We start from the raw sequence: 144,179 nt of genomic DNA, 5'->3' as shown, positions 1-144,179 counted from the left end.
ATACCTATTACCTCCCCATCAACCCAAACTTCACCGGCTGAACAACAAAGTCAGCCAGTGTCACAAACTAAAACTCAACCGAAACTTGTTCCTAAGACTACCCTACCATCTACACCAGTGACTGGATCAGGAACGCAGAAGACTAATGAGGATAAAGTGAAATACGATGTAATTGGGCGCTTGAGGAAGCTTCCAGCCCTTCTAAGTATATATGACTCCCTTCTGCTATCTAGAGACTATCGCATGGCCCTGGTGCAAGCTCTTTCTAACCTAAAGGTATATGAGACTGAAGTGGAGCCTATTGAGGTTGACCTAGCCATCCTTAGTGGGTGCTTGGCAATCTCCTTTTCCAAAGTGACCTTCAGTTGGGAGGCAAATTCCACAATTTCCCCCTTTTTGTGAATCGTGAACTACACTCATATCCTATCAATCGGACCATGCTAGATGGAGGGTCAATAGTCAACCAGATCCCAAGAAGGATTTTCACCTGATTGGGATTGGGATTAGGATCTGACGACCTCACTCCTACCCACATCATCGTGTAAGAGTTCAATTTATCAAGAGAAAAGCCAGCTGATGTGGTCCGTCTTCGCCTTAAGATCAGTGACCTCAACGATCAATATCATGTGATCGATACCGATACATCTTACAACGTCCTACTCGACTGCCCTTGGCTTCATGATCAGGGGGTGGTTCCTTCCACGTTTCACCAATGCTTCAAGTACTGTTGAGATGGGAGACAACACATGGTCTATGCCGACAAAAGATCGTTCCCTGTAGTCGAAACTCATTATGCTGATGCTAAGTATTATTTCACAAACCTTCTAGCACCAAAAAAGTCAAAGGATGATGATTGGAAGCCAGTGAGAGAGACAAGACCCTCGTCTCACGATGACGTTGAAGATCTAGGACGAATGATTACAGATATGTTCAAAGCGGAGGAAAGACAAGGCAAAACCCTTCCTTTGACTCTTATCTGTCCAAGTATACCTTGTCACCTCTCCGAGGTCATGGTGCTTTCTCCCGAAGACAAAGCTTCCCCCTCTACCTTTGTTTCTAATCCGCTAGAACAAAATGACAAGCTAGAAGAAACTCCTGAGATTGAGGAAGCCTTGGATGTAGACCATCCAGCACCGAATGGAAGCCAAGACTCCCCCAGATTAGAGTATTTATATCGAATAGGCTCACCAAATCATGCGAACCATGAATTATGAACCCCTGTCCAATCAAATGCTAAGGGGCGAGGAAGCAACTAGTCCCCCATTTGAGGTCATTAAAGCCATGACATGCTGTTAAAAAACGAAGCAAGGAGTGGGATATCCTTTTTCGTCTCACATGGTGAAATGGCAGAATCAATAAAAAGAGAAAAAAGAATAAAAGCCATGCATAACATAAAGAAAGAAAATAGCTATTTCATTCCTCGAAGAGAATATTACAAATGTCTTTTCTTTACAATAGAAAGAAAATGCTGTAAAAAATGGTCAATGATCTCATTGACCTTCCCCTTGCGCTTTACCGAGGCTCTTGCTCGCTCGATGCCCACTCTCAATTCAGCCACCAGCCTAGTCTCGTGCTCCACTAGGGCTAGCTGCTGGCCCAAGGAGTACTCGAGGCCTAGCAGCTTCTGACCCAGTTCCTTATCTTCAGCCTCCCAAACTGCCATCTCCTCCTCCAGCCTGGCAAGCCCTTGTGCTCATTTGGCAATCTTCACCTTCAGGGTCTGCACCTTGTTATGGTGCGCTATGACCTTCTCGACAAGAGTGGACTTCTGAGAGACGGTAGCCTCCATCTCCCCTACTGGGACCTCTGCTAGCTCCTAATTCTATGCTAGGGAAGCCTCCAATGATTCTAGTTGCGAGCCCTCTCGATGCGTTGTGACCTTTTCTGCCTGCAGGGCCTTCATTCTCCATCCCTTCAGCTCATTGGTAATGCTGTCAAAGTAAGGGAGGACTTCGAGCGCACTCCCTAAGGCGATCCCCCTCAATCATGGGATCACTGTTCCAAGCTCTTAAAGAGACAACTCCTTCAGCTTTTAGAGGCTCGTTCGAAGCATCTCAAAAATGATGCTTGACAGCCCACTGAAAGTAGGCCTAGGCAGTATAGTAGGGGCGACCACAGCAGGAGGGTCCCCAGCCAAGGCCTCAAGCTCCCCAGTTTCAGGGGCAACCTCAGGCTGCCCTGGTAGCTCAGCAACAGCTCTTTCGCTCAGATCCCCTGTCATGACCACTTCTAACTCGACCCTCTCGCGCTCAAGTGTTGTAGCTTCACCCTTTGTAAGCTCTGTAGCCTCAGTCAAGGAACCTCCTCACCTGGAGCTACTACCTAATTGTCAGGATTCACCATGGCAGCTTCCTCTCTCAGGACAACAATTTCTCCCTGTGTCCCCTCTTCTTGAGCCGCCATCTCAACATAGGTAGGTTCGACACCTTCTCCCTCACCTTCTTCACCCTTGTCTCCTATGTCGAGCACTTCAGCTACAAGCTCTCCCACGGGGCCTGCCTCCTCTATAGTCAGGGGTGCTGGATCTGGGCCCTCCAAGTCCGACCCCTGAGGATGTCCTGCCCCTACATTCCCTACAGTTACATCACCCGGGGGAGCAACTTCTTCTTGCTCGGGTGGTCCTTCTTCAGTCCTTGGGGCTCCACCCTCTTCTATGATTGCAAGTTCTACCAGGGCTTCCCTTTCCTCCGTAGGCATGACAACCTTCGGATCTCCAAAGGTCCTCTCCCCCTTAGCCTCCTCATCAAGCTCAACCTCATCAGCCCCTTTCACCTCCATTGTGACTAGGCCCTCCCCTTCAGTCACTTCCTAGTCCGAAGCAATTTCGATCGGGCCAGTGGGATCTGAGAGCCTGAGCCTCTGAAGGGCCAGAAGAAGGTTAAGGTGAATGAGAAAGTGAATCCTCAAGAGCAAAGGACGATGCAAAAATAGCAGGAGACACGCAGCCCTCTGAAGAAGATGAGGGTGAGCAGCCGTCTTCTGGCTCACGGACCACTGGGATCTTACGCCCTTTGCGTTTCAAAGCCTTGGGTTCCTTCTTTGCCGGAACTCAAGGAGCCACTGTGGTAGCCTGCTTTCTCTTCTTCCCTCTTTCCTGTTCAGGTGCAGCAGCCTTCAAGGTGCCCGATTTGGAGGAAGTGGCGACCATCTTGCTTTGAGAGCCGCTCCCTATCAACTCATTTAGATCTTGGACCAGGCCCCCTTCATACCCCGGGACCTTACGACCCTCTTTCCATTTGAAAATAGCAGAGAGATTGTAAAAAATGCTCTATGTTTTATTCTCCATGTCGAGAAACCGATGTAGAGACCTGTCCACGACAATTTAGTGAGGCCGCCCATGGGTGTGCCAGTCCCAAGGAAAGCCCCGGGTGAATACCTACCCAAGTGACTTGCCATCTTCCTCTGCCTCATCTCTTTGCTCCATCAAGAGTTCTCCCCTTTCCAGGGGTGACCAACATCCCATTACCCCTTGTTGGTGATTCGCCACCAAAGTTCATGGGCTTTAGTCGAACGCACTCTTCTTCTGAAAAATGACAGCATATACTTATTAACCTTCGTGAGCTCCAAGGACGTGGCCCAAGCTGTGCGAACGTGCCGTGCCCAACTGGTCCTTCTTCTAGCGATCCGCCTTGCTATGATGCTGCTCAAAGAGTACAGAGAATGGGCAGCCTTGATCGAACCCGTGCTGCCTAGCAAATCTATGAGGGAAATACCCCTCGAGTTTTGCACTATGAGCAGTACAGTAGGGAGGGACCCCGCCCCTGACACTCAACATATACATCAGCTCCTTATGAGTAGTAGGAGCACCGTCTAGGCTCTTGCCCAGCTCGTCCACAAAGGCACGGTCTGTGAGATCCCTATCAAGAAGGCATGCCTCCTCATGTGGAGGTGGTCGTTGCAGAACAAACTACGAGCGTGGCCGGGATGGAAGATTGCTTTCTGCCCTGCAATCCTCAACAAAAACGGGCACATCGTCTCCTCCAATTCTTCGATTCAGAGGTAGGTGCTCGAGAAATAAGTTCCAAGCCAGTTATATACATAATGGGCGGGGAAAGGCATCTTGAAGTCCCTTAGGAAGGATTCTCCATCCACTATGCCATTCCCTACTTCATCACCTTAATAGACCTTTCCCTTAGACATGACTCCTAGGCTATAGTAGATACTGTAAAGGACCGACTGTGCAATTGCATATTTTCGTCCCCTCGCCATGTCACAGGCCACATAGAAAGTGCTTGGACGGATAATGTCTACTCCACTGGGGAGAGCAAATTTGCACGAGAAAAGCACCAGATAAGCGGCTAAGAAGATGTGCTCATTCTCCTTCCGCAGCTTAAAAATTGGTGTGGCCTCCTTCTCCCCTTTCCTTGGTGATGGACCGGCTTCATCATCACAGTCCCCATAGAAAACGACCACCCACTTGGTGAAGGAGACGCGTCCCTTTCTGTTCTCAGACCAGAGCAGCTGGTAAATCCCAAACAGCTCCTAAAGCCCAGCCGATGGGCCTTCCTTCCTGACCCGCTCATCTCAAAAAATGACTGGGTTCAAAGGCACAAAATCGTCATACATATTACTAATGAGCGGCAGCCCACTAATGAAATAAAGATCTAACAGAGATATCCCTGCTTTCTCACGACTGAGCAGCCATGTATTGCTAACATGGCTTCAGGTCTCCAAAAGCACCTTGACCGTGTTTGAGAAACGGTCATAATAGCCTACTGAGCACTGAATGGCGGCCAGCAGAGAAGCACGCTTCAGAATGTCCCCATACCAGTTGAGCACTCTTATGGTCCTTGAGGAGTAACTTTTCAAATATTGGTGCTCCCCTTGCACCCACAGGCCAGCAGAAGACCATTTCATGCCTGAGGTTTTTACCATCCTCTTACCTAGGGTTGACAAGTCCCCATTTGAGGTTATATTTTGATGCAGGCAATGCATGAGGCTTACCCCTTCCTCTACACTCACGTTGCCGTCATTATCTTCTCTCATCACCAACCGGGCAGGGTCACTAACAAAGGTGATGGTTAAAGGCCACCGGGGTTCACATAAAGCCTCGGTGAGCCAGATGGGCTCACCTCTCACTAGGCTTTTGCCAATGAATTCATTGGTGCCGAGCTCCCCTACTCATGGGAGGTTCTTCACGTCTGGAATAACACCTGAAGGCTGGGCCATTTGATCAAAATCTTCGTTGCCAAAGGGCACTAAGCGGCCGTGAAAGACCTGCTCTTACAAGGGCGTATTGTAGACTGGTCACTCAAGGCATAAGGCTGGCAAGCTATCACTTTCTTGCAGCCAAGGACAAGACTATCGATGTCTGCCCAATGAGATGGTCTCGCCACGCGCAAGAGGCAAAACTATCACAGTCTTGTGATCAAGGGACTGTTGTCGTCTGACCAACGAGATGGTATCGCCGCATACAGAAGGCAGGATTATCGTCGCCTCATAATTAAGGGGGTATCGCCATCTCGGGACCAAGGGGCTATCGTCGTCTGCAAAAGTGAAGCACTTGATGCCACTTGCGCTCCAGCTATTCGCATGCGTTGCATGTGCGGCGTACCACGCCCCTTGAAATATGAGAACGCCACTTGACAATCGCGACATGGCCCGAAGCCGTGTGTGCGGAAGGCAACCGTTCGGCATCTCACCACCCTTTGTCTCCCGGTTATTGCAAGCTAGTGACGCCTCGGGTTCTCGCCGGTGCTTCCTCTTCACGCTGGGAACTCACTCCTGTTCACCGGAAAACCCCTCCCCACCTACTACTTGTTGCTGAAAAATTGAAAGAACCATTGGAATACCCAGAAAGGTCCCTGTGACCTTGCAAACTTCCCTTCTCCCTGCTTTTGCACTTCAGCAGTTCGCCAAAAAATCACCAGAATTCCACTGAGTTTTCTGGTGAACCCACTGTTACTCCTCCTTCTTTTTCCAATAACCAGAGGACCGTCAACTCCTCGAACTTCTCTGCAACCTCTCCTTCAGCCTCGGGACTATCAGAAAAGCACCTCTGCTCCGGTAAAACACCATTATGACTCCTGCAACTTCACCAGAAAAGTCTTGATGAGCCCCTGAGAAGCCCCTCTCCCCTACCCGAGAGAGCCTTGACACCCTTCAAAAACACTCGCAATCACATCGCAAGGACACACGACCTATTAAAACTCTCCAGAAACCTGCTGTAGGCCTGTTTGTTGCAAACTTCGGACGGCAATAAGACCAGGCTGGAGCAGGTCAAGCTCGAGACCCGAAAGGGTTATTGCCATGCACCTTCGCTAGAGGTAATCGTCGTGCGCTGTGTAAGATGCTATCATCGCATGCCTTCGTCAAAGGCCATCCTCGTGCGCCTTCATCAAAGGCCATCGCCGAGTGCTTCGTCAAGGGATCGCCGTGCACTACATAAGATGAAATCGCCGTGCGCTTCGTCAAGGACTATCGTCATGCGCTACATAAGATGCTATCACCGTGCACCTTTATCAAAAGCCATCGTCTTGCGCCTTCATCAAAGGCCATCGCCATGAGCTTCGTTAAGAGATATCACTGTGAGCTACATAAGATGCCATCATTGTGAGCTTCGTCAAAGGCCATCATCGTGCGCCTTCGTCAAAGGCCATTGTTGTGCACCTTCGTCAAAGGCCATAGTCGTGCGCTTCTTCAAGGGCTATCGCTGTGCGCTACATAAGAAGCCCTCGTCGTGCGCTTCGTCAAGGGCTATCGTCATGCGCTACATAAGATGTTATCGTCGCGCATCTTTGTCAAAGACCATCGATGTGTGCCTTTGTCAATGGCCATCGTCGTGCATTTCATGAAGGGCTATCGTCGTGCGCTACATAAGTTGCCATCACTATGCGCTTCGTCAAAGGCCATTATAATGCGCCATCATCATAGGACCCATCAGCGTGCGCTTCGTCATGGGCTATCGCCGCGTGCCTTCTTCAGGGGCTATCGCCTCGCGCCTTCGTCAAAGTTTACCGACGTGTACCTCATCAGGAACTGTCACCGCGCGCCCTTGTCAAGGGTTATCGTCGTGCACTTCATCAAGGAATCAGCACCGTGCGCCTCACAAGGGACTAACATCGCGCACCCTTAGTTAAGAGCTAATGTCGCATGCGCCATCCAAAACTTAGTGCCTTGCGCATGCCATGGCACTCCCACCTGGACCTTCACCCTGCCACCCCAAGAGGTTCATTCCCTGCACCCCAGTCTCACTTTTCACTAGTCAAGTCTCCAGTTATGGATCGGTTCCCAAGAGAGTTACTTTCCCTTACCACAACCATGGTCTAGTTGCATGTCACACCCCAAGAATTTACAGTACTATTATTCCTGAGATGTGACAGACAAAACTTATATACATCTATTGATAGGACAAATTTACAGTGGCGAGGTCTTACAAAGTAAATAAAGAAAGCTAGCACAACAACAGTATCTTTCAAGGTTGATCTTGACTAGCACTCAAAATGAATCCGCAGTTATCCTGAAAAAATGTTTACCATAGTTTGTTGAGTTTGGCTACTCAGTAAGTGATCATCATAATTCTAAAAATAATCATGGTTGAAAGATATCAATATTTTCCAAAATGAGATCTATTAACAGAAATGCATCAACAGTTTCACTTTCAATAAATGCATAATTAAGTATAATCCGAGTAATTGAAATGCTTATAACACTTTTAATGGCAGCACATAATTCAAAGGATTTCACAAAATACCCTACTGGCGTCCCAAGTAGGTCACCTATATACCCCATCAGCGTCCTGATGGGTCCACTTAATCCCTATTGGCGTCCCAGATAGGTCCACTTAATCCCTGCAGGTCCACTTATACCTCACCGGCGTACCGGATGGGTCCACTTAATCCCTATCGGCGTCCCAGATAGGTCCACTTATACCTCACCGGCGAACCGGATGAGTCCACTTGCATACTTAAATTATTTTTAAATCTCTTTAAACATTCGAAAGCAGCAATATCATGTACTCAACATATCACTGAAATCATTAATATCAATTTCACTTAAACCATTAATAACAGTCACTCTCTATAACATTTCAAAAATAACCAATCAAATATTTTGGGCTCAAATTTAGAAAGGTAGCAGTTTGTAAAGGCATTTTAGCATAATTGCCAATTTAATATGTATAGAAAAACTCTTATAAAAATTCAAAAATACGGAATTATCACAATTTATGGGATATCAATCCACAAATAAACATTTCACAACAATACTATAATCAATTGCAAAAATGTCATTTTTTTTAAATAATAAGGCAGTCATTTGCACATGAATTTTACAATGTGTAAATATTCAAAATAGTAGAAAGAAATATCACAATTTTACTAAAAGCAGAAATATCACATTTATTTCTAACAATAAACAAGAAAAATAAATAAATTTATTTTTCTAATTTACAGCATTCAAAATTTCTAACATAGATAAAATATCGCAATTTTTATTAAAAAGATTATTTTTCAAGATAATGAGGTCACGTGCGCATAAAATTTATCGCGCCTAAAATTCATGATAATAAGCAGAAATAATTATTTCATTCCATTTTTAAAAAGAATGGATTATTTTTTGAGACAATGGGGTCAATTACACACAAAACTTATAAAATAAAGATCCTGGAAGAAAATATCACTATTTATTAAAAACGGACTATTTTTCAGGAAGACGATGTCACTTACTCACAAATATTTGAGAGGGAGCTTCCGATAAAAATTTGGTTCGAGAGAGGAGTTCACTGTGTTTCGACCAGAGAGAGAGAGAGAGATCTCAAAATTTTCTAGGGTGGGAGTGCTCACCTCCCCTATTTAAATTCTTATAACATATTATTATATTATTTTATTACGCTCTACCTCATACCTGAGGTGTCGCGTTAAGAGTCTGCTTTTAACATACGAAAACCACGTCCACTAAAGGACGTGGCAAGCAGCAAGCAGCAGCAGCCAAAAGCAGCAGTAAAAGTTTAAACCAAGTAAAAACTTTTGAAAATAGTGATGGTCCCCAAGGACCATCATACTCAAACAGACCATCACCTATTTAAAAGCATCTTTTCTCCTTTTTTTTTTTTTTTTTTGAAATTTTAGGATTGTTACATTCTTCCCCCCTTAAAGAAATTTAGTCCTCTAAATTTGTGTACTTGATTACTGAAAAAGATAGGGGTATTTTTCTCTGATTTCGTCTTCTCGTTCCCAAGTTGACTCTTCTCTTGAATGGAATTGCCATAATACACAGACCAAAGGAATCTCCTTGTTACGCAACACTTGCACCCTTCTATCCAGTATCAAAATTGGCTGCTCAATGAAGGATAGGTCCTTCCTGATCGGTAAAGGTTCATATTTTAAGATATGGGATGGGTCCGGCTGATATTTTCGTAGTGAAGATACATGAAAGACATTATGGACATTTGCCAATTCGGGTGGTAAGGCAAGTCTATAAGCGACACCTCCGATTCTTTCCAGGATTTCAAATGGTCCGATGTAACGTGGGCTCAACTTTCCTTTCTTGCCGAATCTCATAATGCCCTTTATTAGTGAGATTTTTAGGAAAACTCGATCACTTTCCTCAAATTCAAGATCTCTCTTTCGGTTATCGGCATAACTCTTTTGCCGACACTGAGCTGTCCTGAGCCTTTCATGAATTAATGTTATTTTATCTGTGGTTATCTGGACAATTTCTGGCCCCAAAAGCTTTCTTTCACCAACCTCGTCCTAACATATGGGTGACCTGCATTTCCTTCCATACAGGGCTTCATATGGTGCCATCTGAATACTGGCTTGGAAGCTATTATTATAAGCAAACTCAATCAGGGGTAAATGGTCATCCCAGCTTCTTGTAAGGTTAATAACATAGGCCCTCAGCATATCTTCGAAGGTTTGGATGGTCCACTCGATTGTCCATCAGTTTGGGGGTGAAAGGCAGTACTAAAGGTGAGTCTCGTCCCCATGGCTGACTGTAGTCTAGCCCAAAATTTAGAAGTAAACCGAGTATCCCTGTCCGATACAATACTGACAGGAACTCCATGCAATCGCACTATTTCCTTAATGTACAACTGAGCCAGTCGATCCAAAGTGTACGTCGTGCGAATCGGTAGAAAGTGGGCAGCTTTGGTCAACCGGTCCACAATGACCCAAATGCTATCATGTCCTGAATTTGTTCTAGGCAAGCCAAAGACAAAATCCATAGAGATGTGCTCCCACTTCTATTCTGGCACGGGTAAAGGCTGCAACAACCCAGCGGGCCTTTGAAGTTCAGCTTTTACTTGCTGGCATGTTAGGCATTTAGACACAAATAGTGCTAGCTCTTTTTTCATATTATTCCACCAAAAGGTTTTCTTCAGGTTCTGATACATTTTAATACTTCCGGGATGTATCGTATAACGAGAATGATGTGCTTCTTCTAAGGTAGCTTCCTTTACACTCTTATCATTCGGGACACAAACCCGACCTTTGAATCTTAACAAATCCTCACTACATATAGAGAATTCATCTCTCTTTCCTTGCTTCACCTCTTCTATAATTGTTATAAGCTGAGGGTCTTTCTTTTGTGCCAATCGAATCTGTTGGATTAATTGGGGTTCCGCCTTAATATTGGCAATCATACTTACCACACCATTAATGGACGGAGTTGGATGCCAATCCACTATTTCCTCTAACAATTGCATTTCTTGGATCATTAGATGAGCTAAGACTCCTGTAGATTTTCTACTTAGAGCGTCGGCCACAACGTTAGCTTTTCCTGAATGATAATGGATTGTACAATCATAATCTTTTAATAAATCCATCCATCTTATCTACCGCATATTTAAATCCTTCTGAGAAAAAAGGTATTTCAAACTCTTATGATCCGTGTATATTACGAATTGCTCACCATAATGCCTCCATATTTTCAAAGCGAATACTATTGCAGCTAGCTCCAAATCATGAATTGGATATTTTTTCTCATATTCTTTCAACTGTCTGGATGCATATGCCACTACTTTCCCATATTACATTAATACGCATCCCAAACCTTTATGTGAAGCATCACTATAAATCACAAATTCCCCACTCCCCTCAAGAATAGTTAAAATAGGTGCTGAAGTTAATCGAACTTTTAGTTCTTGAAAACTCTCCTCACATTCACTTGTCCACTCAAATTTGACATTTTTCTGTGTCAATCGAGTCAATGGGGTTGCGATTCGAGAAAATCCTTCTACAAATTTTCTGTAATATCCTGCCAATCCCAAAAAGCTTCGAACTTCAGTCACATTACTTGGTTGTTTCCAATTAACAACGGCTTCAACCTTTGAAGGATCAACTGATAGACTTTCTTTGGATATGACATGTCTTAAAAATGTCACTTGTTCAAGCCAAAATTCACATTTACTAAGTTTGACATACAATTTCTTCTCTCTTAATATTTGCAATACCATTCTTACATGCTGCTTATGTTCCTTCTGATTCTTGGAATAAATTAAAATATCATCGATGAATACCACAATAAATTTATCCAAAAAGGGCTTAAAGATCCGATTCATCAAATCCATAAATACAGCTGGTGCATTGGTTAATCCAAAAGGCATTTCTAAAAACTCATAATGGCCATACCTTGTTCTGAAAGCTGTCTTGAGTACATCTTCACTTTTAATATTAAGCTGATGGTATCCAGATCTAAGATCAATTTTTGAAAACACTTGTGATCCTTGTAATTGATCAAATAAATCATCAATTCTAGGTAATGGATACTTATTTTTCACTGTCACTTGGTTCAACTGTCTATAATCAATACACAATCTCATAGTCCCATCTCTCTTTTTGACAAACAGTACTGGAGCACCCCAAGGTAACACACTGGGCCTGATAAAACCTTTATCTAATAATTTTTCCAATTGTTGTTTCAGTTCTTTAAGTTCTGCAGGAGCCATTCTGTAAGGTGCCTTAGAAATTGGTGCTACCCCTGGCAATAATTCAATGGAGAATTCAATTTTCCTGTCAGGCGGTAATCCTGGCAATTCTTCAGGAAAACCGTCGGGAAATTCTCGGATAACCGGAGTGGTATCCAAATTTATTTCTTCCTTCCTATCTTCTTTGATATAGGCAAGAAAGCCTTAACACCCTTTTCGAAGGAGGCGATTAGCTCGAATACAAGAGATTAAATATGATGGGGAGTCTTCTTTGACACCGTTGAAGTAAAATACTGGTTGATTCGGAATACTAAAGGTAACAATTTTCTTATAACAATCAATACTTGCATGGTATGCAGAAAGCCAATCTATGCCTAAGATTACATCAAAATCTTGAATTTCCAGGAGTATTAAATCAACCAACAGTTCCTTTTCTTCTATCTTTATTACACATGATTTGTACATTATATTGGTGTTAATTGAATCTCCCATCGGTGTGGCTACCTCTCGAATGTATTCTAATTGTTCTGGTTCTACCTTTAAGTGGCATGCAAAGTGTTGTGATACAAATGAATGAGTAGATCCATGATCAATCAAAACATGAGCTACTTTTTGGAAGATAGTAAGAGTACCTTGGATCACTGATTTTGAGGCCTGAGCGTCTTGCTCGGTATTCGTAAATACTCTTCCCTTCATCTGAGGCTTTGGAGCTATCTCTCCCTTCTTTGGAAGCTGTTGTGTCTGTAAGCTAGGACATTGTTTAATCTGGTGTGCCAATTTTCCACGTTTAAAACAGGCTCCGGTATTCCAATAACAAGGGCTTGATCCATGATTTTTCCCACATTTTCTACATGGTTCTATTGGGTTTTGAAATGGCGAGGGCCTTGGCTTCTTGTTTGGCCTTTCAAACTGTTGTCGATTAGATGATGTAGGTCTAACATGACTGTTCTGATTTTTCGTCTTTTGGTAATCTTCAAAATCTTTTTCGACAATTTGGGCACGATCTACTATTTCAGCATAAGTTCTTAATTTCAAGACTGATATTCTGCTTCTAATAGCTGGCCTGAGACCCCTTTCAAATTTCTTCACCTTTCTTGCCTCATTGTTAATCATATGTGGTGCAAACCTGGCCAATTCAGTAAACTTGGCCTCGTACTGTGCTACTGTCCTATTTCCTTGGATTAATTCTAGAAATTTCATTTCTTTTTGGTCTCGAATAAAATCTGGGAAATATTTTTCATTAAATGCCTCTAGAAATACTTCCCAAGTCAAGGTTTTATTTTCTTTGACCAATACTCTTTTTGTCATTCGCCACCAGTGTTGTGCCTCACCTTCTAACATAAAAACTGCCACGGCCACCTTCCTATCATCAGAACATTCCATAACCTCGAATATTTTTTCCAATTGCATAATCCATCCTTCGGCATCCAGTGGGTTTACAGCACCCTTAAAAGAAGGTGGGTTTAATTTCTTAAATTGTTCGATATTTCTCCCACCATTTCCTGTAACTGACTGCCTGGGTGGATTGTTGTTTTCCATCTGATGTTGCATTAGAGCAACCATATTTTCCAAGGCTTTGTGAATTCCTTCCATATTGGCTTAAGCTATTCTGAATCTTGACTTTATCCCGGTCTGTACACACAATAAATGTGATTTTAAATACATTTTTTTTAAATTTCCTAAGGATCTTAAACCTATTGCTCTGATACCTTAATTGTCACACCCCAAGAATTTACAGTACTGTTATTCCTGAGATGTGACAGACAAAACATATATACATCTATTGATAGGACAAATTTACAGTGGCGAGGTCTTACAAAGCAAATAAAGAAAGCTAGCACAACAACAGTATGTTTCAAGGTTAATCTTGACTAGCACTCAAAATGAATCCGCAGTTATCCTGGAAAAATGTTTACCATAGTTTGATGAGTTTGGCTACTCAGTAAGTGATCATCATAATCCTAAAAATAATCATGATTGAAAGATATCAATATTTTTCAAAATGAGATCTGTTAACAGAAATGCATCAACAGTTTCACTTTCAATAAATGCATAATTAAGTATAATCCGAGTAATTGAAATGCTTATAACACTTTTAACGGCAGTACATAATTCAATGGATTTCACAAAATACCCTACTGGCGTCCCAAGTAAGTCACCTATATACCCCATCAGCGTCCTGATGGGTCCACTTATTCTCTATTGGCATCCCAGATAGGTCCACTTAATCCCTGCAGGTCCACTTATACCTCACCGACGTACCGGATGAGTCCACTTAATCCCTACCGGCGTCCCAGATAGGTCCACTTATACCTCACCGGCGAACCAGATGAGTCCACTTGCATACTTAAATTGTTTCTAAATCTCTTTAAACATTCGAAAGCAGCAATATCATGTACTCAACATATCACTGAAATCATTAATATCAATTTCACTTAAACCATTAATAACAGTCACTCTCTATAACATTTCAAAAATAACCAATCAAATATTTTGGGCTCAAATTTAGAAAGGTAGCAGTTTGTAAAGGCATTCTAGCATAATTGCCAATTTAATATGTATAGAAAAACTCTTATAAAAATTCAAAAATACGAAATTATCACAATTTATGGGATATCAATCCACAAATAAACATTTCACAACAATACTATAATCAATTACAAAAATGTCAATTTTTTTAAATAATAAGGCAGTCATTTGCACATGAATTTTACAATGTGTAAATATTCAAAACAGTAGAAAGAAATATCACAATTTATTAAAAGCAGAAATATCACATTTATTTCTAACAATAAACAAGAAAAATAATAATTTACAGCATTCAAAATTTCTAACATGGATAAAATATCACAATTTTTATTAAAAAGATTATTTTTCAAGATAATGAGGTCACGTGTGCATAAAATTTATCGCGCCTAAAATTCATGATAATAAGCAGAAATAATTATTTCATTTCATTTTTAAAAAGAATGGATTATTTTTCGAGACAATGGGGTCAATTACACACAAAACTTATAAAATAAAGATCTTGGACGGAAATATCACTATTTATTAAAAACAGACTATTTTTCAGGAAGACGATGTCACTGACTCACAAATATTTGAGAGGGAGCTTCCGATAAAAATTCGGTTCGAGAGAGGAGTTCACTGTGTTTCGACCAGAGAGAGAGAGAGAGAGATCTCAAAATTTTCTAGGGTGGGAGTGCTCACCTCCCCTATTTAAATTCTTATAACGTATTATTATATTATTTTATTACGCTCTACCTCATACCTGAGGTGTCGCGTTAAGAGTCTGCTTTTTAACATACGAAAACCACGTCCACTAAAGGACGTGGCAAGCAACAGTAGGCAAAAGCAGCAGCAAAAGTTTAAACCAAGTAAAAGCTTTTGAAAATAATGATGGTCCCCAAGGACCATCATACTCAAACAGACCATCACCTATTTAAAAGCATCTTTTCTCCTTTTTTTTTTTTGAAATTTTAGGATTGTTACATTGCATGACCCTAAAACTGCATAGTCCTAGCTGCACGACCTTAAACTGCGTAGCGATGGTCCGAGCTAGAAAACCTTAAATCTGTAATGCACGTCCCTATAGTAAATCGATAAACAACACGACAAATAGTCCACATGCATGGACACACCCCTTCACCAGGTGTATTCCATCAACATCCCTAGTGGAGTTAGGTGTATGCAAAGGAAAAAGGGAGTCATGCTTACCCCTTTAATCCCCAGTGGGTCTGTTTCACACCAACACCCCAGTATGAGTCACACCGTATTGCGACCCATTACCTCCATTGGGATTGCATCTATAGTCTGGCCTATCATTTTAAGCAGTGTTACATGCACACCATTACTCATTATCCCCAGGGAGTCACACTTACCCTCCTAACCCCCAGTGAAGTCCGCTTCAGCGTGCCACTGCTTGTAAGGCCACTATCTTCATCTAAATCTCTTTGCTTGTGTATAGCCTTTACTATTTTTATCCCCAGGGCGTCAGATTGCTATCCACAGCCCTATCTCCCATGCAGCTTCATCTACATGGTGACCTACATCCTGGTCCGTGTTGCATGACCCTAAACTGCATAACCTTGGTTCATGCTGCATGACCCTAAACTGCATAGCCTTGGTCCGCCCTGCATGATCCTAAACTGCATAGCCTTGGTCTGTGCTACATGACCCTAGACTGCACAGCCGTGGTCCACGTTGCATCACCTTAAACTACACAGTCGTGGTCCGCACTGCATGACCCTAAATTGCACAGCCTTGGTCTTAGTTGCATGACCCTAAATTGCACAACCGTGGTCCATGTTGCACTTTAAACTACATAGCCATGGTCCAAACTATATGACCTTAAACTGTAGCGAAGGTCTAGTTGCACGACCTTAAACTGCCTAGTACTAGTTGCATGCCTTTAAACAACATAGCCATGGTCTGAACTATATGACCATAAACCATAGTCTACATCCTAGCTGCATGACATTAAAAGGCTCAAAATCATGGTCCAGACCTTAAACTGTAGTGGAGGTCTAGTTGCACGACCTTAAACTGCATGGTCCTAATTGCATGACTTTAAACTGCTTGACCACGGTCCGAGCTATGTGACCATTAACCATAGTGCACGTCCTGACCGCATGACGTTAAATTGTTTTGCCCAGGTCCAGGAAGCATGACCTTAAAGATGCCCCCACACATATACGCACACCCCTTTTACATGCATTTTCACGCACGCTTTCCCTAGGCGACTCATTCGAGTGTGCATACCACCTTCATTGCTTCCTTAGTGAACCCATTCACTTCACTACCACTATTCATCACTCCCTAGCGAGTCTCTCCCATCCTCAGAACCATGAGCCATCTCACCACCCATACTCACCATCAGCTAGTGGGTCACCACCTTTTACCCACCTTTCATGCATTTTCCATCTTTCATAGGCAGCCTAGTACCATCTCCCCAAAGTGAGTCAAAACCATTGTCATACTCACTCTATGGCCTTCTACAGACTGCCACTCATCACCACTACGGTCCAGCTGTGTGACCCTAAACTATAGTGCATGTCCTAGCAGCATGATGTTAAAAGGCTCGCACAGGTCTCAAAGGCATGACCCTACAAAAAAAGGGGCCATGGTCTATACCTAGACAAGGGAACGCCATGAGTAAAAATGACGGATGGGCATGGTCACGAAACCATGAGTAAAAGAGTTTCATGAAAACAAAAACCCAGGCACAGTGAAAACCCCAAAAGGGCACCATGAGTAAAAATGGATGAAAAGGGTGGACATGGCCGCAAGGTCATGGGTAAAAGAGCCAGAAAATCAAGGAAGTTGGTGAAAACCGTCTTTACGACACCACTTCCCCTGTTCAACTGAAGAACCACAAAAGGATGCTTAGACCAACAAAACAGGTTGACGCAACACCACAGCCTCAACCGACACAATTGCCAAATAGTCATAATTATGGCTGACAAGGTCTACCTAAAATCCTCAACTGCCAGTATTTAATCACTACATAAAATGGCTCATCCAGGAGTGAGAGCCTCATAAGATCTCCCATGTTTTACCTCCAAAAACAACATGAGTCCTGAACGGTGAGGACGATGGCCAAAAGGTCCCTCTAAAATGCTAAAGATCCCCACGAAGGCAAGAAATTGATGAAGCGAGGGCCTAACCTGCCAAAGACTATAGGGTAATGTCTCGCCATGAGGTTGCCTCACCTAAAACCTTCCTTAGTTGACAGGCCTAGATTTATGACTGGACCTAGCAGGATGGGCCCATGAGGCCACCTAACTAAAATTCCCCTAGCCGACAGGCCTAGATTTTTGAGATAGGTCAGAAGCCCCCAACTGGACCACACTAGACGGGACCTACAGAGGTACCCTGATTATCAAAAGAAATCCTAGTGCAACAATGAACAATGCTGACTAAAGGTTCATAGCATTTGGCCTCCAAATAGGCCTGGTTCTGGCCAATTAGGTCCTTACAAAATCCTCAAGCTCTCAAAATCGCAAGTAGTCCCTCGAGGGTGAGGACTTTGACAGAATCCCTCAAAATTTTCTTCTCCCCCTAAAGTCTCCACCGATGGACCTATACATTGCGTCCAAATGTCCGAGCATCCTAGTCAATGCATTGTGTGGACCTCCTCAACGTTCATGTAGTCCATGGCTAGCTCAGGAGAAATTTCCCAAATTATTGCACTCCTTGATTCTCTTGAAGCACAACATTCGGTGGGGCATGCTGTTGGAACATATTTTTCATTATCATGACGCCACCTCTCAATAAAACCCTAGCAAACAGTGGAAATTTTCAAAATCTCAGAATAGCCCCAAAACAGGCCAAGATCTTCATAAGGAATCTCAAAATTTTTCTGCTGAGTTTCTTTACATTTTGACATGTCTAAGGCAGTGCAGACTGAGAAACAGTTTCGGCAAAATTAGCCTTTTGCACCTTGAAACGGACCCTATAAGTAGAGCTATATTTTCGGTGTCTCAATTTGCTGTGGGACCATCGCCATTGGATCCGACACAGTTGAAAACCCTTAGGGGTCAATTTCAGCTTGAACGGACATCCCATGAAGAAGTTATAGGCAAAAGAGCGACACAGGAGGAGTCGCATGCTATTCCCGAGTGGCCACTCCTGCAACTCAACTCCATTAAAGGGACAGTCATGACCAGTAATGTTTGACACTCATACTCACCCATTTCAGATTGGATCGCGTTCAAACTTGATGTAGTGTGTTTGTCTTATCAAGACGAGTGTTTCTAAATGTGGCATGCCTCGCGACGACACTCGAGCACGAAGAAAAGCTAGAGAGAAGTTGCTGATCTGTGAGAAAGTTGCAGGAAATTCAGCAGTATCGTACCTTGCTCGAGCGGCCAAATCACGCCGCTCGTGAGCCATATCGACGTGAAACGAGTTCTATCGCGTGTGTAAGGTCCAAGGCTACAACTGGTTTGAACCTCACGCATGATGAACGGTCGAATTCCGCACACAAGGCCGACGAAGTGATTGAAAATTCTGTCGTAGGAATTTCAGATTTTGACCAAAATTCCAAAGTTGCAAAATCAACGTCTGGACACGGAATAGAGCTGCATTTGTTGCCCCACAATTGTGACGGCATGCTCAGTATTAGTCAGCAAAGGAATCACAGAAAAACATCGAGGATCGAGCACACAATCGATCCAAAGTTTCAAGATTCATTCAAAAATCAAGTTGGTATCAAATCGATCACCATGCTGAGCCATACAAGAAAACAACCGTCTTTCAATCAAACGGGTATCAGAGCAACCTCTGATGTTTCACAAAAAATCATGCACGTTCTAGGGCAACACAGGGACTGTCTCGAAATTCCACAACTTGTTAGAAAGAGGCAAATCTATCATTTTTCAACCTATGTTCTATTTTTTTTTAATTCATTTTATTCTTAATTTTTAACAATTAGGGTTACTTTTGATCGTCCACTCATGTTTAGGCAGAATTCTATATATACCTTGTACCATCACTGTATGCAAAAAAAACAAAAAAGGAGACAAGGGGAGAAAAGGCTTGAACATTCACAAAAGGGAGAGTTTTTAATTAATAAAGTTTATCTTTCTTCTCATTGTTGGGTCACATTTGGAGAGAGAGTAAGGAGAAAGAAACTTTTGGACCGATACCCTCAGGTTCAAGGTAAACATTCTCTCTCTTCTTTTCTTTCTTCTTCTTCTGAGCCTCCCTCAGAGGCCTTGCAAGGCAGTGGCAGCGCCGTGCATGCCTCTTTCTTCTTTTCTTTCTCTCCTTCCTATGGTTGCACAGGTCGCATATGGCGATGGCAGCGCCATGCAGAAATCCTTTTCCCTTTCTATTTACTTGTCTCTATCTCTCGACGAGATATGTAGACGGCGCTGCTCATCATCGTTGGCAGGTGTGTCCTCGACGTCTCAGCAAGGAACGCTGGTCGCAAACTTTATTGCCATCCGTAGGGGCTTCACCCTGCCGCGTGACTATTACAGGCGGCAATGTCCATTGTTGTCCACAAAGGGTCACGACAATACTCATCGCCGTTAGTGAGCTTCTCTTTTGCACCCGACGCCTATCGCCATGCACAGGCTTCTTCCTTTCGCTCGGCTTCCATCGCCATGTGCAGGCTCCTTCCGCACCTCTTCGTGTCCATCGCCATGAGCAATCTTCCCTTGTGCCCCATGCCTATTGCCATGTGGTCCACGAAAGGTAATCACCTTGTGACCTATGAGAAGTTATCGTTGTGCACCTCGCCAAAAGCTATCTTCATCCGCAAGAGAAGTGTGGCTTTCTCGTGTTGCCAACGACGATGCTTCTTGCCGTCCGCATGCTTCCCTTGTACCCCACGCTTATCGACGTGCGCTCCATGAGAGGTAATCGCAACGTGACCCATGAGAAGTTATCGTCGTGTGCCTAGCCAGAAGCTATCACTGTCCGCAAGAGACGTGTGGCCTTATTCTCCATGAGGAAATGAGGGTATACTCTGTTGTGATAAGAACGTATGTGGTGAACCATGTTCACTTATACATGTATGACCGATAGTGTGCAATGCATGGCTGCTATGAATTATGATGGTGTTCACAAAGGAAGAGTTTTCTGAATTGCTAATTCTTATGATATTTAATATCTGCACTGTGAATGTGAATGATAATTATTGTATTGAATGAATGAGATTTTTGATACTTTAAATGATGCTTGTGATAGATGCATTGATGAGATTTTTAGTTTATATGACATTCATACTGTGATAGCTTATAATTGAGAAAACAATTTATTGACACATGGATAGACTTATTAATGATGCATAATACCTAGAGCTACTTACTGGGCTTTATAGCTCATTCCACTATTTCTCCCCTCCTTGTAGATTGATAGCGACAGGTTTAGGGGCCTGGAGTTCGTGTTTTACGGCTGAGAGTTGCAGCCATATTCTTGAAGAAGGTGCTTAGATCTTGTTTTTTTTTGAGCAGTTTAGCCCTGAGTATTTGTTCATTGTGGATATGTGTAATATTGGGCCCAGATGTCCCCAACTGAACTGTAATATTCTGGAAGAATTTTATATAGTTGATTTTGGTGTATGGGATTTTCTATGTTCATCTGCCTTTTGTATGATTGTTTTAGTTATTTTCTTCCATGGTTTGCTCCGTTTACTGCATTATTAAAGTGTTGAGTTCACTCCGACTTGAGTGACATACGCTACATGGAGATCACGAACCTGCACCCAGTCATCCTTCGTCGAGTACGATAGGGGGGTCGGGGGTGGGGTTGTGACAACTACACACCTTTTTGCCCATGAAAGTCAGAAAATAAAAAGAAAAGCACTCAATTCCAAAGTCATCACAGCCCTAAAGCCTAGGAATACACTTAGGGCATGTGGTCATCTATGGCTTACTCAAGCAAGATTTCTCTATCATTCTTATTTAAATCATTTCATCGAGTTATTAAATTCAGAATTTCTCGAGATACTAGCGCATTGGCCTTCGACCGATAAATACAGGGCTATTAGCTGCAACCACCCCGAACAATGGGCTAGCTAATCTTGGTCCCTCGTGTGGCCACAGGCACGATGGACTTACAATATTAGGCTTTCAAGGAACGACGTTGTTTCAATTCCTCACCACATAATTCTTTATCTCAAGTGTCTACTTCTTTATCACCTTGTGTCCCACTGCTCGAGTGCGACACAAGCATTAAAGACAGGAAACTGTAGACACCTCGATCCCTATTGATGAAACTATGGAACATAAAAGTACCCTGGGCAAACCACCCCGATACTTGAACCACTCACACTCTTCTTGACCCATCCGTAAACTAACCTTCATGAGCCCCAAATTGCTAGATAGAGCCATAAGCACTGAAGAAAAGTGAGATAGAGAAAATCAGAACCTAGGACTACTAAATTGAAGGCATTTGACGCCACTACCATTGGTGCAATGGCGACACCAAGAAAATGACTCAAAAGTGACACTAATGGAGAGAGAATGGGCCAACGTCATTTCCCATTGGTGCCTGTACTAGGCCCCCTGATTGTCAAAATGGAAAATAGCTTGGACGTATGACCTTGTATTATGTGTCAGTATGGACTGACACATGTTGACGAGTATTAACATGTCATATGTCAATAAGAAAGAGGTTGTTGACCTTGGACTCATCAAGGAAATGTCGAATCAGGCGCCGATCGTATGATGGAGTCCAAACGGTTGACTAACAATGTTGCAGTTCAAAACAACACCAAAGTTAATCAGAAATGCAACAGATTTTGATTGATCCATAGAATGTCTGGAAGAGCGCACAAAGGACAACATATGGTCAATTTTGTTGGGAAGCGGCTTCGACTGACATAGGAGCCATTGCTAGTAGTGTCAGGCCTTTAACACTCAGTCTACAAAGTTGTACTGAGCTGGATCATGTGATTTCACAACATTTAATTCTATTGATTGCATTTAGTGGTAATTAATGTGAATTCGGAGACATTGCTAGTGCCGCCGAAGCAAATCCAAAGGGAAATAGAATTGAAGGGCCCAAATTACATAAAAGATGATCCAATGGTGATCTTGAGAGTATTTTTCCTATATATAAGGCGCTTGACCTTAAAATTTTTGCATCTTCATGTGTATGCTGTGACGAACCATATCTGGACCATACTCTTACCCTACTTGACCCAAAGAACAAACCTTTATCCTAAGCTTTTCACATTTTAAGTTGAAGGCGGTCTGGATAATTAAACCTTCCTGACCCTCTTTTGCTTATATTCATTTGTCTCATCATAACTCGAAGGATTGGGATTGACAATCCAACAATTTACTCTAAATCGACGCTGACTTTGGGTGTTGTGCCTAGGGGCCCTGCCTCAAGTATCATTTTTTCCTCATTTTCTTCTCTTTTATTGTCATTTATTAGCCTCATTTAATATTAGTTTCCACATTTATGTTGCTATTAACGAGTTCTATTTAATAATTTCTTTACACATTTATTAGCCTCTTCAGTTTATTTATTGATTTGTTCATTTCTTCTTGTATTTTTAAAAAGTTCTTCTTTAAATCCTCCTCTTTCCTCATTAAACACCTTCGAAATCTCTCTTGAACTCCAAGGCTAAGGCATACGGTAAGCCGTCATCGTCGGCTGTCCGAGTGGGATATGGCCTTGTGTTCTAATTCTTGCTCGAAATGTAATTTGATGGGGCTCTTCCTCTCTCAACTTTTGACCCGTTTGCACCCGAAACCATGGTTTAGACTGAGTTCCCTCCCTGTATTTTTGAGTATAAACAATCATTCTTTACCTATTTCTTTACATCATTTCTTGATGGGTTAACCTCTTTTTATAGAGAACACATTTGGTTTGTAACTCTCACATTCATGGTCTATAGGAGTTGGGATCTAAGTGTAAGTCCCACCTTAATTCCCTTAAGTGTAGCAATTAGGATTAACAACTTGTTACCAAAATGTTAATCTATGTAATGAGCTGAGCTAAAACTATTATTAGTCCACTAATGACTCACTTAATAAGATGTCATCCAAACATTCCTACAATTTGATAAAATATATTTAAAAAATAAATAAACTTTGTATATCTATAATATAAGAAATACAGTTCTCACAAGAAATCCCAATAAATAAACTTTGTATATCTATAATATAAGAAATACAGTTCTCACAAGAAATCCCAATACACTACTAGGTTTTCTCTCCAGTGATTGTTTGAGGTTATTTTCCATAACTTGTATCCCTGGTGCGAATAAAGAGAGAGCAGTTTGTGACCTAGGTCCACAGGTACTAAAATGCATGTGGACTACAGAAGCTGTAGGTCAATAAGTCCTAGTCCAGAAGTGAAATTTTTGACAGTCTCATAATGGTCTGAGAAGGTTCAAGATCGTGACTAGGGGTCTCCCAAGAACATCTGCCAAGTTTCGTCACAAACCGATATGTTGAAGGCTGTGCAGATGACAAAATAATTTTGGGGAATTTTGCATTTTTCATGTTGAAAATTGACCCTGAACACCATTATCATTGCATAAATGGTCTCCAGACCATCACCATTGATTTCAGAACTTTGAACCCCTGGATACCAATTTTCAACGCATTTGGATGCTTCTGGAGCAAGTTATGGCCAACTTACTCAAAATGGGTAGGTTGTACACTATTATGGCGCACCCTCAGTGAACTGGTTTCCATTAATAGAAACTATGCTTCACCATTTTGGGGGCCAACTTTTCATGGTCATATCTCCCTCATCATAAGGGCAAACTTTCCATGGTCAGTCAACCCAATCGATTTGATGTGGCACACAAGATGACATGGCCCGAGCCGAGAGAAATCAAAGAGAGCAGTTGGCTAGAGAGTTCTAAAAGTAGCAGAAAATTTCCAGCAGCACATCCCCTTGATTGAACACCCGCATCATAGTGCTCATGGCTAGATTGTCGCAAAATAAGACCCCTTATGACCACAAGGTTGAGAGCTTTCTCCGAGCCAAACCTCGCATGTGATGGACGGTCAGATTCCTCAGATATCAGGGATGAATAATGGAAAATTCCATCCACGGGAATCAAGATTCTGGCCAAAGTTTCCCAATTTCAAAAATGGTCATCCGGGCTCCAAATTGAGCCGTTCTTTTTGCAAAATAATCGTGGCAACTTGCTCATCATGCTACAACGAAGAAATCAGCGAAGAACACTGAGAAATGGGTCGAATCCAAAATCTAAGGTCACACATTTTCTCATGTTTTGTCGCGTCATGTTCGTGGCCTAAAAGTCTGATCCATGGCTCGAAATGGGTATCAAAATGACCATCTTCCCGAGCCGATCAAGAAAAGAATAATCTTATGGCTGGATGAAGATAGGAAGGACCCCGAACGGTTTTTGGAAGATTGCAAAGGTTACATGGCCATGACAGGGACTGATTTGAAGTTTCGTAGATTGTTGGTATAGGGGCAAAATGAAGATTTTGCCCCTATTTTCTTAGTTTTCTTTAATTCATTTAATTGCCAATTTTCATCAATTAGGCTAGAATTTGATCATCTACCCATGTTTGAGCCTAAAATCTATATAAGCATGTACTCTCTTCATGTAAAGGATCCGGCCTCGATCAATAAAAATTTGACTTTTTGCTTGAGTCTTGGGTCACGGTTTGGGGAGAGATAGGAGAGAGAAAATTTAGATGGGTACGCCTAAGTCTCAAAGGTGGCTTTCTCTCTCCTCTCTCCTTTCTCTCTCCCTCCTCTTTGTCTCTCTATCTCTCTTCTTTCTCTCTTCTTTTTCTCTCTTCTTTCTCTTTCTTCTTTCTCTCTCTTTGTCTTTCCTTTCTCTCTCTTTTTCTTTCCTTTCACTCTCTTCTTCCTTCCTTCTCTCTCTCTTTTCTTTTATCTCTCTGTTTCTTTCTTTTCTTATGCTTCCCCCTGTCTGTCAAGCATGGCAGCACATGCTGTTGAGCATGATGTTTCTCTCTCTTCTTTCTCTGTCTATCGTGCATGTAGCGCACATTGCTGAGCATGATGTTTTTCTCCTCTTTCTTTGTATGTCTCGCACAGTAGCACATGCCGCGGATCATGACTTTTCTCCCTCTTCTCTCTTTATCTATCATGTGCGGTAGTGCACACTGTCAAGTCTGATGTTTCTCTCTCTTCTCTCTCTGTCTGTCGTGAGTGGGAGTGCACACTGCCGAGCATGACATTTCTCTCTATTCTCTCTGTTTGTCATGCACGACAGTGCACACTGTCAAGCGCAATCTTCTCTCTCTTCCCTCTCTTTTTCTTCTCTCTATCTCGCACGACAGTGAACACCTTTGAGCGTGACCTTCTCTCTCTTCTCTCTGTCTCGCACGACAGTGAACACTACCGAGAGTGACCTCCTCTCTCTTCTGTCTTTCTTCTATCTCGCACGGTAGTGAACACTGCCAAGTGCGACATTCTCAATCTTCTCTTTTTCTTCCGTCTCGCACGGTAGTGAACACTGCTGAGCACAACCTTCTCTCTCTTCCCTCTTCACTCTTACTTCCTTCTTTCATGGTAGTGAACACTACCAAGCGTGACCTTCTCTCTCTTCCCTCTTCTCTCTTTCTTCTATTCTTTCTGATAGTACACACTATCGAGCACAACGTTCTCTCTCTTCTCTCTTCTCTCTTTTTATTTCGCACGACAGTGCGCACTACCAAGAGTGACCTTCTCTCTTTTCTCCTCTCTCTGTTTCGCACATTAGTGAACATCGCAAGACATGACCCTTCTTCTCTCTCTCTTATTTGTCTTCTCTCCCCCTTTCTGTGCTGCACCACTGCACACACTGCCGAGGCATGACACTTCTTTCTCTCTCTTTCCTCTCTAACATACACGACAGTGCATACTGCCGATCACGACCTCTTCTCCTATCTCCTCTCTCTCATTTACTTACTTGACCAAAGGGCAGGTTGAGTCTTGTGCTATCGTGCTAGTCTTGTCGTCGAGCAGTTTAACTGTTGTGTAGGTCCAGTTATTGTGCCCGTCTAGCTGTTGCATCAGACCAGCCATTGTGTCAGACCAGTCACCGTGCTAGTCTTGTCGCTGAGCAGTTTAGCCGTTGTGCCAGTCTAGTCACCGTGCTCGTCTAGCGGCCCCATCAGACTAACTGCCGCACCAGTCTTGCCACTGTGTCTGCCTAGCCGTCGGGTCAAACATCTTCACCCTCTTTCACTTCTTTTCTCTCTTTTCTTCTCTTCTGTTCTCTTCTCTTATTCTTTTTCATCAATTCTTCCTCAGCGAGAGCCAAGCTAGTCTTCACTTCTCTACTTCTTTTGCGTCTCCTCTCCTCTTTCTTTCCTTTGCTTGCTTGACCAGAGAGCAGGTTGAGCCTTGTGCTGCCGTGCCGGTCTTGTCGTCGAGCAGTTTAACTGTCGTGCCGGTTCAGTTACCATGATCGTCTAGTTGCCGCGTCAGATCAGCCATTGCACCAGATTAGTCATCGTGCCAGTCTTATTGTCAAGTAGTCTAGTCGTCATGCCGGTCCAGTTACCGTGCCTGTCGAGCTACCGCTCCTGACCAGCCGCCTCGCCAGTCTTGCCAATGTGCCAGTCTAGCCGCCTGGTCCAATTTCTTCTCTCTCTTTCACTTCTCTTCTCTCTTTTCTTCTCTTCTCTTCTCTTCTCTTCTCTTCTCTCATTCTTTTTCATACATTCTCCCTTTTGGAAGGTGTAACGAGAGCCAAGCTAACCTTCACCCTCTCTCATCCTTTTTCTTCTTCCTCTCTCTAAAGCAAATACTTTCTTTCTTAATCTCTAGAGGATCTGGGTGAAAAAACAAACCAGCCTTCGTTCCTCTTTTCTCTATTCTCAAAAATACATTTTATGTTTGAAGGATCTGGGTGAAAAGCAAACCAGCCTTCGTTTCTCCTTTCTCTTTCTCTGAAGGATTTGGGTGAAAGTCAAACCAGCCTTCTTCTCTCATTACACTTTTTCCCAATCCTTTCTATTGAGGAGCTAGGTGAAAGCCAAACTAGCCTCCTCTCTTCATTTCTATTTATTCACTTGCATTACGAGGGACTAGGTGAAAAGAAGACTAGCCCTCATTCTCTTTCAAAAATACATTTTATCTTTGAAGGAACTAGGTGAAAAACAAACCAGTCTTTGTCTCTCTTTTCCCTCTTTCTCTAAAAGATCTGGGTGAAAAACAGATCAGCCTTCGTCTCCCTTTTCTCTCTTTCTCTGAAGGATCTGGGTGAAAAGCAGACTAGCCTTCATCTCTCTTTTTCCTCTTTCTCTGAAGAGCTGGGTTAAAGTCAAACCAGTCTTCGTCTCTCTTTTCTTTCTCTACTTTTCTTCGTCTTTCTCTGAAGAGTTGGGTGAAAGCTAAACCAGTCTTCGTCTCTTTTTCTCTCTCTATCATCCTCTCTTTCTTTTCCTCATCTCTAATATTCTCTTCTCTCTAATGTCTCTTCTCCATCTAACCCCTTTTCCCTTTTTCTTTATTGTAAAATATGTACTAAGAGTCTCTCGTCAAGGAGACGCCGTAAGGCTGTCAAATTGACACAGACTCTATTATGTTAATTTTTTCATTTTTCTTTAGGTATACATGCATGTTTGCACTCACCCTATGACAAGGTGGGGTCCTCAAACCCACTTATCTGTACTCTAATGCTTGTGTGTCTTTGCAGGTAAGAAGAAACACGTCAAGGGAGGCGATTCCAAACCAGCCACAGGCCAGGGGGCATTCCACGTGATCTAAGAGGGCGCCCATGCGAGCTAGCCTAAGCGTGTTGTTTACGATGAAAATCGGACAGATCTTCCAACGAAGATCCCTCAGATCTTGACACCTTAAACTAGTAAAAATAATGTGGTAGAAAAAGATAGACAAACCGAATTCAGATTTGAGGCCAGATATGCCCAGAAACGAGTAGATCCACTCTGAGATCTGTGGCAGAGCTAGCATGATCCAAAACATTAAAACACGAATTTAAAACAAACTAATCAAAATAGAATCAAAACAATAGGACGAAGAAGAAAGAAAGGGGAAGAAAACAATACCAAACCGAGTCGGATGGCCCGAGACTCCCGAGCCTTGAAGGGCTTGCTTGTATCAGAACCGACATCTTCTTTGCCTCTTTGATTTAGATGTTGATCAACAAATCTCTGATTAAAAAGGGTTGTTATGCGCTAAGGACAGTTTAGAACTAGGGTTGTTATTCCCTGAAAAGGTTTAGAACTAGGGCTAGGGTTTCAATCTTTTTCTCTCTGAGAAAGTCTGGTCCTTGAATGGCCACAAAAAAGGGTTTATAAAGGCCAAGGATCTGTTGGGAAGGGCATCTTTCCATAACCAATAGATCCTCCAACCAAAAATACCTTTTTTGGGGTTTCGAGTTGAGAGACACCAGTGGTGTCACCCAAAAAAAACGGTAAAAACCTTCCAAAAAGGAAAGAAATAGAATCCTTAGGGAAATTTCTAATTTGGGCCAAAAGGGGCTGGGCGACACCACTCATGTCGCCCAGTTTAGACTGGGCGACACTTCTAGTGTCGCCTAAACAAAAAATGGTCAAAATTCAAAACTTCCACGTCAAGTGTTTTCCTCAGCCTCTTGCGAAGCTTTTAGTGAAAATTTGAGACAAAGAGGATTTTTAACTATTTTTAATGATTTTTTGGTAAGACATGGTGTCTGCAGGATTCTGGGTTAAAATAGGGTATCTGCAAAGTTCTGGGTAGGCAGATTGGTTCTGGGTCATAGGGTAGGCTAAGTGGACTATGGATTTTGGGTTTACAAGGATAGTGTAATCCTAAGGGTTCAGGAAACGACATAATTTGCTGGATTTAAAATGGGGTTTCTACAGTTGCCCCTCTTTTGCGTTCCCTGTCCTTCGAGGGGTAGGTGAACGTCAAAGATAACGTGAACATTTTAAATTTCTTCCTGAGGTCACGTGATCAGAGGGTACACGAAGTAATCCCTCCAAGTAATTGTGCTCACCGAGGTCACCCACCTGGGGCATTTTTCCTCCTAAGGTTTTCGACGTGAGATGTCGGTGAGTTACACAAGCTTGAAACTCGAGTTTGATTTTATGGACATCCCACTTAACTTCAGGGGTTTCACAATTTGAATTTTTTTACATCTTATTTGATTTCCTTAGGGTTTCTTAAGGCTTTCTATAGGAAAATGCTTTCTATAGGAAGAGACTTGTTTGGCCGATTCCGAAGAGAGAGACGAGGCTGCAATGTGGTAATTGCGGCAACGTGATAATCATCATATACGGGTGTCCAAGCTCCTTCTTTTTTTTAAAAGACTTTTTAGAATTTTTGAAGACAAGGGGGAATTTTAAAATAATACCCAGAACTTGGACAGGTCACGATTTTAACAAGACATATAGTGAAAATTTTTAAAAACGAAAGATATTTCGAAAAGCAAGATTGGTTAGCAGTTTTAACTCTTGCAACCATAGAGCCCTCTAAGCAGTTTAACATCGTGCAGAGATGGACGGTGTAGTCGGCAGTTATACTCATATGACCATGGAGCTTTTTTTTTTTTTTTTTCTTCCCCTGTTGGGGGGTTGTTTTCTTTTAATGTAGGTCTTACAGTTTAACCACTTGTGACCCCTTTGGTGGACTCTATGTGAGCGTATCGAGTCCTTGCTTGAATCTTCAGGACCGAGAATCATCTAACATTTCTTTATCTTCCAATCTCAGCATTTGTATTGCAATTCAAGGAGTGTTCTCTGGAGTTTCGAGCGAAGCAGAGTCTTGAAAATACAGGACACTGCCCCTGGGTGTTCAGAATCTCTTTGGATTTCTGATTTCGTTCCTCCACCACCACCTTTCGAAGTTTCAGACGATCTAGGTCCTTAACAATGTTCCGTTAGGCTAATGCTTATTGATTTTCTTTTAACACCACTTTGACTCAAGGGGAGGAAGAGAAGATGCTTAGAGAGAAAAAACTTTGGAGAGTAGAAAGAAGGAGAGAACTTCTTCTTTTTCAACGCCTCAAGGTCTCTTTCGGGTGTTCAGCCCGGTAGCATTTTGTTTTCAACGCTTGGGGTTCCTTTCAGATTTTCAGCCGAGCGGATTTTTTTTTTTATATCACTCTAGGATCCCTTTTAGGTGTTCAGCCCGGTAGCCTTTTTTCCATCGCTTAGGATTCCTTTCGGATTTTCTAACCAGCTGATTTTTTTTTTTTTTTTTTAAGAAGAAAACAATGACAAAGGAAGAGGGGGAGGAGGACGAAGAGTCAAAGGTGCTCCTTTTTTTTTAGTAATTCGCCTTAAGATCATGCAAGAATTCAATCAGCTTTCCCTCCTCCAAGTGGCAGGGTGGTTCTAATATCGATCTTCATCTGATGTCCCTTGATCCAAGTTGGCATCCGAAACCTCTTTGACAATAGTTGCTGAATCACCGTTGAAATTTTCCTTTAAACGACTCCAATTGAATCTTAATTTTGGGACTAAAAATCACTCTCAGTTTCCTAATCCCTCAGTCTTTTGTATGGATGGATAGGCTCATAAGGGTTTTCTCGTTAATGGAGTACTTGAAGTGTGAGGTATGAATGCCTCATTCGGTTATTTACAAAGGATAAGTGACCACCCAACTCCTTTTCGGTAATATTTTTCATTACAAATTTCGAAAAGCTTTTTAGAGGTTAACTCCGTGGTAGGCTCCTTTTCAGTGCTCGAGCTTAGGTGAGACTCTCACACAAGAGGAGTGATTGAGTTGGTATTAGATGGCCTTACGACATGTTGGGAATCAACAAAGAAGGGTTCAATCTTATTAGTTGCTACTGTTGCATTAAATGGCCTTATGAAGTGTTGGAAATCAACAAACAAGGGTTTAATTTCATTAGTTGCCCCTGTTGTATTCTCTTCATTAAAGGAGTTTGTCCCTATTGAATATTTTGATGGGGTTGGCCCTCTTGGGCTTTCTGTTCTGTTGGGAACTTGTTCTTCACAGGATGAATTTTTTTGATATGGTGGTGCTCCGGTTATCGGAGTTGTGCTCATGTTGTTAATGACTTTTAAAGAGTCTGCCTCTTGAGGAGGTAACATGGTCGAATTTTCAATATCTAATTCTTGATCCCAGATTGATGGATTATTCAAGAAATCTTGTGAAGGTGGCGCAAGTGTTTAGAATTTCCAAAGGGAGCTCTATCAACTCTAGTGAAGATTCTAAATCTTTGGGAATAGTCAAATTTGGGCTCTTTTTTCTCCATCATCTATAACTAGGTTCACCTCGAGATGTGACACGGTTAAATCTTCTAAGCTTGGCTCCTCATTCCATATAAGTGGGTTGGCCAAGAAGTTTGGTGAAGGTGGCCCAGGTGGCCCCCTTAGAATTTCCGAAGGTTCAACTTCTTTTGATATTTGAGGTGTTGACCCCTTGTTTGGAAGTATAATGAGAGACTTTGGGATGTTGACCCCTTGTTTGGAAGATGATCCCTTCTCGTTGATCTGGATCACATCAATTTCTAACATGTCGTCCTCATCATATTGATCCTACTTAGGTGGGTCGTCAAGGTTTTGAGGTGAAGAGCTTCCTTGTAGCACTTGCTCATTTGCCCCCTCACGAGTTATTGTCCTAGAATTAAGGTTTTTGGGAATCCATAGTTTCAAAATCGTGGTTGAGCTTATGCTTGAGTTCATATTGCTCTTGCGAGTTTGATTCATTGCCACACACATATGAACCATTTATTGTATTAACTTGGAAGTATGGGTTGAAGGGTTCATATGCCCTACTGTGACTCTTGATGATGGGGATTCTTGTGCCACTTTTGGGAGTGTATCTTGGAGTGGAATTCCATATGCGATACCCCTTTCTTTTCCCCTTTCTTCGGTTATGGGGTTGGAGCTAAGGTCATCATCACTACTTTGATCTTGAGTATCTTTAGTCATTAACTCTTGGGTGAGGTTATGCTCATTTTGTTCTTCATCTACTGGACTTTCCAATTGATTTTTTCTTGTGCTCCAAGGCCTTTGTGGAATTTCTTCGGGTTTGGGCACAGCTTGTGATTCTCTTGAGTTAATCAGGTTGACATCAGTATTCTTTATTGAGACATCTAGAGTTTCTGATTCTTCTTTACCGTCAACATCTTCCTTTTTGACACTTATCATGCCGTTATCAATGAGATCTTTAACTCTATGTCTGAAAGCTCGACATTCCTTAGTACTATAGGCATAGTTTTGATGTCAATCGCACCATCGAGATGTATCGCCTCCATGAAAAGGAGGAATCTTGGCTTCTGTTGGTAATTCTATGAGCATTGCCTTAAGTAACTTCTTCATGACATCGGTCATAGGCTCATCAATGGGAAAGAATTCCCTTGGTGTAGAAGTCTGCATTCTCCGTGTGGTAGATTAAATTTTGGTCTTTTCTTGTGAATTGTCTTCAGAAGGGTTTCTTTTCTTGATCATGTTCACCTCTCCTTCTTGAGAGGGTTTTTCAGTTGCGGCTTTATCTTCCTTGACTCGCTCATATCATGATATTCTTTCAAGCATAACATCAAACAAGTAAGGGACTACACCCTTACTGAAGAATGTGACATATTCTAGAGTCATGTTCTCTAATTCCATGCTTACCTTCGCGGCTTCAGGGAGTGGAGTTTCAATGACTCGTATAGCGGCCTCTCTGAATCTGGTTATAAACAGGGAAGGAGACTCACCCGACTTCTATTTGGTGGAAGTTAACTCACCAGGGATGATGGGTCTTGGACTTCATCCACAATTGCGGGAGGAAAATTGCCTGAATATTTCGTCAGGAGTTGCTTGAGGGTCATCTTTCAAGAATCTTCAGTGTCACATCAAGGGTTCTTCTGATAAGCTATGCGAGAACATAAATTTAAGTTGGTTGGGTCGGTCTCGCAGTGTGTGGACCATCAATAAGTAAGCGTTGATGTGTGTCTTAGGATCCTCTTTCCTTAAAAATCTGTTTCGAAACTTTGGCATCACAAACCCTACTGGTAGTTCTTCTAGGTGTCATAGAATTTCTTGTACATAAGCTTTAGGAGTTAAGAGATCTCATATTCTCATTTTCTTTAAAGAGTCTTAAAGGTGTTTCATACGAGCGAATTGACCTGTCATTATAGCTGTGAGCTGGATAGGTTGTATGGTTTGTTGAACCTGACTTTGTGGTAGGCTTCTAGACTTACCTTAGTTGAATTGGGTCTGAGCATACCCATTACTCGGAGGTTGCCCAACTTGGTCATGCAAGGAGGCATGCAGGATAGGATCACCATTTAACTAATATGGACTGGTTAGGTGCATCAATCTCGCCCCCAGATCTAGATGATCTGGTGGTACATGTCTCAGGTTTCGAAGGGAACCTGGGACTCGAGATCGCTCTCTCGGGAACCTTGCTCAAGAACAAGGGAAGATATACCAACCAAAGAGAGAGGAATTTAAGGTGGGTTCGAGACTTACTCAGGTTGGCTTGCGTGGGTGCCCTCTTAGATCACGAAGAATGCCCCCTAATCATACTACTGGTTTGGGTGAATGCACACATGCGTGCACATTCAAAGGAGAAAAGAGAAAAAATGATGAGATGAGAGTTGGTAAAAGGAAGAAGAGAGAAGTAAAGAAAAGAAAGAGACATTTGACCGGGTGGCTAGTCTAGCACAGTGGCTAGATTGGCATGGGATTGACCTGACGTGGTAGCAAGACGGGCACAACAACGCGAACCGGTACGACGACGATACTACTCAACGACAAAACACCAACAACTACTAGCCTGACACTACAATGAGTTCGACGTGATAGCAAGAGAGGCACGGTAACTTAGTCCGGCACGACAGCTATACTACTCGACGACGAGACTATCATGATAGTGCTAGACTTGTCCCTTGGTCAAATGAGAGAGGAAGAAGAAAAAGAAAGAGAAAGAGAAGAGATAAAAAAAGTAGAGAGAGAAAGAGAGAGAAGATTAGAGATAGGAGAAAAGAGAAGGAAAGGAGAAGAAAGAGAGAGAAGAGATAGAAGAGAACGGAGAGAGAAGAGAAGTGGAAGAAAGAAGAAAGACGAGTGAAGAAGAATGTGGAGAGAGAAAGAAGAGGAAAAAGAAAAGGGAGAGAAGGGAGAAGAGAAAAGAAAGGAGAGAGAAAGAACATAAACGACGATGGGTTCCACCTTTCATAACAGAGGAAAGAGGAGAGAGAAAAAACATGGATGGCCATGGGTTCCACCGCCCATGACAGAGGAAAGTGGAGAGAGAAAGAGCATGGACAACGATGAGTTCTGTCACCTATGACAAAGGAAAGAGGAGAGATAAAGAATATGGATGGCAATGGGTTTCATCGTCCTTGTCAAGAGAGAGACGTGAAATAGATAGGGGAAAGACATACGCGGCACTAGGCGTCGTCACTCGTGTCATAAGGGACTCAGACACAACCCGGTCCGTCACTCGGGAAAGGGCCCCATTCAGTATCCTTGTCAAAGAATGAGGGAAGGAATGTTATGCATGCCGATAAGCATCGTCGTGTACAACAAAAAAAAGGGGAAACTTGGATAGAGGCTCGGTCCGCCACTCGGGTTAAGGCCTGGGTCACTATGCATGTTTCCTGAGGATAAGGGAAGAATGAGAATGTTATGCCTGACGATGGGTATCGTCGTGCATGACTGGAGAGGAGAGAGAAAGAAATACAGAGGAAGATAATAGAGTTTAGGGAAGAGAAAGAAGAAAGGAAAGTATAAAGAGAAGGGCAGTGAACAGTGAGAGACGAAAAGAAAGAAGAGAGAGAAAATGAAAGTGAGAAGAGAGGTTTGAAAAGAGTCAGAGGACAAATAAGAAAAGAGATTAGGAAAGAGCCAAAGGAGAAAGAAGGAAAGAGATGGAAGGAAACACACACAGTGCTGCCATCACCGTGTGTGTTAGAGAGAAAACAAAATAGAGAGAGAAGTTCATGCATGGTGCTGCCATCGCCATGCACGCTCAGACAGAGAGCAGCAGAGAGAGAATAAGTAAAGAAGAAGAAGAAGAAGAAGGAGAAGAGAGAGGAGGAAACATGCACGGTGCTGCCATCTCCATGTGTGTTAGATAGAGAAAATAAAATAGAGAGAGAAATTCATGCATGGCGCTGCCATCGCCATGCACGTTTAGACATGGAGAAACTGAGAGAAAGATAGAGCAAATAGAGAATAAAGAAGGAGAAGAGGAAGGAGGAGAAGAGAGAGAATCGAGAAATAAAAGGAAGAGAGAGGCATGCACGGCTCTGCCATAGCCGTGCATTTTCTCATAGAAGAAGAGAGAGAAGCAGAGAAAAGAAGAAGAAAGAAAAGAGACAGGAAGAAATAGAGAGAAAAAGGAGGAGAGAGAAGAAAGGAAGAGAGAAGGCGAAAGAGACTGACTTTCCCAAAACTGTTTATGTGTCTGCATTGTCCTATACTCGTCGAATTGCGACGAAACATGGTAGGTGTTCTTAGGAGACCTTTATCAACATTCTTGATCCTTCTTGGGCCATTCTAAGACTGTTGGAAATTTTGTTTCTGGATTAGGGCTTTATTATCCTGGCTTCTCTTTATTCTGCATTGGGGATACAAGGTGATGAAAAAATTCCCTCAAACACTGCCGAGCGCGACCCTCTCTTTCTTCTCTTTCTTTTTTGTCTCACACAACAGTGAGCACTGCCGAGCGCGATCCTCCTCTTTCTTCTCTCTCCTTTCTGTCTCGCACAACAGTGACCACTACCGAGCGCAACCCTCTCTTTCTTCTCTCTCCTTTCTATCTTGCACGGCAGTGAGTACTGCCATGCACAACCTTTTATTTGTCCTACCTTATTTTATGTCCTGCACAACAGTACATGTCGTCAACCATGATTTCTCTTTTCCCCTATTCTTTCTTTGTTTGATCAGAGGGTAGGCTAAGCCTTGTGCAGCCGTGTTAGTCTCGACATCGAGCAGCCTAGTCATCGTGTCGATCTAGTTACTATGCCCGTCTAATTGCCGTGTAAAGATCAGTCGTTGCGCTAGACCAACCACTATGGTAGTCTTGTTGTCGAACAACCTAGCTGTCGTACCGATATGATTACCGAGCCCGTCTATTTGTCGCGCCTGAGTAACCTCTGTGCCGGTCTTGTCATTGTACCAACCTAGCTACCTAATTAAACTTCTTCCCTGCTTTTCACCTTCACTCATCTACTTTCTTAGATCTTGTTTTATTATTGTAAAATATGTATTAGGGGTCCTTTGTCAAGGAGATGCCAGAAGGCTGTTGAATTGATACGAACTCGATCATGTCTTTTTCCATTTTTCTTTGAGTACACATGCTTGTGTGCGTGCACCCTATGACAAGGTGGGTCCTTAGACCCACTTGTCTACATTCTAATGTATGTGTGTGTGATTGCAGGAAAAAAGAAATAGGCTAAAGAAGGCGATTTCGAACCGGTTATAAGTCCAAGGGGCATTCCAATGTGATCTAAGAGGGCGCCCACGCAAGTTAGCCCGAGTGCATCACGAACCCAGGTGAGGTAAGTCCCACCTCACACCTTAATTCCTCTCTCACCAGCTGGTATTCCTACCTGTTTCTTCTTCACACGATTCACGAGCGAGTGGTCTCAGGTCCCAGGTCCATTTCGAACCCGGTGCCAAGTCACTAGGTCATCCCGACCTAAGGGTAAAATAGAAGCACCTAACCAAAGGCAAATTAGAAATAAAACTTACTGACATAGAGATTTTACATGGCTCACCTTTTCAGGCTACGCCCACGAAGAAAGAGAAAAATCCTCTATTAACTCAATAATTACAATAGTCTTCCAAAAAACAAACTTTCTTAGGCTCCCTACTTTCTTCTAGATATTCTTTCTCTAGGTTTTCTTCCATGAGGTTCTTATCTTTATCAGAGGCTTCTTTTCTTTATAGAGTCTTCCACTCTCTCTAAAATCAAGGTTCTCTCTTTCTCTCTTCTACTTCTCTGTAAGAGAAGGGTTACTTTCTCTCTCTTCTTCATCTTCTTCTCTGGAAAAGAACGTTCCCTTTATTTTTTTCTTAATACACCAAGAAGAGTCAACCCAACCCACAAAGGTCTCCCACGTTTTTTCCTTTTGTATGGGCCTATGGGAAAATAACCATATTGAGAAAGTGTATCACATACCCTCCTAAAAGGTGATCCATCTCTATCTTATTTTAGAATTAGATAGAGATAAGAGCAATATCTACTCACTTCTAATAAAAGACAGCTCCATTAGTGCCCCTCCCACCATGGGATGGGACACCCAACAATTTCCCCCTCCAGTCCTAAGGGGAGATTATCCTTTGCAGATCAACCGGGTGCTAGAAGGCACCCATGCCTGCCATGCATCTGCATAACTCTTTCTTATCTCGGGCTAAGTTTTGGTCATCATATCCGACATTGATGCCGGTATGGATCTTCTCTTGCTGTAGTGACTTCTTCTCTAGAACATCCTGAATCCAATAGTAACGCACAACAATGTGCTTCGTCCTATAATGGAAACTAGCATTCTTGCTCAAGTGAATAATGTTTTAACTATCACAATGGATATACTTATCCTGTTTCAAGCCCAACTCCTGGAGGAATCTCTTCATCCATATCATCTCCTTGTAGGCTTCATGCCTGCAATGTACTCTGCATATGTGGTCGACAAAGCAACACACTTCTGCAGTTTGGACTGCCATGAAACAACTGCCCCTACAAAAGTAAATAGGTATCCTCAGATTGACTTCTTGGAGTCAACATCTCCAGCCATGTCTGCATATCTGTGTACTTTTTTAACACAGATTTACCTCCCCCAAAGCACAAACATACTTTGCATATTCCTTTGAGATATCTTCGTATCCACTTAATTGCTGTCCAATGTTCCTTGCCAAGATTAGCGATAAATCTGCTCACCATGCGAATTGCATGTGCATTATATGTCATCATGCACACCATGACATTTATCAAACTTCCTACGGTTGACCCATAGGGAACTATGGCCGACTCGTAGGGAACTTTCTATATTTCTTCCTTCTTCCTCTTGGTTGAAGGGATCTTCCTGACACTTATCTAATGTTCCTTCTTTCCTTTCGGCAACTTCACCAGGTCATAGGTGTGGTTCTCATATTTGAATTCCATCTCTTCTTACATAGCTTTAAACCACTTCTATTTTTGCTCGTCATCTTGAGCTTCCTAGTAGCTTTCTGCTAGACGCCCTTCAGTGTATACGATATACTCTGATGCAGGGTATCTGGTAAAGGAATTATATCCCCTAGAGAACCTTCTCAGTTCAACTGTAGGTGGCACTTCTTGAATAAGTTTCTCCCCCTATTCTACATCACTCGGAACTGACATGTCAAACTGGCATATCTTCATGTACCGCGGTAGGAAGAACTATGACTGATTCTGAACCATCGGAGATCTGTGGCATTTTTGATGTCTTCACGTCTTCAATGGTAACGTCTTTCTGAAAGATCACATCCATACTCTTGGTCACCTTCTTATTCTTAGGATCTCATAGCCTTTAGCCAAACTCTTCATCTGAGTACCCTAAAAAGATGCATCTTTCGCATCCAACTTGGATCTGTGTTCCTTGGGCATGTGCACCAATGCCTTACATCCAAACACTCTCAAGTGTGAATAAGAGATAGCTTTTCTGGTCCAAACTCTCTCAGGGATTTCGCCATTAAAGGAGATGATAGGGATTTATTTATTAGGTAGCATGTTGCGAGGACTACACCCCAATATGGCATTGGTAACTTGGTGGAAGATAACATGCTCCTAACTCTTTCTATAATTGTACGATTCATTCTTTCTACTATACCATTATGCTGGGGGGTATATGACATTGTCTTTTCATGCCTTATGCCACATTTGACACAGTAGCTTTTGAAAGAATTCGAGGTGTACTCTCCTCTATTATCTAATCAGAGACACTTTAGCAACTTGCATGTCTCCCTTTCCACCTTAGCATGAAAATTCTAAGGATCTCAAATACTTGATTTTTTTTATTTCATGAAGTACACCTACACCTTTCTTGAAGAATCATCGATGAAGGTGACGAAGTATGATGCACCACCAAGCAACTTGACATCTATGGAACCACACACACCTAAATACATCAGATCCAGGATTTTCTTATCTTTAGAGCTCTAAAAGGAGAAAGAGACTCTATGCTGAGTGCCTAGCAAATAGTGGTCACCTGGAGTTAGAGATGCATTATTGACATTGGTAAGAATCTGTTTCTTTGCTAAGATTTGTATTTCTTTCTCACTCATGTAGCCAAGATGCTTGTTCCACAAATCTTGCGAGGATTCTTCCATGACGGCATCAACTTCGTCATCATAGACTTGCACTTATATTCTGTAAAGTGAACAACACTTCTTACCCTTCTCTATGACAAGAGATTCCTTTGTCAGCTTCTAATGTCCCTTACTAAACATTGAGTAGTACTCTTCATCATCTAAACACCCTCTTGAGATGAGGTTTAGACAGAAAATGAGTAGCCTTCTGACGTCACCTCTCTCAAGAGGTATTATCGATGACAGAAAAGATACTAAGCACAAGGCCAAAAGTATCTTGGAGGATCCAAAAGAGTGAGGTCTGTGGTTCTATACCTTCAAGAAGTGTGACATCTGGGGCTCTAGACCATCAATAAATCATTTCTAAAGAGGCCCTTAGAGTTATTCAAGTTTAGAAAAATAGGTAGTAAGAGAATGAATGTATAGGGAGGGGAAGAAAGAAATAAGATAATAGAGAAGAGAGTAAGAGAGTAAGAGAGAGTGAAGAGAGAGAAGAAGAAGAGAGGAAAGGATAAAGAGAGAGCACAAGAAAGAGAAAGAGGATAAGAGAGAGATAGAGAGAGGAAAAGAAATGAGAGAGGGGGAGAGGTGGGGCAGCGGCTATTCTGCTATCCTGAGTGAGAAAGAGAGAGAGAGAGAGAAGAGGGGGAGAAGAAAAGAGAGAGAGGAAGAGAAATGAGAGAGAGAGGTGGGGCAGCGGTTATGTCACTATCTCGAGTGAGAGAGAGGGGAGAGAGATAGACAAAGAGAAAAGAGAAAGAGAGAGGGAGAAGAAAGAGAGGGACGGGGAGAGAGAGAAAAGAGGAAGAGAGGAGAGAGAGGAAGAGAGAGAGAGGGAGAGAGGGGGAAAGGGAGAGGGGGAGCAGAGAGAGAAGTGGGGCAACGGCTATGCCACTGTCCTGCAAGGGGAGAGAGATGGAGAGAGGGGGAAGAGAGTATGGAAGAGAGAAGAAGAGAGAGGAGACAGAGTAGATAGAAGAAAGATAAAGTGGATTGAGACTTAGGCATGGATCAACGACTTGACTCATTGTTGTACTTGAAGTTCCCCTTTTTATGAACATCGAAGAATCAGTTGAACTTCTAAGAAACTCAACATTCATCAATGCTGAGCGAGTTTAGCATACCATGTGCAAGGTGATTTCTTATGTCCATACAAGGCCTTTTTTAATTTGCATTCATGACCTTTCTCATTTTCTTTAGAATGGCCTGAAGCAAGACTCATATAGACTATTTTTTTCAAGGTCTCCATGTAAGGAGACATTTTTAACATCCATTTGATGTAGAGACCACCCACAATTAAATGTGATAGACAAAAGAATACGAGCAATATTCATCTTGACAACTGGTGCAAATCTTTATAGTCAACTCCATAAGCTTGGGTAAATACTTTGGCCACCAACCTGGCCTTGTGTCTCTCTACAGACTCGTCACTATTATATTTGATTTTGAAAACCCATTGTTTATAATCTAAATTGCGGTCCCAACTAATCGATAAGTTGATAGAGTATGGGTTCCATCAAACTACATTACAAGGGAGAATCAAATCCTAAGACCTTGTCCCTTTCGGATTACCGACAAAGCCGGTTTCCCTATTATCATAACCTTGGAACTCAACCAAGAAGACTTTAAAAGGGGTTTTGAGATAAGACAAAGATTTTAGGAAAATAGATTTCAAAAGAGAACAAGGGAAGAGAATCACAAATAAACATCTAAACTAGGAAGGTACAAATAAACCGGAGTAAAGAATCTAACTACGAAATACAGGAAAGACTAGAAATTAAAAAGCATAAAACAAAGGATCGAGGCTAATCTAAGCATGCATGCCACAGAATAAAAGAGAGAAATAATAAGACAGATATACGAGCTTGGTTACAACGAAGGAAGAGGATGAGATCCTCATCAACGAGACAAAAGATATGAGTATAAAATGTGAGTAAAGATAATAATATAACATGGGAAGAAATGAAATGGAAGAGAGGGGGAGAGAAGCAAGCTAATACTAATAAATAACATGCATTGAGAGTAATAAAATTAAATATAAGAAAGAAATAAAAAGAAAGAGAATAAGAAAGAGAGTTAAGATGAATGATATAGAGAGAAGTAGGGGATGCTTCATTGAGGAGGAAGTGGCAAATAAATGACTGCAAGTTCTTAATAGAGGATAGTGAAAACAAGAAAATTAAATACAACGAAAAGAGAAGAAGAAAGACTAAGTTATTGAACAAAGTGTACGAGAAAAAGAAAATAAGTATAAGAGAAGATAGGGGATAAAAGGAATAGGAGAAATCTATATTATTTAATGAATAAGATGAGAAAGAGGAATGAAAACAATCAATAAAAAAGAAACAAATATAACAAGAAAGAGAAAATACTATCACAAAATAAAGGAAATGAAAGATTGAGACTATACTATTAAATGGGGAAACAAGGAAGAGATATAGATGTAACAAACCAAGAAGAACATTCGCTATAAAAACAAAGAAAATCACTATTTAATAAAGGGGAAAAGCGAGGCAGAGAGAGATCTACACCATTAAATGAAGGAAACAAAGAAGCGAAAAAAATACTCAATCAAGTGAAATGAAAGCACACCCACTAAAAGAAAAAATATCCTACAAATGAAGAGATAAAAGGGAAAGAATATATTGAATATAACTAACCAAGTACAATAAATACTACATTAATTAAGGGAACATAAATAGGATCAAGATTGAGGGGAAATAAAGGAAAACAAACAAATCTAGCTAAAAATAAATAAATGCAAAGATCACGAAGAGAAGAAAAGATAAGTTACATCAAGAAATGAAGAAGAAAATGAGACAACCCATAAATGCAAATGATAACTGAGAATAAATCATAGGAAAATGAATAAAAGAGAGAAAAGAGAAGAAGACAACATTTAAGCTGGGCCCAGCACCCAGAGTCGGCACCGATTCAGATAGCAAAGTTGTACAATCAATCCCAAACTTTCTCCATTTTTAAAGGGGCAAATAGATATAGGAAGAAGGGGACCCGGAAGGTCTGGTTATCCAGATCGCCTTCGGTTTGAATGTAGCTTGAAGGAGTGTGTGTTTGTAGTTTTGGACTGAAGGGTTTGGGAGAATGGGGGATTCTCAATGAGGGCTCACCTTGGGGCTTGTCTCACAAACTAAACCTTGAGCTTAAGATCAAGGGGAGTTTGGGCTTAGGCTAATACTCAAGAAATTTGGGCATAGCTTAGGCTAAAAAATTATCAAGATGTCGGATCTTTTGGATGAGGTAAAAGGGGTGAGAAAAGAGAATTTATGATATTAAATGGGGGAAACAAGGAAGGGATGTAGATGTAACAAACCAAGAAGAATATTCGCTATAAAATGAAAGAAAATCATTATTTAATAAAGGGGAAAAGTGAGGGAGAGAGAGATCTATACTATTAAATGGAGGAAACAAAGAAAATAAATAAATACCTGATCAAGTGAAATGAAAGCACACCCACTAAAAAGAAAAAGATCCTACAAATGAATAGATAAAGATAAAGAAGAGATTGAATATAAATAACCTAATACAATAAATACTACATTAACTAAGGGAACATAAATAGGATCAAGAATGAGGGAAAACAAAGGAAAACAAACAAATCTGGCTAAAAAGAAATAAATGCAAAGATCATGAAGAGAAGAAAAGGTAAGCTACATTAAGAAATGGAGAAGAAAATGAGACAAACCATAAATGCAAATGATAAATGAGAATAAATCTTAGTAAATCAAATAAAAGAGAGAAAAGAGAAGAAGCAAAATTTAGGTCGAGCCCCTAGGCCCAGCGCCTAGAGTCGGCGTCGATTCAGATAGCAAAGTTGCACAATCAATCTCAAACTTTCCTTGTTTTTAACGAGGCAAATAGAGTTAAGAAGAAGGGGGCTCGGAGGGTTTGATTATTCGGACCGCCTTTGGTTTGAAGTGTAATATTTGTTTAGTTTTGGATTGAAGGTTTGTTAGAATGGGGTTGCTCAAAGAGGGCTCACCTTGGGGCTTTTCTCACAACCTCAAGTCTAAGCTTAAGATCAAGGGGAGTTTAGGCTTAGACTAATACTCAGGAAATTTGGCCATAGCTTAGGTTAAAAAATTATCATGATCTCAAACCTTTTGAATGAGGTAAAAAGGGCTTTTTATAGTCGAAAATGGACCCATTGCAGCCTGTATGCCGGTTTTGTGCGATTTTTGGTTCATCAGAGCTTCAACGACACTTGAATTGGTGCTGGTGCTGGTTGGAATAACGCCATGTCATTAATGTTGTAATAATGACGTTCAGTAAATATTAATTGCTCATTAATGTAGGTTCCATATGACATACTAGAATCTGATGCCATTGGTAATGGCATCGGTTGCATTCCAACTACCTTCAAATACTGTTCAGGGCATGTGTCACGTTATGGTGGCTCTGATTAGGGTCAAATGGACCAATCACAACTTGAAGCTATTACGACTAGCACTGACGATATTCAGACTCTTGCCAAATACCAGTTGTCCCATCGTTTTAGTTGTACCTTTGTTTGATCATCAACCAATGAGAGTCCAACATCGTCTGACATGTCAATACGGGCCTGCCATGTCAGCTCGTCACTTTAGTCACATCGGTCAGGTTGTGTTCTACTTGGTGAATGTCTCGGGGCCTGGCGCTGGCAGCATTGGCACTGCTGTCAGGGTTCTTGATTACCTTGAAGCTTGAAAATGGGGGTTTGGGACTTGGCGCCATTTGGAATGGTGTTGGCTCCAGACCTTTGGTCTCCTAGGTCGTCCATGCTATGACTAAGGTGCCTTTGATACCTCACTGTCGGACTTTTTGTAGGGATTTGGTGCCTGCTAAGGTAACATCATAGTCTTTCATTTTGAATGCTTCATAGTCAGACCGCTTTGGGTCTACCTCGCCTTATTTCGCCTCTTGACGGCTTTATCCCACCGGAGCAATAAGGGTTTGGTGGAGGCTAGATTTACGAAGAAGGGGTCCTAGTGAGGTGAATGGTTTAAAATATTCTGGTAGTCTTCCTAGGACATTTCAATCTATCAATAACCTTACCAGTCGAGTACGGGGTGTCTACAATCATCTACATCCAACTGCTTTCTTCGCTTTAGGAAACTTGACATTGTCCTGGTTCTGGTCAAGTGCCTAAAGTTCCTCTTTCATGACCTTCCTCCACACAGGTTGAGATTTCTTTAAGGAGATAAAGGCCATGGGGTGGAAGCTTAGTAAAGGATGAATATCTCATGGACTATATTTATTTAATCAGGAGAATAAGGCTTCGGTTGCTAGTCAACATAATTATGATATTAATAAATCGACAGACCACGTATATTCCTTGTTGATCTCTCTCTCTCTCTCTCTCTCTCTCTCTCACACACACACACACACACACACACATTGTTTCTCTTATTGCAAATTCTACAAAAACCACAGAAGAAGAAGAAGTTCCATCATACCTTTAGAAACCCTAAGAATGTGATTAATTTCTTTTCTTTGATTTCACTTCTCCTTTAACTAGTCTACTTTTCATTTTCTTTGATGTTAGTTGGAGAGAATAAGAGAGGAGGTAAGAAAGGGGTTGGGGCCTAGATAGAGAAAATAAAGGTAAAGAAAAATATTTCAGCTGTTTAGAGCGAAAATGTGGGAGGAAGGATTAACAAGTTGGGTTTTAAGAGAGAGAGGATCTTAAAATATTGGGTTGAGAGAGAAAGAGAGAGATGACGAGAGAAGCCACAACGAAAACCTTTTATGATAAGGAAAAGAGAGCCTAAATAACTGTCTTTAAATGTGAGGGGCAATAAAATCAATTTACCCTCTACAAGAGCTAAGAGAGCCAAAGTTAAAAGTAAATTTTAAAAAGTAGAATATCTTAAAAATATCATCTTATATGAATTTTTACTTAGGACACACTATTTTATAAAGGAAAAAGTGAATATAAGTGTGAGATTTTAAACAATCAAATTAGGTGCACCTTAAAAATTTCACTAGAGGAAGTTATTTTGATGCTAAACAAATCCTCAAATTGATCATCTCGACCTCAAGATGCATGGATATGAGAAAAAAAAGGATTTCAAGTTTTGAAAATAGTGCATCTGTAATGAATTTTTGGATCGTTGATTTTCAAGTTTTCATAAATTTGCTCGATCAACACTTTTTTTTTAAGCTTTAAATTTTATAATTAGAGACGAATATATATTTTCAAGGCTATCATAAAGATTTTCAACAATTAAACTACCTATCTCAACATCTGGATCGCTAACCTTATATATATGGGATGAAAGAGGAAAGGATAGGTGTGTCGTATTTGTGTCACCATATGGGAAATGTCTCTTCCTCTAGAGAGAGGCAGGGGCCTCCCTTTCATGAAAGGCAACCCCTTATAGAGAAGAGTCATTCCTTGCATGAGGCAAGGTGTTCGCCTCTCATAGAGAGAAAATAGTTTCTTATGGAGAGAAACACTAATATGTTGCCTCTAGTAAATTGAGAGTCTAGTTTCTTATAGAGAAGCGATTTCCAGAGAGATTTTAGGCGGTTTTACCTTTTTTTGTTAGTATTTTATATTTGAAAAATACTTACATGTATTTCAAAACAACACTATGGGTTTATTGTTCTTTCTTAAATTTCTTTATAGAGAGAGAAAGATGTGAGTTTGAGTCCCACATTAAAGAGCAAAGAGTTTATTGAGTTGTATTTAAGCACACACATCCCATGCAATATACTCTTAATACAAAGGTGAGAGAGATGGTGCATGTGTGGAGCACACGCATGTGCACGTGCGTGTGCGAGGTAGTGGGCACAAGGGCGCTTGTTGACGCACTTTGTACTTCACTCTTGCGTGCCCGAAAACAAGAAGGTTTCGAGTTTCAATTTTTTGCAATTTATACTACCTTTTTGTCCCTTTTCACCCACAAAACTTCCAACAATTCAAGACAATATTTATGGGTGAAAGAAATGAGACATCCATGCCTTCTTTTAAAGTCATGAACCATGATTTTACACGACTCGAATGCTTCAGTGGGCTCAATTTCAAGAGATGGTAATATAAGGTCATCTTCTTGCTTACTACCCTCAAAGTGGCTTACATAGTCACTGTCTATGCTTGCATCGTCGCCTCCATCTGATGACTCGACCTAGGAGAAAATTCAAATCCATAAAAGATAGAAAAAGGACGACTACATTTGCAAAGGTCACATCCTCAATGTCTTGATCTATGATATATACGCATCCATTGGTATAGCAAGAGATCTATGGAAACTACTTGAAACCAAGTACCTCACAGAGGAGTCTGTTAACAAAGCATTTATTTCTCTAACAATTTAGATTTTAAATTCATTGAAACTAAGCATATTTTCTCTTAAGTATATGGTTGCAGCTTGTAGTTAATGAACTTAAAAATTGTGGAACTCTTTAGATGAATTCTTTCCAGTAGACTCTATAAATCATAAGCTACCCCCATCATGGAGAGAGTACCAAAAGAAAATGAAACTTAAGAAAGTGGACCTTGATTTGATCAAACTTCAAATATCTCTTCAAATTGAAGAAGAGAATAGACTTAGGGAAAAGAAAAATGAAACAATGATTTTTCATTCTAAGGCAAACCTTGTTGAGTAAAATTTAAGGGCTCAATATAACAAGAAGAATTTCTTTCCTAAGGTCCATAATGAAATTTATAAGGACAAAAAATCTAATGCCAACAAAAATAAAAAGCGATACTCATGTGATGGGATGTTCAAGCTTGATCTTGTTAATGAAATAAATAAGTCTGCTACTTATATTATGACTTCTTGTAATGTGTGACATGGTAGATTATGACATGTTAATTATGATTCTATTAAATAGTTGGCTAAATTAAGATTGATTTCTAATTATGATGAATTAACCAAAAAAAATGTGAAGTTTGTGTACAAGCTAAAATAACTAGAAAACCATTTCCCTCAATTGAAAGAAATAGTGAATTGCATAGTAACGTATGTGATTTAAATAATATTTTCTTTGAAGTGATAAAAGATATTTTGTTACCTTTATTTATAATTTTTCGAGATATGCTTATGTTTACTTGCTTAGACATAAAGATGAAGCTTTTGAAAAATTTAAAGTTCTCAAAGTGGAAGTTGAAAATTAACTTAGTAATAAAATTAAAATTATAAAACGTGATAGAGGAGGAGAATATTTATCAAATGATTTCAATGAATTTCATGAAAATAATGACATTATTCACCAAGTTACTGCTCCGTATACCCCTCAATAAAATGACTTAGTGGAAAGGAAAAATAGAATATTAGTAAAAATAGTGAATATTATGCTTGTTTCTTCTTCTTTACCATTAAATTTATAAGGTGAAGATTTATTGTCAACATGTTTTATTTTGGATAGAATTCCATATGAAAAGAGGAATATGACCCCTTACGAACGTTGGTTTAAAAGAAGGGTGTGGTTTGTGTAGAGCCGAGGCTCTAAACAATCAAATTAGAGCCCACCTTCAAGTAGTGTCGAGAAGTATGGTTTCAATATTAGAAAGTTTTGTGATAGTATTAAATTATATTTTCATCTTTAATTATAAAATTTAAATCTTAAAAAATAATTTAGATTGAGTCAATCTGTGAAAACTTGAAAATCTTGAAATTGACAATCCAAAAATGCATTACAAGATGCACTATTTCCAAAACTTGAAATCTATTTTTTCCTCATGTCCATGCATCTTGATGTCGAGATAATCAATTTGATGATAATTGGGAATCAAAACAACCTCTTCTAGTGAAAGTTTTGAGGTAGACTCTAATTTGATTATTTAGAGTCTAGGCTCTATATCAACTTTTTCCTTAAAAAAAATTTCTATGAATTTTATTAAAGTATGGGGTTCTCTTGCATAGGTCAGACTTCCAGATACTAAAAGAAATAAATTAGGTCCTAAAATTATTAAGTGTGTTGTTGTGGGATATGCTCAAAATAGTAAAACATGTAGATTTTTATATCTAAATTGTAACACAATAATGGAATCAAGTAGCATGCAAAATGAAAATAATCATGAAAATGATCAAAATGTTGATGAAGAAAATATAGAAAATAATGATGATGAGACAATAAAACCAAGAAGAAGCAAAATAATTAGAGGTGATTCATCTTACAACTTTGGACCTGATTTTTATATTTATCTAGTTGAGGCTAATCAAAATAAGTTACTAAATTCAATTCCTATGGTGTCAAATGTGGAAGAAGATCCAACATCACTAAGTGAAGCCTTTGGCATCTCAACATCCAATTTTTTGAATAGAAGCTATAAATACTAAAATGGACTCCATAATGGCTAAAAAACTTGGACATTAGTAGATCTTCTACTTCGTTCTAAACCCATAGGTTGTAAATGGATATTTAAAAGAAAAAGAAGTTCTGGTAGTTCTATTAATAAATATAACACAATATTAGTTGCTAAAGAATTTAAACAAAAAGAAAGCATCAATTACTTTGACACCTATGCACCTATGGCAAGAATTGCTACTATTAGATTACTCTTAGCAATATTCTCTATCAATCATCTGCTTAACATCAAATGGATGTAAAAATTAATTTTTTAAATGGTTACTTAGATGAAGAAATATATATGGAATAACCCAAAGGGTTTGTAATGCCAAGTCATGACAACAAAATTTGTAAATTGGTTAAATCTCTTTATGGATTAAAACAAACACATAAACAATGACATGAGAAATTTGATAATATGTTGATGTCAAATGGATTTAAGAGCAATAAAGCTGATAAATGTGTATATAGTAAGAAAATAAATTCTTTATGTGTTATAATTTATCTATATGTAGATGACATACTTATCTTTAACACTAATCTAGAAATTATGGAGGAAAATAAAAGGTTCCTCGCATCTCACTTTGATACGAAAGACTTAGGAGAGGCAGATGTGATACTTGATATCAAATTAGTGAGAAAAAAAAAAGAATTGATCTTGACCCAATCTTACTTTATAGAAAAAATGCTCAAGAAGTTTGAGCATAATGATAGTAAGCCAATATCTACTCCTATAGATCATCATATTAAGTTAAAAAATAATAATGAGATATGTATATCTCAACGTGAATATGCTAAAATAATTGGTAGTTTAATGATGTCATGACTAGCACGAGGCCTACATTGCATATGCAGTTGGCAAACTTAGTAAATATACAAGTTGCCCAAGTAAAGAGCATTGAGATGCTATATCTCGAGTATTAAGATACTTGAAAGGAACTATCAAATACGACATGAAATATGTGGGTTATCCCAAAGTGTTGGAAGGGTATAGTGATATTAATTGGAACAAAGAAATCAAAGATTCACTGTCAACATCGGGATAGATATTTACACTAGCGGGTGGTGCGATACCATAGGGGTCAAATAAACAAACATGTATTCCATGCTTTACTGTGAACTATAAAACTTTAGACTCTACTAGTAAAAAGGTCGAATAACTAAGTAATTTGTTATATGACATTCCAATATGGTCAAAACCAATACATGCGCTAACAATATATTGTGATAATGAAGTTACTATTGCGAGAGCTTGTAATAATGTATATAACAAAAAATCTACACATATTATGATAAGGCCAAACTTCATTAAAATGTTAATTGAAGATGGAGTGATTAGTGTAGAATATATAAGATTAAAGGAAAATTTAGCTGATTCATTTACTAAATGTCTTGCAAGGGATGACATTAGTAAGATGTCCAAACGAATGGAGCTAGAGTATATTGAGTAATCATCTATAGTGGGAACCCAACTTAGTTTTTTGTAGCCTCAAAATTCTAGACTCGATATAGTAAAAACTAGCTGTATGTATGTTTAGTTGGTCACTAGATGAAAAATTTTATAAGAACCTATTGTTAGAAAACCCATACAATGGATAAGTCTAATGATGACTTGTATGTTAATAGGATGACTTATGCTCTGAATGGTGTCTATAGACTATATATATATTGGAGTGTTTTAAATACATGGGCATTCCTGATAACCACACCTACTTAAGTGTGGAAGTGAGGCCGTTTCTTGTGAGATGGGACTTGTCTCTAGAGCACTTATGAAATCGTGATATAAGTACAAGGCCCAAAGCGTGCTGGTAGCTAAAAAGTCACCAGGGTTAAATATTGTTTATGAATTATACTACCAGTCTGTTAGATAAGCAACCTAGTTGAAAGCTATAAGCTATCATGATACTTGATGGACTTTGTAGTGTGCACTCTAAGTGAAAGTTTAAATCGAAAAGATACTTTCATAGTATGCTTCCTATATTTTTCTTATTATTTTGAAATAGTGGAAGAAAATGTTAGTATTTTTTGTTTGAAAATACTTATATGTATTTCAAACCAACACTATGAGTTTATAGCTCTTTCCTAAATTGCTTTGTAAAGAGAGAACGAAGTGGTTTTGAGTCCCACATTGAAGAGGAGAGAGTTTATTGAGCTGAATGTAAGAGCATGTATTCCCATGCAATATACTTTTAATACAAAGGTGAGAGAGATTGTGCATGTGTGGAGCACGTGAAGCGTGTGGCGTGCATGCACACGTACACATGTGTGTGCAAGGATGTGGGCACAAGGGCACTTGATGGTGTGCTTTGCACTTCGCACACTTGCATCGGCACATGAGGCTCCCCTCTCCGAGCATGGGTGTGGGTCGGACTCGTAGCTTGTTATTTTTTTGTAAGCTCGGCTCGTATAGATATCCAAGGGTCATCTAGCCATTGATGAAATGGAGGCAAAAGGAGGTTGTAAAAATAGCCATCAAGAGAGTTACATGTAAGATGTACTCTTGGTGGTGCATGTAATCACCAATACAAGTGAGTTAAGGGGCTGCATGTAACTTGTAGTTGTTGGTGGTGCATGTAACCACCACTACGGTAAATGTGATACGCCCTTGTGTCTCTGTAAAATGGGGTCTCTCTCCCATGAGAGATGGACACTTGAACATCCTTTTGTATCTCTCTTAACACACCATTCTTTGTAATTCCAGTGAGAAAAACTAGTGGGCTAACCTCTCTCTCTCTACTCAATTTTGTCTCTTTCTCTCTCTAAACTATCAAGACTCTGGTGTCTAGTGTGTAGGTTCCAAGCTCGGGTGCATAGAGCTTAGGAACATTGAAAAATGCCTCTCTGTTTTGTTGTATCTCGATGACGATTTGCCTTCCTTATAGCCCTGAAGGGAGCAAATAATGTCTTAAGATGGCGCTCTTGAATGCTCGAAAACACGAAGGTTTCGAGTTTTGCAATTTATACTACCATTTTGCTCATTTTCACCCACCAAACTTCCAACATTTTTAGTTAGAGAAAGTCTTATTTTCTTGCTCTTGATTTTGGATGGTTTCCTTTTTTAGTTAGAGAAAGTCTCGGTTTCTTCCTCTCAAGGTTATCTTCCTAGACAATGGTTTGGGCGGTTTCTTGCTCTCTCGAAGACAGTGGTTTAGCTGTGGTATATAGATGGATCTCTTTCTGAGCAGTAGTTTAGCTATGCAATGCAAATGAAAGATCGGCTGTTGTGTCGGTCAAAAGAGCAAGGGAAGCTGTTCTGATGGAGATTTTTGGCAGTTTCCCCTTAAAGTCTCGAGCTTCTTCCTATCGATGTTCTCTTCTTAGACAATGGTTTAGCTATCAAGGTTATCTTCCTAGATATTGGTTTACCTGTGGGATATAAATAGCTATGGGATAGAGATGAGTCTCTTTCTAAACAGTAGTTTAACAATGAAATAGAGATGAAAGATCATCGGCATGTCGGTCAGGAGAGAAGGTCTAAAGGATCGTCGGTTGTGCTGGTCGAGAGAGAAGGTCTAAAAGGGTTTGCTCGAATGAGTTTTTTCAAGGTTTAAAGAGGTAAATGTATGTCCCAAAATCTATGGTTGTAATTGGCATGGTAGATTTCAATTTGCGATAGTGGATGTAGTTTTTTTGGGGAGCATCATGTAAATCTTTGTGCTCTTGTGGTATGTGTTTATTTTTCGCATTATGGCTTACTCTCGTCTATTTCGTTTTCTAGCTGGATAAGTATATGTTCTTGGTAGGATCCAACTTTTGGAATTCCTATTTTCATATCTAGAAGGTTATTAAATTCTAACAAAATAAAGATAAATTGAATTTATCATTGATAATTACCACTAAAGATGAAATATCAAGTGGCACACCACCTTAGAAATAAAGGCCATGAGTAGGAATTAACCTCACTAGAAGACCACAATGTTTCGAAGCCAGCTAGACACCATGCACCCTTGGAGAAATCTACATCTTTGTAAACATCACAGCAGCCATGAATGAAGGTGCAATGTTGGAAACCACGAAACTTGAGATTTGGGTTGACCTACTTCATAGAGGGCTTTCCGTGACACGGTTGCCATTACTTGGAAGCACTTGTCTAATTAAAAAAAAAAAAAAAAAAAAAAAAGAAAAAGAAAAGAAAAGAAAGGAGAAAGGGCTGATTCATGTTTCCCAATTCATGAGCACGGAAAATGACATCTAGAAAAATGAAAGGGGCAATATTATGTGCTATCAATCAGGTTTCCTACAGTTTACGAATACCCCAACAGTCAAATAGAACCAAGTTGTGATTGGGGAATATCCGTCTTCTACTCAAAGTTTCCCCAAAGAAAAAGTATCATGTCCACACGATGTTTACCCTTCCAATGGTTGAGATTTTACAAGGTTATTTCTAGTGGTCAAAAATCAATTTCATCTTTTTATTTTTTATTTTTTAATTAAATAAGATAATTCTTTGAATGTCGGGCTGTAGGTTTATTTTTATAAATATAATTAAATATAAATGATTGAAAAGTATTTTAAATAAAAATAATTAAAATACCTCTGAATTTATTTTGATTAATATTTTATATTTTTATTAGTTTATTATTTTTATTCAATTCAAGTAATAATAATAATTATAATAATAATAATAATAATAATAATAATGATGATAATAATAATAATAATGATAATGATAATAATAATTATTATTATTATCATTATCATTATCATTATCATTATTATTATTATTATCATTATTATTATTATTATTATTATTATTATATTATTATTATTATTATTATTATTATTATTATTATTATTATTATTATTATTATTATTATTATTATTATTATTATTATTATTATTATTATTATTATTATCATTATCATTATTATTATCTTATCATTTTTACCCTTGGATGAGGTTCATTCAATTTGAACTTTAGCACCTTCTAAGTATTGGATGTATGGGATGCAATACCATCCCTCGTCGAAAAGTCCGATGTCACTTTTGTGTGCAGGAATTTCACATCTAAACCGTCTGTTATGGGCATCTGACAATTGGGAAGGGACGGGGGTTTTAGGGATGGCAATGGATCTGGATCCGACCAGACTACATTGGTCCCGGACCCGGACCTGGACCCAACTAGACCTGAAGTCAAAAGACTCAGATCCGGAACCGATCAACCCGACCCAAATATTAAAATATATATGTATTTAAATATCGGCGCGGTTTGTATAGAATCAAGGCTCTAAACAATCAAAGTAAATTGTATTTTCGAATAATGTCGAAAAATATGGTTTAAATACTGGAAATCTTTGTAATAGCCTTAAAATATATTTTCATATTTAATTATAAAATTTAAAACTTCAAATAATAGTGTAGATTGAGCATATCTATGAAAACTTGAAAATCTTAAAAATTGACGGTCCAAAAATGCATTACAAGATGTACTATTTCCAAAACTTGAATCCATTTTTTTCTCATGTCCATACATCTTGATGTCGAGATATCAATTTGAGGATATTTGAGCATCAAAACAACCTCTTCTAGTCAAATTTTTTAGATGGGCTCTAATTTGACTGTTTAGATCCTCGGCTCTATAAAAACTTTTTCCTTTAAATATATTTAACTATTTTTCATAAATTGGGACCTAAATATATATGGGACCTAAATATATATGGGACCCAGAGGACTCAAATAGTGTTTGGGTCCAAGATTTGGACCTATACCCAACCTGCTAGGTCCAATTTTTGGACCCATACCCTGACCAGAGTCGGGTCTACCCTTGGGTCCCGGATCAGGTCCAGGTCCATTGCCACCCATACCCACCTTACCTAAAACCCAAACAATAGCAGAGTATACTAACAAACAAAATAGTTGGGCTAAACACTGGCTTTTCAATGCATCAAGCATTGGAGCAGTGTGAGTTGCTATTGGTTGGGTGATGCAACCGAGGGTGTGGGTGATTGGAACAAATTGTGGGGACAAATTCAGAGAGGATTCATAGACAAAGAGACTGTTCTGGTTTAGGGCCCTCCTTCTTGCCAAAATGCTTCAAAGCTTTTCATGCCTGAATTCATTTGGTGTGAGTATTTGCATGAAGAGGTGAGGGAGAGTGTTGTTTGGCATGGAAGATGGATGATATTAGTGGAGGAGAATTCCGCCGCCCTTGGGCTGACCGCATCCAGGATGTAGAGTGCAGGTTGCCGAATTATCTATTTAAATTATCAGTATATTTGTTTATTTATTCAAGACAATAGAAGGATGATTAAGGAGCTGAGATATTCTATCATTCTTCATGTCAAAATTTTAGTTTAGATTGCCTGAATTTGTTTACATGATGTTAGAGTGCTGGTGGGTACATGGAATGTTGCTGGAAGAGCCCCTGTAGATAGCTTGGTTGTGGACTTGGAGGAGTGGTTGAATTTCAAAACTCATCCTGCTGATATCTATGTCCTCGGGTAATTTCGATTCTTTTATTCTTTTTCTTGTTCATTTTATGAGGTAAACTAACAATGTTCCGGGACTCGGCCATGTCGAACATATAATTAAGATTGCATTTTGCATACTTATTTTCAGGTTCCAAGAAGTGGTTCCACTTAGAGCGCGTAATGTGCTGGGGGTGGTGGAGAATGGCGCCCCGGCGGCCAAATGGAATTCCCTCATATCTCGGTGCCTGAACAAACCAAGGACTACAATGGCCCCCGATGCGTGGGACACACTCCGATGGACGGGGACACCCACCACTCTTGAGCAACGCCATGGTAGCCAACTGAGAGCCATGACACCACTCAGATATGGGCGGCGACAGAGGGATGAGGAGGTGAGGGGATTCTTTGGGCTGAACTATGCCTGTGCGGCTAGCCGACAACTGGTGGGGATATTTGTGACAGTGTGGGCTAAGGTGAAAATGATAGAAGAAGGGAGGGTCTCAGGTGTTGAGGTCTTCTCTGTGGGGTGTGGGATGATGGGATACTTAGGTAACAAGGGTGCAGTGTCTGTGAGCTTGTGCATCGAGGGGACGAGCTTCTGCTTTGTCGGTGTGCACCTCGCATCCGGGGAGAAGACCGGGGACGAGGCTCGGAGGAACCGTCAGGTATCCAAGATATTCAGACGTACCGCATTCCTCCCGCGCCTCCATGATAGGGTTTTTCCCTTGCCTCAGACCATCATGGGACATGAGTGAGTGCACTGTAAATTAACATGAATGAACTTTCTTATACCATTCATCCTCCCTCATTTTACATATCAAACCACAAAAAATAACTAAAATTTCATTACATATTTTTCTTCAACTGTCTAACAACCTCCAATTCAATTGAAAACTAATGCTCTCACCTAAGGCCTTGTTCGAATGGCAATTTTTTAGATATTGTTATATCAATATAATACTGCCTATTTTCACGACTGCCTATAAAGATAGGTAAAAATAAACAAAGCTCTGATATGCTGTAGAGAAGTCCATAATATAGGACCCAAAAAGTTGACATTAATTCCAAACGATGCATAATTTCCCTAAATTAATATTAAAATGTGGTTATGAGAGTACCTTTTGTGATTTTCTCGGAAATAAGGGTGTACAAGGTGTCATATCTTAAAATTGTCCAGCAAAATCGCATTAAATACCTTCCATTAAAGCCTTATTACTCCACATGCCTCCAATAAAACTCTACAGGGTTGAACGTTGATGCAAAACCATAGAACAAAACCAAGGTTTGCCTCAAGAAAAATTGCTGGCACATTGCTAACTAGGTGTTCTAAAAACATGAAACATTAGCAGGATCACATACCTGAAAATTTACATGAAACTTCCACAATTTGGTGCACCCCATATGATTATTCCCAATCAACCAATTCACCACTTTTCTCTTAGTTAGATTGCAGAAATTGGTGGTTATAGTTGCATATTTTATTCTTTCTTAGATTTCTCACATAGGATAAGGAGTCTAAAATCCAACCCTCTCACACAATAGATTTCCTAATACTAGTTAAAGACTAATTAACCTGATTTCCATTCTACACTTGTAGACCTCTTTATAGAGGAAAATGTTTTTGATAAGGTTGCAACACTATAAAAAGCCTCACCTCAAAACTCACCAAAAATTGTAATTTCTAGTGTCAGAAATCATCAAATCGATCATTTCGGCCATGACTGTTATAGTTGTGAGAAAAAAATTAGGATTAATACATTATCTAAACTGATTATTTTGCCTTAAAACAAGTGTTCACGAATCCGTAAGATCTGTACTATTTTTTGGGCTTCAAATTTTATTGTTTAATTTGATACTAATTTTAGAATAGAGATCTTCGATGCTCAAAGTGCTAACGGGATGAAGATATGAGGAGAGGATACTTTATTTTCATAAAGCCTATGACTTATTTGGCATGTTTTGTGGTTTTGCATGAAAAATTGCTGGCACGTTGCTAATTCGGTCAAAACAAAATAAACCCTCACCTCAATTCCCCGTTCTGAAAACACTTTTGGCAATGAAAAACTCCATGATGGCTCTAAAATCAATTTCCAATTGCGGATCTGTGAACATTTATTTGTAGGGTAAAGTACACGGTCTAGATCATTTGTTAAAATATATATTATTTTTTTGTGCTTGAAATAGTAATTTTTTTGACAACCATAATACTAATGCCAAGATGATCGATGTAAAGTTTTATCAATGCTTGAATTGCAAATTTCGATAAGTTATGAGGTGACGCTTTACTTATTTTTATAGGGCTGCAGCCCTATCAAATTATTTTCCCCATATAAAAGGTATTCCACTCCTTTAAATATTCATGATCACCATTTAATCAATGAGTTAGAACGTAATGGTGAGAGGGGATTATACAACTAAATCAACATCAACATGCGTAGTGTTTGTCCTATACCGTCAAACATATTGATGGGATTGTGATACCTCATGACCACATTGTTTCCATGATCACATGGATCATGGTATGCTATCCGTTTATGATACACCCATCATAAAGTATGCATCCAGAGATCCAACAAGTGTAATGACAGTGGGCAGGGCACTTTAAAATTCTTCTTGTAGTTTGAAGTTTCTAATCTCGCAAATCGTCCACATTTCTACTTGGTAACGAATCTTTACCATACATTTAAAGGCCACTATGAACAAATAACAAGGGCAATGATTTCATGCATAATATGCTGCAATAACCTTAAAAAACCATCTTATGGCCATTTGTTTGATCCAAATTTTGAAATATACACTTTTTTCTTTCTAATGAACAATCACAAAAAAAGAAAAAAATGAAAACACAACTTAAAAAGTATTTTTTTAGCCCAATTAACGTAGGCCGTTTATTTTGGTGAGATGATTAGATCTAGGCCTTAGAATGACTTTTTCATTTTCAATTTTTTTTGGATGGCTTTATTATCATTAGATAAACAATGTTAAAAAAGGAAAAAAATTATTTTGAGTTTATAAAGGCTAAGATCTTGAAATTCACAAAATAAATGGTCTATATTTGTTTTTGAAGGGGACTCATTTTGACCATATCTAAGGTTCAAATTGAACTTTTTTGTTTTGACGGATTGATTATTGAGATGAAGAGAGTGTGTGTGAAAAATTTAAGGTCATACAAATACCACAAACATAGTTTTCTAGAAGTGTCGTTGCATTATACTATAATGCAACCGTTGCATTGGATCATTGCTCAATAACAAATATATTACAATATATTAGCGTGATATATTCAAGGCTTATGCTTGTTTGATTTCTTTGGAAACCTCTCAGGGATTTAGATTATCAAGTTGGACAATTATCACATGTTATTGAACGAGTGAGGGCACCCATCTAGTCCAAATCAATCAGATTAGCCAGTTTATAAATCCTGGCTTGAAATCATCATCCAAGTCTATAAGCAAATTTTAAAAACATTGAAAAAGGTCATCAAGATCGGTCTGAACCAAAAAGTTTTGGCAGGCTTTCGACACCAATCGGATTTGGATCGCCAACCCAATTAATTGAGTGTATTAAGTCACTGGTTCCTAATCCGAACCAATAGCTCTGGTATAGTCTAAACTCTTAATATGGCAAAAAATGTGTGTTTACATAAATTTTTTTTTTTCTTGTATTTATGTTCATTTTTTTGGGGTACTTGTTATTTGAAAATAAGGGAATTCTCAAGTCACACCTAACATATCAACTATTTAACATTTTATGCATTTTCAATGATCTAACAGCCGTATATTCTGGTTTGGGGACCTCAACTACAGACTTCTCTTGGCAGACGGTTTGGCTCGAAATCTTATCAAACAACAAGACTGGAAAGCTCTCCACCAATTCGATCAGGTAAAACTAAACTTGAAAGTTTTGAACACCATAATTCCAGCCTTTAATCATTGGGATTGTATACAATGTGACCATAAGCTTTCTTACAAAAGTTCACTATCATCTCACGCCATCAGATTTAAAATCATCAGTTGAGGTTTGTTTTTTTTAAGAGGAAAATTTTCTCATGCTTCAAACATAGTTAATGGTGGATCTCCAGCCACCTGATTTCACATCTCATGGCTAGACTTGAATACGACTTTTTGTACAAAAAGTAAATGGTCATTCTATACTTTTCCTTGATCATGACACTTAAAGAAATAATCAAATCCTGGCTCCTTTTCCTAATCTATTGAGGTGTGTAGTTTTGGGAGCTACTAGTACTCATTAGCAAGCATGTTGTAGCATACTCCTGAACTCATCCACCTTTCATTTGTGAGGAGAGGTGAAGGTGGATGTGGAGAGGGGCATGGCAATAGCATGCTGCTAGGGTGCATATTATTTTTCCCCAAGTAGCAATTCATCCAATTTTGGAAAATGAGAACCTTAGACAAGTGACATAGCGATAAAGGGTGTGGTTTGTATAATGTCGAGGCTCTAAACAATCACAGTAAGGCACACTTTCGGATAGTATTAAAAGATATTGTTTCGATATTGTAAATCTTTGGGATAGCCTGAAAATCTATTTTCATCTCTAACTATAAAATTTAAAGCTTCAAAAATAGTGTAGATCGAGCAGATCTATGAACACTTGAGAATCTTGAAAATCGACGATTAAAAAATGCATTAAATGATCTATTTTCAAAACTTAAAATCAATTTTTTCTTATATCCATGCATCTTGAGGCTGAGACGATCAATTTGAAGATTTTTGGGCATCGAAAGAACCTCTTCTAGTGAAATTTTTGAGGTGCCCCTTAATTTGATTGTTTAGAGTCTCGCATTTATATAAAATTTTGAGGTGCAGCTCGAGACTTTTTCCTTATAAACTCTTGGTGGAGTACAATTTGAGGGGACATTGGCCATATGAAAGACACCCTTGCTCAGATCGGATGGTCATGGAGGTGTGAGGAAACCATGTGAAACCTAAATGTTATACAAGCCAATTGTGTTTTTCTACAGTTTACATTAAACATCAAAATAAGGCACATCTCCATACCCTGCAAGAAGATGCATTTTGGTGCTCGAACTCATTGTGGTGACCTAAAAATCTATTTTTACCCCCTAATTATAGAATCTTCAATAGTTATTTGGCCCATGGAATTAGTATACTTTTTTCTAATAACAATCATCTCTTAATAGTTGTTTCAATTAAGTGTGCAATCTGCTCCTGCCGCTCAACGTGCATTTCATTATTTGCCCCCGACCATATTTTTTTCCTTCGAAATGACACAATTTCATAATGCATTACGAAGGTATATATAGCGCTACAATGAGAATGGCTTGAGGCTTTGGCAGTAGTATTGTTGAGTTCTATGGTGAGATCTCTGACTTCATTCTCAACAAAAGGTAGGGAGCCAAATCTCCACTGACTAATCACTTTTTTAGAATAGTTTGGGCCCTTGACTTACCCCTTTTTCTTTACACATATTTTTACTTACTCAAAAGAAATGTAATGTATAGCGCTGCAATGGGATTTATTGACATCCCAATCTAAAATTTGGGCATGGCATAAGCTGGTAGGGTTGTATAATTGTGGTATCCCTAACGTGAGTATGGTTATATGAAAGAGAGCAGTTGAAGAAGGAGCAGAGCATGGGGGGTGTGTTTGATGGTTGGCGTGAAGGCAACATCGAATTCGCACCCACCTACAAGTACTCAACTTCCAACTCCAATCGATACTCGGGTGGGAACCCTAACAGGACAGGCGAGAAACAACGAACTCCTGCTTGGTACGCGTCCACCGAAATGCTCTTAGGACATATTTGTTTTGTTGGAAAGCTCACTCCAGGGTGCATTTCCAGAGAGAGCTCTTCGTTACATGGGAAAGAGCATTCATATCTAAATAAGTCGGAAGGCGCTTTCTCATGAAAATGCATAACTCACGACTTAAAAGTTGGAAACATGCTTTTCCACATGCCCACTATCTTCAGCTTTCCCATAAAACAAACATGGGAAAGCAATAATTTGTCATGAGAAGCAATTCTCTCCTGCGAAGCAAACATTCCCTGATCCCATCTCCTTTATGACCTTTTTTTTCCTTTTTTTGGGCATTGGAAGAATAAAATAAAGGGGTTTCAGAGAGTTCCTAACGTTGGGATTGCTTGTATTTTATTTTCTTGAATAATAGGTGTGACAGGATTATGTGGTATGGTAAGGGTGTGCAGCAATTATCATATGTTCGCAGCGAGAGCGGGTTTTCGGATCACAGACCTGTTTCTGCATTCTTCTCCACCCAAGTTGATTCACAGCATCTCTACCTCCAACCTCTTAAATTTCGAACACAACTTCAAAGCTTATCAGTAAGTGACTTACCTTGTCTAACTTAAGCGCTGCATACTCTCTCTCTCTCTCTCTTAAACACACACATGCATGTGCGCAAGCTCAGAGGAGGGGCTCCCTATGGAGAAAAATCATATTGTCCTCATCTCCAATTATGTATACAACATACAGATGCAAACAAAGGCCTAGCACTCACACACCCATAACCAATGCTTTAAAAAACGGATAGGTGACCCGGATCGGGCTTCCAAAAAACCGATCCGGATCGGCGAATCGGCGATCCGGATCGGGAATCGGGTGAATCGGTCAGAATAAAGCTTAAAAAAAATACGAAAAAATTATTAAAATTCATTATAAATATTTTTTTTTAGGAATTCAATAAAAAATGAGGGTACTCCATTAAGAATTTTCATGTTTTTGAATGAATATGCGAATATTGATATGTTCTTTCCCTGCATGAACCGCCATTCAGCATTTAATTTACAGTATTTCGTGCTCATCCCTACACTGTTGCTGTTGGGACTCGATATGTGAATAATATGGCTGGGATAGGGTGGCCTCAGAATCATCATCTCTCTCGTTTTCTCTTTGAATAATATGGATTAAAAAAAAAAAAAACAAATTTTCAAAAAAATCGATCATGGATTAAAAAAAAATCACAAATTTTCAAAAAATTCTATCATGGATTACAAAAAAAAATTCGATCATGGATTAAACAAAAAAAATCACAAATTTTCAAAAAATTCAATCATGGATTACATAAAATTCGATCATGGATTACATAAAATTCGATCATGGATTACAAAAAAAAACAAACAAAAAAAACAAACAAAAAAAAACAAAAAATTCAATCGTGGATTACAAAAAAAGAAAAAATAAGTTCGATCATGGATTACAAAAAATTCAATCATGAATTACAAAAAACTCTATCATGGGTTACAAAAAAAACAAAAAATAAAAAATTCAATCATGGATTACAAAAAAAAAAAAAAACATTTCGATCATGGATTACAAAAAAAAAACAAACATTTCGATCATGTATTACAAAACATTCGATCATGGATTACAAAAAATTCTATCATGGGTTACAAAAAAAAAAAAAAAACCAAAAATATCGATCATGGATTACAAGAAAAGAAAACAAACATTTCGATCATGGATTACAAAAAATTCTATTATGGGTTACAAAAAACCAAAAAATTCGATCATGGATTACAAAAAAAAACAAAAACAATTCGATCATGGATTACAAAAAAATCGATCAAGTATTACAAAAAAATCTATCATGGATTACAAAAAAAAAAAAAAAAAAAAAAAAAAAAAAAAAAAAAAAAAAAAAAAAAAAAAAATCCAGTACGGAATCGCCGATTCACTGTTCGGACTCGTCGATTCCGTACACTGAATCGAGGATTCACTGTACAGAATCGTCTGGTTCTCTCTAGAACCGGACGATTTCCGATTTTTTGGGCGATCCAGTCCCTTTTCACGATTTCCGAGTCGAACCGGGCGAGTCCGGTTCGACTCGGCGTTTTTTAAAACGCTGCCCATAACCCAAAAAATTTACCCCATTAATTCTTATTGGGCAGTTGCAATAATGATCCAAAGGGTGTTCAGGTCTTGTGTGCATCAGATTCATATGGGCCAATAACTTTAGGCAAGACTGTCACCATGGTAGCTTTCCCTGGCTGAAGATATATGATGCTTGTCAGACAATTGAAATGCAATTGCAAGCAAAGCTCTTGCTCATTTTTTTTTACAATCTGCACATAAAATACTAGTCCAATTGACTCCAAATAGTTAGAATAAAACTCAGATGATGATGACATAGGATACCAGGCCACTTTCTTTCATTGATAAGCGTAAGGTGGGGGAAAATTTAAGTAATAGAGGAAGGTTAACTTATGTATTGGTTGATGTTATGGCAGGGAGGGGGCAAAGGCAACGAAGAAAAGACCACATTGCTGGCATTGTTGGTCAGGGACATGGAATCCTCAAGGCGACAAGATCTTCCACCGTTGGAATCCTTCTTATGAAGAATTGGATACTTCTTCTCATCTACATAGCATTCTTAACAGTTCGGTTCCTGCTCTTTTCTTTTACTTCATCAACCAAAATAACCTACAAGTGAAACTTGTTGTTTGTATCTGTGTAGAAAATGATAATATTAAATTGGTGTTTGTCGGCGGCACCGTGTTACTTCTTTTCAAATGTCTACCACGAAGCTAATGGTAAAGCCGATTCTTTGGCAAAAGCTGGTGCTTATCTTCTTTCTGCTGTCCTTACCTCTGTTCTTGATGTGAAACTCCATTTTAATTATCTTTATCTAATAAAGGTTTTGACTCTTGTCAAAAAAAATTATTAAATTGGAAAAACCTTTTATTGTAGCTGTAGCAATGTTTGCTTCTAAGTAAACAACAAAATTGGAGGAATTTGCAGTCATGTATCCATTCATGGACTCAAAAGCTTATATTGTGTGCAAGGCAAAAAACGGTGCAGTTTGGATAGAGCCGAGGCTCTAAACAATCAAATTAGAGCGACTTTCAAATAGTGTCGAGAAATATGGTTTTAATATTGGAAATTTTTATAATAGCCTTAAAATATACTTTCATTTTTAATTATAGATTTCAAAGCTTTAAAAATAGTGTAGATCAAGTAGATCTATGAAAACTTGAAAATCTTGAAAATTGACGGTCAAAAAATGTGTTACAAGATGCACTATTTCCGAAACTTAAAATACATTTTTTTCTCAAGTCCATGCATTAGATGATCGATTTGATGACATTTGAGCATCAAAACAACATTTTCTAGTGAAAGTTTTTAGTTCGGCTCTAATTTGATTGTTTAGAGTCTCGACTCTATATAAACTTTTCCCGACAAAAAAGAAAGAAGAAACTAAGCCAAACAGGGGAGGTATTTGCTAAAAAGTGGGCAATGTAAATGGAGCGCCATAAAATTCTTGAGTAAAGAACATGACATGTTGGGAATTGACTTAATGAAAATATTAAAAACTGGGTCTACATGTGTGATATGGATAATGAATAAATATTGATACCTTATATTGCAACGAGAACTATTAATTTTTCACAAAAATACCAGGACGGATAAACTTAAAGTCTCTTTCTCAAAAGAGGAAAAAGCAAAGAGAAATAACTCACTTTTATAGAAGTTTTTGTTAAATGTTTGTTTAAAAATGATAAAATCCAGTAATGGTTCATTGTTTTTATATTTTATTTTTAGTATATATTTATAATATCTATTTCTAAACATGTTTGGTGGGGATGAGGTGATATAGCAATGCCAAGATGTTGGAGCTCTACTTTAACCATTTCATTGTTTCACATATCCAAGTGTCATGCAATGCAAGGAAGGTGAGAGGGACTATTTTTTAGGACAAATATCCAAAAGCTCTAAACAATAAAATGAGAGCCTACTTTCAAATAGTATCGAGAAATGTGGTTTCAATACTAGAAATATTTGTGATAGCCTTGAAATGTATTTTTATATTTATTTATAAAGTTTAAAGCTTCAAAAATAGTGTAGATCAACAGATCTATGAAAACTTGAAAGTCCTAAAAATTGACGGTAAAAAATGAGTTACAAAATACACTATTTCCAAAACTTTAAATCTATTTTTTTTCTCATGTCCATACTTCTTGATGTCGAGATGATCAATTTGAAGATATTTGAGCATCAAAACAATCTCTTCTAGTGAAATTTTTGAGGTTGACTCTAATTTGATTGTTTAGAACCTCGGCTCTATATAAACTTTTCCATATCCAAATAAACATGCAAGGTTGGATTTTTTTGCGGGAAAATGATATAAGCACTGTACATTTAAAGTTTCTATAAACAGGCAACCAATACAATACTTTGTTACTGTTTTCCTTTTCAACGGACGCAAGTGAATTTGTTGGATCATTTTGGACATAAATTAAAGCACTTTTTCGCTTTATATTTTATAAACAACAAATAAAAAACAACTTTAAACTAATTTCTACAAGGGGAATTTGCATCCAAGTGCCCTAAAACTTCATCATGGATTGTCAATACAAAGGAAAACAATAACAAGGTATTGGGATAATAACGAAACTAGTATGGTGTTCTTGTGTGTATGAACTTTTTAACACATGGGGAAACTAGTAGGGTGTTCTCGTGTGTATAAACTTTTTAACACATGGGGGGTTTCTGTAATTTCCCATTTCTTTATTTGATTTTGATTAAATTGCGTTGGGCTTATTTTGATGCGGATCATTGTGCACTCATGATGGTTGTGGAGGTGGATGAACGCTTACAATTCGACGAAGATAAAGAGAATATCATATAGTTGTACTAGGATAAAATGAGCTTAAAGACCTAATTTGCTCATGAGTGAAAATTGCCCGGCGGCATATATAAGGAATGAAACTTGTAATTTGTGAAAGAAACTAGCACAAGAGTGACCAAGCTACTTTCAAGTGTAATATATTACGAATAAGAGTTTATTCGATGAAGATAAATAGATTATTTATTTTTGGTATAAGGAGGTTATAATTACTTTCTATATGAAATTTAATAGCTTGAGTGTGTCACAGAGTTCGAGAAAAGTTCTTTTGAACTTTGATCTTGGTCAATGGAATAAATGCAGCTACCCCATTTCACATCCAATGGTCAAGATTAAATGTGACCACTTTGTACCAAAGTATTTCAAAGGAATGACCCATCAAAAGCCAATTATAAAAAAAGTATTATAGACCATTTATTTTTGTTGCAGAGATGTCATAATTAATACTAGATGTCAAATTAGATGGCTTGGGATATGTCACAAAGTTTGAAAACTTTTGTTTTATTTAACTTTGAATCTAGTCCATGACGTACTCAGAAGTACCTGATTTAAAATAAGACAGATGAGCAACTTTGACTTCCTTGTATCTTTATATGCTTTCCCTATAGAAAAAAAAAGGTACAGTTTGTATAGAGCCGAGGCTCTAAACAATCAAATTTGAGCCTACCTTCAAATAGTATTGAAAATATAGTTTCAATACTGGAAAGTTTTATGATAGCCTTAAATTATATTATCATCTTTAGTAATAAAATTTAAAGCTTCAAAAATAGTGCAAATCGAGCAGTTCTATGAAAACTTGAAAATCTTGAAAGTTGATGGTCCAAAAATATTGAAAATTGATGGTCAAAAAATGTGGGTGGATACCAGAAGGGGGGAGAGGGGTATGTCTCCAACTTGGAGGTCGATTCAGAACTGTAAAGCTTTGTTAAACAGAGACATTCGGTGGTCTATTGATAATGGCAATAATATTTCCTTTGGCATCATAAATGAGTTGGGGATGCTCCATTAAAATTGGCTTTTCGTAATATTTTCCAGAGAGTGGCTAACCCCAATGATATAGTTTCTGATTGTTATGAGCATCGGGGTGGCCAAGTTTTGTAGAATATTGAGCTCCCTTATAATAGGATCTCTGATGCACTCTTTTCTGAGCTTTCTGGTCTGCTAAGATTATTGGATAAGGTTTATATCTCTCTAAATGCTGTAGATGAGGCTGTGTGGGAGATTGATAATAATGAAGAATTTTCGGTGAAGTCAATGTACTAGCTACTTTTCCATGATTGGTGGCGGTCGTCAAGACCTAAACTGGCCGTCATTTGGAGGTGGCCCTTACCTCTAAAGGTGCAAGGCTTTATATGACTAACTGTTCAAAATAAGGTGCTCACAGTTGACAATCTTATCCAGAGGGGGAAAATATTGCCAAATATATGTCTAATGTATAAGGAGAATGGGGAATCTGGAGATCATCTTTTTCTACATTGTTCTTTTACCTTTCGTATGTGGAGAATGTTCTTTGCCTAGCTTGGGTTTGCGATGGTGATGCCGCCAAGTGTTGAAGGTATTTTGTATAATTTGACAATTGAGTTTCCTCAGACTGGCGCCATCATTTGGCAAATCACTAAAGGTGTAATTTTATAGGAAATATGGAAAGAGAGAAATAGATGAGTGTTTGATGGGATAAGGTTTCCATTTGAGATCGTTTGGGAGAAGATTCTACATGCCATTTGGCTAGATCTTTTGATTAGTAAATTTGGTCAAGATATCTCGGAGGTGGATGTTAGGAGTAATTTAAAGTTGTTTTTCCAGTTGGGCTTTCTGAAGTGAAGATTGAAAAGTAGGTGGGTGGCTCTGATTATTGGGGTTTTTAAGTTAAACTTTGATGGCAGCTCTTTAGGAAACCCGGGTCCTGCGGGTTTTGGTGGTGTTCTTAGAGCTTGGCAAGGGAGGGACTGTTATATTGTCGTATGCTGGTCCTTTAGGGGTGCATACTGCTAATTATTCCGAACTATTTGCTCTGTTCTTTGGCCTTCGTATCTTTGTGGATAGAAAATTGGGGAGTTTTTGTGTCTTTGAAGGTGACTCATTGAACGTCATCAAATGGTGTAAGGGAGAGCATAAGTTACCTTGGGAGTTCAAATCGCTGCTTCTTCAAATTTTAGACATTTCTCGTCCCTTCTCGTTTTCTTTTGTACATGTATATAAAGAAGCGAATGTATTGGTTGATACCCTTGCTAAAGGGGGTTCCCTCCTTTTTGTGACTATTGTCTTTGACTCTGTAATCTCCTTTTAGTTGAATAACATAGTGGAATTTCTATAAAAAAAAAAATGCATTACAAGCCAAACTTGAAATCCATTTTTTTCTATTTGGGCATCAAAATAACCTCTTTTAGTGAGAGTTTTAAGGTAGGCTCTAATTTGATTGTTTAGAGCCTAGGTTCAATATAAACTTCTCCCAAAATAAAACACTTAAAACTAGTAAAGTGGTGTTGACAAATTTTCCCACTTAAGAGAATAGTCAATTGCTAATATAATTGACAAGCAAAGCTGCATAAAACTATTTAGGAGTTGAACTCATGACCTCTATAGGTGCAGCCCATTATTTCATATTTCACAAGCATTCTGAAAACAACCCTAGTAGTGTTTTCCAAAATACATAAGGACCCGTTTGGATCTTTGGAGTTTTCAATTTTGGGAAAAGTCAATCTTGGAATGGAGATTTACTGGATTTGACATTTCTTGGAATATGGTGTATGTTGTTTGGATCGTATCCGGCAGAAATCAAGAAAATGCAAATTCCTTGTTTGGATTACCTAGAATATCTCTCTGTCTAAAAAATTTGCGATAGTTTCTCTCTAAATTTGTAATACACTCTTTCAAAAAATTAAAATTCGAAATAGTCACTCTCTAAAAAATTTAAGATAGTTTCTCTCTCTAAAAAATTTATATACTCTCTTTCTAAAATTTGATATACTTTTTTGCTCTAAAATTTGATATAGTTTCTCTCTCTAAAATTTGATAGTTTCTCTCTCTAAAATCTAAAACTTAAATTTTGAGATAGTTTCTATCTCTAAACAATTTTTTTTCTCTATCTAAAATATGATATAATTTCTCTCTCTAAAATTTTAAGGTGCTTTCTCTATTTAAAACATAAAATTTGAGATAGTTTTTTTTAAAAAAATTTAAGATAGTTTCTCTCTCTAAGAAATTTTAGGTATTTTCCCACTCTAAAATTTTAATATGCTTTCTCTCTCTGAAACTTAAATCTTGATATTGTTTCTCTTGAAAAAAAGACATATGTGATCTTTTTATTGGGGAATAAATTTTTTTTTTTATATATCACCCCTTTTGTTTTGGTAAATGATCACTTATAGGTGGTCTTTTTACAACAATATATATTTCAAAATAAAATCAATATGGCAATAAAACCATTATCTTAAAACTTGATATCATTGAAATAACGATACACTATGCTTGAGAATAAAAAATAAGATTGCAAGAAATAAAAGAGAAGAGTGCCGAAGATTACCTCAACCGGGTTTATTACACCCCACACCGAGTCACCAGCATCCGATTGTACGAGATCGACGATCTTGCTTCAATCTCAAACTGGGAAAGCAAGGTTAGGTTAAGCCACATCAATGGAACATGAACCCCTTTGATCATAGACTTAAACCCTAGGTGAATTCCCTTAGCAACCTAGTTTGAGAGAGATGTATTTTCTTTTTGCTAAACCCAAAAACCCTTAGCCATAAATTCATAGTTGAGAGATAGTAGGCATAACCTAAACTCTTAGGTTCTTTCACAATGTACAATGTAGGAGAGAGAGAAACTTTTCTTAAGAGAGAGAGAGATAAATCTAAGTGGGATATGAGAGAGAAATATGGAATTACGTACATCAGATAAGGTGTAGAGATTTTTGGGTAGAGACAATCTTTTTTTATAGGCTTTGAACAAGATTAGAGTTTCTTATGGTTTTTCTTGGTTTGCTAAATATCACTCTGTTAAGTAGGCTTGATAAATATAGTTATTCATGTCTCAATGAAGAATATATCAAATTAAAGAAAATTCAGGATGACTTCTCTTCAATCCAAAATTTGTATTCCTCTCTTCTCATAGATATTTCTATCTTAAATAAATTTTATTAGAAACTAAACTCAGAAAGGAAGTTTAAAATTTTAGTGTGGACCATAAAACATTATGTTAAGTACAGAAATAAAATCATGATTTCCAAGTTATGGAAATAGTATTCGTTGCAGAAAACAATACTTGCGCATCCTTGAATAAATTGATCATATCTTTCAAACCACAAGGACTTCCTTGATGAAACTTTTTTTTTTTTAAAGTAGACTCAATTTTGTAAATCATAGTAAAATTTCAGCAAGAAATAAAATCATATGACTGGTAAGAAAAATCATGGAACTCAATGGACAGTTCTTGGATTTTGCCGCAGAACTAACACCCTTCATTGATGATTTCATAACTCTCACTTCCTTTAGGATCTCTTACTAATATTTTGCAGGTAAGTCCTAATCTTAAAGACACAAAATATCAATGAAGTATATAATAAAAAAATACCTCATTATCTTCTTCATATCACTACTCCAAAATAGCCCAAAATACTCATTATGTAGAGTGCATTTTCGGTGTTGGAATATTTCAATAATTTTTAATCGTGAGTGTATTTCTTGACCACAAAGGTCATTAGCTTTCTTATATCTCATTCTCAAACTTGATCTAAACTCAATAAAGAGAAAAGACAATTAATTACATCAAGTATTAATAGCTCTGATATCAATGAAAAAAAGACCTATGTGATCTTTTTATCGGTGAATAATATATATATATATATATATATATATATATATATATATATATATATATATATATATATATATATATATATATATATATATATATATATCACTCTTTTTGTTTTGGTAAAAGATCACTTACAGGTGGTCTTATTACAATAACATATACTTCAAAATAAAATCAACATGGCAATTAAACCAAGATCTTAAAACTTGATACCATGAAAATAACTATGCACTATGCTTGAAAATAAAAAATAAGATTGCAAGAAATAAAAGAGAAGAGTTAAGAAAATTGCCTCAACTGAGCTTATTACACCCCACACCGAGTCACTACCATCTGGTGGTGCGGAAACGACGATCCTGCTTCAATCTCAAACCGGGAAAGCAAGTTTAGGTCAAGCAACACCAATGGAACATGAACCCCTTTGATCACAAACTCAAACCCTAAGTGAATTCCCTTAGCAACTTAGTTTGAGATAGATGGATTCTCGTTTTGTTAAACCCCAAAACCCTTAGCCACAGATCCATAGTTGAGAGATAGGGGAGAAAAAAACTTCATAACCTTAACCCTTAGGTGCTTTCACAATGTGGGAGGAGAAAAAATTTTCTTGACATCGAGATGTATGACTATGAAAAATAAATGGATTTTGAGTATTAGAAATGGTGCATCTTACAACATATTATCCGGACCGTCCATTTTCAATATTTTCATATGTTTATAAATCTACTTGATTTTAACTATTTTTGGAGTTTCAAAATTTATAATTAGATGTAATAATAAATTTTGAAATAATCCTAAAAATATTTTACATCAAAATTCGATGTTACGATAAAATTTGAAAGTACGCCTTAATTGGATTGTTTAAAGTTGCAACCTTATTGGAACTACACCCATATATATATATATATATATATATATATACACCTCATGCTTCTCGGAAACACGTGCTTCGCACATGCATTTTCCTTAGTATTATTATAAAATTAGATGTTCAAGTCATGTACAATCACAACGAAAATGAAGATTGACAGCCTGCAACTGCAAGCTCCCAATAAGCTCTCGCTTGCAGCCGTTAAAGGCATAACAACTTAAATGATAATTACTTTATATTCTTGACGTCAATATAAATACCAGGTTTCCCTTTTTACAATATTTACAAAACTAGCAGAAAATGAGTGAACATGTGAGAAGTCGTAGGCCTTGCACAGCTCCTTCGATAAATAGCACGGCATCGCCAGTACAAGATACATAAGAACAAGCATTACTGCACATAAGAACAACTATTACTGCATGTTAAAGTAAAGACTGCCCATAACATGTAAACATGAAATCATGCAAGGTATAATATCTCAAACATGTAGGACAAGACCTCTAGAATTTAACCCTCAAAAAAAATAAAAAAGACGAGACCTTTGGCATCCCCTATTTTTTGTCATTACGTAAACAGTTGAGAAAGTTCAGTTTCCTCCGCATTATATGCCCATGACAACATTCCTTTGATCAATATAAGTTCTTTTTCTTCTTTTTATAATTTGGGGTACACAGGTAAGTGAGTAGCAGTATTGGCACCCACGACGTTACATTGCTCTTTCACTCTCCTAAGTACTCAGTGACAAAAATTATGTTCCTCAACATTTCTAGGACTAGCATCTGAAAGAATTCAATAAATGCACATGTGGAGGTGAATCTTCATAAACTATTTTATTGCAAAAAAATGGTCCACATTTTGTTAAAGGGACGTTTCAGCATATTAAGATTTCTAAGGTTTCAAATAATTAGGATAAAACTTAGATGATGATTGCCAAATTGTCCTGAACACAAGGGGAATCATGTGGTGCCCAATAATATGTCATTTAAGTGCTTCAAGCCCCATCTGTCCTGGCTAAGGTGCAGGCACTAGGAAAAATCCAAATTTCCGTATCCCTTTCATTTTCTCTATAATTCATAGAGCGAGAGACCACATGTGAAAGCCTCTCATTGGTAGAAGGCCAAGCCTGATCAAGACTTGTGAGTTTGAAAATAACTTGTTTGCTGGTTATAGAGAGCAATTTTTTTTTTTTAATTCGCAAGGACCAGATTCATCCTTTCAAATAGATTTCTTGTTATGTTGCATTAGGGGTTCCACCAGCGTTTTAAAAAACGCCGAGTCGAGCCGGACTCGCCCGGTTCGACTCGAAAATCGCGAAAAGGGACCGGATCGGTTAAAAAATCGAAAATCGTCCGGTTCTAGAGAGAACCGGACGATTCCGCACAGTGACTCGCCGATTCACTGTGCGGAATCGGCGAATCCGTGAAGAACACGGGTTGCACAGTGTTCTTCACGAGATTTTTTGAAATTTGTCATTTTTTGATCATTTTTCTTGTTTTTTTTGGTATGTGATCTGATTTGCAGGCTGTAAACAGCTTTATTCAGCTTTTTCAAGGATTAAATGGTGGAAAAATTTGTTGTTTTTGGATCATGAAAAATTCGGTGTTTAGGGTTTCCGCCTTTTCCGAAATTCATGCCAAATGGCGCATGAATCTTTCAAAATTTGTAGGCATTTTGATCTTATAGCTGTGAATCAAAACCTTTTGTTACTAATTTGTGATAATCGTTGAGAAAAACAGAGTTTTTTGGATATTGAAGGCTTCGGTTCACAAAATCAGGTAAGAACTTTGGGTTTTTTTTTTTTTCCGCCATTTGGTTTATTTCACGGCATATTTTGAACATAATGAGTTCAATAATTAGAGTTTTTAATCTTTATTGTGTCTAGTATGATTTAAAATTTTCAATTTTACGTAATCTGGTCAATTACAGCAAGAAATTTGATATGAACACTGAGATGTCTGCGGAAACAAATTCCGCTGTTTTTTTTTTTTTTTTTCCGCCTTTTGATTTTGTTTTCATGATATATTAGAAATAATGTGTTAAAAATTTAGGGTTTTGATTCCTTATATTGTTGTTTATCAGAAAATAAACTCAATTGGATGTAATTTATTTACTTAGAGGTGAATTTTTGAGTTAAAATCGCTTATGTAAAACGACTCTGTGAAGAACGGAAATTTTTTTTTTTTTTTTTTTTTTTTGTAGCCCATGATAGAATTTTTTGTAATCCATGATCGAAATGTTTGTTTTTTTTTCTTGTAATCCATGATCGAATTTTATTTTTTATTTTTTATTTTTGTAACCCATGATAGAATTTTTTGTAATCCATGATCGAATGTTTTGTAATCCATGATCGAAATGTTTGTTTTTTTTTGTAATCCATGATCGAATTTTTTGTTTTTTGTTTTTTATGTAACCCATGATAGAGTTTTTTGTAATCCATGATTGAATTTTTTGTTATCCATGATGTAATTGTTTTTTTCTTTTTTTGTAATCCACGATCAAATTTTTTGTTTTTTTTTGTTTTCTTTTTTTTTTTTTTTTTTGTAATCCATGATCGAATTTTATGTAATCCATGATCGAATTTTTTGTAATCCATGATAGAATTTTCTGTAATCCATGATCGACTTTTTTGTAATCCATGATTGAAATGTTTATTTTTTTTACTTGTAATCCATGATCGAATTTTTTGTTTTTTTTGTTTTTTTTGTAACCCATGATTGAATTATTTGTAATCCATGATCGAATTGTTTTTTTCTGTTCTTGTAATCCACGATCGAATTTTTTGTTTTTTTATGTTTTTTTTTTTTTTTGTAATCCATGATCGAATTTTATGTAATCCATGATCGAATTTTTTGTAATCCATGATCGAATTTTTTGTTTTTTTTTTTTTTTGTAACCCATGATTGAATTTTTTGTAATCCATGATCGAATTGTTTTTTTCTGTTCTTGTAATCCACGATCGAATTTTTTGTTTTTTTATGTTTTTTTTTTTTTTGTAATCCATGATCGAATTTTATGTAATCCATGATCGAATTTTTTGTAATCCATGATCGAATTTTTTGTAATCCATGATCAAATTTTTAGAAAATTTGTGATTTTTTTTTTTTAATCCATGATCAAACTTTTTGAAAATTTGTTAATTTTTTTTTTTAATCCATGATCGAATTTTTTGAAAATTTGCTGTACTTCTTTTTATTTATTTCTTTTTATCCATGATCGAATTTTTTGAAAAATGATGATTTTTCGAAAAGATGTGAACATCGTGATAAAGTTTTGATTATCATGATGTATTAAACCCAATTTTTAATTTTTATTGTTTGAGTTTGCTGTAATTTTTTTTTTTTTTTTTCCATGATCGAATTTTTTGAAAAATGATGATTTTCCAAAAAGATGTGAAAATCGTGACAAAGTTTTAATTATCATAAGGTATTAAACCATATTTTAAATTTTTATTGTTAAAGTTTTTGTTGAAAAAATTGTATGTTGATGGATTATTTATGCAAAAAAATGCATGTTATTATATTTTTAATACAAAACTGTATTTTTTTTATCTGTTGTTCATGGATTTTTTAATTGGAATGACTGATGTTAGCCGGCTCTTTGAAGAATTGTTTTTATTATTACTTTTTTAATGCAAAAAATGTATGTTCTTGATAATTGAGTTGTAGCCATGTTTGGAGCTTGCATTTTGTATTATTCTAATTGTTTGTAATTGATATGTACGAAAATATTATTGTCAAAAAAGGTATTTTGCAATAACAAATAACAATGAATATGACTACATGAACTACCGCAACATATTATCACTACATATGGTGATTATTTTTCTTTTTGAACTGTCAGGTTAATTTAAACTTTTTACATCTTAAAACAGTTGAATCATGTCAAGATCTACAGAAGACCCTGCATGGCAACATGGGGTCAGACTTGATCCCAACAAGAAAGACAAAATTATTTGTAATTACTGTCAAAGAGTGATAAGTAGTGGGGTACATAGGTTCAAGCAACACTTGGCAGGGGTTAAGGGAGAAGTTTCTGCATGCATTAGTGTCCCTAGTAATGTAAAAAAACAGATGGTGGCAATTCTTAATGCTAGCAAAGGTAAAAAAATTGCCAAACATAGGATGAATGAGGAGATAGCTAGTTTATATACACCATCAAGCAGGAATGATACAGAAGAGCAATATAATTATAACCTAGAAGAGCAATATAATAATGAGCTGGACATGCCCACAAGATTGAGTTTACATGAACAATATCAGAGGGAATGTGGGTTTATAATGCCTGGTGGGTCTAGCTCAGACATGCATGGTGGGCCTATCTCCGATATGCATGGTGGGCCTAGTTCAGATATGCATGGCGGGTCCAGCTCGAGCATGTATGGCGGGCCCAACTCAAATATGTATGGAGGGGTTGGTGGCAATATGTATCAAGGAGAATCAGTTGTTAAAGAAATTGTTTCTAAGTTACCTAGGAGTGCCAGTATTGCAGGTCATGGTCGTAAAGACCCATTTCTCTCAAAGCCTAAGTCACAACAAATGACCCTAAAAGGCATGGTTAAAGGTACAAGAAACATGTTAGGGAGATATGTTGGTAAATGGTTCTACGATAAAGGGATTCCCTTTGATGTAGCCAATAGCCCATATTTTCCACCTATGATTAGTGCAATCTAGAGAGTCGGGCCCGGGGTAAAACCCCCGACGGCATATGAGCTCAGTGGGCCAATATTAGATGAAGAGGTAGAGGAAGTTAAAAAGTGGATTGAAGAATATAAACAGAGTTGGCCAAAGACAGGAATTACTCTCATGAGTGATGATTGGTTGAATAAAGTTAGCAAAAAGGAGTTTTTAAACTTCTTGGCCTATTCCCCAAAAGGTACAGCTTTTTTGTCTAGCAAAAACGTATCAGGGACGAAGAAGGATGCAAACTTCTACGTACGACTATATGATCAGATAGTAGAGGAGGTGAGAGATAAGCATGTAGTTCAGTTTATTACGGACAATGCGCGTGCATGTGTTTCTGCGGGTAGCAAGTTGATGGATAAGAGGAAGCATCTAGTATGGACCCCGTGTGCTGCACACAGCATCGATCTTATGTTAGAGGAAATCGATGAGATCAAAATTGTGAAGGAGACTCTAGATGAAGCAAGGTTGGTGTCGAGATTTATATACAACCACTCTAAAATATTATTTCTGTTTAGAGAACACTCTAAGAAAAAAGAGATAATCAGGCCTGCCATAACCCTCTTTGCGACCGATTACTTAGCTGTGGACTCCATTCGACAATCTGAAGGTGCATTAAAGAGATTGTTTACTTGTGAAGAGTGGTTAAATGACCGCCTCTCGAAGTCCAGTACCGGTATAAAAGTGGATAACATAATCTCAAATAGGTTGTTCTGATCTCGATGTTCCAGTGTTGTAGAGGCCATTGCCCCTTTGATCACGGTGTTAAGAATGGTGGATGCTGATAAGAAAGCTACCATGAGTATCCTTTATGAAGGTATTGAGAGGGCGAAATTAGCCATTGGGGAGAAGTGTAATTTTGCTAGCAAAGTGATCGAGATTATAGAAAAGAGGTGGAACACCAAATTTGGACGTCCAATTCATTATGCTGGTAAATATATATTTATATCATTACAATGTTTCAGTTTAAATCATTTTTTTATGAAATTGTAAATGACATTTTTCTACCTATATATTTTTTAGGTTACTACTTCAACCCAAAATTTTTCTATTTGACACCTGAACAACCCCACAAGATTATGGAAGAGGTCAGATACATTATTGCAAGGTTGGAGAGAAGTCATCGAAACCAAGTAACAGCAATACAAGAGGTATTATTTAATGTTTGGGTAAGAACTTCATTGAGTTGTTATATTTGTGAGGAATAATGCACTAAAACGTAATATATTTGTTTTAGCTTGCTATGTATAGGGATGCTATAGGATCCTTCGGAACTAGACTTGCCAGAAATTCTCGAACTATGATGGATCCAGGTTATCACCTCGCTAATATTTTGTTTATTCATATATTTAATCTTATGAATTGTTCTTGCCCTTACAATGCTTTTTACATTTTAATCCAGCTGAATGGTGAGAGATATATGGTACTGATGCACCTCACCTAAAGAGGATAGCAATCAAGGTGCTCTCCCAGACATGTTCTGCTATTGCCTGTGAGCGCAACTGGAGTACGTTCCAATGGTTGCACACTACTAGGAGGAATCGACTCGCTTCTGAGAAGCTTCATAAACTAGTCTACGTTCATTATAATTTAAACCTCAGAGAGCGACAAATAAAAAAAAAGCTTGACGACTATGGGCCGATAGACTTAGACACAATATTTGTCACAGACACAGCAGACCAATGGGTAGTAGAAGAGGAGGAGCCAGTGTTGCACAAGAGAGCGTTCCTTGAGGCTATCGGTGATAAAGATATTGAAGAAAGTGATGAGCAGCATGAAAGAGGAAGCAGCCAGCCAATGTATCCACAATATGTCGATGATATTGCACCTAATGAAGGACAGTGGGAAGGGGGTCTAAGAGAAAATGAGAGAGATGATGATTCTGAGGCCACCTTATCCCAGCCATATTATTCACATATCGAGTCCCAACAGCAACAGTGTAGGGATGAGCACGACAGTGCAGGTGAGCATGAAGGATGGACAAGCTTCGAGGATTTTGGATTGGAAACACAACAAAACACTAACACTCAAGGATTTGGGAATAGTCAGACGCCCGCTAATATCGATGATTCGTTTTTAGATCGAATCAATGAATTGTCAAACGAATTCAATCAAAAGCACCAGTGTGACCAAGAAGAACAACAACGTCGTCTATCATTTTATTTTTAGATCGTATGTTACTAATTTTATGCGTTATTGTAGTCCATGTATGTTGATATACTTATTCCATGATAATTCTATGTTTATCCTTTTGTGTGATGTAAATTAAATGTTGAATGGCGGTTCATGCAGGGAAAGAACATATCAATATTCGCATATTCATTCAAAAACATGAAAATTCTTAATGGAGTACCCTCATTTCTTATTGAATTCCTAAAAAACAATATTTATAATGAATTTTAATAATTTTTTCAGATTTTTTTGAAGCTTTATTCTGACCGATTCACCCGATTCCCGATCCGGATCGCCGATTCGCCGATTCGAATCGGTTTTTTGAAAGCCCGATTTGGGTCACCGATCCGGTTTTTAAACCATTGGGTTCCACTCTTACAAAGCTCACTCCAAAATCCCATAACTTTGTTGCAACTATTCACTCGTAATAAATTCCCAGCTTATATTCTGACACATCTCATAAAATTTCTGGGCAGCAAGTAACCAACAAAGTGATTGATGCTCTTCACAAACATCATATTCGTAATTACATATTTTAATCTTAGAACCATGCTGATTTAAGTGGGTCTTCACCTTCAAGATCCAAGCAGATGGTACCATTGAGAGGCATATGTAACTTGTCACCCAAGGAAAATAACAGGAAAATCAGATTAGGATGAGCAGACCCCTTGAATAACTGCAAAGTTAACCATCATTTGGACTCGATGCTGTGAAGAGGTGAGTATTTCAAATTGATGCAAACAATACCCATATAGGTTTCTATTCCCATCAACTATAGGTTATTGCGACAATTTGAATTAATCACCTCTTCACAGCGTTGAGTCCAAATGATGGTTAACTTTGCAGCTATTCAAACTCTTATTCAGTAGCTTATTCAGGAGACGGTCATGCATATAACTTCCATTCTGTTACTCTAATGACATTGGTGCTTTATGAAACCCTCCATTCCAAATATTCATGAGAATAACAAGAAACTTTGAAGTTAGTTTCCGTCTAAAAGAAGATTAAACATTGACTAATCACTCTTGTGATGTCAATACAGTCCATTAGCCAGCCGATTCATGTAAGAGGGAGGACATGACATCCAAGAGCCAATTGTTACTACAAAATACTTGTTACCTTGGTGCTAAATAAGTAGACTCCCTCACATAGTCAAATTGTCATCTTAGACCAGATAGGAGAGTACTAAGAAAGCCTAGTGCCAGCAGTCCCAATTACCAAGTAATCATTGGACCAGATTTGGCCCGTGTAGTTGGGGTTTTGAACTAGCTTGTGTGAGCTCGTAGGAGGCAGTGATATGACCTTGAGATACAAGAAAGGTAACCCTTTTCTCGGAATGGCCATATACAATATTTCTAGTATAAAAGGCACAAATATCTTGGGAATTGTCATAAGTTCATAAATCATAACAAGATCTGCATATGCAGACACACCAAGACAGGTAAAGTGTCCTTGTATGATACTGCCAAACATTGACACTCTTGGGATGTAATAGAAATGGTGGAGATGCAAAGGACACTAATAGATAACGTTTTCATACGGTAATATGTTATGTCCAGACTGTATGATATGTGGAGTATGTATGGTAGGGACTCTACTGTAATATTCGTGTTTGTTCAATGCATTATTTTTAACCCAAGGTAGCAGGGGCATTTTAGAAATCTGCAAGAATACACAAATTAGTGAAAGACTTTGTGGAACCCTATGCTTCCACATTCTCCAATTTCTTACGTATTTTTATTCCCAATCTACTGACTTTGCTTAACCCACAATAAATAATTTCCCAACTCTGGGAACCAATAGCAGGTCCTAAGTGGAGGGGTGCTAAACTGTCAATGTTATCACAATTATCTCAGAAAAATAAGATTACACAATTCAGTAAACTTAAATCGCAATTATTGGCATTTTCCTTGGATAGGGAAACAACTCTTACCAGCCAGAATCTGTTGATGGTTACAGCTCAAATGCTCAGGGACTCAACGCCAATATTGAGCCCAACGATGAATAGTTTCAACCATTTGAGGGAACAAAGCACTAACACTATCATTGATAACTTCTTGAAAGAAATGCACAGAGGCTTCATCATCCAAGTCTAACCGAAACTTCTCTTGTAGCTGTCATGAAAAAATCAACCAGTTCTTAAAAATATCATCAAAGTTTGAAGATACCATACCCAAATAAAAAAAGGACGTAGCATACAGAACAAACCAACCTTGAGAATGCCCTTCTCAGGGTCCGAAGCAATGTCAGGAATATTGGAACCCGCCATTAAGTGGAACAAATTTAGAATAAGGTTGCTCGATTTTCTAAGAATGTTGTATGCTTCACAGCAGTAGGATTTGAATCTGGTATAGTATGGGCTGCACTCAAGATAAAAAAGCAACAGAATCTATAGTAGTTACATAGGTGAGTTAAGCACATCACAACAGTTTAAATAGATGAAATTAACAGGGACCAACTAGAGAGGTTCCAAAATGCATGATTGGTATCAAATATCATAATCATGCCTTAAACTATAGATACTATATTGTCAAGCTATAGTTAAGGGTGAAAATGCGTTGCAAGAACGTAAGGAAACCCTATCCCTAGAGAGAATGTAGGACAGATGACCTTTAAAGAGAAGGATTTTAGAGAACTTAAATAGATTCCGAGTTGGACACTTGTTCCAAGAATTGTCTCTTCGTATATGATCTAACTGTGAAAAGTTGTACCTATTGGCAGGTGTCTCTACTTGGGAAGTGTCATGTCTATTAAGTATTTTTTGTGCTAGTGTTTTATGAAGCTGTTTAACATTATTTTTTATGTAGAGGTGTGACTCTTGAAATAAATTGCAACCCAAGGACCATCTGATGTGTTTTCATTGATCATCTGCCAGGCACAAAGGGGTACAAGTACTATTACTCTTTTACATGGAGAGAAGTGATGCGATGCTCGATGAGGAGAAGTCAAAATGTTCAAAAGAAACAACATTTTATAAGCGATTGGGAGAAGCACCACCGCAAAGCCGGATAGCATTTCTCAGTCCTCCATTTCTCTCTTCTAGAATCTAGATCAGTAAATACCTTCCACAACAGAAAAGGCTCCCAAAATCCACATTTAGATCAGTGACTCAGGTTTCAATTGATACAAAACCCAACATCTCTAAGTGGTAGTCAGTGAAATAGCTCAGACATCATAGGTGCGGTGCTACAGTTTTCTAGCTCAAAAACGCCAACTACAGTTCCATAATTCCATATTTAACAATATACCAAGTTCTTCATATGAACAAAAATGTGACCACAAGCATGCCTATGTTGGGGTTTTGTGGCCTTTAAAGACCGTGAGAGCATGTAAAACTCAATTATAGTGGATTATACAATTTAGCGGCAGTGTTTGTGTTGGTCGACTGACCGAGGGTTAGGCAATTAATGGCCCTAGTTATGTCCAAAACCCTTCACTTTGAGTATGGGCATATGGCAATAAACAAGTGTCATCCCTTGTTGAGGTTGGAGAGATGCCAATGAATGATTTGTAAACTAGGAGAGCTTTGTAATCTCTTATGAGCGGATGTAGATCTGTGAAAGCAATGGCTAAATCTTCAACAAACTTCTGCACAATATAAACACATGACAGCTGCATTACCGAGAAGCAACCTGAAAAAAGACACATGTACATGTGCATAGAGAGAGACCCCTTAAACTATAGTGATATATGCATGTTACTTGCTCTTAAGGGAGGAACCTGTAATTCACACATTCTAGGATTATGGTTCTACTATTTATTATCCAGTTTTGATGAGCCAATCAAGAGACCCTACATGAGACTGTATGTCATATGTCGCATTGGGTTGGATTGAAAAGATAGTCGAGAGGATCACGGTCACTTATCTTGACCCATTGGTACCAATCCACTTCTAGATATTTTATTTTTGGCATAATAAATATTTTTGTGAATTTTAAATTTTTTTTCAAAATTCTTAAAATTAATTACAGCTGTAAAATTCTTAGAAAGGGTGTTTCTAAATTATGGTAGTGTAGACGGGCACGTATGGGACCTTGGATCCACCACTACATATGTGCCACACCACATGGGTGGGGCGTGAGACCCATGGGACCCACACCTCACATATGAGGTGGTACACCACAACTCTTCTTTATTTTTATGCTCTATATTTGGAAACATGTTTTAATTTGGTTGGTTAGAAAAGCCTTTTGTAAAGGATTTTATGTCCTTATTATGTAGGTCGATAATCCATGAAAATAGAGGATTCAAGAAGATGTTACATATAGAATTAGAGCTGATCGGACGAAATGGAGATGCTCTTCTAGAGTTTTATGTGATCGTCACATACTAATGAAACTGAAGGGGTATTTCTATAGGCGCGTTGCAACACCAGCCATGCCTTGTGGGGCGATATGTTGGGTAGTCAAGAAATAACAAATCTATAGAATGAGTGAAGCTGAGATGAGGGTGTCAAGATGGATTTCGAAACAATAGATTTTGAAATAAATACAACCAAAGGAACTTAAGGGTGGCTCCAATAAGCAATAAGATGAGGGAAAGTAGACTTAGGTGCGCTAGGCCATGTGTAACCTCAACCTAGAACAACATAAATTAGGAGGGCGATTTGGTTCAAGTACAATGCCCTAAAAGGTCAAAAGGTGGGTCCAAAAGGATCATGGATGGAAGTAATGTGAAGAGATATCATGACTTATAGTCTGATTGGGGGTATGGCCCTTGATAGAATAGAATGGCAAAATAAAACTCATGTAGCCGACCCCAAATAGTTGGCATAAGGCTTGGATGATGATGATGATGGTGATGGTGATGGTGATTTTCTAGGAATTGGCTACTTGAAATAGTGTTTTGTATCTTTGACCAAATATCTTATTTTGATTTCCTACGATTTCATGAGATATAAAGGACATTCTACAAATATTATTTTAGATTGGTCTTATCCTAGTTTTGACTACAAGTTTGATATATGTCAAAGATTCAAGGGATAAGATTCTTAGAATTCCCCCCTAAATCATGAATGATGATTCATGGGATGGAGGGCTTAGATTTAATCATCTCTCACCTAACAGATTTCCTAAAATCCTATTAGTCATGGAGAGTCATAATTATGGATAGGCATACCTGAGAGGGCATTCGGGCCTATAAACTAAGGGGCGCCCTCTAATTCTCGACACCTTATTTTCTACCCTCTCTCTCTCTCTCTTGATTCTCTTCTCTACGCCCTACTCTCTCTTTCCTCTCTTGTTCTCCCTTCTCTCCCTATGTGGCACACCACCCCTTAAGACTCTAGGGGTGGCATGCCTAGTTCTAGTTTAGATCAAGGGGAGATGCCACATAGTGCATGCCTCAAAGGTTCATAAAAGGGTCTACAAAACACTAATTGTGCTATGCTCTCATAAAAACCCTAGTTTGTGAGGTATTGCCTAAAGAAGCTTCTTGGCTCAAAAAATTAAGCAGGTCCAATAGGATCAGAATGAGCCATCAGTCAGGAAATCAAGTGTGGGGTATAAAGTCCTAAAGGTGATCCTAGGCATATTTGAGGACGTCTTCCCAGCTGTTTGCTTTTATTTTTCAGTCATCTTTGTTAATTTATTTGAATTTTCAGGAGCATTATTTGTACTTAAAAAGCTAGGGGAAGCTTATTTTTCATTCATAGATTGCATCTATTCATAAATCCTAGGTTGTGTTTAGGGTTTTCTTTCTTGTTTACTGCAGTGTATTTTGGAACTTTTGAGTGGAACTCATATTCATTAATAAAAGAGAAAGAGAATTTTTTATTTTCCTCCCTTGAATTCCACGTAGTCAATTCTTTCCGCCTAGTTGACCAACAATATGTTCCTAAACAAGTCCACCAGCTAGATTAATTTTTTGCAGAGAGGTACCTTTTACAAATGCAACACAAATTGAAGTATTGAATAGCCACCAAGGTAAAAATTCTGTTGCATAGCCGTTTTCTAGTTTATGACTAAATCAGTAGCTGGTAAGTAGCAAAAGAATGTTTCACTAAAATAAGATACATACTGAATTGTAAACATCCATCCTAGAGTTGTATTGTAAGGTTAGCCACAAAACATACAGCAGAAAAAGATGATTATACCTTTCTGCACCACCCATGGCTTCAACCATTTCTTTGCACAGTTTCATAGGTGGTGGAAACGGCTTTGGATCTCGACCAAGAATATAAGCAAAATCAACATGGAAGAGCCGCCCATCTTCCCTAAGAAGAAGATTATCAAGATGCCTACAAGAGAAAAAGCTGCACATTATCAGTACTTGCCGTGCAAAGTTTTGTTTTTTGAAATGGTTGAGTACGTGCAGTCAACGTTCCAGGTACCTTTTGCTATGCGACTAAATCGAGATAAATGTAGTTTTTCTTGAAGATGGTGGCAATATATTACTAAATTAGATAGATTACAAGAAATTTTCTTGAGAAGTGAGACAGAGGCAGCCCACAAACCAGGCGCTCTTACACAAAAAATGTTTCATATGAAGGAGAAGAATCAAAAGGGAAAGGTGTTTGCTGGAGAGGAGAGAAAGAAGAGGAGGAGGGCAGGGGTAAGAAGGGGGTGAAGAAATTAGGCCATTTAGGGTACAAGCAAGATAGGAAGTGGGTGAAGAGTTTAGGATCTGAAAAAGAAAGTGGGAGGAGAGATTAAGAGAGAGAAAGGAAGGGATTGAGGTCACCAGCAAGGAGGTAGCCCAACTTGCCAGTTGCGCTATACAAAAATATCCAAGTATAAAACAAGAAATCCAAAAAGAGAGAGGTAAGGAACTCATTGGGATAAAAGAACTTGTTAACAATCTAGAAAGCATCCAACTGAGAAGACAACACGAATAAGCAATATGGCACTCAAAACAACCACCTAGAGGCAAACAAAACATGGATATTATGACCCCCTCAAAAAGTAAGTGATGAACCTGTAAAACTGGAGATAACACTACTGAACTGATTAATATCATTCGCTAGATTTAGAATGGAGTATATCAACAGTTCATTCTAATGAGAACTTTGGTTGCACACCACAAGGCAATATTTAAACCATAATGAAGCATAAAATCACCACAATTTCTGTATATCATTGTTAGCAGAATAAGTAGTCAACCATAAACTGAAGGTAGAAAAAAGAAAAAAGGGAAAACTTGACTAAGACACCATGACAAAGGACTGGCATATGACAAGAAAGATGGCCTAACAGCAAACTTTCCACACATGATCTGTTATTCATGAATCAAGGTATTTGAGAAATAACAACATTAAAAATAACAATATAAATGAATGTAAATGAGCAAGCTAGAGAGGAAGTAACAACACAGTTACTAGCCATAAAACAACAATATAAATGAATGTAAATGAGCAAGCTAGAGAGGAAGTAACAACACAGTTACTAGCCATAAAACGCATGTTCAAAACACAACAAAGTATTTCTACCAGCCAATGATAAAAAATGGGGATTCAGGCGCCTAAGCGTTTTGTGTGCCTGGTCGCCTAGGCGCCCATCCAGAGACAAGGTGCCCTCGCCAAAATTGAAACCCCCCCCCCCCCCCCCCCCCCCCCCCGCCCCAAAAAAAAAAACAGGGGAATACTTAGGGCATGGTTTTAAGTCTTTGGGAGTTTTTAGGGCAATTTTAGAGCCCCAAACTCCTTGTGAAACAGATGAAAAAGTAATAGTACAATCACATAACAGATTTACGAATACAAGTCTCAAAGAGATTGTAAATTGTAGGACATTAAAATGCTTGAAATCCCAAATATCATTATAGGAAACTAGAAGTCTAGACTAGAAACGATACACAAAGTCAACAAGGAAAAATTGAAAAACAAATACATCAAGTCATCAACCAAACATGTAATTATATTGTAAAAGCAAAAAAAAGGTAAAAGAAAAAACACATGATTCGCAACATAATATGTTGTAGCAAAATAAAATCAAAACCCTCTTTCAAATATGATAATATTTTAAAAATATCAAAATCATATCGATGTCGGTGCAAACTTCGTCTATTGGGTCGTCAAAAGTCCTCAAAATCAACTACTAAATACTCTAAATCCCCCACAAACTATTGCCTTTTGTTTTGAGAAGAAATTGCAAAAATCAAAACTTTATCGATGTTTCAATGAATCACAAACGAGTAGTTTTTTGGGTAGTTTTTCTCACCCTAATAGCCATGGTTTTTGTTTTGGGGGTTTAGAATACCCCCCAAAACCCTTTCTCCCTTTTTAGAGGGGAAAAATAACATTTCTTTTACCCTTGCTGAGGGTTTTTTCGCCCTTCCGTAAACTGTGACTGGGCGGCGCCTAGGCGGGCACCCGAACTGTAGCGCCTAGGCGGCGCCTTGCCCACCTAGGCGGCGCCTTACCCGCCTAGGCAAGCACCCGGAGACAGGCACATAATTACACCGCCCAGACAAAGCCTAGCCATTTTTTGAAATTTTTCGCCTAGGCGGCTGCCTAGGGCGGCCAAATGTTCAAACACTGCTACCAACCATATTTTTGTTGCCATGCTTAGCAAGACATCATATCTGCAGATGAGTAACAATCTACATGGACCTATTTTTTTGGGTATATACAATCTACATGGACCTAAGTTGTCCCAAGATGTAATCAAAATTTTTGGATAGCCTTAAACTGACCATTGCTAAGAATTTTTCAAAACAGTTTGCATCACTAGAAACTATGTTTTCAAGCACAGCAATTTTCTTTTGAAATTAGTAATTCGGCTCATCCTACAAATCTTGAGAAGGATCTCAAGCAAAGCCTCTAGGACATATTAAAATAGTTATAGTACATATTTCTTCATGGTACAGCAAACGGAACAAAACACCAATGCATTAAGAAACACTGTGCCTATTGAGTAGATAATTTCAAAAATAAATGATAATAGAAAATCAGCCAAAAAAAAACAAAAATGCCAAGAAAAAAAAAGAAAAAGAATCCAGTACCTATCTCCAATCCCAAGGATATATGTTATAACAGAGTACCCAGCACAACTTTTTATAAATGTTTCGAGACAGCTGGCAGTTATTCCAAAAGGTCCATCTTCATCCGGGTGAAATCGCTGTAGATAGTTTACAATGCTACGATGTTCCGACAGGATCTGATAAACAGCTAAGAAATATCAACTTTCCCCACATGAAATTCATTTCATCAAAAGAACCACATTGTGCAGAATAATCAAGAAACGTGTGCTCAAATTCTGAGAAATATTCAGCAGTACATATGAGTACCAATCACTGGCCTAACAAAACTGATTTTTTTATCGATGAATAACTGACAAAACTGATTGACACTGTTGCTTAACCATTAGACTGAAATCATACTCTAAATACACCAACCGGTCAACCCCTAGGCAATCATAAACATCATACCTGTGCTAAAGAACTCGACGGTATAAATTCCAGCATGCCCTCATCATGTCCAGTTGCCAATACTCTATAAGGAGTTAAATGCAAATCAAGATTCTCCAATTTAAGTAGTCGATCCATGAGAGAGACCATTTGAATAACCTGCAAACAATACAAGTATTGAAAACAATAGGATCCAAGGAATCAAAAGTTCACATTTAAAATACAACTATTGAGAACAAAGGATCAAAGGAATCATAAGTCCACATTTCAAAGTCTCAAGACCCTCCCAAGATAAATTCAAGACATATAGTCAGCATTAACAATATTAAGATAGCCTTATTGCTTTGAAGTAGGAAATAGCAGAAAATTTTCATCTAAGTTCTCAATTTGGAATAATCATTTTGTGTGAAAAGTAGGTCAGTGACTTATATGAAGCATTTAACATAAGTTCATTCATAGTCGTGCCATGTCACTACAGGAATGGGGTACACACAAAGGTGATAAACTTAAACAATAACAAGGATCATTGACACTCTCAAAATATCTATAACTCCTGTACCGCCCCAGTGGATAATGGGCAGTATAACTAGACGCCACTAGAATGAAAGCATCAGGCTGCAGTGAAACATAGTACTGGATAGTAGTAGCTCTTCAATGCTAAATTTATAACTGTGGAAAATATAATTGAATGAGATATAATCCAAAACTTTCGAGCAAGTGGTTCTTAGCATATATTAAAAATAAAAACGTTAAAAATCTAATCATCTCATGTTTAGTTCAAGATTCACATCTTAGTATCCAGTAGCTACCAATTGGTCCTGCCGGATGTCATCCCCTTTCTTGAATATTACTTTGTATGTGCCACCAGTTGCAGTTCGGAATGTCAGACGCAGGGGATGCAGTTGACTCTTGAAAAGTGATGATTCTGCTGGTATGATCCCTGTGATGAGCACCTCGGGAGCTAAAGGAGATCTAATTGGCTGAAATTTGACAAGCCAGCAGTGAATTACAAAATGTGATTTGTTTTAAGCACAACACAAATGAAACATACCACTGATTTGTACAGAACAAAGGAAAATGTTAGTGAGATCTATTCAAAAGGCCAAAACCATTCACCATACAGAGAGACTAGAAAACATGTCAGGAAATACCTCTTCAAAATAGGTGAGTTCACTCATAAGACCAGAGAGCAGCTGCCTTAGTCTTTCTATTTTTTTCTGTGTTCCACCACGAACATTTCTCACATCTCTCATAATAGTACATAACTGAGCAGTTAACTCAGTCTGACGAACAAGACTTTGCCACAGCTTGAAGCCATCTTCATCACTATTTACACCTGCCACCAACTGTACAGAAATCGGATTTGATTGGGACATTTAAGCATATGAAAACTCAATACATATTTACAGTGATTATTTCTCCAGTATACTTTATGAAAATTCTCTCTCTCTCTCTCTCATATATATACTTATGGAGGTTGTAAAGTGTAAAATCGTAAATAAAACAGCTCTCTCTCTCATATATATACGTATGGAGGTTGTAAAGTGTAAAATCGTAAATAAAGCAGCTCTCTCTCTCTCATATATATACTTATGGAGGTTGTAAAGTGTAAAATCGTAAATAAAGCCGCATGTATGCATATGTAATTTGCAAATTTTGAAACAATAAAAAATATTTTATCAATAAAAAATCTATTGTTATTAGTTATCTTGATGAGCATCATCGTAACCTTTTCTTATTGTATTGTGTAGGATTACTTTTGTGTAGCGAACCCGAATATTTGGGGCTCCGATGATGATGATTTCGTTGGGATCATTAGTACCTAGATTACAACTCAAATGAATGTAAAATAATATTGATTAGTTTTTTCTTTGATAATAATGATTAGTTAATAAATATTTTGTTAGACATCTTTTTGTGCCCATCTTTCACTATATTTTTTGGGATTATTCATTTTTTAAATTTTTAATGGAATTTCCTTTTTAAAAATATTTCTATTTATTGATTAAATAAATTGTATGGGATAAGCTCCCGAACCAGGGGCTTCGTGATGATCCCACAGACCTGCACCAACTCTTCCTCTCACTTCAACAACTATGAGAAGGACAAAATAAACAAAAGAACAACATGTTAGTCGAGGTGCTAAGATTGTCCAAGTTGAGCCATGTAGAAAGTTGAACACTAGGATAATGGGATCCATGTTGTTTCCAAGTTGTGGGGCTAAATGGGTGTCTAATAATAATCGTAGATTTCCCTTCTATAGGCCATCTAGAAGAACAAATCCAACCCAAGGCCTCCTAGTTCTCTTGGCTGGCTTAGCAAGACAGGCTTCTTATGATACAATACAATGAGCCAAACAGTTTTGTGGAGGTTCAACACTCATGTAACAGTCAGCCAAAGTATACAAAGCCTCATAGCAAACTGGTTCAGAAAGAAATTTACAAACGAGTACCTTGATAAGATTTGGAAAGTCTCTCTCCCCAACATAATATAGGTCACTTGACAAGAAAGAAATCAGAGGACGAACGAGAACCATAATCAATCCTTTAAAATGGTTGTAAGGGAAACAACTTGGAAGATTGAAAATAGTAACCCGGATATGATACCACCTCCAACAAATGAAATGAAAATATCATCAATAGAAGATGGTTCTTGGCAACTCCACTATAAGTGCATTGTGATATGTGGTAAGGATATCATGTACATAGAGAGCTACCAAGAGACAACTTCATGTCTTTCCCTGTCATTATTACTGCTTGTACACTGTTGATACATGGATAAAATGGATAGCTTACCTGCTCAAACCCTCCGCTAGCTTAGCAAAAACAGAAAAACAAAAAACAAAAAAATAGGTTAAGCCCTAATTCACCATTCAATTTGTGTAGTCAAAACCCTGCATGGCCTGTTGCTTCTGAGCATAACTTGAGAATATATCCAAATTTGAAAACCTAAATCAGCCATCCACTCATGGAAGAAGCCCCGTGATCAAGAGTATCAGCAACATAGGGAAGTCAGGGAAGAGTTTAGGTAGTTTGCATACTTTATACACACAAAATGCTACACAGTTTTGATTATAAAAAACAACATGAAACTCAACACCCCATTATAATCAGGAAAAAAGGAAAAGATAAAATTGAGTTCCATAACACTTAAACATGCAATCTCTACACGGCACTAATCAGACATGTTTCTGCTCTGTTAGGCCCCCATTCTTCAGAGGATTAGTCCCCACATATCAATCATCAAACTCAAACTACATGGCATCAACAATACAATGAGCACACATTATATTATTGAACAATCAAGAAAAAAATGTAGCACCTGGCAATGGGCTCAGCATATATTATAATGAAAACTACTGTTAGTTTAGGATATGAAGCCTAATGGTGCACATTAACTTATGACATACGTCACTATGTCATTGCTTTTCTCTCAAGGAGTTGCTCACTGTGCAATTTCTAACCATGTCTGTCTTATAGTGCTAATTATCTAATGGGTGAAACCGCATTACCAACTAAAAGAACCAGTTTGTATCGAGAAAATTAAAGACACATGATTTAATTACAAAAACAATATAAAAGCTGCAGTACATGCACCAAGTTTTGCACTAAGACAAAACCTAAAACAAGAAAATAGTAGGAGAACAGGCCAGAAGAAACACTTACTTTCATCATACTGTCTTCCAGAATTTCATAGGTACAATAGAAACGCTTTGCATAAGCAGGATCATGGAGTTCCACAGCCACGTACCATCGGAGGAAGCTGGCCAGCTCAATATTGCAAAGAGCTGTCACATTCCACGAAAAGGCATTGCATATGAAATGAGTTTGTCAAAAGAATAAATGAAAGCGATTGGATTTGAGCATCAAATACGTATCTATTTATTCGTTTCTTGATAATTAACTGATCATGGAAGTATCAGAGAAATGTGTACAATATAGATGTGCGTATGTGATGTGATAGAGGATAGATAAGCGGATCGGCTATGAAAGAAATATTTTGGCAATGGCATCTTGAGGCCTCTGCGAAAGAACTCTTTCGCATGTGTAATAGGCCTCCATGCATGCAGACACACACACACACATACATACGTATCTGGGTGCATGTGTGTTTAAAAGTGGTTACTCCCAGAACAGTTACAGACAGTGTAAGATAAAGATTTTATGGGGATACTGGCATAGCAAGGGAAGCCGAAAAAACTAAAAAATTTTCAAAGCAAGCATGGGGTATGGCTCATAGAAGCAGCTTTTGTATGTATCATACAGCATCAAGCATCAGCTTCAAGAAAAAAACAGAGAAGTGCGACAGGGTAAATTTACATACACCGTTGAACAAGAAAAAGCGAAAGGCGAGATTTATCAGATCGCTCGAACCGGAGAGCTTGTACTAATTGAAGTAAGTAACATTTGAGCTCTTCATCATCAGCTCTTTCAAGAACACTCACTGCATACGCCCTAACCTGTTCAAAGTAGAATTTGCTATAAGATACTAAGAGCCAAAATCCAGAGGCAGAACATCAACATACAAGGAAGAGAGAAGACTATTTATACCCTCCAAGCAAATGGTGCCAACTGAATTTAAAGTCTTTCCAGAATGGAACACAATATCCATTCATGCATATGTCACATTACATGCACTAAAGAAGGACAGGAGGTGCACCCAAAGCATCAATCACCACAAGGCACATGGGAAAAGGACACTTGTGCATGGAGAAAGGGCATAGAATAATCAAATTCGTTGAGTGATATTACCAACCTACCTACCCTTCATTGGTTACTTCTGAATTTTCCATAACAGGCTTGCTCAGATTCTTTTATGTGAAGAACACAGATTCTTTTACGTGAAGCAACACAAAAATTGTGCGGGCTGGCACAAGTAAATGAGATTCTGTATAATGGCTAGATAAAATCAGAATACAATACTGCTACACATAAGGTCCATTTGGATAAGCCACTAGGTAGTGATTCAACTGCAATACAGCAACAACTTTTCTCCATCTAATCACAGCCCTTTCTCATACTTCCTTGCCCTCTTGCAGTATAATTCTATCATCTCTAAACTAGGTATATACTATTCTCAATCCACGTAAGTTTATTATCAAGAAGGGAAAAGTGAAATATAGCAACCCACGCTACTCTAGAAAGCCATATAACAAAAGCAGCTTGGGACAGCCCCTGTGCAAACCAACCACCAAAAACACCGATTTTTGTTTGGGACAGAAATGGCACAAAGAAGATAAATATGCAGAACACAGATTGCTCACCAACCAAGATGAAGAAAGGCCGATTTTTCACGGCTAATGTACCCTTAGTACGCAAAACAGGGCTGAAGAGAAGTTAGTTACATTTAACACTGTTAAAAACAAGTGTCAAACTAGCATGATAATGAGAGAGATAAAACAGTTACATCTGGGAGACCTAAGAACCATGTAATGGGAAAGATGCAACAATTGCTTGGCTTGTGATATGAAAGAAACAAGCACAATATTTTGTTTTAAGTCACAAAGAGTACACCTGTGAGACCTCAAACTAAAATATTTTGTTTTAAGTCACAAAGAGTACACCTGTGAGACATCAAACTAACATTTGGGAAGCTTCGACACAGAAAACCTCTTGGAAACTGGATGCTATACATGCAATCATCAAAGATAAAGCACCTATTGATGTAAACTTCTGTAATGCAAAGTCAAAAAGTTGAATCCAATCAAATACGGACAGCGAGAGAAGAAGCTGTTGCGGTTGAAAAAATTATCAAAAAACAGAAATGATGAACTTGTGGCACATTAAATTGCCAACCCCATTCTAAAAGGAGGAAAAATGCACAAAACATTATGAAACAACATGCATTGCAAAATATTATTGAAATTATCTATTACATTAAAGAGAGAAAAAGTGATAGGCACTTGACGCTTTTTGTCTGTCCATGCAATAGAAGAGAATACTTATACAGTTGTAGAATATACAGGCATAAAAATCTAATAAGCATGCATGGGAATAAAATCTTGAAAAACACTATTTCAAAAGCTTCAGATATGCAGATACAAACTGTCCCTTTTGGGAACATATTCAAATGATACTTCGTACACATAACATTATAGGAGGAGCTTTATCATTCTTTTAAGGATGCACATTGAAACTAGGTTAACATAGAAATATCCACCTCTTGCTGTGTTCCGCATTGTGTCAAGACAGTGATTCAAAAACATGAACACACGTGTACGGGCTCTTGGGGACCACATGTTTGAACATCTCGTAAGGAACATAGACATCATCATCGTCAAAGCCTTTTCCTAACAAATTGGCTACAAGAATCCTGGTAAGCCATTCTACTCTATTAAGGGTCATACCTTCAGTGAGGCCATAAGTCCCCGTATTTTTTGTGACTACTTCCAACCATGTCTTTTTGGGCTTACCCCTTGCCCTTTTCGAGCCTTCCACTTTAACTAACTCACACCCACTAATAAGTGTTGTACTGGGTCTGCACCACACATGACCAGCCCACCTAAATCTATTCTCTCTATCATCTTATCGTACATTGGTGCCACACCTAGATTTCCAGGAATGCATTCATTTCGAATTCGACCCCTTCTTGTCTTGTCACTCAGCCCCTAAGGAACACAGACACAAACACTAAATTGCAGGGGGGCATGCTCAACTCCCATTTTCCTTCCACACATAAACAAAGCCAACTAGAATCACATAATAATTAACACACTAATCACATTCATTACTGATGAGAAGTTCAAATAGAAAGGAACCTGGAAATTCAACAAAATATTTAAAAAATTATCACCTACTTCTTCGCTTTCAAAAACAGGTGATAAAAGCTCTAATGCATCACTTGTGTCAATGGTATCCCAGCGACCCAATAAATCTATTGCTTGCTTGGCTTCCTGCAAACCCATAATCATGGTGAAAGTTAACAACATTGATATGCTCTTTGTAGAGTACAAGCCAACTAATTTCCCCGAATGCAAGGATATACAGCATGAAAGGATCAAACCAAGTATAATGAAAATGCAATTATGATGCTCCTTTATAAAATACAATTATGCAAGCCAACTGAATTCATGAAATGCAAGGACACAGCCATGAAAGGATCAAACCAAATACCAATAAATTTTAGTATAATAGTATAAGAACAGATTCTTAATTCCTAAATGAGCAGAGCACTCATCGCACAAGAATCATATAATCACGAAACACGAATATTAAGCATTTTCTGCAAGGTATAGAGGATAGGAGTCCCATAGGGGCACAAGGGCAGAAATTTCCCATGGATGATAAGGGCATAAACTTTTTTTGGGTCTAACTGGTAAATCCAAACATGAAGAATCCAAAAATCAAGGTAAATATCTGCGAATAGAAGATTATTCTGACAGCACACTGAAACAACACAGAGACATTCTCTAAACTGTTATACGCTCCTCATCCAAATGAAGGAGAGGGAGGACCTTTTTCTTCCACAGGTTGGGCACTGCAAACCCTGTAACCAAGTATATCAAATGAACAAACACATCATGGATGAAAGGAGAGGATGTCAGACTCAAAAGGCATGTCATGACTGAAGACTTTGCATTTGCAGTGGGTTTTTAAGTTGTTCCGTTTTATTAATATTTTTAGGAGACAAAAAGTGTGATCATTTAATATTTTGGGTCTTTTTCTTATTTCTTAGGACATTTTACTTCTTCTTTTTTAGAAAATTGAGGGGCAAAGTTGGAAATTCAATATTGAATAGGATTTAATAGTGATTGATGAAGCACTTAGGGTTTGAAGGTTTTTCCATCAACATATTAAGTGCTGGATGGCATAGATTGAGGATATTAATTCTTTTTCTTCTTTTTTTTTTGTTAAATCTTGAGAAAAATTTCTTTTTGGGCTGGAACCCCATGCAGACCCACAAAGATGGTATTTTTTTTCACCTTTCTTTGTCTTTCATTATTTTTGGTTTCTTTTATTTACTCTTTTTTTTCTTTTCTTACATCAATTGGTAATTAGATGCTTCAAAGATCCATTGAACACACTGCCACCACAGCATGTGCTAGCAATCGAGGACATTCTGCCACAAATCATGGAGGTTGTCAATAAACAAATTAAAGCGAGCATAAATAAAGCCATGGAAGACATACGAGTCCAGAGAGGCAAAATTCAAGAAAGGATATATGAACTTCGAGGAGAGAGAGGTGAAATAAATGTGGCTGCAATGATTAGAAATTACTGATCGCAAAGACGGTGTTCATAATCTAGTATATGCAGTACCAAATCTCTAGTGAGCTCTACGAACAAGTCGGAGGCCAAAACATACATAATAAGAAAATTTTGGGGCAAGAGCCACAACTTACGGAGCACACCCACGACATCTCGGTATCAAAGTTGATCTCCTCAAGGTTCAAGGTAAGCTCCATATCTAGGGTTTTATTGACTGGTTGAGTTAGAAAAAATCCTTCAATGGAATGAAATGCTTGAAGAGCACGAAAGAGGAATCAACATTATGTTTGATATCCCCGACTTCCACTTCAATTTGAAGACTAAGGGGGCGAGAGAGAACAAATCTAAGCCATCCATCCCACAAATCAGCCATCATGATTTTCGAAGGATTATTAAGAACCTCACCAACTTATAATTTGACCAACGTCCAACTTCGATTTAAATTAGAATTATAACCAATCCAAAACTTCCTAATATCTTTCCAAAATCTGTTGGAAGTCCAAATAATTAGAGTTTTGGTGAATCCAAACTCCTAATTAGAACAATTTTTTAATATTTAAAAGATTCCCCTAAAACAAACTTCAACAAAAAAGAAATGTCACATAAATAAAAGAACGAGGGTGTGCCACCCAAGAGAGATTAAGTGATGCCCATACTGGCCCTCATCCCACTCATGGGTGGCACACATGTGGGGCAAGAATCTGAGCCCCACATGTGCCCTTCCAAATTTCAAAAATTATGAAAATGCCCTTTTGAAGAAATTTACAGCAGAAATAAAATTTTAAAATTATGAAAAAATTGTAAAAAAATCATGAAAACATTAGTAATACCAAAAAAAAAAAAAATTGAGATTGTTAACTTTTGTATTGATTGGGAGAAAGTACAGTGAAGAACGGAGGCCCCTATAAAGCTGGGGCTCTACACGAGAACATCATGGGTTCCAAAACATGTGTCCCTCTAAAAGGGTCATTAAGCAAGGTAAAACATGTCCAATGAAGAAAAGATAAAAGACTAGGAATGACTGCAGAATTCAGGATCCAACAGATGCAATGGTTGTTGATGAGGCTCGGTCTTTGGCAAGTGCATCAGCTTCGGAGTTGGCTTCACTCTGGGTATGACTCCATGAGATTTGTAAAGCTGAGCAGCGAAAAAATATTTCATCAAAGAGGTATTGCAATCTCCAGGGACAGGGTACCGCTCTTGAGGCCCACTCGATAACGTTGTGGTTGTCCTCTTCGACTTTGAGGGAGGGTTTCCAAGTTGGGTCAAGAGCTCTTAAGCCTTTCAGTGGTGGCCCGATAAGTTTGGAGTTGAAATACACAATGTTCCCCCTGAGTCACGAAATAAACCACCTACGCCTGACGGGCCCGGGTTGCCCAAAGCGCACCCATCAAAATTTCGTTTGATTTGATCTAGATTGGGGGGTCGCCAGAAGGAGGATTTGGAAGTTCTTGAGGGGCAGAGGGAGAGAAGGGTCTGCCAGCTTTGTTGGAAATCCAAGGTAGAGACATGGTCAAAGAGTTTGTTGTTCTTGGGCCAGCAAATAATGGAAGCTCTGAGGGAGTCAAAGCGGAAGTCAAGTGATTTGCTCTTGTCATGAAAGATTCTACAGTTCCTTTCGATCCATAGGGTTCACAGAAGGCCAGAAACCATTATAGTAGCCCTGGTTTGGGCCAAGGGGGGAGAACAGCTGCTGGAAGGTCTGGGGGGTAGATTGGGGGGTTACCCACTGCCATCCAAAGAGGCGCAGGATTTCCGCCCAAAGAGCTTTAGCAATGGCGAAATGGATGAAGGGATGCAGGTTTGTTTCCTCCTCGTTGAGACACAAAACACGTCGATTAGGGAGTTGAAAGCCTCTTCCTTGAAGCTGGTCCACAGTTTGGGCTCTTTTCGAGCATGCTAACCACGTAAACCATCTTACTTTGAGGGGAGAGAGATTTGACCAAGCCGGGCAGCAACAGAAGGGAAGAGAGGGATGGCCTGGGCTTGAAGATTTTGGTAGAAGGATGAGACTGAGAAGATTCCCAAAGGAGTGGGAGTCCAGACAAGGGTATCATGGCCCTGGTTAGGAAAGAATAGAGGGTGAAGCAGGGATGAGAGCAATGAAATCGATCTCCTCGTCTTCGGAAACTGGGGCTCCATACTCTAGTCCCTCCTATGGTGTCAAAAGATTCCACAACAGTCGCCTCTCGGTTTGAGGCCAAGAGGTATTTGAGGCCAAGAGGTAGAGGTTATGAAATCTTTCCAAAAGCAAAGACTGCCCTATCCAGAATGGGGACAGGGGGTCTCCCTGCCTCAGCCCCCGAGAGGAACTGAACAAGCCTTTATGAGATCCGTTAATGAGGATTGAAAAGAGCTGAAGATACACACCCCATTATCCACCTGTGCCACAAGAGGCCAAAGTCCATTATGTGCTGCGTCTCGTCTAGAAAGGACCAATCTATATGGTCGTATGCCTTTTCCCAGTCTAGCTTTATGACTACACCTGGGAGTTTAGCCTAGTGACAAGAGTGGAGAAACTAATGGGCCACAAGAGCTCCGTCGAGTATTTGTCGGTCCTTGACGAAGCCCATGCTTAACACATGCAAGTCGGACGGGAAGTGGTGTTTCCAGTGGCGGACGAGTGAGTAACGCGCAAGAACCTACCCATGGGAGGGGAACAACAACTGGAAACGGCTGCTAATACCCCGTAGGCTGAAGAGCAAAAGGAGGAATCCGCCCAAGGAGGGGCTCGCGTTTGATTAGCTAGTTGGTGAGGCAATAGCTTACCAAGGCGATGATCAACCACACTGGGACTGAGACACGGCCCAGACTCCTACGGGAGGTAGCAGTGGGGAATTTTCCACAATGGCCGAAAGCCTGACGGAGCAATGCCGTGTGAAGGTAGAAGGCCCACGGGTCGTGAACTTCTTGTCCCGGAGAAGAAGCAATGATGGTATCCGAGGAATAAGCATCGGCTAACTCTGTGCCAGCAGCCGTGGTAAGACAGAGGATGCAAGCGTTATCTGGAATGATTGGGCGTAAAGCGTCTGTAGGTGGCTTTTCAAGTCCGTCGTCAAATCCCAGGGCTCAACCCTGGACAGGCGATGGAAACTACCAAGCTGGAGTACGGTAGGGGAGCAAAGGGAATTTCCCTAGGTGGGAGAGATAACCCAATGAGGACCTCCTTGAGCCTGGTGGCCAGAACCTTGGATAGTAGCTTGTAGGAGGAATTAACCAGGCCAATTGGAAGGAAGTCTCAGAGTTCTTTAGGCCCATCAATCTTGGGGATTAAGGCCAGGAATGGGGCATTCATTGCCCTATGGGTAACACCACTAGAGTGGAACTCGATGATGAAGGCAAGGATATCGGCCTTAAGGGTGTCCTAAAAAGAATGGAAGAAAGCCACCGGAAACTGTTCAGGCCGTGGGCCCGGTCCTGACCTAAGTCTTTGACTGCTTTGAGGATCTCGTCCTCAGTAAAGCGACGCTCTAGCCATCTGGTTTGAGCCAGAGGGATGGTCCGAAAGGAAACGGTGGCCATTGAAAGGCGATGGCCTGTGGGCTGGGAGAATATAGAATAAAGAAGTCAATAATGAACTCTTCTACTAGGGAGGCTGGTCGATGGTAAGGTTTTCTATTTTGATATGAGTGATGGTATTGTCCCTACTTCAGCAGTTTGTAATCTTGTGGAAAAATCCAGTATTGTGGTCACCATATTTTACCCACTTAACCCTGGATCACTGGTACCAAAATATCTCCTCTTTACATAGGATTTCGGGAATGGTCCTTTCGTCAGGGGTTAGAGGGCAAATTTCCTCAGTGGTATCCCAATGGGCTATTTCGCTTAGGAGGGAAGCTTTAGGTTCGTTGAAGTTTCTAGGGAGATGCCTAGCTCAGCTTTTGAGCGATGATTTGAGGAGTTGGAGCTTTCGCTACAAACGGATAACCAATGAAACCTTGGACGTGAGGGTCCAAAGAATTCCACAAAGATGGGGTAAGAGAAAGGATATCCGACTCTTCGACCCAAATTAATTCAAAACGGGCCACAAAGGGCCAAGTTAGTATCTAAAAGGATTGAGCAGTGGTCTGATGTCGGTTTAGGTAGGGTTAGAGCATTGATGCCACGAAAAAAGTCATCCCAGTCTAGAGAGATTAGGTATCGAGCGAGTCTAGAGTGGGAAGGATTTTGGGAGTGGTTCAACCAAGTGAAGGTCGCCCCTCGAAGAGGTAAGTCTAGTAGATTGTTTCTAGCCATGAACTCAAAGAAAGAGACCATGGCAAGGAAGAAGCTATGCTTGTTGTAGCGCTCAAATGACTACCTAATCACATTGAAGTCACATCCTAAGCACCAAAGGGAGTGCGAGAGGGAAGAGACTCAGTCCAATTCTTGCCAGAAAAGGTCACAGAGCGAGTACATGTTAGGGCAGTAGGCAGTCGTGAATTACCAGTTAGAGACCATCAGACACTCGAGAGAAGAGGGTTGTAACAAAGAACACCCCTATATTCGAGGAGGAGAGTGTGCGAAGGGTTAGGTCCTAGATCACCCATATTCCTCCTGAAGCACGCATTGCTAGTAAAGGGAGCCAACTACATAGTCGACCCCCAAATCTGGTGAATCAGAGGTAGATAGGGATCGGGAGACTTACTCTCAACAAGTGCTAGGACCATTGGGAGAAAAGAACGGCAAAAATGTGTTTGTTGGGGTCACCCAAGCCCCTCATATTCCATGTGAGGAGCTTCATGAAACAAGGGGTAAGAAGGGGGCCCTCCTGGATGGGCGAACTAGGGTCGGGGTGCCTGAAGGACTCAGTGTCGAGATCCTGAGAGGCAGGGGTGGGGGGTCTGATATTGTAGTTGATATCACATGCCAAATTGGAGAGCTCCCTCCTACCTTTGCGAGTGGTAGAAGCTTCACTAAACACAAAGTCTAGAACGCCTTTCTTTGAGCACTTGTACCTGAATCCCATAAAATGAATTATTTTTTCTAGATTACCTTGAGCCAAGTTGAAGTCTTCTACGAATCGTGAATCCATTGATGAAGGGGACACCAAAAGGGAGCACTTGACTGAAGGGGAGGTCACCATAGGGGGGAAACTCTTCTGAAATCGTTGATTGCGAAGCAAGAGGGCTGGCTTCTAGGATGGCCTCAATGGGGTCCCTCAAAGCTTGGGAGGGTATCTCAAACCGAGGAGGGGGGATTCCCTTAGCACCGAGGATGTTGCCAAAATTTTGAGAAGCAAGCAAAAGGAGCGACCTTGATGGCGGCCTTGGAGGATGTGGATGCGGATGGGAGATGGGTGCGATTGGGGGGGGGGAAGAGAAATTGGAGTGAGGGAGGGGCCACATGAGCTGCGACACCAGGTCAACAAGAGGAGAGGAAGTGGTGGACGAAAGGGTAGGGTGAGTGGCCAAAGCAAAAGAATAGGGTATGATGGCAAGTTGGCCTAACAGTTGGGGGATGGGGGGAGGAGGCAATGGAGATGAAGGGGCTAGAATGGGGGAAATTCCAAGGGTATGAGAAAACACAGCTAAAGTCAAGGCTAGAGCAAGATGAGGGGCGGGTAGGGTTGGGGAATTGATGTTGGGGGAGATTGACGGAAAGAGTTCGACAGGAGGAGGCGCGCGAAGGGCTCTAGATGGCGGTTGGATCATGGGAGATATTTGCCTTAAAAACGGTGACGGCATAAGGAGAAAGGACGTGGCTGCAGAAGATGAGGGAAAGGGCAGAGGTGGTTGTGCACATATTTTCGAGGAGGGCAGAACGGGGGGACACATGTCAGGCAAGGAAGCTACCATTTGCAAATGGGTGGTGGGGATCAGGAGATCCAGCTATGGAAACCAGGCTGGGAGACGGATGGATGGGAGAAAGGAATGCAGAGGATCAAAGCCGAGGGACGGAGAGAAAGTTGGGCAACGGGACCCGACAAGAAGGATTGGGCCACGGTGGAGAATGGCAACGGGTTCAGACCATCATGATTATAAGGGGGGGGGGGGGAGATAATGATGGCCCACAAGATCAGGAAGCAAGGATTGGGCCACGTCATATGAAGGCGGCGGTTACTGGGTATTGGGCAGGGGAGAGACATTTGGCGGGCATGGCGAGGGTGGGGGAGGTGGGGAGAGGCTCGAGGACTTGCCAGGTTGTCCGGAGTGGACACATGGTTGCTCCCCATCAATGAACTCTTCGAAGGGCAGTCGAGGTTGGTTGCAGTTGTTCAACGAGGACACTGACAGCGTCAAAATCGCCCACGGCTCTTTCATTTCACTGTGGTTCATTCAAGGCAAACCACCGAACACAATGGTCATGTTTGGGAGCAAGGACGGGTTGAACGCCGTGGTCCTAAACATGGCGGTCAGATGGGGGGAGACCTGGGATTAGGAGATTATGAGACGATAGAAGAGCTCGTTGAACTCAAGCCAAAGGGTGGAGGGGATGAGATGAGGGATGAGGGAGTTGATTAGTATCACAGTTGATCCCAAAGGGAGGAACTATGTGTGTTTCCAAAAAAAATAGAGCCGAAAGAACCACAGTGGTTGCCTATCAGCTTAAAGGTTTTGGGATGGCAAGCATGGAGCGAAAAATTAGAGAATGTGCCAGAATCCCTAGTCCATTTCCTGAGAGTAAGAGATGTGCCCCTAAAAGAGGGAGAAGCCCACTTGAGGACCCACGTGGCACTTGCAATATAGGAGAAGGTGAAGAGAAATTTGCCTTGAGAGAGCCTGCGGCAAGCCAGGTTAAGTTCATTCCAAAGGCGCTTCCCCCGGTATTGCCTCGAAGATCGCCTCTAAGAGGCTGGAAGTGACCAACCAGAGCAAAAACATTGGAGAGAGACGGGAAATGAAGCCCTCCAGGTAGGGAGGGGATGAGACAAAGGAACGGGCCGAAACTTGTTGATGGGGGAAGGGTGGGGTATGATGAGAACCAAGGCGTCGGGGAAGAGGCCTGGGGGGGGGGCGGCGGATGGGTGTAAGCGAGTTAGAAGGTGGGCTGAATAGGTGTGTAGCTGTGATAGAGAGGCCGGAGGGATGGGGATGCAAGGGAAGGCATGGGATGGGTGAGTTGGGGAGCTTGGTTTCGAGGCGTGAGAGATGGGGTGGGAGGGGAAGGAGGACGACGGGATCAAGTTCCCATGAATCTGGCTGTTACTTCATAACCATATGACCCATATGACTGTTTTCGTCGTAGTAAAATAAGCGACAATAAGGGCACTCCACTTGACCCAAGAAAAATGATCCACTACTGTTATCTTGTCCAACCCAACAAAGACTCATGACCTACAATCTCAATGCAGGGGCTCATGATTGGCTTCTCAAAGTTGGACAATAAACAGTAGAATCAATGATCATGGAATGTGGGTTTCAGTCCTCCCTTTTAAAAGCAAGTTCAGCAATTGTCACCACAGTGCAAAAGGGGCTCTCTCTATACGCATGTACACGTGTCCCTCTATAGGGATACTACCCAGTTTTGCGATTGTCATTTATACATATCGTGTAGAAGGTTGTTGAGGCTTTGGCCCTTGCAATCACAAGTCTACAGCCGTACATAGAAGACAACACATTTCTACTGACCTACAAGGTCATCCCTACGCTTCTCTCCAACCTCAACAAGGGATGGTCCAATATAAACCCTTCTCAATAGTGCCACATGCCTAGAGGTAAGGGTTTTGGACATAACCAAGGTCATAAACTACCTAACTCATAGTCAATCAACACACACACTCCTACTAAAGCGTATATTCCACTTTTTTTTTTTTTAGAAATATATTCCACAAAAAATTATCATTTTCACAAGCTCTCAGCACCTTTAAAGGCCACAAAACCCAACACTACACAAGTGACACTTCATGCTAACCCAAACGATAATGGAAACCAGAATTAGTAGCAAAGGATACCCATACATTTAATAATTAAAGGTTAAAATGAGGCCTTTGGCCTGTAGAGAAATAACAGTTAGATGTTGCCATGTTTCAACCAAGATGATCCCTAAGATGCTTGCCCAATGCTCCACCATTATTTCTTCATGTGGGAATTACCACAACTGAAACCGGTATACAAAAATGCAAATATGAATGGTCTACATGTCCAGCTTGATTTTTATTGCCACTCATGAGGTTCATAGTTTTACTCAACTTGTCGTACAACACGTAAAAAAAAATTAAGGGGAACGGAATTTGGTCAAATGCCAGCTTTTCTTTCAGGTAGCCTCTGAAATGCCACATAGCAAGATACAAATGTGGTCCTAATATCATGCAGGAAACACCAAACTGGAATGTCCTATGGACTCATCTATATGGTACTAGCAGATATAGTTCAATAACTTCACAGTAAGTGAGCAGAAGCATAAACTAGCATAATAGGAGGAGCGATAAAAACTCAACTGGGCCATAAAAGCATATATTCATCAGTGATTTGCAGGATTCGAATCAATGTGGTTATCGACAACAAACTCCAACAAGAATCCGAAATATCAAAATGCAGTGATCGGCAGGTATCAGAAAATTGGGAACCCGGTCACTAGTTGTCAAGAAGTAGATTTGTAGCCGATCTCTAAGACAATACGTCATCTATTATACTGTGCAAGCATGAAGAACAACAGAAGTATTCGAAATAATAATGGCAATGACAGTGTATGGAAAGTTGTGGTAATAATTCCAGGAATCAATTACTATCCTACGATAAATTTCAAATGTTTATCATTAAATGTAGATGATCAAGTTGATAGCATAAACATAATATACTGGATTATTTCTCCCTTTTTTGTTCGTGCTCGAATAAAGTAGTCTGGTATACACACAGGAATTTCACCTGAACATCACTCCATTCAACACATCGAAGGAACTTTGTGAGGGCTCTCTTTTCAGACATCAAGGAAAAGCGGAATTTCCACAATAATTGTCTTTCTTCCCCACTTAATGTGCGAGTTGGGGGATACTTCAAAATCATCTGTATTGCCCTGGGTCAAAGAATCTTCAAATGGTCAGACAGCCATTAAAATATTTGAAGATGGCATTCTAATTTAAAAAGTACATGGATCTCTATATAGAGGAAACAAAGGTAAAATCTCAAAACTTCAAAATTGTAAATGTGCAAGATCCGCTTAGCGCAGCTGAAACACAAAAATAGGCGTAGTCCGAAATCATCTGAAAATTAATCCAAATAAAAGTCCACGCAGATCAGCTGAGTCGAACAATGAGACATGCTTTTAGAAAATATGAAAGTCTACTACATTCAGAAAAGTTAGGTTAGGGACAATAATACTAACCCGAATTAGATAATTTGAATTCATTTAAACCTTACCTCAAGTCCCAATACACAAACTGAAGTGGTGAAAGTCTTAAAAAAAGATATTTGGATCCACATAGGGCCATAAAAGCATATACTCATCTGTGATTTGTCGTGTTCTGGATGATCAATTTGACGATATTTGGGCATCAAAACAACCTCTTCTAGTGAAATTTTGAGGTAGGTTCTAATTTGATTGTTTAGAGCCGAGGCTCTATATAAACCTTTCGCTCATTTTAATGATTCAAATCACTAGCCTTAGGACTCACACGTGGGTTGAAACACGTCAAAGTACATGTGTCAAGTGCATTCATATGACTGATGTAAACCAAGACCTGGTTGGGAGCAAATCGTCCCCAGTTAAGGCCAAGCATGGTTAGTGGATGTGAGAGCTGGATCAGGAGCAAGAATACGTGGTTGTCACTTGATAGATACTCCCTAATTTGGAGCGCTCATACAATAAATATAAAAAATAGTGAAAATTAAAAAATAATAAATACTAACTAAATTTATTGAATTAGATTCATTGATATTTGTAGTATATTTAACATACTTCAAAATATATATTCATAAAAAATTCAAAAATCATTTATTTACTGGATGATTATCATAAACAAATGTGCAATTATGTATTAAAAATATTCCTTAATCTTATATTGTGTGTTCAAAAAAAATATATCGTGAGATTTATTTAAATTATTTCAAATTTTCAATCATATCATAGACAAGTCCCTCCCCCTTTCCCCCAGTACAATGTTCTTCCTATGTGATTCTCAAACAATGTTTCAAAAACTGCAAGGCAGTCTGCCTAGCGCCCAGCGCACAGGCACTGGCAGGCACTTGAAGTGAAAATTTTTTAGATATATGTATATATATGTTGTTCAAATGCACATATATGCAGATATTTGTGTTAATTTTTTATTTTTTTTTGCATTTATATGCATCGTAATTAACTTGTTCCATGCAAATATATATGCATGAATGTTGAAACACATTCAAAACATTAAATCATTGAAAATTTAGTGAAAAGACATAAACAAGTCCATGGTACATTAGTCTCCAACTCTACAATCTGCACTCCATAGTGACACACGTTCATGATACACAAATAAAAGACAAGATGAAATACATAAGAGAAGTATAAAACCAATAGTCCAAATGTCTAATACATCTCAAAGCAATTGAGTTTGGGATGTTTGTAGGGTTTAGATCTGATATTTTCCCCCCCCTTTGGGGATTTAGAAAACCTCCAATACTTTTTTAAGACAAGTCCATGGGTTAAAATGACCCAAAATTCTCTTAGGGGACACTTTTATTCAACAAATAAGAGGGCCGTCCAGGCTTAGGGCATGTGCTGTAGGGCCCTTTGGGCGCCTAGGCGCTGGGCGAGCCGTTTCTTTGGACAACGTTCTCAAATAGTCAAAAGCCCAAAGAATAAGATAGAGAGAGACCATAACAAAAGATGAAAGATATATCAAATCTACAGGACCACTCCACCCATAACTTGAGCAAAGAAGGCACCCACTAACTACTCTTGGTTAGCATTAAGTCACTACCCCACACGCCCCACCTAATCTCAAGACACCTTTTTTCTTCTTCTTCTTCCTTTTTTTTTTTTCTGGCTACTCCATTTTCACAAATGATCAAAGCACCAAACCTTTTCTTAAAACATCAATGATGCTTTCTTTCTCTCTCTAACACAAGTATGATTAAATCACACCCAATATCTCAGGGGACTTTTGGGTTGCCCAATAAGGGCTTCTAGCATATCTTTTTCGTGATTCATGAGTTTGCAGCCGACATTCTTTCTAAGGAATTGGAAATTGTCGTGGACATTAGATAACATATATCGAAAGGATGAGGGATCTTGTTTTCTTTCTCTATCTAGTCAGCATCATGTTAGGAAGATGACCTATTAAAATCTCATACATTACCCGCATCCATATCCCACAAAAGCAAACATATATGGAACCCACCACTCCTTCCATTGGAAGTAATTTGAAAGGATTTGATTTAAGCTTTTCTTTATAATTATCCTTTAGAAAATTCTCAGGTATGGGATTCACACTCCTCACAAAATGGGATCATAATTCTGCTATGTGAACATGCGATCTAAATCAAGAAGCAGGACCGCCACCTATGTTGGGTGATCCCAGTAACTAAGGTCAAATCTGCATAAGCCAACCCATTGTCCAAATGACTAACAATTTGAGGAAGGGCATCCCAAATTGACAAAAGTTAGAACTTTAGCTCAGCAAAACAGGGGATAGAAAGTTTTAAAGGTATAGAAAGGTACAATTATGCTATTCCTAAAACCAAAATTATCTTCAAGATGTTATGGCATGAACATGATTAAAATGGTACTTTGAATGATGAACGGAAAGATTTTATACAACATGACAACCTTACACTATTAAAAGTAAGGTGCACCACAAAAAGCTTCTAGAAGAGAGTGTTCCAACATTAGAGAACCCTCTAACTTATCATCTCGACTTCAAGATGTGTGGATATGAAGAAAAAGAGAACATCAAGTCCTAAAAATAGCTCATCTTATAACAAGTTATCTAGACCGTCTATTTTCACGACTTTTCAAGTGTTTGTAGCTCCTCGATTTGTAACATCTTTCAAATTCTAAATTTCATAACTAGGAATGAAAACATATTTTCAAACCATGATAAGGTTTATGACAACAGAACTACATCTCCAAGCAAATTTTAGAGATGCGCCTTACTTTTACAGTATAAGGAAGGCACGTTATAAAATCCTCACTCAAAGAAAAATATTCCCCTTTCTATATGTTAATCAAAATAAACCAAGAATTTCCCATTAGTACGTTTGGAACAAATATTAGTCCTCATCCTATAATCTTTCTAGAATACAACCAACTGGTAATTACTAAATACAAACATCATGTAGCAGTAAGTCCTAGATAGCTCTTCTCAAAAGCACATTTAAGAAATCATCTAATTGTTTATTAAGACTCAGTATCCGCATGGACTCACAAAACAACTCACCAAACACATATTATAAGATATTATAAGGCAATATCAATTAGATCGAACTAAAAAACAGCCCACTAATTGGCGACCGACTATGCATACACACGCCAAGGCTGCTCTCGGTGAACAATGCTGTAGTGATCACATGATTTTCTCCCAGTTTGTGTTCACCAAATACTCCAGAGGACTGATTATTGTGACATCTAAGCCATAGCAATGAGAAAACCACAAAAAAGTTTCCAATAGGTGCCCTCCAATCAGCACCTTTTGAATGTACGTTTATGTGTACTTGTGTATGCATGCACAGATTGATATATACGCAAATTTCTTAGTGGTACTGAGAAAAAGAGCAAGAGTGAGATCCAATAGGGCACAAACTAGAAGAATTAAAAAACAAGCCACCAAAGTAAACCATACCAAATTTAACCTTATTGCCACTGTCATATATATAATTATGTGCCATTTATAATTGCATAGTGTGTGCAAGTGGATTGGATATACACACACAAATGGATATCTACAAAGACGATGGTGCAAGTTCTTGGCTGCAATTGTGCATGCATGCAATAAAGAATAAAACATCAAGCTTACTTTCTTTCATTAGAACTTGGTTTCAGGTCCCTATCAATAATACCACGAGTCAAACTCCTAGCAAGCTTGAGTTGCTTGTGCTCAGAAGGATTTATTCTACCAACTTCTGGATCCCATACAATAACAATTTCATTTGTCGAAGATACAGGAGATGGGCAAAGAAAATTTGCTCCTGATTCCTGCGAATTCCAAGGAGAGAAATCAAAATTCACGATGACGACCATTCATTCAATTAACAGATGTGTGCTGATAAACACCAAAATTTCCTCAAAAATAAAAGACTGAAACTTACCCTCATGAGAAAACACAAAAAAGCAAAGAAACACAGTCTGGATTATAGTTGTTGGAAATGCATGTGATTCTGAATCATTTCAGGAATCGGAATCACAAAATCAGGGGTGGCTGATAATTGCTATAATCGGAATCACAGTACGTACCATGCATATCACATGAAGCTGGATTCCTACCATTTAGGAATCGCACTCCGGTCCAATAGGAATCGCGACTCCTGCCTTGTTGGAATCACAGTCCCATCAACTTGGAATCGAGATTCCTAACTTGGGAATTGCATACCAAACCACTTGGAAACATGCCACAAATTATCAAAAAAAAAAAGTTCCAAAAGGCAAAAGATTTAAGGGTTTAGATTATTTATAAGAAATGATTCATAAGTATTGGACTCTATAAATTGAGAATGATTCATAAGTATTGGACTCTATACATTGATAATACTTACTTAGGGCTCCCCTAATGTCTTTGATAGCCCTCCCTTAACATTGGGGTCGATTTATTGAGTGCCCTTTATCACAGTTCTCTACAAGTGTTGGAAATAAGGTCGAGTACCCTTAACTAAGTACTTTCCTAGAGTTTTTAGATTGAATAAAGAAAATAAAATTACTTCATTACTAATAGAAAATAAGACACTTATTACAGTTTCCGAAATTTAGGAATGATCTAATCTAGAGTATGTCGACACCCATAGAATTTTTGATAACCATCACATATTACCAGTTATAAAATTTTGAATAACAAAATTTTTCAAATAATGTTTAAAAAATTCAAAGCATTCCATAAAATTTTGGCAACCATTATACCACATGACTTGTTAAAGGTGTTAACAAATGCGATTCAATCTAAAATCGTGATTCCTAACTTCTAGGAACAGGGATATGTGGTGATTCCTTCATAGAAATGCAGAATAGAATGGACGATTCAGGTAAATATAGTTCGGATCACGAAAACATGATAATACTCTCTTCAGTAGTCTATTTCACAGTGATTGCACTCAAATATACATCTCGTATTGATCCTTGATCCATGTCATTCTACACTAACCATGGAATGAATGATGTGTTCATATAAATACCCCATCCAACAAAATACAAGAAAAATTCTTCTCCTTTTTTCACAGCCTGAAAGGATCTAAAATTAATAAATAAACATATCACCAAGAAAACATTTGAATAAAAAAAAAATTTCAAATAATGTCTAGAAAATTCCAAGCATTCTATAAACTTTTGGCAATCAGATGGATGATTCAGGTAACTATAGTTTGGATCATGAAAAAAAGATAACACTTTCTCTTCTATATTCTATTTCACAGCAATTGCACTCAAATATACATCTTATATTGATCCTTGATCCATGTCATTCTACACTAACCAATGGAATGAATGATGTGTTCATATAAATACCCCGTCCAACAAAATACAAGACAAATCCACTCCTTTTTTCCCAGGCTGAAAGCATCTAAAATTAACAACTTAATATATCACCAAAAAAACTATTTGTCTTGGTGATATTGATACTTAGAACATGGACTGCATAGAGTCCAAAAAATCATGATTTGAGAGAGAGATGGAGAGAAAGAGAGAGAGAGAGTATGCCACCTCGATCATGTCCAATCTATATGACGCAGATTCAAGTGGAGCACTTAGGAGCTTTTACCCTGTTTCTTTTAATGAATAGTGCAATTACGAGCTTGAGCCATTCAATTAAATAAGTGAACGCATGCTCTAACATGCAAATTCATAATGATGACAACTCCTAAAAATAAGAAAAACATACTCCAACCAGAACCAATCCACTCCAATCAAAACCAATTTACAAGTATCAGAAAGTTCTTTGAATGAAGAACAAGGCATCAAACATGAGTACACAATTCAAATGCTCATAGAAGTTAGACATGTGATACTGATCTTATTAGGTTCTTATCATATGTATAAACTAACCTGAAACACAACTCTGTGTTCAAAACTGCAGAAGTCAACTATTAAATGCAATTGAGAATTCGTTCTTCTCCAACTTTCTCTTTCTTTCATTTGTTCAATAGCTTTAAATGCTAGATGGTCTAGCCAATCAATATGCTGCATCTGTCCCCGTTCGTACTTATTTAGAAGCTTCTCTAAACGCTCCATCTCCCCACGCTCATGTTTGGGAACCTGTCAAAGGAAATATAAGTAAACAGTATGTCCAAACGCTACAAAGCCTCTAGCAATTGTCAGGACATTGATATGATAAGCAGTGGGTATATGAAACCAAAGGAACTTGAGATTCCAACTTGAAATAGCATATCTAAAAATACTAATAAAATAACTCTTCATAAACCTTGCCAGGTGTTTTTGTGGGAAATGATCCATCTGCTTCTTTGCCGCGCCAGAGCCTAAGCATTTGTTTCCCAGTTTTAAGTTGCTTTTTGCCACTGAAGAGGAGGATGGTGGTTCCACCAACTGGTTCCTCATCCTGTTTGCAAACATCCCAGACCTGGAAAGCCAACAACATATTAGAAAAGCTAGCAGATCCATCATAGTTGTAACTACAACAATACAAGAAAATACCTCCAGAAAAGCCAAGCTAAGAGCATAAAGGCACCAATCATTATCAAATGCTGAATTCCAAAACCATAGCATTGGAGCAAATTCTAAGTATATTTTATGACTGGAGTTGATGTATTTTATCAGTTAAATTTTTTTTGAACTAACTGAGATATAAAAGGCATAATGGAGCCACAAAAAGAAATGGTAAAACATGAAAAGAAAAAGAACAATAATAATTGAATTAATTAAAATGCAGAACATATTCCAACATCATGGTAATCAAACCACTTGAGAAATTATTAAGAGAATCATGCATAGAGTATAGAATATTGTTGCTAAAAGTGCCTGCACATACAGTTACTAGATTGATACATGTATGTACAACCTAAACTCAAGGATGCTGGGAGAGAACCACCAAGTCGCTGTACATATCAAACGTAATCCATAAGAAAAACTGGCCCAAGCACAATGAGAATGAAACTTCACTGCCACAATAAGGCATGGGATTGATACAGGTGGCATAAGCTGAAAACTCGATTTAGGGCAAGAGACGCGAGTAGTGTGCATTTACCAAAAGATCCTTGTATGGGGTATATTACTCTGTGATTAGGTTCTGGTGCTGTTCAAGCAAGTGTCGAGTCATGAGATTAGAACAATTTAGGCAGGCCTATCTTTTAAATGGTTTCCATGTTGGGTTTGTTGGATGGTGTCAATATTCCAGTAGGGACAGTGGAAAGACAAGTTTGATTGTGACAATGGAAAAGGAATGCTTTAGGTATGATTCTTATGGGGCTCAATGTGCACCCGGCAGTGATAACAATCTACGAAGACTGGTGTCGTGGGTCTTTCTGCTTCAAATATAGCTGGATTCGGGTGGGTGGCCCAATACAGATAACAATATTCTTATTGGAAATCATTTGCAAACTTACTTATTCCGATTTCCCAAGTTATATTTGACATGTAGACAAGAGAAAGTCAGTCTCTCTTTCAAAATGAGGCTGCTGTTGGAGTATTGGGTTCACTGGAGTGAGATATTTTCCTTGTGCAGGGGGGCAATAACCTACTGACAGAGAGATGCAAGGGTTAAAAGAAAACCATTTCATAGAGGATTTTTTCAACGGTTGGCCCCTTGACAAGATTAGCACTTAGCAACACAAAAACAGCAAGTCATGCTTTCGGAAAATCAGCAGGTCAGAACCAGCTCATGGAACCCCACCTTCACAGGATGACTCCACTAACAATGACTTCTGACAACAGTTTTAGCAGTGGCATCTAGTCATTAATGAGACTTTACACATGTACATGGACATTACTTTCCTTGCAGGAGATCCAAATGATATAGCATGAGCTTCTTCATGGGGAAAAACTAATGCTCAAGACACAAGCAGCTGCAAACTGGGCTAGATCTCAAGACAATAACATATTGGATATTTTATATGTGCTGGTTGACATTCAACTAGCTACTTCTTAGGTATTGAGCTATGTCGGATCCAGATGGAGCCAAAAGCAATATCTTTAATGTAACATAATTCAAGAAGTACTTTCATGCACTTTGAGTATCATTGTATGGTCCTTAAAGGAGCGTATTCCACACATGCATGATTTAGACCAAGTGAGCTAGAACATACCCCAATGACGCATACAAAACTTCATTGGTTCCTTTCGACTCATCTACAACATTTTTTTCATGGCTCCTTCACAATATGCAACAAATCTTAAAAGTCATCCAAGCAAGTTAACAATACACATTAAATGATAGAGATTGGAAAATTTAGTATATCATTTTTCAATGAATAGCCTACACAGTACAGAATATAGGCGCTTTAGGAATCACAACTTCGACTTGATGTTAAATGTTGATAAAATTTCAGCAATGGTCCATACACATGCTAGGCTCTCATCGATATGTAACTTTATTGAGTCAAAAACCTACAAAGAGGGAAGAACTGGAGAAATCCCAGCCCAAGGGGCACAAAACGTACTCAGAGATGAGAGACACAGAGGTTCTTTTCAGGACCTTCTAGGGCATGTGTTGTGAATATCAAGGCTTATAGTTGTCTCTGTTGTATTTAAGTCCCCAAGGACTTAGTTTTCTTCACCGAAGGACAATATTGTACATTAGTAAAAATAACAATATATACAAGGAAAGAGAGGTGCCTGGGGTTAAGATAGACCCACCTTGACCTCTCTCTCTCTCTCAATTTCTTCATTGCTCTCTCTCTCTAGATCTCCTTCCTCATTTTCTTCCTTCTTTTTCCTATAATCCCATTGCATATTTTAACTTGATATAAGAGCAGGTGACTTTGGCACAGTTTTCAAAACCCTAAGGATTTAATTCGACTGTGCAAGGGTCTCTATTAGCCATAGGGTTAGAAACCCCAAATCTGAAATATTCAGTATGGAATGTAGAGCCCCAATTTCATAGTTGCCTCTTTTGAGGTTGGATTAGAAACCCTAGATCTGATTGGTATGGTTCGATGGTGTTCAAGCTTTGTTGTCAAACCCCTCAAATGTGACGCACTCTTGTCTGAGTTGTGAAACTCATCCATTATCTGAGTTGTGAAACTCATCCATTATCCAAATCTCTTGTGTGGATGATCTTGAACCCTGTGGAAGTAAATTTGAGTGGCCGATCATGCTGATCGATGTGTTTTGTTGGTGTGTACCTGCTGTACTGCAGTCAACATGTCCATTATTAGACATTCAAGCCACACTCTTCCACCCAGGTGTAACCTCCCATACGGTTATCTATGGAGATAACCCTAGACTGCACATTATCATTGTCAACCTTGATGGGACAAATTATTTTAGAGTGCTCCAATCTGTAAAAATGTTTATTGATGGAATGTGGAAACTGGAGCCGGGCACATCAATGGTAAGATTACTGAACCATAAGAAAAATAAATTCACATAACAAGTGGGAAACCAAAAACTTTGCCATAATGTCTTGTTATTACACTCTATGCAACCATTGACTAGTAGGAGCCGCTCGTTTCTTTGAAACTGCAGGAGAGATTTAGGACTTGGTATATCAACTTAGTCACAAAGCAAAAATGTGGCTCGAGAGTACCAAGTGAGACAGGAATTTGCTATCTTCTACAAGAGGGAGGGATCTCTTGCAACATATTTCTCCTTACATCGTAACATGCGTATAATTGTTCGAGGCGGGAGCGGGTTTGGGAGCGGCATCGGTTCAAGGAATGCCATACTGTCATAGGGTGGAAGCTCCTTGGGGTTAGGATCATGTCCATACATTCAACACATGAAGGAGCTAGATCCTAGAATACTTGAGACCGAGAGCCCATGTCACTGGGATGAAGGTTTTGACCTAGAGAGATCCAAGCTCAACTACACGTAAAACGAGGTTATTTAACAGAATATCATAAAATTAGGATAGAGCTAATGCCCACTCAATCCATTATCATACACCTTAGCTTATTATGAATGCCATACTTATAGCACTCTAATTTACCAATGCCATATTAAACACTAGTTTTTTACTATCACGTCTCTAGTATATTATGATGTGATATGCAGCACAGGTTAACATATTCTAAAAAACTTTCTAGAATCTTAAGGAGAGGAGCAATAGTTCAATTAGTAGTATAACTCCTCTCCTAGGAGGAATCCTACAAGCATATAGACCGAGATCCCATTTTATAGGGAACGAGATCCCTATTTCTCTTAACCCAGCTCCCTCTTAAGATCCCTTAGAGGAACCGCGAGATCGAGTTCCTAAGGTGGGATCGTGGCCTTACCCCCAAGGTTTCCGTAACTATGAGCATGTGAGGGGAATGGGACCACTATCAGATGTTTAAACCAGTCTGTAAAGATGATGGGAAGAAATAAAAGCATTTTTTTTTTGTTTTGAAACGGTTAACGTTTGGGAAGAAACACAAGCAGTTTGTAGAACACAATCATAGTTTTGATAACTAGGGGATACTAAATATTGAGTTTGAGTAAGGTAGGGTTCAAATACTTAGTAGGGATGCTCCTCCATCACTCAATTAGGTGTACTGCTTTGTTCAAAGTGAGAAGAGTAGAAAATGTGCCACACTGCCTACTCAAGTAATTTTTAGCTTCAATACCTCCTAAGAACAACAAGGAGGGTGGACCACGGCAATTTGGAAAAGGGGATTCTAAACAAGGAGATAAAAGACAAGTTAAAATGTGATCAATGTGGTAACAATGATCACATTAAAGAAACTTGTTGGGATCTAGCTGATCAACTAGCTAAATTGAATTGTCCATGTCAGTTTAATGATCATAATTCTTCACCCACTACAACTACGATTAGTACCGATCAACCATTACACGATGCAATCAAACCTCCAAGGAGATTGAGAACCTTTGCTAGTTGTTTGCCTGGTTGGGCGGCCCATCCATTACTTCACCCTTTGCATACCCAAGTATTCGTGCCTCTGCTCATCATGTTTCTTTTACTCCATTTGGACAATCCTGGATCATTGATTTAAGAGCCTCAAATTACATGACTGGTATGTCTTGTTCTCTTTTTATTCCCATTGTTCTAGTAAAGATAAAGTTAGGGTTGTTGATGGATTTTTTTCTCTACCACTGGAAAAGGATGTAAATATTTCTCCTTATAACATTCTTATCAGCTCTTCATGTTCCCAATTTTTCTACAAACTTAAATGTCTGTCTATAGCATTACCATGAGTCCACATTGTAGTGTATCTTTCTTTCCTTCTCACTATTTTTTAAGACCTGGATATGAGGAATGACAATTGGCAATAGCCATGAAGCCGGTGGTCTCTAAATTCTAGACTCAGGAAATACACCCCTTAAGCCCTTTAGTTCAACAACAATGATAATAAAGACCGGATTTAGCAATGGCACCTCCTACTTGGTCATTTGTCCTTTCAGTCATTAAAAGTTTTGTTTCCTAAGCTATTTAGTTAGACTAGTGTGTCAAAGCTTCAAGTGAGATTTGTGAACTGTCACAAAACATTGTAGAAATTCCTATTTACCCACGAATAACAAAAGAATTGGCTATTATAGATTTTGATGCTTGGGGTCCCTCTCCTTTTACATCTGTCGGTATTTTGTTCCTTTTGTGGATGATTACGCTTAACTAACCCAGATCTTCCTTATGAAGACCAAAGATGAAGTTCCAAAAATCTTCAAGGTCTTTCATAAGATGATCCTCACTCAGTTTGATACTAAAATTAAGGTACTTAACAATAAAGGTGGGAAGTGTTGCAATGTAGAGTTGGCTTATTTGGAATAACATCATATTAAAACATCAAAATTATTGCTTCTATACACAACAACAAAATGGTGAGGCTGACAGAAAGAATAGACACCCTTGAAAAGTTGGTCGTGCTATTCTCTGAAGTATGAATGTACCCAAGAAATTAAGAGCTCACTGCATCTTATCTTATCAACCGGATGTCATCTGTGTTCTAGACTACAAGCATCAATATAAATTTCTCTATCCCAATCATTCACTTTTTTGTGTTCCCCATAAAATATTTGGTTGTGTTTGCTTCGCTCATGTTCTTGGTCCTTACAATACAATGTTAGATCCCAAATCTGTAACACCTCTCTTCGGGGGAATACAATGTGAAAGAGAGATATTTTGTTCCTCTTCATATCCTTATCATTTCAGATTTTCGAGGTCAAAAAGTCAGTGGGGAGCAATTCCATGATGTTGAAGCGAAAGACTTGGAAGTTAAAAGTCTCTATTCGATAGAAATAAAAAGAAGTGGAGACCACTGTAGCCAATAGGCCTTCAACACATTGCATACCTGTAATCTAGGTAACCCCACCAGATCACAGTCAGATGATTTTGATCTCCCATTGTTTTAGGAAAAGGCACAAGAAGTTGCAGGGTACACAGAATTAGCAAATTTGTTTCTTATGAGTCCCTATTCTCCTTCCTATCATGCTTTTATGTTTTGTGTCTTGTATTTATATTCCTTCCCGTGTTATATAAGCTTCAGCTCATCCCAAGTGGAAAGATGCTATGCACGAGGACTTGAGGGCATTAATCAAGAATGGTACTCGAGAGATAGAAAAAGCCTCCTAAGCAAAAGATGTTGGTTGGTTGCAAATGGGCTTATGCTATAAAGAATAAGGTTGATGGCAATTGTGCAAGGGGTTCACTCAGTCTTATGGTACAGACAATTAGAAAAACATTTGCTCCTATACCTCCTTTTGTCACTCAGTCTTATGGTATAGACAATTAGAAAAACACTTGCTCCTATAGCTCAAATGACCTCCATTCGGGTCCTTTTGTCTTTGGCAGGTAACTTAGAGTGGCCATTGCCCCAACTCTATGTCAAAAACACGTTCCTTTGCGGGGAACTACCAGAAGAAGTGTGCATGGTACCTCCACCTGGATTTTGGGCTCTTGGACATGACAGAAAAGCTTGTAGATTGAGAAAGGCCATTTGTGGACTAAAGCAGTCACCCCAAGCTCGTTTGAGAGGTTTAGAGGGGTGGTCCAAAGAATTGAGTGTACTCGAAGTCATCCTGGCATACCTTATTTGTGAAACATACTAAGATGATTACTACTGCTCTGGGTGATATTGTTGTAACAGGTTATTGTCCTAAAGAACTCAAGGGCTTTTTGGCAAGGAAATTAAAGATCTAGGCCCATAAGTATTTTCTTGGGACAGAGGTGGCTGGGTCTGAAAGAGTAGTCTTTATCTTCTAAGTATATGTTGGAGCTCGTCAAGAATACAGAAAGCTTGGTCCAAACTAAACCACAAACTTGATAACCATAGGGGTGAAGTTCTCAAAGATGTGAGAATGGTTCAAAGGTTAGTGGGTAGAAAGTAGATTGATATATGTCCAGACATTGGATATGTTGTGAGTGAGATTAGTCCATTCATGCATACAGCACAAACTACTCACCCTGACCTAAAATCATCACCAGGTAGAGGACTATTGTGTGCTAATCGTGGGCACTTGCGAGTTGACGCTTATACATACACAGATTGGGCTAGTTGTATTATGGATCTATTGTACATTTGCTGGGGGTACCTTTTGATTTGGAGAAGTAAAAAACAAGGGAAAAAGACATTAAGAACCCCACCCAAAAAACAAATCCAAAAATTAAAATTACAGCACCATCTACACCCTCAGGTCCACAAGAAGCCTGTTGGCCCCTACCCCTACACCCCGAAAAAATTAAAAAATAAAAAAGGGTCAAAGAACCTGTGAGCTCCTTTTTGACATTTTCTTACCCAAAACAGCCCTTAAATTTTCACTTACCCTACCCCATCCAAATCACTTTCCTTTTGAATCCCATCATTTTCTCCCTCTCCAATGGACCTTCCTTTCTCTCTCTAACCCCGGTGAGACTTCCCCTTCCTCTCTCTCTCTTGTAAACCTTCCCTCCTCTCTCTCCCCCCTCCATGAACCACTCCTCTCTCTCTCCCTCCTTTCTCCATCTCTCCCCCTCTAAATAGTGCACCCAATCTTCGCCCAGGCTGCCATCTCTCTCATCCCAAGGTGCAACAGAAAAAATGGTATTAAGAAAAGGAAACCTAGACCCAACACCCTAATTTTTGAACAAAAAAGAGAAGAGAAGCATACCTGGAAAAAGGCCACATCAGTTGTGTACTCTCTCTCTCTTTAACAGCACATACTTGAAATTTGGGAAGGAAGAGAGAGAGAGAGAGAGAGAGAGAGAGAAAGAGAGAGAAAGAAGCAGTAGCTACACCTAGGTGGATAGAGAGATGGCTGACCTGCTGCATCTTTGGCCGAGAAAGATGACAGCTTGGGCAAAGATTGGATGCATTCTTTGGGGAGAAAAGAGAGAAGGGGGAGGGGGGTGGGGGGGGGGAGAGAGGAAGAGAAAGAGGGGAAGAAGTGAGAAATTAAGGGCAGATTTGGGTATGAAAATGTCAAAAAGGGGCTGAGCAGGTTCTTTGACCCTTATTCTAAACTTTGGGGCAGTCCACAGACTTCCCGTGGACCCGAGGGTCTATATGGCTCTATACTTTTAATTGGGTGGGTATACATCTTTTCTCCAAAAAACAATTAGTTATAGCCTGTCAAGTAGAAGCAAAGTATCGATCCAAAGCCCATGGTGCACGCAAATTACTCTGGCTGAAATTTCCATTACGAGTGTTTGGTTTTCTTGTGATGTGGCCCCTGTCCTTGTATCGAGATAACAGGGTTGCAAATAGTACAGTTCACAATCCCGTCCAGCTTAGTCAAATTAAGCAAAGAGAGGTAGACCGAATGTCATTCGAGAAAGAGTTTCTACAAGAGAAATTTTCCTTCCATATTTGAAAACAGACAACCAGTTAGCAGACATTCTTCCTAAGGCCATTGGGAAACATAGAGTACAAGTGATCTTGAGCCAGTTGGACATGATTGATATCCATGCACTAGCTTGAGGGGGAGTGTCATGAATATTAAAGTTTATACTCGTTTGCCCCCTACTCGTTTTCATTGATAAGAAGCGAAAGATTACAATATAGAAGTTGCTACAGCTCTCTCGTAAGAAGTACTTGCAGCATCATTTAGAAGAGATAAGGATAGGAAATCCGGGGGCAAGCCCTCCAAATGGTGGCTTCTGAGAGTGTCGCTGCCCTCTCAGCCAAACAATCCGTAACCATGAACGATTCTTGATGAGGTTGTGACATCTCCCATTTTTTTACTTGTTAAGGATAGCATGTGACAGCAGTTGAAAGTGAGAGCGTGTGGGCTCCATGGGGGATGGAAATGGCCCCGAATAAACTCCACCAAGACTTAGCGATCGCTTTCAATAAGTAATGGGAAGCACTGAATTGGAATGGCCAATTGGACCCTTGCTTCTAAGGCATTGAATTCAGCAAAATTATTAGGAGCAGTTCCAAGTGGTATAGCAAAAGCTCCGGGGTTTTGAAAAGGCACCCCATCACCATGAGAGTTGCACAGGAGAGCAAGTCAACTGTGGGTTCCATGGGATTTTAAGGTTCTATAGGATGGTTTTTTCCAATGGATGGAAGGACCAACATTTTGTAGCTAGTTCTTTGACATGGAGGGTTATCTGAGTGAGCTGCATCTCACGTCTGGAGGATTTGCCTTCAAAATCGCTGGTTGCATTCAGCCTAGAGGAACCAGATGGTAGATGTGAAGAAGGCGATCCACACATTTTTTAAGCCTGTAGACCTGAAGCGAAATTTAATCCACCAAGAGATAATCACCAGGGAGGAATGTTCAGGGGCCATCAGTTTTCCACACCACCAAGCAATAGATATCCATAATGCCTACGAAAAAAACTCATCAGAATAATAAATGGGTAGTGTCTTGTCCTGCCCCAAGGCAGAGTGGGTATCTAGAAGCCATGGTAATTCCTTTAGTTTGGAGCACAATCATAGTGGGAAGGCATTGATGAAGAGCCAACTAGAAGAACCAAATCTAGGATGAGAACGCAAAGCCCATAAGGACTTAAAGATAGGGAACTTCTAATAAATTCCCAAATTAAGTGAGAAACAGCCATGGAAACATGGATGCACCAAAAAATCCTCTGCCATTGCATAGGCAATGTATATGCTTTTATCTCCTCCCAAACATGGTGAGAAGATCAAATGCATAGGTAAGAGGACCAAATGTGGTTATAGGGGATTTCCAGGTTTGAAAGAGACCATGCAAATAATCAACCACTTTGGTTTTGGCGAGCATCCGTGAAACGCTATCATTATGAGCACCTAAAGAGTCCTGAGTTGAGAGCTCTGAAAGCCATGGATCAACCCAGAAGTATAGTAGAGTGCCATCTCCAATGACCCTTCCGACATTACCTGAAGTTAATACCTTTCTTAATGCCTTTCCAAGAGTATGAGCAAATTTTATTGTTGGCGGCCCAGATCAATGAGCTGCAAAAGTACCAATGCTTGAAAAATCTGGCCACCAAAGATGAGGGATTCACTATTATCCTTTAGGCGAGCTTCATCATGCCAGCCTGATTAAAGTCTGCAATGCTACGAATACCCAGCCCCCCTTCATTAAAGGGAAGATGTATAGTTTTCCAAATGAAGAGGTGGAGACCTTTCTGCTCTATTACACCTACCCAAAGATAATTATGTTATATCATACCTATCATGTGACAAGTTCTCATTGGGAGCAGGAAGGATGAAGTATAGTAAATGGAGAACGCAACCAGAACAAATTTAAGCAGCTACAGACGAACCTGCAAAAGAAAGAGACAATGCCTGCAAGCACACTTTCCAAATAATTTTGCCAATTAGAGATAGTGAGATTATGACAATGTGAAAGGGAGCCTTAAAACAGTTGGAGACCTAGATATTTCAGAGGCAAGGCCCCTCCCCAAGCCAAAGGATTTCCAAAATGTAAGCATTGAGTCCAATATTTACCCCAACGAATAACACCTTGCTTTTGGTCCCATTTAGTTGTTGGCCCGTGGCATTGCAAAATACATCCATAACATTTTTAACAGTGGTAGCAGGGTAGGTAGAGGCCTCACAAAAAATTAAAGCATCATCGACATAAAGTAAGTGATTAACCTTAAAATCGCATATAGAGGGAAAAGCCTTAACGAGAGGATCGTTAGATAATTTTGCATCCAATATTCTGCTCAAGTAGTCCATAACCAAGAGAAAGAGATAAGGGGATTGTGGGTCACCTTGACGTAGACCCCGCTTACCTTTAAAGAACATTTCATAAGACTGAGAAGCGGGGAGTGGAAACACAATGCCGAACTCAAGAGACCAAAAGTTAAGTGAAACCCAGGGCCTCCAGCCTATCAGGAATAAAACACCAAGAGACACGGTCATAAGCAGTACGAAGATCAAGCTGTAAACACATTTTCACTCTGTGAAGACTTATGATACAGAGATGTTAATTCGTTTGGGCTAAGGATATTATCAGTGATAATACAACCCTTCAAGAACACCATTTGTTAGGGACAGATTAGATCATTTAAGACCATGCACAATCTATTAGCAATGACTTTGCTAAAACACATTACACAGCTAGATAGCACTAAATTCTTCCATATGGCGGGTGAATTAACTTTAGGGATGAGGGATGATGCATATGAAAGTGGAGTTAATCTCTTTTACAAACTTACCTCATTTGAAGAAGTCAGAAAGAGCCAAAGGAGGTCTTCCTTAATAACTTCCCAGCTGAACTTGTAAAATTCAACATCGAAACCAGCTAGCCCAGGGGCACTTTCACTTGTCATACCCCAGATACACTCTTTGATTTCCTTGAACGAAACCTGTTTCATTAAATCATTATGTTGCATTTCAGAGATCTTTGGTCCAAGTAAGAAGTCATAAGCTGAGGAAGCCTCACTTTTGGATTCCAAGTCAGAATCAAGGGCCAACATATCTTTGAAATGGGAACCACATGGTGCTCAATTTCTGCATCAACAGTTATTAAGATGACCAACAAGGTCCTTGAGATACAATATTCTATCATTTCTTCACTTCACCACAATGGATAAATGGAAAACTTTGGTACTTGAGTCACTCTCCTTTAGCCAAAGCGCTCTGGAGTTTTGTCTCCACATACTCTCCTCCTGACTAAGAAATAGCTGCAATTGAGAGTGCACTCTTTTTCTTCCTGAACATGACTTCTTATATGGATCATGCACAATATGGTTATGCAATTCCGAAAGCCAAACTCTCGTCTTCCTGATGTTTTCATTTATATGCCCAAAACACATTTTGTTCCCATTAGACAAATCAGCCCCTACTCTCTTCAGTTTAGTTACAAATTTGATCATGGATGTACTGCTGACTTTTCCTTGCCATAAGTCCGTGATCAAATCGACAAAATTTGGGTAACTTTGCCAAAATATAAAATATTTAAAGGGCCTAGATTCCACAAGATGAATAGAAGAAGGGCTAACCATGGCAGGACAATGGTCTAATGATCCTTTGAGTAACAGTTCCATCTTAGATTCAGGGAACATAAAAATCCATTCTAAAATAGCGACTACCCAATCCAGACGTTCACATATGACCGAGGTTCTCCCTGGCTATTAGACCAAGAAAACCAACCTCTAGATGATTCAAGTCTATAAGTTTGCAATCGGAGAACATTTATTGTTGTTGGAGACTTCCCCATTATCATCAGATCGAGAGAAGGTAATGGCCCTCCCGATTGGTGTTCAGCTATGATCTGTCAAGAGATTTTGGATCCACATAGGGCCAGATTTGTACAGGGGACCCAACCTATCTCAAAGAAGCCACCTTGGCATCGTCATGAAGATCACCTCATTTTGCACATTTGAAACTTTTTCAATAAGCTTACTTATCATAAAAGAAAAAATTTATCACATACATTATTCAGTAACTCATAGTGTGCGTATGATTTAAGATGTGCTAGAGCTAGAAACGCCCAGGGAAAGCTATGAACACTTCGGGAACATGGCATCGTGCCTTAATTTGAGAAAGGACCCTATTTTCCTTGAGTTAGCTATTTATGTAGTTACTATTTAAACTCTCCGTGAAGTATAACCAATAGAAACTTAAAAAAGCATAAAAGTACAAATAAATAAAAGAATGGAAAAGTACCAGGGGAGACGGGTTGGTTAAAGGTATCTACATGCGATAAACAAGATCTTTATGAGAGACTCAAAGAAATATTGATATGAGATGTCTTTTTCATATTTCAAATGACTGATGCTTCTGCGAATATGCAATATATAAAGCTTAAACAAAATTCATGTCATACTCAAATATCAAGGATGGTTTATGTTTCATTTGATTTCGAAATGAACTTTATGGTGTTCAATGGATAACTGTTGTGACCTTCTGTATGTTTCTGTGATTGTCAGAAAACGCTATCTATGTACTATTTATTTTCAAGTCACTGTATTGTCCCTATTCACGAGCATATCACATCTGAAACCTGTTTATCACAAATGGATAAAGGGTATGAATCAACTGACAAAGTATTATTCCAGCAGCATAGAGCCCAAATCCAAGCAAGATACAATTATCAAGGACAGAGCATACGAGATAATATACAAAAAGCACATTCCTGTCAAAATACAGATTACTATCATTCTGAATCCAATCAATCCAGCACTTACAGTTAATCCCAGTTGAGCATGTACAGTCAAATCTCGATATTTGGCACTTAGGGTAATATGTTCATTCCAGTAGTATGGTTGGGCCCCAGATTCCAACCTAATACATGAAAGTTTCAAGCAATCAGCATAGAGCCCGACCAAAGTAAGTACAAGTACAAACAAGAGAAAGAGAGAGAGAGAGAGAGAGAGAGAGAGAGAGAGAGAGAGACTGATATCCATTTTATTGGTAAACAAACAACATGAAATCAACTAAACAAAAATAGCCTCTGCAGTCTTTGGCAACTGCTAAAACTCAACCTTGTTTGCATAGGAAGCCCAAATGGAGCACCATCAATGTACAAAATGCACTCAACATACAGCTCAGCACTTCTCTTCTCACTTGAAGAATCACCATCTACAAAATAGAATTAGTGTATAAGTCAGAGTCAAATAGGAAAACAGAGAGAAGAAAGGGACAGATGGGAAAAGAAGTTTCCCTAGCAAAATGTCGAGAACTGACAATGTACAAGAAACTTATCAAACTTGAAGAAAATAAACATACTAAAATGTCAGATATCCTAAACCATCATAAAAAAGATACAAAAATAAACAAAGAAGTATTTTATCCATGAAAATAAATACAATGTATCATGACCCGAAAATTGAAACACATTAAATAACAAATAGACAAAAACTATTTTGATCCATGAACGTAAAATGTGGGACATCTATTTTCGCAGAATATAAAGAATGAAAAGTTTTTGTAGAAACCATTCATGTAGAATTATCACATGCATTTTTAATATCCATTGATTATATTTATGGGCAAATGCAAAGTAATGGAGATGACTACATCATGCAATGAACCCTTGCATCCCCCAAAGCAATTGATTGTGTTATGAAGAAAATAAGGACTTTCATGTGGGTGTAAGGACTATAGTTGTTAGAAATGCCTGTGATTCCGATTTGGTATAGGAATAGGAATTACAGAATCGCATGTGCTAGATGATTTCTAATCTCTGACCATCTATATAATAAAAATCATCGGAGGTATGATTCTGACGCAGTATAAAATTTACCAGCAAAAATAACCGCGTTTAGAGAGAGAATAAAAAATCGTGAAGGAAATCACAAGAAGAAAGAACAAAACGCATGAATACGAGTATTCCGGCACAGGCCCATAAGCATAATGACCGCACAGCGCCTAGGCGGTCCGAAAGGCCTGGGCGCATCGCCAAGGCCTACGCGGCCAATCTGGGCGGTGGACCTTGGGCAAGCGCCTCGCCTAGGCGAGCGCCCAGGGGCGGAAATAAGTTTTGGTGGGGGCAATTTTAGTCATTTTGTTTTGTATTAAAGAGCCAACAATTAGGGTTTTAGGTTCATTTGAAACCTAAAACTTATTGGAGCCAATTTTAGAGAGAGAAAGCCCCCCAAAAACTAGTTTTTGGTGAATTTTTTGGGATCGAAGGGTTCCTCAAAGTTAACAAAAATTGATCAAAACATCACTCATTGATCTTAGATTTACTTTTGATGTTTTGTAAAGTTATTAGGGGGTTTTTTAAGAGATTTTGAGCATTTAGAAGCATATTTGAGGTGGAAGTTTGAAGATTGAGCAATTAAACTCAAAGTAAGTGATTTTTTTTTATTGCTTTAGTAAATTGCATTATTTTTTAGATGTTTTCTTCGGGATCTAATAGAAGAGGTGATCTCGATTGGAAATATGGCTATAACCCAGATCCTAATGATAAAAATTGCATAAGATGCAAGATTTGTGATAAGGATACAAGATGGGGCATAAACCGGTTCAAGAAACATCTTGCCGGTATCAGGGGGAATGTTGCCCCATGTAAAAAGACTCTTATGTTGTTAAAGAGGAAATAAACAATTTTTTTAACATGGTAAAATGAAAAAAGATCAGAGATTTGCCTCTATAGCAGAGATTAGGTCTGGGGTTCGGGCCAATTATGATGAAGATGATAGTGATGAGGAAAGGATTTGGGAGGGATGTCAAGAAGCTGAACAATCCATTATTAAGGGAAAGGGAAAAGGAGTTGTAATTGCTTCTGGTTCTGGGACTAAGAAGCCTCAGGTTAGAGGCCCTATAGATAGTTTCTTACCTCGGCCTGACCCTCAGGTTGCAGGAGAGAAAACAAAAAAGCAAACTGCCATTGAAAATAGAATCAAGATGGAAGAGAGAGATAGAGCTGCATATTATCTTGCTACATGGTTTTATGAGGCGGGCATTCCTATCAATACCGCTCACTTAAGCAGCTTCTATGCTGCGATAGAGGCAATTGGCCAATTTGGCCTTAGGATGAAACCCCCAACCCCATATGACCTTTCAAAGCCTTTTTTAAAAAGGTAGTGAGTGCCACGAAGGAAGTTGTAGAACTTAAGAGGAATGCATGGGCTCAGTATGGGGTTTCTATTATGACTGATGTTTGGAGTGATAGGAAGAGAAGAAGTCAGATGAATTTGCTTGTGAATTGTCTTGTAGGCATTGTTCAAAAAAACGGACCGCCCAGTGCCTAGGCAGCCGCCTAGGCAGTTCAAAAGGCCTGGGCACGTCACCTAGGCCTAGGCAGCCAAACTTGGCGGTGGTCCCTAAGCAGCCGCCCAGGGCCTGCGCCCCCCCAAGAGGCGGAAAAGTATTTTTTCGTTTTTTTCAAGATATAAAAGTTTAGAATGATGGGTTTTAGATTATTTGAAACCTAAACCCACAAGAACTCCTTTTAGAGAGAAAGAAACCTCTAAAAAACTACATTTCATTGGATTGAATCATCGAAGTATTTCTCAAAGTTTGGAGCTCGAGCAACCAAACTTAGTGCATTTTTTAAATTGCATGTTTTATTTTGAAATGTTTTCTTCAGGAGTTAGTCAACGTGGAGATCCGGGTTCGAAATATGGATACAACCGGAATCCAAACGACAAAAATTGTGTTAGATGCAATTTGTGTGAAAAAGATACAAAAGGAGGCATAAACAGGTTTAAGAAACATCTTGTCGGTATTAAAGGGGCTTTTGCCCCTTGTAAAAATATTCCTGAAGCTATCAGAGAGGAGATTAAGCAATGTATAAGTTATGTAAAACAAAAAAAAGAAAAAAATCCTTGTCATAGATCTATTTCTATTTCTGCTACCTTTAGAAGAAGTGATCTAGGTTGGAAGTATGGGTACAACCCAAAACCAAATGATAAAAATTGTATATGGTGTAATTTTTGTGAAAAAGATACCAATGGGGGTATTAGCCAATTCAAAAAATACCTTGCTGGTGCTAGAGGTAATGTTGTTTCTTGTACAAAGGTTCCTGAAGCAGTTCAGGATGAGATTAAACATTTTCTGAATTTTGAAGAACCAGAAACGGATGAAAATAAGCTTTGTTAGCCTTGTTCTATGGAAGTATCTTCTCCAAGTTCTAGTCGGAGTGGTGATCCGAGTTGAAAGTAAGGTTATAACCCGAATCCAATTGATAAAAATCGTATTAAATGTAATTATTGTGGAAAGGATACTAATGGGGGCATTTACCGATTTAAAAAACACCTTGCCGATATTAAAGGGGATGTTGCCCATTGTAAAAATGTTCCTGAGGCTACCAAGGAGGAAATTATACAATATTTGAGTTCAGAAAAACACAAAGAAAAGGGTAAAGCGGCCAAGACTCCTAAGACCTCATCTGCACAGACTGCACATACTAGTAAGAGGAAGGCAGAAGAGGAGGAGGAAGAAGAGGCAGATTCAGAAGAAATAGAGGAGGACAAACATTCTATTGAAGAGGGAGATGACTCTGATAATGATGGTCTCGCCTCTGATGTATAGTGAGGTTTGCCTTATCGATATTCCCTCTTATGATGATGATGATGACGATGACTGAAAACTCTTGCCTCTTGGTGCTAAGTGTTGAGTGTTGAGTCTGTTGACTGTTGTGTTGAGTCATAAATGTTGACTTTTGTTAGACTGTATATTTTTCAAATTTCTGTATATTTATGTTGTGTTCAATGTTGACTTACATATCCTACACTTGTATGGTCTTACAATTTACTGTTTTAACAATATGGATTATCAAAATTCTCTTCTCAATGTCAATCTCTTTTTTTTTCAACTTGGAATATGGTATATTGGTAATTTGGTATGTTTTTTACTTTTTTTCAACTGGGCAGCCGCCCAAGTTTTGGGCGCCCGCCTAGGCTGCCGCCTAAGCGCTGGGCAGCCTGGACCCTCCAAGCCGCCTAGGACCCGCTTAGTGCTTTTTGATACACTGCCTGTAGGGACTTTTTTTTAGGTCTATTGATGCCTCTGATCATAACCATGATGTCTATTATATATTTCAAGTGATAGAGAAGGGAATCACGGAGGTTGGAGAGCATCTTGTTGTACTGGTTGTCACAGACAATGCTGCTCCTAATCTTACTGCATCTAATTTGTTGCGCATAGCTTATCCTAGAATCTTTTGGACTCAGCACATTGTATAGACCTCATGCTTGAGGCTCTTGCCAATTTAACCGAGATATCAGGTGCACTGAAGAAGGCCAAGTTAGTTACAAATTTCATGTATAGCCACCATCTCATCCTCAGCATGATGCGTACCTTTACAAAGAAGAAAGAGATTGTGAGGCTTGGGGTCACAAGATTGCAACCTGGTACTTATGCCTAGATAGCATACATTCGAGGAGAGTGCAATTGAGACAATATTTACCTCAGATGACTGAAGAGCATGCAAGTGGTCTAAAGATCAGATTAGGAAGAAGGTGAGAGATATTATCATTTTTAAGGCTTTTTGGCGAGGGGTGAAGGGCGCTCTTAAGGTATTTTCTCCTCTTGTCAAAGTCCTTCGCATGATTGATAGTGACAAGCCTTCGATGGGCTACATATATGATGCTATGGAGAAATGCAAAAGAGAGATAGCCCAAATTTTAAATGATGGCGAAACCCACTACAAGCCTGTTTGGGAGATTATTAAGGACAAGTGCTCATTAAAGTCTTTTGGGAGTCCAATGGCGATGAGGCAAAGGACCAAAATTAATTCAGGTATTATAATATTATTAAGTTCCTCAAGTTCAAGTAATCAAATAATTCTATTATTTATTTATGATTTTTTTCTATATCTTTGCAGCCCATTAGTGGTGCCAACATGGGTATTGTTCTCCAAATTTACAAAAGTTGTCCATTCGGATCTTAAACCTAACCACTTCTTCATCCGATTGTGAGTGCAATTAGAGTACTTTTGAAGGGGTAAGGCCGTAACTAAGCGTAATTTGTATAATTTTATAAATAATACATGAACCATAGATATTAAATTTTAATTAGTTTTATTTGATTTTATAAGATTCATACAAAGAAAAGGAATAGGCTTGAATCAAAGAGGCTCAATGACCTAGTCTATGTCACGTACAATCGATTCTTGAAGGACAGGTTTGCCAACAGAGACCCCATCAGATCAAAAAATATGGACCATGCTATGGAGTGGTTAGTTGATGATGATGAGGTCAAGGGACATGAAGGATTGACATGAGACATGGCCATGGATGCTTCAGGGACATCAATTGACCCTCTTAGGGCCCCTAGATCTTCTGCACAGAGAACAAGGGTAGAGGAAGAGGAGGAAGAAGAGGCTGATTCTGAAGAGAAGCAGGAGGACGAGGACGACCAATATGTCGAGGAGGGTGACGACTCCGTTGACTCCAATGAATATGACGCCAATGCAACTGACCAAAGATTTTATGATGATGAATGAATGATGAATGTTGAATAATTATTAAACTTTGAAGTTTGAACTTTGATTAAGGTATTGAACTATTGAAGATTCCTTTGAGTCTTCAAGTATTACTTTCATAGTTTTATAATTCAATTTTGTTTACTTCCTCATGGTGGTGTACTGCAGTACTGGTTTGATACTATTTAGTAACTTTGTTTGATAATTTGGTTCGTTGGAAAATTTTAAGTTTTAAATTTTAATTGGATATGAAATATGAACCGACTTATGGATTATGGTTATGCTTATGGAGTGTGTGCTAAATGCTAATATGTAGTATAATTTGAATTATCTACTGCAATATATATAACTCATACTCACAAAACTGCAGAATCCATTTTGGATTCAACTGGGCCGCCCAGGTTCTGGCCACCCGCGTAAGCACTGGGAGGCCTAGACCCCCCAAGCTGCCTAGGACCCGCCTAGCGCTTTTTGAAACACTGAGCACAAGAGAAGAAAACACACCCACAAAGGGGCCTCTCTCTCTCCAAGAAACCACTTTCTTTATTAGTCAAAATTCAATCTCCTCAATTACAATTCACGTGCTCCTAAAGATAACTTTCCTAAAAAATCAAACAAAGAAACGAACTTTCTTCTTTAAGAGAGAACCATAAAAAAAGTCATATATTATTTCCATCTACGTTGCCTATTTTCTAGTTCCAACCCAACACAAAAAGATAACACTACCCTCAAAATAGGAAACAAAATATACTTTCTAAAAACTAAAGATAACTACTACTATTTCTTCCCATTACCCATTCCATATCCTTAATTAATAGATAAACTTTCCTTAACTATATCTTCTCCTCCACGAAGAACAATGACCAACTCTTGCAAAATAAAAACGGACTCTTAAAAATTAGACTTATCAAAACTAAACCCAAAAATCCTATTTTTACTAATTAATCTTAATAAATAAAAATAATAATTCTACCCAAACTCTAAAAATAAAATTAACAAAAATAAAATTAGCAAAAATAAAATTAAAAATATCGCCACCAGATTTTGACCTGCATCATTCTCCCCTGGTTGGAGAAAACTCGCCCTCGAGTTTTAAAATGCGATAATATCAAATTTTCCTTGCATCCTTCTTCAACTCGATCTTCAACTCGAAGATTATAAACACAATCCTGTGACCTGTGGGTTATTGCGCTGATTAAAATACAATCATTGTGCATTGAAATTGAAAAACCCTCGAGGAAAGGGTCGTCGTATCTTGATTTTTTAGCCACATCAACTTGCTGAAATTGATCAAACTGAACCTGAGGGCATACCACAAATGCATTTTTTTCTTAGTCTTCGATCTCCTCTAGAATAATAGAATCTAAACCCTCATCATAAGCCACTGAAGCAAACATTAACCTAATCTCCTGAACCTCCTCCATAAAGTTAGCTATTGCTAGTAAATTTGCACTCTCCCCTTGTTTAGACTTAGGCATAATTTCCTTTTTCATAAGAGCTAACGCAATTTTATTACCATCTTTCCAAATAGTATATGTGTTCCTCCTCCCATCATGTATAGCTCTACAGTCATATTGCCATGGTCTACCCAATAAAAGATGACAAGCATCCATGGCAACCACTTCACGCCATACATCATCAAAATATTTCTTTCCAATAGAGAAAGAAACATGACATCAACTTTCTACTCGTACCTCATTGCCCTTCTTGAACCAAGTGAGTTTGCATGGTTGGGGATGTTTATCAGTGCCAAGCTTAAGCTTTGTAACAGCATCTTGTGAGATTACATTCTCTCAAATCCCACTATCAATAATAAGCTCGCACACCTTGCCTCCAATGGTACAGGTGGTGTGGAAAATATTGGTCCTCAACCAATCCTCCTGGGTTTCTTGCTTAGGCTTTAGTAGGCTCTTTCGAATAACTAAAGACTCTCCAACATCTCCATAGACAAGATCATCCTCATCTGGCTCCTCATCATAAATTGGATCATCATCATACCCATCAGCATCATCTAGGTTCTCATACACCATCATGAGTTGCTTGCTTTTATCAAGACGGCTATTCGACTTCCTACAGTCTCCAGCCTTGTGACCCGCCTCCCCGCACTTGAAACAATGAAGAGTTGAGCTGCTGCCCAGAACTCTAGCACCTGGACCAGCAATATTTGGGTTATTAATAAGTGTTGCAGCAACATCTCTACGGCCCCATATGGTGCATCTTCAAGCCTAGCACCACAATCTTGAAACTGGCCTGTTCGGAGACCCGAATCTCCTCTCATGGCAGTACTAGCCCCGCTCTTGGACTGTTGCTTCTCTACAGTTAAAGCTCGTTGATAGGCGTCCAATACAGTCCAAAGAGAGTATAAACTTAGGACATCCTGAATTTGATTGGCGCAATCTGACAATATATCGGGCAACCTGTTGCTCTTCAATCTCAGACAAGTTGTTCCGTACAACTAGCTGATAGAACTACTCAGTATAATCATTAACGGACCGCCCCCCTTGACGAAGGGTATGAAGTCGTTGAAACATCGTCTGGGTATAGTTAAAGGGCAAGCTTTTTCTTCATCTTTTTCCAATCAGAGATTTTCAATTTTCCCTGTCTCTCCCGAGTCTTTTTCAATTGCTCCCACCATGCTGATGCAAGGCCCTTATACTTAATAGCCACAAGCTTAACCTTCCTATCATCGGGCACCTCTTTGTATTCGAAGATACGCGTGATAGAATCAATCCAATCAAGAAATTCTTCCACTTGCATTCCTCCTGTAAACTCTGGTAGATCAACTTTAATACCTAGATCCCAAGATCTGTTATCCGGAACATGGGGCTCCCGACGCGGAGCGTGTGCATGGCACAGGATCTCGAAAGCAGCTTTTGACTCACTACCATCATCATGGTGTGTCAGGGCTGGATTTAACGCTAAGCGCTAGGTCAGTTCTTCTACTTGCCTTATCAAATTTTCGAACTCTATCTCACGGAGGTCCCGCTCTCACTAGATCAGCTCATTCTCAGCACCTTGTTGTCGAGGACATCCACGAACCATGATGCCTTGTCAAGAGCACACGATCGCACAATAATCTAGGCTCCAATACCACCTGACGCAGTATAATCTAGGCTCCAATAACACCGGGCCTCTCTCTCTCTCTCCAAGAAAACACTTTCTTTATTAATCAAAATTCAATCTCCTCAATTACAATTCACGTGCTCCGTTTATACGAGTTTACATTCACGACCCAAAAGATAACTTTCCTAAAAGATCAAGGTAAAGAAACAAACTTTCTTCTCTAAGAAAACCATAAAAAAGTCCTATATTCTTTCCATCTACGTGACCTATTTTCCGGGTCCAACCCAACACAAAAAGATAACACTCCCTTCAAAATAGGAAACAAAATATGCTTTCTAAAAACTAAAGATAACTACTACTATTTCTATTTCTTATTACCCATTCCATGTCCTTCATTAAAAGATAAACTTCCTTAACTATATTTTCTCCTCCACGAAGAGATGACTTCCTAAAGGATAAACTTGTATCCACGTAAATCCAAAACCAAGCTCCCATTTTTTTGCACCCACATAACTCCAACACAAAACCTAATTGCATAAGATAAACCTTTGCATATTAAAAACAAAACTTAATCTATTCAATGGACTCTATCACTCATAATTAAAAATGATGACCAACTCTTGCAAAATAAAAACAGACTCATAAAAATAAGACTTATCAAAACTAACTCCAAAAATCTAATTTTTAATAGTTAATCTTAATAAATAAAGATAAAAATTCTACCCAAACTCTAAAAATAAAATTAACAAAATTAAAATTAAAATTGGTAACCACCAGATTTTGATCTGCATCAGATTCCCAATAATGAGAATCACGATCCAATAAAATAGGAATAGTGATTCCTAGTTGTAGGAATCGGTATCGCATCATGTTGGAATCGAGTTTCCTACGTTTCAAGAATCGCACATGACCCCACACCGTTCAATGGCACCGAAATCACAATTCGACGAAATAGGAATCGTGATTCCTACATTACTAGAACCGTTGTTCACATCGATTTGGATTCAAAATTCCGCAATGCATGAACAGCTTACCAATCCCCTCCCGTACATGAGAGAACTATTCTGCGAGAAAAGATTTCAATTTTTACAATTTTCACAAGCTTAAAATCTAGAATCCATATTTTTAGTCCAATTACCAAGGGCAACCATGTTATGCGGATTGATATCTTTGTCGACTCGGTCTACCAAGAGCCCTTTGACGCAGCACTCCACACAGCTAATGAAAACAAGGTCGAGCTCCCTTTATCTCCTTTCTTGGAGTTCATAAAACCAATAAATGAACTAGAAATTCTCAATCTTTATTAAATGTAGTTTCGAAAAGTGAGTTATTTGATTTTAATTAAAGTTCTTCAATTTAAGGATGAATTTAAACCAAAACACCCATTAATACCATCATTTATCTAACACTATTAAATTTGAAGCAACAAATTCTTTTTAATTAAATTTTTTTAGGTAAATTGATTTGATGCTAGGGAATTTGAGTACACAGTAGAAACTAGAAATACAGGAAATTAAAATTTCAAATATTCCTCAAATTTGAAACTACAATTTCAATGCCTATGCTCCAACTTCCAATTGTCTTTTTCACACTCATGCTCTCATTTTTAGTACCATAGATGATCATTAATAAGCATTTTATTGATCATCCACTAAACATGCCCCAGATATCCTTTACTTCGTAGAGTAAAGGATCAATAATAAGCATTTGGTTACTGCAAACATTCTATATGAAAGTCTTAGCTTGAGGTGGCACTGCCACTTAAATGCCTTACCTTGAGGTGGGGCTGCCACCCCCTATGTGATTTACAGCTTGATATATCTGTTGGGAAACTTGACAAAGATTATTGTACATGGATTCATCTCAAATTCTATAAAAGCTTTTTGGCTCTCACAACACCACAGTCCCGAAACCTAAATCATCGGTATTTAACCTTGTACAAAAATGTAATATGATATGAAAGGATTCCTAGAACTTCTCCGATAACATAAAATGGGTTCCTGGAGCTCCTCCGGCAACATACAATTTGCAAGCATATTTTATTTAACATTTGCATTCGACTCTTGATTCCCTGTTATTAGAACTTGATTCGATGTTGATCGAAACATTGTTAAGTGCATCTACGAACTGCGCCTTTTGACGAAATGGATGTAGCTTCCAAACAACATGGATTCACGATTCACAAAAAATTGGAATCAATGTGTCGCACACATTGAATCGCATTGTTGTGCAACTATGAATGGCAAATTCTACACTATGGAATATTTATTCCAAGCTTCAAGGAATCAAGATTCAAATAATAATCTGGAACATGTTTCAAGAAACTTGGAAACGTGATTTTGTCTTCCAGAATCGTGTTTCATCATGGGAACCACAGAATAGCAATTCTGAAATGGGATCGTGAATATATATATATATATATATATATATAGAGAGAGAGAGAGAGAGAGAAAGAGATATAGATATATATTCAGTACACAGTTTTGGTATACAGCCTAAACATATCTATTCATCAACTCTTCAACCACCCATCCAACTCCTACCCAAACCATCTAATTTGATATTGTTCAAAATTTACAAGATAGTTCAGACCTTAGTCAAATTCCTAGTATAGAACCCAATCTGCCCCACAAACCTCTTTAAGTCTTTACTTTCTAACCAAGTTTATAATCCATGTTACAGCCTCCTACAGTCGTGACACTCTCCTGAACCATTAGCCCCCTGCCTTAGATTATCTGAATACCTTTAATCCAAGTCCAAACCCTGGGCTAACCTTAACCCTGGTATAGCCGTAGTAATCCTATTCCAGTCTTAGTTACAGTTTTCCCAAGCCTAAATATTAAACCTAAGTTATTTAGGATCCTTTAGTCAACCATAAACCTTGCTTCCCTCTACTGCCAAGCCCACCAATAGTAAGACACTTTTTTTGGGTTCAACTTTATATTTTTTCCTTAGATTGGACCTACATCAAACTGGAGCTCTGTTTGACATGCTAGACACCATCATGGATTAGGGTTCAAAACAAAGATTCCAAGATGACAGAAGCAAAAACCAAACCTATGAAAGCAGAGAAGGAACAAGATATTCGGGTTATAAAGTTCCAATAGAAGTGGTAAATACAACTATTGTAAAAATTTTGGCTCTTCAAAGTGCACTTTGGACTGATGCTTCTAGTCTTTGGACTGAAGCTTCCAAATTACAGCAGTTAACATGCAATACTTTTAGAGTTTTATAGTAACATGCAATACTTAAATTTACTTCAGAAGAGTTCAAGAAAAAGCTGATTGCTGAAATAGAATCTGCATGTTAAGAGGAATCCAAAGGCTTTAGTTCCTTATACGCACCTAGAGGAATCTATGTTAGCAATTTTTTGTTTTTTTTCTTTGATTCTCTGAATGAGCAATCTCCCATTGCACAGATATCATGGGGGCAACCTAACCAAAATCAATCTTATGTCTAAGTTCCAAAGTGAAAAACAACCCCCAAATAACCTTTATTAAAACAGCTATGAGCAAAAGAAAACTAGACGTAAAATAAGATGATATGCAAATTCGAAAGTATAAGACGAGGGTGTCACATTATCTTTTACACAAGGACTTCATGTTACAATGTGGAGGAAATTTATTATTCTGGTATAATAGCTAATAGTGGATCTCACGGACTAGCAATAAGTTGGATATAGGAGATCTTTTTCCAAAGATCAATAGCCAAAAAGATATATTTTATCGCTACAAAACCTCTGCTATGACTTCATCAATAACAAAGTAAGGGCATGAATACTACAATTTTGAAAATACATGGCTTCACAGCAGCTAATGTCTCACTGTGAAAATTCAAAAATAACCTCATAATTAATGTCACCAAAACACAAAAGTGAACCTGAATTAAACCCGATAAAAAAAAAATTGTATAAAATCATCATAGCAAACTTAGTATAAATATATTCTATTCATGTAAAAATAAGCTTGAAGACTGTAGGCTAACCTGATTTCAGACATCCTTCCAATTTCCCGATGCGAATGGCCACTGGCAAGTTAATATCACAGGATAAAAAGAACCTGAACTCGTCCCCACTCATCACATAACAATTAAATTCTTGATCTGAAACACCATCAAAGCCCCCTCTATTCCAACTTTTTCTACACTACAATAGTAAGCAACCAAAAACTCCTCAGTAAAAAAATATTAAAAGAAATAATTAGTAGAAGGAAATAGAAAATCGTGCGACTATTGTCCATATCTATCACAATTCTGAAGAAATCCCACATAGTCCAGAAATATTTCAAGAACTACTAAGAAAATCTGATCAAGCAAAGGCACTGAGAAAAATCACTATTTTTTTTCAACTGAAACAAGCTGAAATGTTTTTAGAACTAAAACCCGAATTTTGTCCACCCCGCCCCCAAAAAAAAACCCCTAAAACAATAGTAAAAACTAAAAAACCAGAAAAAATACAACAAACCAAACCTATACCTTTTTTGAAAAAAAAAAAATTACTGAGATTGGAATTTTGTTGTGCATTTACCATGAAGAATCCTTATGCTATGGTTATAATGCCTGTTCTATTTAACCAAGTAAGCAAACCCAAATATCAAAGTTAGAAGAAATTTTGCTTTTGCCATTAGATGCTGACAAATAGAGCACATCGTTAGGAGAAATTTGTTTTTGCCATAAGATTCAGAGCAAATAGAGGACACCATCAATATCATGGAGTCATCAACAGCCTCATATACGATGATTTATCTCCAACAAATAAATAAAAGAAAAACCAGCAAATAAATACATAAAAAGAAAACCAGCAAAAAGTAAAAGAAATAAAAACCTTAGCTTGTTGAAGATGATGATGAGACTTGAAAAGTGTTTCTCTTTTGTGAGAGCGCGACGAGCAGAGTTGAGGGAGAGGACACAGGGGGTGAGAGAGAGTAGGGAGGGTTAGAGAGAGGCACTGTTGTTTTATTTTGAGAAACTTCACGCTAACCCCTTTTCTTTCGATGTCGGGTCCGACTGCCCGGGACTTGTTTTCGCGGGATTCATGCCGCAGACGGGTGAAGTCGTTCCCAGTTTTCAAAACAACGGATCGGCCCGATCAGATTAGTACGATTCCGACGTTATAATCCGAATGGTGTGTTTACCTTTTTTGAAAAAATTCCCATTATATCGTCCAATTAGTGTAAACGATTTTTAAAAAAAAATGGGACATGTAATCTCTAATATGGCGATCACGAATATGAAAAAATAATAAATTTTAAAAACTAAAAATAATAATTCTACTAAAAAATATTGGGAGCACTAGTTTCCATTGTTTTTAGATGGAACACCTACTTGCATTAAGAAGGATGCTTTACATTTTTTGGACCCATATCTAGTCATGCAGTCCACCCCACACGAAACAATTTTTCTTGTTTTTTTGGGTATTTTGAAATTCAATTAGAAGGATAAGTAAAATATAAAATTATTTGCCCCTTTGTGGCAATTTTGATAAATTTGTATCTCTCTCATACCTGTGTCTATGTGTATGTCTATGTGCCCCTCAACGGGTCGGTGGTGTAGGTATTATTAGATTGAAGATCAAATCAAATAAACAAAGAATAAATTTTATATCCCCCGAGTTGACGGACTTACGAGCTTAGCACTCTGTCGTGCTCGACCAACTCTGGTGCGTCTGAGTCTACTCACCCAAGGCAGCAAACCTACATTTAGCAAATAAAAAATTTGGGAAACTTGTTTCATGTGGGTTGGACCGCTTTTCTACAATATGCCAGCCAGATATATAAAGCATCCATCTTAAAGATGTGGATGCAAATAGAAGCTCCATCTAAAAACAATTGTAACTAACTGTCCAAGTGTATTTCTAATTTAACCATTATTTCAAGTTTTCAAAAAAAAAATTCATATTCATGATCTCCATGTTAAAGATTATATATTCTCTAAAAATTACGATCAAATTATATTTAACAATATATTTATTGCCAAGCCTACATTTTTACAGTATACTGGATGGCTGCATAGAAACTATGTCCAAAAATTTGTAATAACATACAAAGTTTTAAGTAGAGAAATAGAAGAATAGGAAAAAGAAAAAAAAAAAGAGAAATATATAATGAGCTTTACACGTGAACTGTAAATGTGCGCCACTACATGTTACATATCAAAATTGTTTCATATTATAAGTTTTCATGGGAAGCAAACAAGTCCTAAATGATTGCGAGAGAACGAGCTTTCATTCTTTTTTTCCCTTTTTTATGTTGAGCTTCAACCTTCCAAATGTTCGGCCATGGGCATGTGTTTGATTGCTGGAAGATAAATATTCCCTAAAAACTAGAAGTTTGTCTTTGTTGGAAAGTGGAATTTTTTGGAATAGAATGGAAGTTTTTGGTACATGTGTTTGATGACCTACTAGAATATTAAGGAAGTTTTAGGTACATGTGTTTGATTACCTACTGGAAAATTGAGGAAGTCCTAGGTACTTGCGTTTTATATATTGCATGGTGTTGAAAGGATGATAGATTTCATTTTCTTTAATTTTTTCTTGGGAAAATTACATATATATATGTTATATATATTAATATTACAACTTCTTACCAATTTTTCTTTAGAATGACGAAACTACCAATTTTTGGTTTTTCAAAAACCAAAATCTTTCAGTTTTTCAAAACAAAAAATTCACTTAATTCAGTTTCTGAAAATTCGAAATTATATATCGTCCCTCGATAACTAAAACCCCTTTTTCCTTTGTTCCCTTCCATCCATTGCCTTTTTTTTTTTTAGTAGAGAGATCAACCACCTAGCTACTCGAACGAATGAGGAGTTTTAACACTTTGAAAAGATGGATGAAGAGAGACGACTGAGAGAGAATTACTAGTCAAGGTTAATGGAAGATCATGAAGTGCCTGAATGGGCCTTCTCAATCTCCAAAATAGAGAAAACCGAAGCCAAAGCTGACAATAACCATGTTACTGGAAAGAGAAAACATAAAGAGGTTGTTTACGTCGATTCTCTAAGTGATTTGCAGTGGATGGAGATAGCTGAAGGGGAAGCAAATGTATCTCAATTTACTAAGAAAACCAAGAGAAAAGAGCAAACCCCAAATGGGTTTGTGCTACTAGAGAGAGAAAAGAATAGTCCCTCTATGGTTTTAAGCACTCCTATGATTTTAAGCACAAAAGTAGGGAATGCATCAAATTTAATGGCTGGAAGTGAGGATATGGTGAATGAGATAGTTGACACTAATTTTAAGGTTCTGGAAGACCTTAAATTTAATAAGGCCAAAATTGATGAAGATGAGAGAGAAAATGTGTTACGTGTCTTTTTATTGTTATCTGTTTGTTATGAATAAGGTTCGCATGGATAAGTATGGAGTCATGTTAGGAGTCTTTTGTGAGTTGTTAGTTTGAACTGATTTAGTGGGTTGTTAGTTTATTTTAGTGGTTGTTAGTTATTAGTGGGAGTTGATTTTTTGGCTCATATATTGTAAGTGGGTTATTCTATTTAATGAATGGTAATCCAGGTGGGAGGGGCACTTTTTAAACTAACAACACCTATGTGTTAACGAGGCCAGGTTTCCTCAATTAAACCTACTCTTTTGTTTTCTTCTCTGTACAACTTCTTTTGTGGTCAGCACCATAGGTATGTCTAAGAACAAGAAGGTTTCACCTCAGTAAGTACCATTGTGGTATCAGAGTAATGGCATGGATCAGTGAGTGGAGAAGTTGGAAGGTGAGGTGAGCTCTCTCAACGTTGGCCAGCAACAAATCATGGACAAGCTTAATGAGTTGTTCAAAAAGCTTAGTTCGTATTCCGGTACTATCTAACCTGAGAGAGGAGAGAACTCCAGAGCTTCACTCCCGAACAATGGTAAAAGCTCTGGGTACACCAATGGTAACCGTCAACACGGAACATAGCAGTCCTTCGTCCCAAAGCTTGTTAAGCTCGATTTTCCCCTCTTTAATGGCAAAGAGGACACGACGAGCTGGACTTGCAGGGTGGAACAGTTTTTCCAGTTCCATCAAACATCAGAAGAAGAGCATGTGGCTCTTGCATCCTTCCATCTGGAGGGTGACGCCTAGTTGTGGTACCAAATCTTCAAATAAGAAGTAGGCGAGATATCTTGGCAAAAGCTTTGTGATGGGGTGCACACCAGGTATGGACCTACTCAACTCCAAGACTTCTTTGGAGAGTTGACTTAGTTGCAACAAGCTGGGAACGTTCGGGGCTACCAAACCCAATTTGAGAAGCTTTTAACTAAGGTGGGGTATCTCCCGCCCTATCGCTAGGTTAGCTGCTTCATCAATGGGTTGAAGGACAACATCAAAGCGGACGTTTTGGCAAGGCGTCATACCCTCTTGGGTACTATTGGGTTAGCCCGCCTTTATGGAGCTCGCAATTTCTCTCAACGGTGAGCTGACGCACTGACTGACATGAAGAAAACTCCTATTACCAGCAAGGAAACAACCAACAATGGCCATGTACTTCCGGTTCGACGATTGTCACTTGTGGAGATGCAAGCTAAGGGCTTGTGCTTTAACTGTAATGAGAAGTTTGTACCTGGACATCGCTGTAAGAAGTTGATCTTAATTGAAGGTTGCTATGAAGATGAAGTTGACTACAATAAATCAGGCCCGTAAGAAGATGTTCCAGAAGAGTTTCGTGAGCTTCCCGAGATCTCTTTGCATGCAATTTGGGGGATACAAGCTCCCAAAATTATGCGTGTGAAAAGTAGCTTCGGACATATTGCGGTCGTGGTTTTGATAGATTCGGGAAGCACTCATAATTTTATGAGTGAAACACTTGCAAAAAAGGTGGGTCTGTAACCATCCAGTGGTAGCTATTTTGAGGTGATGGTGGCGTCCGGGGAGAAACTTCTTAGCCTCGGTAAGTGCTCAGACCTTAAGTTAATTTTGCAAGGTGTCCTAGTTAACGTAGATTTTTATTTACTTACGTTGGAAGGCTATGAAGTTGTCTTGGGTGCCCAGTGGTTAAGAACACTTGGCCCCATTATGTGGGACTTTGCAAGGTTATTGATGATCTTCAAGGTGGTTGGAAAAGAAGTAACTCTTAAGGGAGTTACCTCATTCAATGATAAGGTAATTGGATATCACAAGTTCAATAGTAAAGCAAGGAGCAATAAGAAGGGAATGTTGTTACACTTATATTCGATTGGGACTCCACTTCCTACGACTAATGGTGAAAATCAACCTACTTGGTTGCAACGAATTTTGGATGAATTCCAAGACGTGTTCGAGGAGCTCAAAGGACTACCACCTCCTTGATCACATGATCATAGGATTCCATTGAAGGTGGGAAGCAATTCGGTGTGTATCACGGCTTACCGCCACCCATATTACCAGAAGGTGGAGATTGAGAAGTTGGTGGCCGAAATGCTTAGTTCGGGGGTAATACGCCCCAGCAACAGCCCTTATTCCTCGTCTGTAATATTAGTTAAGAAGCATGATGGGTCGTGGCGTATGAATGTAGATTACCGTGGCCTTAACAAGGTCACTATCACTAATCGATTTCCAAAGTAATTGGCGAGTTACTGGACGAGTTGAACGGAGCAAGTGTTTTCAAAACTGAATGTGTTCTGGATATCATCAAATCTGAGCAGTCCGGAAGACGCGAAGAAAATGACATTTAAAACGCACCATGGCCACTATGAATTCCTTGTAATGCCTTTCGGACTTACTAATGCACCATCAACCTTCCAGTCCTTAATGGATTATGAGAAATGTCAGTTTGGCCAAGGTGAGGTTCACTATCTCGGTCATATAATTTATAATGCAAGAGTGGTGGTTGATCCTGACAAGATCTCTGCCATGTTGAGTTGGCCTAAGCCAAAAAACCCCAAAGCTATGAGATGTGTTCTTGGTTTAACCGGTTACTACCGGAAGTTCATCCAAAATTATGGAAAAATAGCTGAGCCACTCACTTACATGCTTTAAAATGATTCGTATTAAGTGGACCCCAGCAGCTGAAGAAGCAATACAAAATTGAAGGAAGCCATGACTAAGGCCCTCGTTCTAGCTCTTCCGGACTTTTCCGAGAAGCTTATTATTAAATGTGATGCTAGTGGATCGGGGGTAGGAGCAGTATTGATGCAAGAACTATCAATCGCCTTTTATAGTCAAGCTTTGCAAGGGAGGAACTTAATATTGTCTACCTATGAGAAGAAGATTTTGACATTGGTGTTGGCCGTACAAAAGTGTCATTCATATTTACTAGGAAGGCAGTTTGTGGTGAGGACAGACCAAAGAAGTTTGCAATATTTGGGGGCTCAGAAAAGTATATCCTTAGCACAACAAAGGTGGTTGTATAAGTTGATGAGTTATGACTTCATTGTGGAGTACAAAAAGGGGAAGGAGAACGTTGTAGCTGACACATTGTTTAGGAGGGAAGAAAATGAAGAATGTGACATAGTTACATAGGGGAAACTAGCCGCTGTCTCTCAATTCGTCGCCACCTGGGTAGCAGTAGTGAAGGAGGAGACTAGTGCAAATCCAATTCTACAGGTATTGATACAACAAATTAAAGAGGGTGAGGCAGTGGGCCCATGGAAATATAAGGAAGGGCTTATCTCCTTTAAAGATAGAGTTTATCTTGCTGGAAACTCCACCTTGATCGACGACATCATTGATCAGTTTCACGGTAGCACTTATGAGAGTTATCATAAGACCCTTGAGAGGATTAAAGTCAGCTTCTATTGGCCCGATATGGGAGATAAAATAAAAAATTCATTGCTCAGTGTGATACATGTCAGTGTCACAAGTTAGAGCAAGTCTCTCATGCTGGGCTACTCCAACCTCTGCCTATTCCACAACAAGTATGG

The 144,179-nt window shown here is 38.7% G+C and overlaps 2 protein-coding genes across 24 annotated transcripts; one reads left to right on the top strand and one right to left on the bottom strand.

The window, feature by feature from the left end:
- Nucleotides 1–54,803: 54,803 nt before the first annotated feature.
- On the top strand, nucleotides 54,804–63,713 carry LOC18438849 (type I inositol polyphosphate 5-phosphatase 8). Of its 2 annotated transcripts, none has more exons than XM_088849659.1 (7): nucleotides 54,804–54,982; nucleotides 55,128–55,241; nucleotides 55,360–55,962; nucleotides 58,985–59,093; nucleotides 60,809–60,963; nucleotides 61,362–61,533; nucleotides 63,439–63,713. In XM_088849659.1, the coding sequence occupies exons 1-7, from the start codon at nucleotides 54,915–54,917 to the stop codon at nucleotides 63,544–63,546; spliced, it is 1,329 nt and encodes a 442-aa protein (XP_088705785.1). In that variant the 5' UTR covers nucleotides 54,804–54,914; the 3' UTR covers nucleotides 63,547–63,713. The 2 variants fall into 2 exon arrangements, with proteins under 2 accessions (XP_088705785.1, XP_088705786.1); XM_088849660.1 differs by having other exon boundaries at nucleotides 54,811–54,982; nucleotides 59,018–59,093.
- Nucleotides 63,714–71,594: 7,881 nt separating this feature from the next.
- VPS34 (vacuolar protein sorting 34) lies at nucleotides 71,595–138,511 on the bottom strand. 22 transcript variants are annotated; one of them, XR_016042687.1, is made up of 21 exons: nucleotides 138,180–138,435; nucleotides 137,342–137,501; nucleotides 124,905–125,001; nucleotides 124,608–124,704; nucleotides 122,634–122,783; nucleotides 122,208–122,303; nucleotides 111,378–111,533; nucleotides 111,002–111,211; nucleotides 108,771–108,949; nucleotides 104,704–104,851; nucleotides 94,507–94,602; nucleotides 92,034–92,169; nucleotides 91,376–91,497; nucleotides 88,862–89,056; nucleotides 88,520–88,690; nucleotides 87,732–87,869; nucleotides 87,306–87,460; nucleotides 84,463–84,606; nucleotides 80,581–80,757; nucleotides 80,302–80,482; nucleotides 71,595–71,910 (listed from the first exon to the last, which is right to left on the bottom strand). XR_016042687.1 is itself a non-coding variant. In XM_088849651.1 (21 exons), exons 2-20 carry the CDS (start codon nucleotides 137,433–137,435, stop codon nucleotides 80,345–80,347), a joined length of 2,670 nt encoding a protein of 889 aa, XP_088705777.1. In that variant the 5' UTR covers nucleotides 137,436–137,501; nucleotides 138,180–138,435; the 3' UTR covers nucleotides 71,595–71,910; nucleotides 80,302–80,344. The 22 variants fall into 22 exon arrangements, 14 of the variants coding, with proteins under 14 accessions (XP_088705777.1, XP_020525805.1, XP_088705781.1 ...); XM_088849651.1 differs by having other exon boundaries at nucleotides 80,581–80,728; XR_016042688.1 differs by lacking the exon at nucleotides 71,595–71,910 and adding an exon at nucleotides 78,794–78,984.
- Nucleotides 138,512–144,179: the final 5,668 nt, after the last annotated feature.

Source organism: Amborella trichopoda, chromosome 10 (genome assembly GCF_054954075.1).
Source record: "Amborella trichopoda isolate Santa Cruz 75 chromosome 10, AtrichopodaSantaCruz75HAP2 v2.0, whole genome shotgun sequence".
Taxonomy (NCBI): Eukaryota; Viridiplantae; Streptophyta; class Magnoliopsida; order Amborellales; family Amborellaceae; genus Amborella; species Amborella trichopoda.
Note: the sequence above shows the minus strand (reverse complement) of the source record. Positions and strands in the feature narration are given on the sequence as shown.

Bases quoted from the DNA above. Each gene is read 5' to 3' on its own strand.
- VPS34 (XM_088849651.1), bottom strand. From the start codon at position 137,435: ATGAGTGGGGACGAGTTCAGGTTCTTTTTATCCTGTGATATTAACTTG. The intron at 108,950-111,001 runs GTTAGTTTATAC...TGGAATTCGCAG, and splicing joins AACACAGAGTTGTGTTTCAG to GAATCAGGAGCAAATTTTCT. The intron at 104,852-108,770 runs GTAAGCTTGATG...TCTTTGACCCAG, and splicing joins CCAAGTTCTAATGAAAGAAA to GGCAATACAGATGATTTTGA.
- LOC18438849 (XM_088849659.1), top strand. From the start codon at position 54,915: ATGGATGATATTAGTGGAGGAGAATTCCGCCGCCCTTGGGCTGACCGC. The intron at 54,983-55,127 runs GTTGCCGAATTA...ACATGATGTTAG, and splicing joins ATCCAGGATGTAGAGTGCAG to AGTGCTGGTGGGTACATGGA. The intron at 55,242-55,359 runs GTAATTTCGATT...ACTTATTTTCAG, and splicing joins GCTGATATCTATGTCCTCGG to GTTCCAAGAAGTGGTTCCAC.